Raw genomic sequence first — 144179 nt, 5'->3', positions numbered from 1 at the left:
TAGCAGGAAGCTTTGACTTATCTTTGTACTTTAATACTTAAATAAAATTGGGAAAATGCATGTCCTGTGCTATCCCTACTGGAGGTTTTGCCTTTATAGTTTTATACAGTAAAAGTGCATCATCAATTGGGCAGTATTGTGGTTAGCCTCACAGCGCCAGGGACCCGGGTCCGATTCCAGATTTGGGTGACTGTGTGGAATTTGCAGGTTCTCCCTGTGTCTGCGTGGGTTCCCACCGGGTGTTCCGGTTTCCTCCCACACTCCAAAGATGTGCAGATTAGGTGGATTGGCCACACAAAATTACCCTTTAGAGATCCAAGATGTGTAGTTTAGAGGATTAGTGAGGTAAATGTGAGGTTATGGGGATGGGGCAGCGGTGGGCCTGGGTAAGATGCTCTGCAGTCTCAATGGGTCGAATGGCCCTCCTTCCGTCTGTAAGGATTCTATTCTATGATTTAATAGCTGGACGCTACCAGTGAGTCAAGGAATGGCTGACTGGAGGATCAAGACTTATTTGAAATGGGTAATCTTGTTCATTCGGTCTAGCCTTGGAATCAGTTAAATTTATCTCATACAAGTTGAGCATGGAGAAAAACTGCTTCACGTTGATGTTAAACTTGTAGTTTGAAAGCAGCATCAATTACTTTATTGTCTATGAATTCCTCAATCAGGTTGTCAAGACGCAGACACCCAAACTCTAGCTTCTCATTCACAAACTTCAAATTTGTTGGCTACCTTTCTTTTACCACCTGCTGTGAAGGAATGCCAACCATGGACATCCTGGCTTCCCAACAGTAACTCAAAATAGCACATTCAGACTGCCCTCAACATCAAGGCCGTATTTGACTTGGAATGAGACCAAGTAGTAAAACTAAACACAGGCCTAGACCCCTTCAATGAGTGGAATCACACTTGACACCAATGAAGATGGTCATGGTTGTTGAAAGTCAATCATGGCAGCCTCAAAGCATCATTGCAGATATTCCTCAGGATCGCATTCTCAATCCAAACATCTTCAGCTGTTTCATTAAGGAGCTTCTCTCCATGGTAAGATCAGGAATGGGACTGACAATTTGACATTGTTCTGTTCCATTTACAACTCTCCAATAATAAAGCAGTCCATGCCAGCTGACAGCAGGTGTTGGACTACATTTGGGCTTAGGCTGACCAGTGACAGATAAAATTCACGCCGTACAAGTGCGAGGCCATGAGCATCTGCAACATAAGACAAGCCGAAGCACCTCACAAACTTCAACATCACTACTGGATATTCCGCCATCAACCCCTGTGGCGTCTCCAATGACAAGTTTAACTGGACCAGACATATCAAAAGTATAGCTAAAAGAATTGATGTGAAAAATGCACAAGTCCTGACCAAACACATCTGCTCTAATAACTAGAACGCTCAAATCTTGAGTGTCCTCTGAAATGGCCTAGCAAGCCACTAAGTTGCTCATCACCACATTCTCAAGGATAATTAAGCGCAGACAACAGATTTTGGTCTTGCCAGCGATGCTCACATCCCGTTAAAGAAATTTAAGACACAGGTATAGTATTAAAGAAGCTTGACAGTGTCAGGGATTTGACTGGGACCGTACCACTGAAATCGTTATCCACACTGAGCACAGGAGTATCATTTCATGATATTATGACTAAAACTAACAGTGGAATTTAATTTCCCCTCTTTCATTCACAACAGTTGGATGCTTTGGGCTGCAATAAGCATTGACCTGTACAGCCAGAAGGTTCTTTTTTTTTTTAAACATAGTGAGCTAGAATTCTAATTTATCTCTGCAGTTTGAAGCTAAGCGTTTAAGCACCATGGTGTTCAAATTGGCAAACCTCACCTACAGATCACACCAGCTTGAACGGGCGGCACGGTAGCACAGTGGTTAGCGCTGCTGCTTCACAGCTCCAGGGTCCCGGGTTCGATTCCCGGCTCGGGTCACTGTCTGTGTGGAGTTTGCACATTCTCCTCGTGTCTGCGTGGGTTTCCTCCGGGTGCTCCGGTTTCCTCCCACAGTCCAAAGATGTGCGGGTTAGGTTGATTGGCCAGGTTAAAAATTGCCCCTTAGAGTCCTGGGATGTGTAGGTTAGAGGGATTAGTGGGCAAAATATGTGGGGATATGGGGGTAGGGCCTGGGTGGGATTGTGGTCGGTGCAGACTCGATGGGCCGAATGGCCTCCTTCTGCACTGTAGGGTTTCTATGATTTCTATGAATGTCACATGAAGTTATAGACAGGAAAATAATTCACAACATTTTTCTAATACCCTCAATGCAACCAAAATACCAAGTGCCTGTACAGAATACAAAACTATAAAGCAATCTCCGCAAAGCATAATCCTGAGCCTTATGAAAGCTACGAGAATCAAACTGAGTGAAGGAATGAGGATAAGAGGCATAAAGTGAAAAGCATATAGAAGGTCAAGGTTATTTGATTTGTATCAGTCCTTTCATTCAAAAAAATGCACAATTGCATCGCGGCATCAAACTGTCTCTTAAAATCATTCCAAAGCTTCCGTCTCCAGGGCCTAGCTAAAAATCCATTCCAATCAGTGTGAACTATTTCTTGACATTAGTCTTAAATTTGTCTCTCAATCTTTAGAGCTGAATCCCATGTCTTATTGTCGTGTTAAGTGTCCAACTTTACTTTTTCTAGACGGTTTATTACCTTATACATCATCATCAGGTGCCCATTCAGCTGCCTCCTTTCACAACTGAAGGTCGGAAATTTCTCAAGGCTTGAATGTCTCATTTGTGTGTCACTGGCAAAAAATAAACAGAGTCCTCGAGGTGCAATCTGATTGGAACACTAACTTGGATTTTGTTTGCTTTGTCGATTGCTACTCTCCAGTGACTAGACATGCTGACTGACAATTCCAACACTTCAAGATTCCTTTCAAAGTCACATGAATTGACGCTGACATCTTTCATGATGAGATTTTCTTCCAAAGTGTTCTACCGTAAATTAATTTTTATTGAATTCAGGTGAGCGGACAGGAGGAATTTATGAAAAAAGGAAGAAAAGGAATCAGACACAACGAGGTAAAAGTGTGAGAGGCATATAAATGGAGGAAAGAAAGACAACTGAAAGAGTGCAAGACAAGAAGGAAAAGAGATGTAGTGTATTGAAAATTTTATTGTGCATTTTGTTCACCTGAGGCTACCATGCACACATTTACTGGCAGAGGGAGTCCGCTCGGAAGAGATAAATAAAAAAGGATCCATATTTAGCAACTCGTACAGTTCCAATTCTATATATCTTTAGTTGAATATATGTTTCTGTTTCAGGACCTTCACAAGAGTTAAAATAAATGGGCAAGGAATATTTTTCCTCAGTAACAGATTAGCTGATAATTTGAAAACAAAAAATATTGTCCCACCAAATATATACACAAGTAACAGTTCCAGTTAAACACAATCAAAGCCATGTCTATACCTGTATTCCATAAACTGATATATATATAAAATATATATACATATATATATATATAAATAAAGCAACGGGAAACAAACTTTATCTATTTTGTTTCACATTGGCAGTCTCGAATTTTTAAAAAATTGTAAGTAGTACCGTGTGACTACTTCTCAGCTATAAGAGAAATCACTTAAAATCCACTTTTTAAAAAAGTTTATTTTTTTTTATCTTTTTGAACCACCAAGTTACAAATGATGACCAAAATTTGCCAAAAATCAGACAACATAGCTACTTACAAAATAACTGTACAATTAAATGTCAGACGATACAAGCCATCTGATCCACTTCGGACAGCTTACACGTCATCTTCCTCTTCATCACTAATCACATACTTCTTTGCCCTTTTGCTGGGAGCTTTATCGTCATTTTCCGCCTTTCTCTTTCCAGAATGTTCAGCTTCCTGGGGGGGGGGGCAAACAGTGCGGATAGAGAAAATACAATAGAATAAGCATTCATCACACTTGCATGTTTTTAAGTTTATTTATTAGTGTCACAAGTAGGCTTACATTAACACTGCAATGAACTTACTGTGAAAATTCCTGTTCGGGTACACCGAGGGAGAATTTAGCATGGTCAATCCACCTAACCAGCATGTCTTTCAGACTGTGGGAGGAAACTGGAGCACCCGGAGGAAACCCACGCAGGCGGGGGAGAATGTGCAGATTCTGCACTGACAGGTAATCTAACCCCCGTTCCTGGCGCTGTGCGGCTTCAGTGCTAACCACTGCGCCACCGTGCCACCCCTGAACATGTACAGGACAGGTAACTTGATGCCCTAAGTCAATGATGAGAATCACTGACGTATCTCACCAAAAGAGCTACAAATTAGATTATTTCAATAGCCATATATTTCATAAAGGTAGTTTTGCTATGTTGAGGGCAGAGGAAGCAAAGTTCTTACATTGCAAATTATGGGTCAAACCTGCTCCCCTGCAGCCTAACAGGGATCTGCTGCTTCTGGTTTCCCAATGTGCTAACTTGCCACTGCACTGACATTAGTTGCACGCGTTGGCTAGTGGCTCGGAGGAAAATCTTGAAGATCAAGATTAGATGATACTCGGGAGGCTCCTGAAGGTTCAGCTGTCCTCCAAAGTGGCGACAATACAAATGACCACAACTACCAGGCAGAAAAGTTGGCATTTTCTTTAGGTTATTAAATAGATCTGGAACTATTTTATAAAAAGACTTAAATGCTGTTGAAATAGTTAACTACATAATAGAATAAGTGTGATTGCAATTAAAGATGGTTCAACCTCCGTGGGTTTCCTCCTGGTGCTCCGGTTTCCTCCCACAGTCCAAAGATGTGCAGGTTAGGTGGATTGGCCCTGCTAAATTGCCCCTTAGTATCCCAGGATGTGTTGGTTGGGGGATTGGCGGAGTAAATACGTGGGGTTATGGCAATAGGGCCAGGGTAGGATGGTCTGTCAAAGAGTCGGTGCAGACTCGATGAGCCAAATGGCCTCCTTCTGCGCTGTAGGGTTTCTCTGATTCTTCCAAATAAAATATTAGATGCAGTGTTCTGCATTTGCTAAAGCTGTCATAACCCATTGATCCTGCTTTCAAGGTCAATACGTAGAACGTTTGTAAGTCGTTAGTAAGCTGTCAATATATTATCCTGATTCAGGGCAAACCTTTTCAGTGAGGGGAGAGATTTTCATACACGTCTGCTTTTGAAATTATGTTGGCAAATTTCTGCAAAATAGTATTCAATATCCAATAAGGTGATGTAGTGGTATTGTTGTTCGACTAATAATCCAGAGACTCAGGGTCATGCTCTGGAGACCCAGGTTCGAATCTCACCACAGCAGATTGTGAAATTTGAATTCAATAAAAATCTGGAATTAAAAGTCTAATGACCTTAAAATCATTGTCGATTGTGGTAAAAACTCATCTGGTTCACTGGTGTCCTTTAGGGAAGGAAATCTGCCGTCCTTACCTGGTCTGGCCTACATGTGACTCCAGACCCACAGCAATGAAGTTGACTCTTAAATGCCCTCAGGGATGGACAATAAATGCTGGCCCAGCCAGCGACGCCCACATCCCATGCACAAATAAAAAAATAAAATCCGTCTATCCCAGCCTTAAACGTTTTCAATGATAGAGCATCCACAACCCTCTGCAGTCGGAATTCCAAAGATTCTCAACCCTTTGAGTGAAGCAATTTCTCCTTATCTCAGTTCTAAATAATATGGCAGGCGTCAAGCTCTTGGTCAACGTTTTAAAATAAAAACCAGCTGACAACACACAGAGATGGATACCATTTGTTGCACATTACTGAAATCTCCAGTAACGATTGCCATTTGGATTTTGGATTTATGCATGCAACTTTACTGTACAAACCTCATCACTGTCAAGTTTCTTGGCTTTCAGGAGCCTCTGTGCTTTGTCATCATCAGACCCCTCATCACTATCTGAGGAATAAATACGAGCACGCTCCTCTGAAACAAACATGAACATACAATAATTAAACTGGATTCTTATGACACTTACATGAAGAGATTTTAGAGTGATTTATTGCTGAATATTTTGATTCAAGTTAATTGGCTCTGCTTTAGTAGTGTATTAGACGAAGCTGAAACCCAGCACTTCCAATCATAAAAGAATTGGGATTTCTGAATGAACTTCTCTGCCACAAGGACTTTGCTATTCACCAGGACCAACTATGCTGTTGAGCCCCTGACTACTATTTGAAATCACCTTGTGGATTCCAAGGTTGAGATAGGAACATAGGGCGAGGAAGCAGGAATAAGCTAGTCGGCCCTTCGAACCTGCTCTGCAATTCAATAAGATCATGGCTGCTCCCCATAACTCTTGGCTTCCTTGTCTGTCAAAAACTGGGCTCAGCCTTGAATATGATTAATGACCCAGCCATTACCCTGTTCAACTTCTGGGATATGCTTCACTCTTTTCCGGTCTCCTAACTGGATCTAAATTTGTCATTTCAGGAGCATTACTCTGCTTCTCCACAATTTATCCTGGATCAAACTCCACTCTGCTGTTCTCCCGAATCAAGTTCTGGTCTTTGGTTGGTTCACTGAATGAAAATCTGCTTGCTTTGGGACCGTACTCCATTGCTCGGATATATGAATCAAACATTGCTCTTCGTCTGGCTCTTGAACTGATCTATTCTCCTCCACTCGCTCCCAGATGAACCTTTGCTCTTACTGGCTACAAATTGAAACTTTGCTGCTTCAATTGTTCACAAACCAGCCCACTCCACTGTTGCCTATTGCCTGAAAGCAAAGTCTGGTTCTCATATACTCATAACGGTTACCTTTCTCATCAACTACTAGACTAAATTCCTGCCGTACCACACCTAGATCTCTGCCCCTGCTCTGATAATCGAATGCATCCCCATTTCACAAATTCACTGCTTGGACCAGAGTTCTCAATTCTTATTTTTCCTCTTCCTCAGTCTCTGCTACCTGTTCTGCCCTATTCTCATCTTCATCTTCTCCAGCTATGCTCCTCCAAGATCATTTCTAAGCAATGTACTCTAGGAAACAAGCCATGACTGCTAGATCGATGATGGGCCCTACTCACATCCTGTAACTTTTTAAAAGATGGATTTACAGGCATGCAGTGCAGAGCTAAGTCTATCTTATAATTAACCAAATACGTGCATTTGAACTGAATATGAACTTGAGTTAAGATGTTTAACATGCTACCATTATTATCATAGCAACTTACATGGTGATATTACGCTGCAGGATATTAAAAGGCTGTGGTTAAAATGGTGGACAGAGAAATGTCATTAAGTGCTCACATGCTAATGTCGGCATAAATTCAACATTTAAGTTTCTTAGAATGTGTTCTGCACAAAAGTGATTACATTTATAATGTTCTTGGTGACATTCATTCCCCTTTCATACCAGATGCTTTTATTCAAGTATAAACAGAATTCTTAGATGGAAGGAGTGGTTTTCAAATAAAACGCCACATTGAGCAGGTGCTTTGTGAGGTTTCTGCTTTGTCTGCCTGATGACACGACAGGAGCCCTGAAGTGTTTTTACGTTCATGCCTCATTACAATAATATGTGAGCCACAGGTGTTGAAAGAATACCAACAGCCAGCTCATTGATGGGGGTGGGGTAGAGACAGGAAATCCACTGACTCCTTCACAGAGAAAGAATTGATGCATGGGAGTGGTAAAGAGTGGCTGGCAGCAGGTGGGAAGTATTTTGGGGGCTGGATGAAGATTAAAGCTCTTTATTCTTTTACACAATCCACAAAGGTTGCTTGCAGCAGTCCCTGTAAAAACAACCGGCTTAGCCATTCAATGCGCTCTTCCAATAGGCAATGTGCACTCCAAGCAGTGGAACAAAGAAGAACAAAAAATGGTACAGCATAACAACAGGCCCTTCGGCCCTCCAAGCCTGTGCCGATCATGATGCCTGCCTAAACTAAAACCGTATGCACTTACGGAGTCCATATCCTTCCATTCCCATCCTATTCATGTATTAGTCTAGTTGCCCCTTAAATCCCGCTATCGTACCTGCTCCCACCACCTCCCCGGGCAGCACGTTCCAGAGATTCACCACCCTCTGTGTAAAAAACTTGCCTCGCACATCTCCTCTAAACTTTTCCCCACGCACCTTAAACCTATGTCCCCTCGTACTTGAATTTTCTACCCTAGGAAAGAGCACTTGATTATCCACTCTGTCCATGCCACTATAATCTTGTAGACCTCTATCTTCTTATGACACAAAAACATCAAAAGCCTCTGAATAAACTATTTGTGGGAAACTGGGGTTGGAAATTCTGCTTTAAAAATAGCAGACGTCTCTTTTCATCCCACAATTGATGACGTGCGATTGAAACTGAATTAGCCACACATTCCTGCAATTTCCTTTGGCTGTTAACTGTGGAGGAAAAACTATTTTACGTTTGAGAGAAGCTTTTATAACTTTACAACCGTTATTTTTTATCAATTACAGTATTGAAAAATATTCTGCACATTTGTAACCACGGGTTCTAGACTCAGAACCTAACATGCGACTTGGTGTATCATCCGCAATCCCACTTGTACACGTAGGGTGATTATTTATACAAACTGGTGTAATACTTTCTGGAAAGAACTAAAACAATATACTGTATTCACAAAGAGATCACTCTTTCAGCAGCAAATGGAAAGCTTTGTCATAAAAGAACAATGCCTTATATTAGTGAGAACAAGCTGCTCAGTGCACAAATTTCTTGATTGGTTACCATACCTCTAACTCCCCCCTTGTATTTGTTCTTGATGGCTGCGAGGCTGATGGTGTCGTCACCTTCCTCCTCCTCATCGTAGCGGTCAGGTTCCAGGTAGGAGGAGCTAAGACCTCGCTGACTCTGCTTCTCTCTCATTCTGCGCTGCTGTGACTCTCTTCGAATAGAAGCTTTCAGACGCTCCTCTTCTTTCTGTCAAGACCAGAAGTTGCTTTTACACTCCCAAACTGGATACTCGCTGCATTGACAACAATATTATTTATCCCAATAAATGCATGTGCTTTCAGAGAGGACACCTCCATCTCAATCATTTTCATTAATGTTCAGTCAGGTTTGTCTACCTTTATCATTTCAGAGCGCTGGGATTCTGGATCTCTGCCAGCCATGGGAAGGATTCGAATCTTTTGTGTTTTTGAACACCTGTCTGCCAGAGACAGGGTCATCTTCCTGTGGGTAGCACTGTCTGTGGAGTGAGGCCTGTGAAACATTGGGATAAAGATGCTTTAGTACCAACATTTTTACCATAGAAACTAATAAATTTGCCTTATAGTCTTGAGGATAAATATACTATACAACTCAGAGAGGTACTGATGGGACTGTAGCTAGGGCATCATAATCGGCTTCAGGGAGAGAAAAATAATCAACTGAGTCACTCACTCTGGATTATAATCCACTGGTTATCAGTTGGAAAGTGCACATTTAGACATCAGATGAGGAAAGTAATCAGCCTGGCTCCCAGTGGTCAGTCAAACAGCCTGCCATTGCCAGATATCTAAATTCCTACAACAGGAGTGGAAACTGGGGCAGGTACTAAAAACAGATTAATCAACTGTGGAGTCTCCCCAAAGTGATAGATAGAATATTTTGATGTGGGTGTGGGAATTGGTGTGGATATTGCACTTTCAGAGATGGTTTGGAAAACCTCTGAACTTGGGAAGTATGGCTTAAGTCCAGTGGAGCATTTTTTGACATTACACAATCACCACTTTATATCATCACAATGAACCCAGATGCTGACTTAATTTTCTAAATGGCCAGATAAAGGGAACATTTGCTTCCTTTATTTTGCACAGCTTAACACAAAGGGCACCGTGAGCATTTAACCTTATTAGATTATGGAACTAAAATACATCTTAAGGTCATTTTTCATATAAAACATTCCATTGTAAAAGCAGTTTTTTTGCTTGAAAGATAAATTTTAAGTTTATTTATTAGTGTCACTGCAATAAAGTTACTGTGAAAATCCCAATGTATCCTCATCAAATATTTCCACTCAAGTTAAACATTCTTTTGATAAAGCCATGGTGCGTCATTCACACAAATGGCGGAATGTTCTGGTCGCGCCCACCTTGAGACCAGAAATTCCTGCCCTAGGTCAACGGACCTTTGAATGGTGAGCCAAATTTTCTACGATTCCCACATCAGGCGGAATCAGAAAATTCATCCTAAAGCATTCATTACAGTTTATTAGACACCTGATTAAGTTTTCATAGAATCCTACAGTGCAGGAGGCCATTCGGCCCATCGAGTCTGCACTGACCACAATCCCACCCAGACCCTATCCTCACAACCCCATGCATTTACCCCAGCTAGTCCCCCTGACATTAAGGGACAATTTAGCATGGCCAATCCACCTAACCCGCATATCTTTGGACTGTGGGAGGAAACCGGAGCACCGGAGGAAATCACACAAACACAAGGAGAATGTGCAAACTCCATACAGACAGTGACCCAAGTTGGTAATCGAACCCGGATCCCTGGCGCTGTGAGGCAGCAGTGTTTAATTTCAATTCCTGAGAGTTCAACATACCTGAAGGTAAGCTTGGTTTTGAAGACTGCCTGACCTTGCAAACCAGTTCCCTGCCTAATAAACAGATGGTTATGATCCCCTTGAAGCGGAGCCTTGTAGACATCAAAAACTTCATTTCCGAGATGCAAGGACATGCTACAATAATAAAAGAAATTATTTGAATGTGGTGTGTGCAGACAGTTTCCCATGCTTGAAACAACACAGAAATTCACAGGTCATTGAACTTTAACATAAGAACAGTTATTATTGCTGAAAAGGGAGACGCATTGCTAAAGTTTTTTATCTTGCACTCATCAGGACAGACAAGAGTGCCAAATTTCAAACAATCACGACAATTTGTACTGCAGGGGAAAAAGGATGCTGATTTGTTGGCAAGTTGACTCTGAGTGGTTGCGGCGTCGCCATGGAGAAAGCAACTGGAAGAATAGGCTCCCCATTTTTCCATGTAATTCAAAAATGGCAGAAGGCTTGAACATATTTTTGCTCGCAGAGAACATGTCCCTGAGTCTGAACGTACGTCGCTTGTAGTGAACAAAAATGAACCACGCTACAAACTTGACTGATTATCTTAAATTGGTTGTTAGTGTAGCTATTAGCGCACTCAGGATTCTTCACCAAATCCTGCCTAATCATGGGCTGGTTAAGTACCGCCTGCACTCTGACTACTAACAGCTAAACTGGGCACTTCGCTAGTTTTAGCCAATCTGAGTTGAATTGCCAATAAATTGATGCTTCAAACTAAAATGTGTAAAACCAGCAGGTGCAGTATACCTGCACCACTAGGTCCAGGCATTTCTATAAAAGCATTACTTTTGAAAGAGTTGCTTAATTGTTCCTTCTGATGGGAGACTCAATGCCTCACATTCACTCTCATAGACACACAATTGCATGCACACATAAACACCCACATTTGTTTCTGCTTTTAAGGAAAGTAGAATTCTTTCTACATTGCTAGTCATAACCATCAATGCAGATTGACTGAACAGACTGCATGCTCTGCATCTTTTTGGTTCATGGACGTGCAACAAATAACTCAAAGCAAACTTAAACCAAGGTCTTCATAAGAAATCAGAATATATCTCAAGTTTCTTTACAAAATAGAAAGTGATACAGCTCCTATAACCTTGTTCAGAAACATTTTAGTCTGTATTTATAATGAATATTACCAACCTTCCATCTGACCATTTTACTATTCTAGCATTACTTTCCCGAGTTTCGCTTCCCTCTTCATCTTTACGCACTCGCCAGCGAATCGTGTTTTCAACCTAAGTTTAGAAACAAAAATTCAACTTGAAGCTGTCAATAACTCAGGTACTTTCTTGATGATGAATTTTTGATTTAATTTGATTTACTATTGTCACATGTATTAGCATACAGTGAAAAGTATTGTTTCTTGCATGCTATACAAAGCGCACTGTTCATAGAGAAGGAAACGAGAGTGTGCAGAATGTAGTGTTACAGTCATAGCTAGGGTGTAGAGAAAGATCAACTTAATGCAGGGTAGGTCCATTCAAAAGTCTGACAGCAGCAGGGAAGAAGCTGTTCTTGAGTCGGTTGGTACGTGACCTCAGACTTTTGTATCTCTTTCCCATCGGAAGAAGGTGGAAGACAGAATGTCCGGGGTGCGTGGGGTCCTTAATTATGCTGGCTGCTTTACCGAGGCAGCGGAAAGTGTAGACAGAGTCAATGAACGGGAGGCTGGTTTGCTTCATTGGATGGATTGGGCTACATTAACTCCCACCACCCCCACTCTCCAAAACAAAACACATGCAGTAAAATCTTAGCCATCAGGTGTGTTTACTACTGATCCTAGAGAGTAGGCCTCACCTTTAGTTTAAGTCTTGTTCGCCCTTCTTCATCCAACATTTCCTCATCTTCAAATTCATCTTCATAGTACTGGGGATCGAATGGTCTAAAACAACAAAGAAAGAAGACGATTTTAACAACGACTACAAACACCCATGACTGTTATGGTACATGCTCAAGCAAGCTAGCTGTGATGTACAAGCAATAATCCTGATGTACCCTGCAAATTGACTGGGGAGTCTCAAAAGTACCAAATGAGTCAGTCTGTCTCAGGTAGAATCAGACTTGAATTGGTTTCAGCTAACTGCTAGAGAGCACAGCAAAATATAAATAATTTCATAAAAGGTCAATGCAACCAAAACAAAGCTTTAACTTTTACCACAGAACATGCAGCTTTGTGATATATTCAGTCAAAAGTACAAAAGAACATCTGATGTTAACCAATGTCATCTGACAAAGGAAGTGTTTCCTTTATCTTATCTTATTGTGTCAGCATCTATATTTGCATCATGACGCAAGTGAAGATGGTATCACAAGTACCTGCATTGCAGGAAAGAGATACCAAAATGTTTACACTTTTAAAGATTGTTTAAATAGCTAAGGAGGGAGCTGAAATAGAATTAAAGGTTTTAGTAGATTCAGTATTCAACGTGTCCAATCACCAAGGAGCTATAATCACCAAAGTTAATAAAATGTTCAACTATATAGAAAAGGATTTGCATTTACATTGTGGCTTTCATGATCTTAGAATGTCCAAAAGTGCTTTGCAGCCAACTGGCCACTTATTGAAGCAGGGTCACTACTCAATGTTGGGGAATTGTAGCAGCCAATCTGCATACAGCAAGTTTCTACAAACAATGATGCACATGGCCAGATAGTCTGCTTTTGTTTAATGACGCTGGTTGAAATAAAGAAAAACTTGCATTTATAAATTGCACTTTTCCAGACCACCAGACGTCTCAAATCACTTTACAGCCAATTAAATACTTTTGAAGTGTCGTCACTGCTGTAATGAGATTCAGGGATAAAGATTGGCAAGGTCACTTGGAAAACTCTTCTGTTTTCCTTTGATCAGTGCCATGGGATCTTTTACATCCACTTTAGGGAATAGATGAGGCCTCAGTTGGTGAAAGACGGCATCTCTAACAGCGCAGCATACTCAACTTTTAAGTGTTAGCCTGAATTATGTGCTCAAGTCTCTGATGTGGGAATTAAACCTCCTGCCTCAAAAGCCAAATTAGGAGAATGCAAGTCGGGGAAGTCAGGTTACATTGAATACCATTCTGGTATTTGTGTTTCAAAAAAGTAGGGATGATGGGCAGTGAGACTAATTGGCTGTCTCTTGTGGTATTCGGCAAGGATCTACACTGCGACCTCAATGACTCACTGCAGTTAATTTATTTTTTATTCATTCATGGGATGTGGACTTCAGTTTTTAGACCAGCATTTGTTGCCCATTCCTAATTGGCCTCAAGAAGGTGATGGTGAGCTGCCTTCTTGAACTGCTGCAGTCCATGTGTTGTGGTGCACCCACAGCCCTGTTAGGATGGGAGCTCCTGGATTTTGACTCAGTGACGGTTAAGGAATGGCAATATGGTTCCAAGTCAGGATGGTGCTGGCTTGGAGGGAAACTTGAAGGTGGTCATGTTCCCATGCATCTGCTGCCCTTGTCCTTCTAGATAGGAGAGGTCATGGGTTTGGAAGGGGTTGTTGATGGAAACTTGGTGAGTTGCTGCAAGTATCTTGTAGATGGTACATACTGCTGCTCACTGTGCATCAGTGGTGGAGAAAGTGAACATTGAAGGTAGTGGATAGGGTGCCAAACAAGCGGCTGCTTTGTCCGGGTTGATCCTCTCAAATGAAGGGTCATTCAGACTCAAAACATTGGCTCTATTCTCTCTCCACAGATGCTGTCAGACCTGCTGAGTTTCTCCAGCATTTTCCGCTTTTGTTTCAGATTCCAGCATCCGCAGTATTTTGCCTTTGTTCCGGATGGTGTTGAGCTTCTCAGGGGTTATTGGACCTGCACTCATCCAGGCGAGTGGAGAGTATGCCATCACACTCCTGACTTGTGTCTTGTAGATGGTGGACAGGTTTTGGGGAATCAGGAAACGAGTTACTTACCGCAGAACTCACAGCCTCTGATCTGCTCTTGTAGCCACGGTATTTATAAGTCGGGTCCAGTTCAGCTTTTGGTTCATGGTAAGCCACAGCATGATGATAGTTGGGGATTGAGCAATGGTAATGCCATTTAATGTCATGGGGAGATGGTTAGATTCGCCCTTGTTGGAGGTGGCCATTGGCTAGCATTTGTGTGGTGCATATATAACCATAATCTGAGTTTGTCCAGGTTGTGCTGCATCTGGACATGGTCTGCTTCTTATGACAATTAGATGATGAGACAGAAGGGAAATATTAAAACCTGGTTACACAAAGAAAGGTGACACTGGATGAAAATTATAAAGTGATAGTAATAGATTAAGCGAATGGGTAAAACTGTGGCAAATGGATTTTAACTTCGGCATATGTGAGATCATCAACTTTGGACATAAACAGGCTAGAACAAAGTACTTCTTAAATGTTGAAAAAATTGAAACAGTGGATGTCCAAAGAGACTTCGGGTTCCATGTACACATTATTCAATGCTATGAACAGGTATAGAGAATAATCAAAATGGTAGAAGATATGTTACAGCTATACAAAGCCTTGGTTAAGTCATATCTGAAGTACCACGAGTAGTTCTGGGAACCACACCATAGGAAGGATATCTTAGTCTAAGATGGAGTGCAACGCAAATTTTTCACAATGATACGTGGACTATGTTAACCCGAATCACAGGGTGAGATTACACGAAGTAGGTTTTATTAACTGGAATTTACAACATTGGAGGGGTGGAGGATCTGATCAGTTTTTGGGTTATTAAGGGAAATAGACAGGGCAGAGAGAGAGAAACCATTTCAGCTGCTTGGAAAGTCTAGGATCAAAAAATGAGAGCCAAAACTTTCAGGAGTGAGATTACAAATCACTTCCACACAGAAAGGTTAATCCAAAAAATTGAAACACTTCTGCAAACGGCAACTGATTTTAAACAATTTTAAAGCCAAGATCGATAAATCTTTGCTGTCTAAAGGTATTAAGGGGTGTGGGGTAAAGGTGATAGAGGAGTTAGGTCGAGGATCAGCCATGATCACACTGAATGGTGGAACTGACTCGAGGGGCCAAATGGTCTACACTGCTATTGGGGAAGAAGGCAATGATATTGTCACTGGATTAGTAATCCAGAGACCCAGGCTAATGTTCTGGGAACCCAGGTTCAAATCCCACCATGGAAGAGGGCGGAATTTGAATTTAATAAAAATCTGGAATTAAAAGCCCAAAGATGACCATGAAACCATTGTCGATTGTCGTAAAAACCCATCTGATTCACTAATGCCCTTAAGGGATGGAAATCGGCCAACCATGGTACTCCAGACACACAGTGATTTGGTTGACTCTTAAATGCCCTCTGAAATGAGCCAATCAGTAATTAGGGATAGGTACTAAATGCCCACATACAATGAATAAAAAAATAACATTCCTATGTTAGAATATGTTTTGAGTACTGTGGCCATTAAAATGATAAGTGAGACACTGGAGACAATCCAGAGAACAGCCAGAAGACTTATCCCTAACATCAGAGGGCAATTTTGGATTTTAGCCTTAAAAAGAGGTAACAAAAACGTAACCTTTTGTGACCAAGTTCTTTACACAACATATTGAATGAATTTCTGAGCTGAATAGTGGAGGGGAAAAACTCTGAAATTAATAAATTGATTACTACCTTGAAGATCTGTACAATATTTCTGGATGAGTTAAAATGGGCCAAATAGTCCTTTGCATCTATGCTGTGATTTAAAATGGATGAGATACCTGGCCTGTACATTCATACAAATATTTAAGAAGAAGCCAACATACAAGTCTGACGTACCTGGGCTCCACACTAAGAAAGTTAGGTAACTTAACAAAGTACAGGTCATTTCCCAAATCAGTGTTCACTTTAGGAATCTCTACTTCTATCCGTGTTTCTGGGATTGGTTCTTCTTCTTGATGTTCCTGATCCATGCCGTACTCATCCTGAAGCAAAAAGGAAATCATTAAGCGGGGGTGGGGGGGATGAGGGACGCAACGGTTGATGCCAAATGTATATTTGGCATAGTGCTAGCATTGCTGCCCCGAGTCACAAAGTCCCAATGAGTGCAGACCAGAGCTCCAGTTCTAAATTCTTTGTTGACATCTAGCTAGATACTCTCATTGGATATGGGCGGTCCCAACTCCTTATCATATGACTTGTAGAAGCCCATGAAAGTCTTCCCATATGGGACGAACTACCCTACCAGCTACTATGAAGGTGGCTATGACCATTCAAGGAGTGTTCATGCCAGTCTCTCTGGCTATTAGTTAGGATAGATAGGGTGTAGTGAATAGGTATAGCGGATATGTCCAGAGGTCTGAACGAATGATCCAGGACATGGGCATCGCTGGCTGAGCCAGCATTTATTGCCAATCCCTAATTCCCCTTGACCCAAATTCTGATCATTTTTATTTTTAAATCTGGAATAAAAATATAGTATCAGCAATGTTGGCCAGGAAACCACTGGGTATTTGTAAAACAAAAACAGAAAATGCTGGAAAATCTCAGCGGGTCTGACAGCATCTGTGGAGAGAGAATAGAGCCAACGTTTCAAGTCAGGATGACCCTGCGTCAGAGCTGAAGACAAATAAAATAAGACTAGATTTATACTGTTGGCGCTTTTTTAACAAAATTGAGCAAGATTTAATTTGTATAATTGACCAAGATGTCATAGATAAAAAGACAAAGGGAATGTAAATGGTGGTGATAAAGGCTGAGAGTGGTGCCAATAGCGTCCATTAAGAGATCGGAATGTATAAATGGCAGAACCATGGTGTAGAGTGTCAAAGGGCAATCTGAGACATGTGGCAGATGGCCCTTGAGAGATGGTTGGGGTGGGGAACAAGATGGAAAGCGAGATTTAGAAGTGGACAAATGAAACAATGGAATAAATTAAAATTAAAAATAATAAGAATAAAAAGTAATAAAAATAAATTAAGATAAAAGGAATGAAATAAAATGAATGGAATTTGAGTGGAGGTGGAGGAGAGCATTCATATTCTAAAGTTGTTGAACACGTTCATCTCTTAATCGATGCTAATTTTCTGTTTTTGTTTCAGATCCCAGCATCTGCTGTATTTTGTTTTTATCGGGTTGTTGTAAAAAACCATCTGGGTCATCGATGTCCTTTTGGGAAGGAAATATGTTACCAGGTTTGGTCTTGTGGTTAATTCTTAACTGCCTCCTGGAGTGGCCTGGCAAACCTCGCAGTTGTACCAACCACTGTGACAAAGTATAATAACCTCAGTAACTGCAGTGGTTCAATAAGGCAGCTTACCATCATCTCTTCAAGGGCACACAGGGACGTGCGATTAATGTTGACATCCCATGAAGAAATATTTAAAATAATTGCAAATACTTCTGGAACTTCACATTATCTTTTCAGGGAAGAGGGGGAAAAAAACATCAAATAATCTTGATGTTGGAGGCCACTAAATCAACATTCTGCTGGCAGAATTTTAAGACATATTCAATGTTACATAGTACCCTTCATTTTCTCCAGTATTTGTATATTGTGTGACTGAAACCATAGTTTTCACACTTAATTAATATTCTCCTAGTTTGTAAACAATTAAAACTATTGAAATCAATGTGGACATTCTCCCTTCAGCTGTAGAAATTGTATTGCAGCACTGTCCAGCCGAATGACATGAGGTCTCTCTTGTCAGTACTGGTGGGTATTAGCACATTTTATATAATTCCACTGATTTAGCAATTACCCAGAAAAGTGAATCATTCACACATGTTCATTAGCAGGACTCCTTTGACATTGTGGGTTGAAATAGATTGCACAGGGTCAATGGAATGTACCTTGCATACAAACAAGATACAGGAGTAGGCCATTCAGCCCCTCGAGCCCCTACTCCGCCAATTGATAAGATCATGGCTGATCTGATAGTAACCTCAAATCTGCATCCCGCCTACTCTCAATAATCTTTCTCAACAAGAATCCCTCCACCTCTGCCTTAGAGATATTCCAAGACTCTGCTTCCAATGCCTTTTCAGAAAGAGTTCCAAAGACTCAGGACCCCATGAGAGAAATATGTTTGCCTCATCTCCATTTTAAATGGGCGACCCCATATTTTTAAACAGTCACTCCTAGTTCTAGATTCTCCCACAAGAGGAAACATCCTCTCCACATCCACCCTGTCAAGACCCCTCAGGATTTTATATGCTTCAATCAAGTCACCTCTTACTCTTCTAAACTGCAGCAGATACAAGCCTAGCTTGTCCAACCTTTCCTCATAAGACAACCCAACTGATCATACCATATACTCAAACTGAAAGTACTCGATGATGTGATTGAGTGTGCAAAAATGGAAGAGTGTCCCATTTCCCAGTGCTAACCATTCCTCATTGCTGATAAAAACAAGTAGTCACCAAGAATGACAAAACACTCCATGATTTTCAACTTGACATACTAACTAGCTAAAAATTTAAAGAACAGTGCAACAATGTCACTAGTCAAGGAGGTGTAACGTCATTTCATGCCAATCTAACATTCCTCTTTGGTTTTATAGTGAGAATCCAGATTCCAAGTCCCACGGATTAAAAAAATAGCAGCCAGTGGAAACTATTACTTTCTCTAAGCCTCTTAATCTTAAACCTCCATTCACCCAGCAATAATAATCCTTTCTTCGTAAATGTAAGTTCTCCTTCCTAGTATAATTTTCGAGAATCATCCCTGTACATATGATCTGTGGCCTAACCAATGACTTGCAAAAATTCAATCACGCTATTTTCTTTTTTTTTTTAATCGATTCCCAGTACTCTAAGTAAGCAGTTATGCATCTCATGTTAAAATTAAGAGTGTTTCCACTTGCAGGGAAGAGCAAAACCAGAGGTCGCCAATGTGATAGCCACCAAGAAATCAAATTAGAAATTCTGAAGAAGTGTCTGTGCCAGAGTGCTGAGAATGTGAAGCTTGCTACCACAGAGTAGCTGAGGTGAGTAGAGTGGATGCATTTTAAAAGGAAGCAAGATAAGAGTATAAAGGAAAAGGAAAAAGGGGGTTTTGCTGATGGAGTTGAGGGGAAGTGTATTCGAGATGTAATACATGGGACAGGCTTGGTTAAAAATGAATGGGAGATTTACTAATGGCGTGTGATCTCTTCCATGGGCTGCTTCTTCTCTCTCTGTTTCCTGTGCTAGGTCTGTTAAATCATTTCTGGTGCATACATTAATACAGCAGAGCTCCAGTGAGCCAACAGGAATAAATACAAATACTAACAGGAAGGGCGAGACGAAGCTTGGATGGAGCACAATGCTGACATGAACTGGTTCAGCTGAGTGGTCAGTTTCCGTGCAATTCGACCTGCAAGTTTGGCATGGCTGAGCGCAACTTAAAAATGAAAACTTTAAAATGTTCAAACTAAATTGGAGGAAATTCAACTAAAAATGTTGTCGTTTCTGCGTTAGTCGCAGTCTTCAAAATGGAAATCAAACAAAGAAATCCTCAGCACAGGAACAGGCCCTTCGGCCCTCCAAGCCTGCACCAACTGTGCTGCCCGACCGAACTAAAACCCCCTTTCCCTCTGGGGACCATATCCCTCTATTCCCATCCTATTCATGCATTTGTCAAGATGCCCCTTATTGGAAATATTTAACAAATACTTACGACAGGTTGGCCTGGAGTGGGAGGCTTCTCACCTTCGCTGTCGGATGAAATATCATCTGCACCCCCAAAGAGATCATCTCCTTCTATTTTATCTGCAGTACAGACACATCATTTAGGGACTTATTTAGGGAAACATTGTACAGTAGTGCATAGCAAGTAGCACCGATATACTGGCATCTTTTTCTTCCTTAAAAAGTAGAGGGAAAGTTTGTGAACAAAACCTTTTCGACCGAAGGTTAAAATAAAGAAGGTTACCTTTATCTTTTACATCACTGTCAGAATCAGAATCTGAAGCAATTATTTTCTTTGGTTTCTGTCTAATGATTTCATCGTCACTATCACTGCCTCTTGCAGAAACTGAAATTGAAAATGGGGAACAGTTTAAAAGACAAGTATTTGACTCGGAAACTTATTGATGTTGAGAGTCCTCACACAGTTATTTTCGCAGAAGAACAGAACTGCTCAAAACCAAATCAGGAGAGTGATCCTCTCAATATGTGAGATTACAAATATTAAAGCCATGAACCTCTGGAAAAAAACGTAGCCATATTTCACCAGCTTAAAATGTTGGAAACTGATTAAAGCAATTGATATTCCATTTGGAAAATGAAAAACGCAGAGTTCTGCCATTAGGTAGATTCCCAATGAATTGGAGTGATTTCATACAATTGGAAATATAAATAACGATTCATGGGGTGGAACTCTCCCGACCAGTCCATGGGAGGTTTGGTGGCGGGCGGGCGTAGTGAACTGGTGGCAGCCAAAACGTTAGAAACCCGCCGGTGTATAATCCCTTTGCATTTCTCCCAATGGTGGGTCGCTCTTCCCGCTGGCAAGTGGCGCAAATGCGATTTGCATTAATTTGCATCTCATGAATGCTCATTAAAACAGCCTGCTGATATCCCGCCAGGCCTTTCAATCTAGCACCACGCCAGCGGAAATTTACATCAGTGTCAAACCCAATTACTAAAGAGTGGCATGCATGAGACGGTCCTCAGTTTGCCAGAGACTTCAGGGTAAGTGCAACAACTTCCTGCATAGTGCTGCATTGCTCCTGATGGTCTGTTGACCACTCTGCCGGGGCAGACTGGTTCCAGCCTCCATCCCTAACCTGAGCTGGTTTTCATGCATAGCAATATGTTGCTGGACCCATGGACCCTCCTGTGTCACCAAGTTGGGTCAGTACAGTGCCTCGCTTTGGGGAGTACAGAGGTCCCCTTGCCCCTGGTGCCACACACCAGTGTCCATCTGTACAGGACTGTGCTGCCGCACTCATACTGCCACTGCAACAAAGGTCTGATGTTCGATGGGGGTTGAATGCGAGGTGAGGCTGGGATGTGAGGCGAGAGTGGTCCAACAAAGACATGGGGGGGCAATGTGGAAGAAGGGCTGTGCAAGAAGGAAAGGGGGGGGGGGGGGGGGGTGGGGGGGTGGGGGGGGGGGGGGAGAGGAGAGACAGAAAGGCGAGGGCTCACGATGGCCGGCAGAAGGGCAAGGAGGTGGATGAAGAAGATGAACAAGGAAAGCAGAGGGAAGGCCAAGAGGAGGGAAACTGGGCCCGGACAAAGCTGTGTGAAAAATTCACAAACATGGGAGTCAAAAAGATACCACATCATTTACTGGAAGGGGATGGATCCAGATGCAGTGGGTAGAGGTCCAGGTGGAGCATGGGTTCTGGGGAAGAGTAGTTGAATCAAGGAACAGGTTTCTTCTTGAGGCTGCTAGCCTTTTCCCTCTGAGTTGCTGATATCCTGCACAGTTTGGTGAAGATAGGTGGCTGGAGAGAGTAATACAAGTGTTCTTTTTTATTCATTTGTGGGACATGGGCATCGCTAGCTGGCTAACATTTATTGGCCATCCCTAGTTGCCCTTGAGAAGATGGTGGTGGTGAGCTCCCTTCTTGAATCGCTGCAGACCACGTGCTGTGGGTTGACCCACAATGCAGTTAGGGAGGAAATTCTATTATTTTGATCCAGCGACTGCGAAGGAACGGCGATACATTTCTAAGTCAGGATGGTGAGTGGCTCAGAGGGGAACTTGCAGGTGGTCATGTTCCCATGTATCTGCTGCCCTTGTCCTTCAAGATGGAAGTGGTCGTGGGTTTGGAAGGTGCTGTCTAAGGATCTTTGGTGAATTTCTGCAGTGCATCTTGTAGATAGTACACACTGCTGCTACTGAGCGTCGGTGGTGGAGGGAGTGGAAGTTTGTGGATGTGGTGCCAATCAAGCGGACTGCTTTGTTCTGGATGGTGTCAACTCCAACAACACTCACTTCTTGAGTGTTGTTGGAGCTGCACCCATCCTGGCAAGTGGGGAGTATTCCATCACACTCCTGACTTGTGCCTTGTAAACAGGCTTTGTGGAATCAGGAGGTGAGTTACTAGCCGCAGTATCCCTAGCCTCTGACCAGCTCTTGTAGTCACTATGTTTATGTGGTGAGTCCAGTTGAGTTTCTGGTTAATGGTAACCCCAAGAATGTTGACAGTTGGGGATTTGTGATGGTAAAACCACTGAATGTCAAGGGACGGTGGTTGGACTGTCTCTTATTGGTGATGGTCATTGCCTGGCAGTTGCGTGCCATGAATGTTACTTGCCATTTGTCAACCCAAGCCTGGATATTGTCTAGATCTTGCTGCATTTGAACTGCTTCAATATCTGAGGAAATCTGTGCTGGACCGGTGTTTAAATATGGCACTGGGACCTTTGAACCTATCAACTGATGGTGGACAAATTGAATGGAACTCACCTGTGCATAATTAATGAGGTTCCCAAACCAGGATCTGGTGCAGGATCCTGCTATTTGGGTCAGTGGGAAAGGCGCTACCAGAGCCACTCAACACCACACAGAATTAAAATGGCAGAATTCCGCCACAGATTTCCACACACAGGTTATTTATTTCATTTATCCTTGATGAATCTTTGATGAATGCATTTAAAATGGTATGTCAACTGGCTCGATGATACCTTAAAAGTAGAAACAATTTAAACTTCATAGTGCTGGCACCACACAAGTATTTTAAAGGGAAATAATGAAGCAATATTTTGACCAAAACCTAGCATGACCTCAAAGCTTCCTTTGCAAAACTGATTATTGATTTGAAGAATCTGAAACCACTAATGGGGAACTGGAAAACTACGCACAAAATTGTTGCTTCTTCTTGTGACAATCAAAGTGTTTAACTAACACAGTTCTCAGAGTTCTCCTGAAATTATGTTTCACTTAATTCAACCGAGGCTGGGCTGCAGCAATGCTCAACAAACTTGCTCAATCAGTACCCGGGCCATACAGACCAGGAATGCACCAAGTTCAATCCCGGCAAATGCCAAATTATTTACCTGATTTATGTTCCTGTTCATCGTCTGATAGGTGCTGCTCCTCATCTGAATGATGCGGTTTTTCCTCTTCATCTGATTGGTCACTTCTGGACTCTCTCTCCCATTTCTCATTCTCAGAGTGCACCTCCTTCCCAGAAACCTCAGCATCTGACTGGTTACTGGCAGCATCAGAGTGGGAGTGGTTACTGGCAGCATCGGAGTGGGAGTGGGCGCTGCCGGCATCTGAATGGACGTTGCCAGCTTCAGAGTGGAATCGCATGCTGCCGGCGTCAGATTGGATGCTGCCAGCATTGGAATGGGCACTGCCAGCATCAGAACAGGAACTGCCAGCATCAGAGTGGACGCTGCCAGCGTCAGAACGGGCACTGCCAGCGTCAGAGTGTACACTGCCGGCGTCAGAGTGTACACTGCCAGCGTCAGAGTGTACACTGCCAGCGTCAGAGTGTACACTGCCAGCGTCAGAGTGTACACTGCCAGCGTCAGAGTGTACACTGCCAGCATCAGAGTGTACACTACCAGCATCAGAGTGTACACTGCCGGCGTCAGAGTGTACACTGCCGGCGTCAGAACCCACACTGCCTGCATCAGAACGATTGTCGTCATCTTCATTGTCAAACTGTTGTTCTTCAGAGCCACTTTGTTGCTCTGCCTCCGAATGCTGGACCTCATCTTGATCAGAGTGTCCTGAAGCTACGGACTGGTTATCAGATCTGTCGTCACTCCCACTGTGTCTCGAGTGTACTTCATCCTCACTGTCCTCTCCAAATAGCTCCTTATTGCTGGGCTTTGCAGCCTCTCTCCCATCTTCATCCTCATTCGCATCTTCCCTTTCACTCTCACTCCCTGAAGGGTTGCTTTCAGATGCTGCTTGTTCCTGCTCCGAATCAGAGCCAGATCCAGATCCCGAGTCAAAATCTGTGGAACAAACAAATCAATCGAATGAACCTGGTTCCATTTCTGTCCCTGTACTCAGATTATAAGATACTGTGACAGCAATATGAGCTTTTTGTGTAGTTTGATTCTAATACAATGAAACAGCTTAACAGAAGGACAGACTACCTGGATTTGCTCACTGCTTTCATAGAATCCCTACAGTGCAGAAAGAGGCCTTTCTGCCCATCAAGCCTGCACCGACAATAATCCCAACCAGGCCCTATCCCCGTACCCCCAAGTATTTACCCTAGCCCTCCTGACACTAAGGGGCAATTTAGCATGACCAATCGATCTACCTATTTCATAAGTCCTTAAAGCCTGGGAACCTAAATCACAAACAATGCAACCTCAACAACCATGGGCAACCAGCGTGCATTGGCTTTAAAAGAACAGCAAACGTTCTCATCCATTGCACAAGTCCAAAAATGCAGAACGTGAATCTCCTTCCACATCCTCAACAGGACAAAATTGTGTCTCAACCAAGTGAAACACCACAACAAGATAGATTTGCCGAATTATTTTCAACTGCCCCGGCCCCACAGGTCTCTTACTAGTTGGTAAGAAAATAAATACAATATTCCTCATATTTTTTTGTTCATCCTTAACCAGCAGTTAGGTAATGTTCATTTCCCAACTCAACAGAGCTGGACTCCACAACATTAAAAGAAAAAGACAATAAAATTGTGACATCAATGCATTCACGTCTATTATAGCGAAGAATGGAGTAACAAGTCAAAAAACCTTCTCTAAAAGAGCTTGCTTATACAAAGACTAGTGTGTCTGTGGACTCCTAAAGAAAATCACTGTTCAAGGTGGCACAGTGACACAATGGTTAGCACTACTGCCTCACAGTGCCAGGGACCTGGGTTTGATTCGGCCTTGGGCGACTATCTGTGTAGAGTTTGCACGTTCTCCCAGTGTCTGTGTGGAATTTCTCCGACAGTCCAAAGATGTGCAGGTTAAGTGGATTGGCCATGGTAAATTGCCCCTTACTTTCCAAAGATGGGCAGGTTAGGTTGATTAGCCATGGTAAATGCATGGGGTTACTGGAATAGAGCGCGGGATGGACCTTGGGGTAAGATGTTCTTTCGGACATTCGGTGCAGACTTGCTGGGCCAAATAGTACTGTACTGTAGGGATTTTAGAATTCTATGGTTCTATAGTTCTAAGGTGGAACATTTGCTGCAAATAAACAAGAGGATTGAACAGTGTGCCACATCAATAATTCGCAGAAAGAATTTGGGTATATATCCTACCAAGAACTGAATTCCTCCCCACAAGGCCCTCGAAGGCAGGATGTTCTATTGGAGATAGAGAGATCATTTTTTAAAGAACGATAGCCTTGGATTGTGCATGGCATGTTAGTTGTTTATTGCCAGTTCCAAATTGTCCCATTAGAATTCAGCATTAACCATATAATGCGAATTCACAAGCAAAATACCCCTTCCCTGGAGAATATCATGCTTGAGTTTTTCCAAAACAGCAGTATTCATGAGTTTTTCCTGGTATTGACTTTCCTCCTCCTCCTTCAGGTACCATTCCCTCAAAGGGCATTGGCGACCATTGCCTTCCATTGGATTGGTCCATGATTATGCTTGGCAAAGTATTGTAGTGGTTTGTCACTGCCCTGTGCAGTATGGCTGACCAGGAACCTGGCTGACTGGGCACTCTTGACCACCTGCCAGCAGGCATTTTGCCAAGATTTACAGGCTGGTAATCCACCTGTTTGGCCAAGTTATGAACACACCTTCTATGGCCATCGAGTCCTGAAGTGGAATTTGAGCCTGGAGCTTCTGACTCAGAGGCAGGGATGCTACCACTATGCCACAAGACCTCCGCTGGTACTGGCTCACAGTTATCAAATTAGTTTAATTCAATTTTGTAACTTATCGTGGGACTTGAACTAATGGCCTCTGGGTTGTTAGCACAGCACCATATCTATTATTTATTTGTATCACAAATAAGCTTACATTTACACCGCAATGAAGTTACTGTGAAAATCCTCCAATTGCTACACTCCGGTGCCTGTTCGGTAGACTGAGGGAGAATTTAGCATGGCCAATGCACGGTAGCACAGTGGTTAGCACTGCTGCTTCACAGCTCCAGGGACCTGGGTTCGATTCCCGGCTTGGGTCACTGTCTGTGTGGAGTTTGCACATTCTCCTCATGTCTGCGTGGGTTTCCTCTGGGTGCTCCGGTTTCCTCCCACAGTCCAAAGATGTGCAGGTTAGGTTGATTGGCCAGGTTAAAAATTGCCCCTTAGAGTCCTGAGATGCGTAGGTTAGAGGGATTAGCGGGTAAATATGTGGGGGTAGGGCCTGGGTGGGATTGTGGTCGGTGCAGACTCGATGGGCCGAATGGCCTCCTTCTGCACTGTAGGGTTTCTATGATTTCTATGATAACCAGCACATCTTTTGGACTATGGGAGGGAACCGGAGGACCAGGAGAGTGCGGTAGTGTATTGTTGTAATTGTTTAGTCTTTGTATATGCAATGCACTGCAGTTTTTTTGCACTTAGTTTAAAAAGAAAACTGAATATATGGGGTTGGTGGGTGGGGCGCAACAACATTTCTTTCAGATAAACGCAGAATATTGCAGATGCTGGAATTGGAAACAAAAACAGAAAATGCTGGAAAATCTCAGCAGGTCTGACAGCATCTGTGGAGAGAGAATAGAGCCAATGTTTCGCGTCTGGATGACCTGTGTCAGTGCTAAAGACAAAGACAATAGGATGAGATTGATACTGTAGGGATGGGGGAGGAGGGATTTCTTCAAGAATCATAGAATGCCTGGTGCAAAAGGAAGCCGTTTGGCTATCGAGTCGATAGTGACTATCCAAAAGACAATCTTACTTAGGCTCACAACTCCATCTTTAAGTAAAATTGCTGCACAAATCACAGGACTGAGCAGTCCAAAAATACATACAATCCTAATTTCATCAAACTTTTGCAGAATTGTTACACTGTTTTTGCTCTCAAAAATGTGTAACAAACACGAGGTTACATTTATTACAAATTGTTAAATGCCCTCAGAAGCTGGTGGTCTACCTTGATGGCAGCTTGCAAACTCCTTCGGGGGGGGGGGTAAAAATGGGGTCATGGGGAGAAGGGGCTGCAGGTGGCTAAACAGCTCGGGGGGGGGCGGAATTTGTAGACAAGATGCCCCTTTTTGGTGGCTCAGATCACCATAGATTTGACCACAAATCTGCAAAAGGTGGATTGTGATGTCCTCAGGAGAGATTCTGGAGTCAGGGGAGCTGGTGGCTGGTCTGACCTCCCCACCGTCCCCTTCCCTCCTCTTACTTAGGTCCCCATCCCCATTTTTAAGTGATATTGCTGCACAAATCGTAGGGATGTGGAGTCCAAAACCTAATTTCATCAACATCGTTATTTTTGCTCTCCAAATGCGTAACAAACACGAGGTTAGATTTATTACGAATTATTAATTGCCCTCAGAAGCTGGTGGTCCACCTTGATGGCAGCTTGTTGCAAACCCCTTCGGGGGACTGAGAATTGAGTCTTGGGGAGAAGGGCCAGCAGGTGGTGAAAGAGCTTGGGGGGGGGGGGGGGGTGCTTTTTTGGTGGCTCAGATCACCACAGGTTTGGTGCACAAATCTACAAATGGTAGAGTTTGCACAGCTGTTAGCATTGCTGTCTCACAGCGCCAGGGAGCCGGGTTCAATTCCTGGCTTGGGTCACTGTTTGTGCAGAGTCTGCACGTTCTCCCCGTGTCTGCATGGGTTTCCTCCGGGTGTTCCAGTTTCCTCCCACAGTCCGAACGAGGTGCTGGTTAGGTGCATTGGCCATGCTAAATTCTCCCTCAGTGTACCCGAACAGGCGCTGGAGTGTGACGACTAGGGGATTTTCACAGTAACTTCATTGCAGTGTTAACGTAAGCCTACTTGTGACTAATAAATAATTTTTAAAATTTGAGCTGGTGTCCTCAGGAGAGATTCTGGAGACAGGGGGAGCTGGTCTGATCTCCCCTATTCCCCACTCGGCCCCTCACTCAGTGAGAAGACCACAAGCCGCCCTCCTTTAGGGCCAGTCTCAGCATCTTTCAATCACCAATGGAGTCAGGGCCCGAGGTGCCGGGAGAAGCCGCCTCAGTGAGTGAATAAACCCGAGTAGGGCGATGGTGACAGACCCCCGACCCGGGGGAGAGAGTGGCAGACATCACCCGCCCCTTCCCCCACAGGCTGCTGTTACCTTTCTGGTCGGGCTCGCTGTCCGCGTCGCTGCCAAACAAATCCGCCATGTCCGCCATCTTGCCGAGTCGCGAAGACAAGCCGAAACCGTAAACGGCACGCTCATTTTACGGCACCTCGTCGCGCACGGCAGCGCCCGCACTCGGCCGGAGGAGGTTGAAGCCGACGCTGCTGCTCGTGGATTCCTCCGAACCACAGGGGGCCGCTGCGGGGCAGATTCTCTCAGCCGCCACAGGGGGCGCTGCAGGGCATATTTCAGGGGAAATGGAGCAGGATGAGGCCATTCGGTCCCTCCAGTCTGTTCTGCCATTGTACTATATCCTGCCTGGATTCTACCTCAATGTCATTTTCCCTCATTACCCCATATCCCTTGGTATCTCTTGTAATATATCCATTTCTGTCTTGAACATACTCAATGACTGAACCTCTACAGTCCTCTGGGGTGGAAAATTCAAAAGATTAACCACCCTATGAGTGACAAAATTCCCCCTCATCTCAGTCCTAAATGGCCTACCTGAGGTTCCCTAACGTGCCATAGACGATGCTCCAGGCATATTCCCTAACTCACCACCAGGGGCACTACAGACAGATTTCATAAACTTATAGAAACGTTTTAGTTTAGTTTATTAGTCACAAGTAGGCTTACATTAACACTGCAATGAAGTTACTGTGAAAATCCTCTATTCGCCAAATTTTGGCACCTGTTCGGGTACACTGAGGGAGAATTTAGCATGACCAATGCACTTAGCCAGTATGTCTTTCGGACTGTGGGAGGAAACCGGAACACCCGGAGGAAACCCATGCAGACACGGAGAGACCATGCAGACTCCACACAGACAGTGACCCAAGCCAGGAATCGAACCCAGGTCCCTGGCGCTGTGAGGCAGCAGTGCTAACCACTGTGCCACTATGCCGCCCAGAAATGAAGGCTGGGAGGAGATTTGAAAAAAGTATTCAAAATCTTGAGGGCTGTGGACAGTGTAGATAGGGAGGAACTGTTCTCATTGTTGGAAGGATCAAGAGCCAGAGGACACAGATTTAAGGTAATTAGTAAAAGAAGCAAAAGCAATATGAGAAAAAGTTGTTCCAAACAATGAGTCAGTTGGGAATGCACTGCCTGAAAATGTGGTGGAAATGGGTTCAATCGAGGCATTCAAGAGGGAATTAATTGATTATTTGAAAATAAACAATGTGCAGGGTTATGGGGAGAAGACAGGAGAATGGCAATAGGTGAAATGCTCATTCAAAGAGCCAGTGGAGACATGATGGGCCAAATGGCCTCCTTCTGCACTGTAACAGATTCTGTGATTCTGATTCCCAAACCCACCAGAGGGTATGCTACAGACCCTCACCTGCCACAGGGGGCATTATGGGGAGGTTCTTTCACCTGCCACAGGGACACTAGAAGCAGATTCTCTAACCATATACAGAGTCCTTCACTCGACACAGAGGGAGAGTTATGCCCACTTAAGGGCCACATCCCCTGACACCGCTGCTATTCAACAAGTCATGGGCAGGGGAGTCAACATGTAAAAAGTCTGAAAAGCAAACTCTGCCTGATTGAGGGACCAGGCATCGGGCAGGGGAGGGGTCCCACAGAGAGCCCATCGTGCCCCCCAACTCCCCACTCCACCACCCTGGCCTCAACTCACCTGGGTCACTCGCTAATCCTGGGCCTCTATTGGGTACATTACCAGCAGCCACCACCACTCCCACACTGATGCCTGAGACAGACAACTTCTCTGATTAGATTGGTGGGCACTTAACTAAGTGGTTCTTCCTGAAAGGAGACGATGGACTTGAGCAAGATGGAGAGAAGGAGAAGAGGTGACACAGAGCAGGATAAATGGCTGGAAGAGGAAGGAGAAGGAGAAGACATGGCGAATGCGTGGGGTTACAGGGATAGGGTGGGGGCTGGGCCTGGGTAAAATACTCTTTCGGAGAATAGGTGCAGACTCGATGAGTTGAATTGCCTCCTTCTGTACTATAAGGATGCTATAGTTCTATAGAATGGTGGCTCACCAGGTGACAGGTGACACCCCCATCGCCTGTGGTAAATTCTGACATTGAGTCATTTCAGCACAGAAGGAGGTCATTCAAAATTTATCATTTAACTTAAGATCAGCAGCATCTTGTGGTGTGCTTTTTTCTTTGTCTAGTGGCATTATCATGTACACATATTATAAAGTATGTGCAGTCTAAAGATGTGCGGGTTAGGTTGATTGGCCATGCTAAAATTGCCCCTTAGTGTCCTGAGATGCGTAGGTTAGAGGGATTAGCAGGTAAATGTGTAGGGATAAGGGGGTAAGGCCTGGGTGGGATTGTGGTCGGTGCAGACTCGATGGGCCAGATGGCCTCTTTCTGCACTGTAGGGTTTCTATGATTCTATGAAAGTGTGCACATTGTAGCATCTTGGGCAGAAATGCAGCATTGCCAGATATTTCCTGGGAGAAAGTGTGGGGAAGTATCAAAAGGCACGACTGATGTTTTGGCAGCTTTCATCACCATTGTGATTATACCTTACAGCCACTCATATACAATCCAATTGTCAGAACAGATACTTTACCGAAAGCAAACAACTGGGAAACGCAGGAAATTTGAAATAAAAGCAGGAAATGTTGAAAATATGCAGGAGATCAAATGGCATCTGTGATTAGAGAAGCAAAGTTAATGACCTTTCAACAGAACTGCAAAGAAGTTGGGAATGCAGCAGGTTTCAGGCAAGTACAGAGCTCAGGAGCACAGGGGAAGAACGAAAGGAAAAGTCGATAATGCAGTAGAAAGCAAGAGAGATTGGGGCGGCACGGTGGCACAGTGGTTAGCGCTGCCGCCCCAAGGGACCTGGGTTCAATTCCGGTCTCGGGTCACTGTCTGTGTGGAGTTTGCACATTCTCCACGTGTCTGCGTGGGTTTCCTCCGGGTGCTCCAGCTTCCTCCCACAATCCAAAGATGTGTGGCTTAGGTTGGTTGGCCATGCTAAGTTGCCCCTTAGTGTCAGTGGGTAAATATGAGGGGTTACGGGAATAGGGCCATTGTGAATAGGGTTTGTGGTCGGTGCAGATTCGATGGGCCAAATGGCCTCCTTCTGCATAATAGAGATTCTATGGATTAAGTGACAACAGGGCGATGATGCAAGGCAAATGGAGACAACGATGCACCAAATAAACAGGAGATAGATCTAGAGGACTGGGAATAGCAGAATTGTTATTAAGACTGCTTGCCTGAAAAAAAAGTGGGGACAGAGGTTTTCATTTTTTACCAGTTGGAAGCCTTGTGGCGGAGTGGGTAGTTCCCCTAACCCCAGACCAAAAGTTCCCTGCTCGAGTCCAACGCCGGGACGTGTTGGCCGCGGAAGGAGCATTCGTAATGTGGTTCAATGCTCAGGAATACTTCCTCCACTCCCCCCTCCCCCCCCCCCCGCCCCACTGTATTCCTGAAAGGAAAGAAGTGTGTGTGAAGGTACACTAAAAAATTGTAATAAAGAGAAGAAATTTCTGCCTCCATGTTGATTTGACCTCATTGCACTGCCACCTACTGCTGTTTAACTGCATTTTATTTCAGTGTTGGAAGAGGAAACGTCAAAAGTGTCAGGCAAATTTTCTTACAGTTCCAATCAAAGCAGTAACGTACTTCTCTGCTAATCTCATCAATGTTGTCAAACAAGGGCTGTCCTGCTCCACATAACAAGTTATGGCTTTACAAAAATAGTTGGGGTAGAATTGCACAGCACGACCACAAATGCAAAACAGAACAGCAAACAGCCTGTTATTAGATATTTATGAGCTTAAATGCAATCAATAGGATTCAACTCAACATCTTAGCTACAGGCACAAAAACAGAAAATGCTGGAAAAACTCAGCAGGTCTGACAGCATCTGTGGAGAGAGCTCTGACGCAGGGTCATCCTGACGCAACACATTGGCTCTATTCTCCTTCCACCGACGCTGTCAGACCTGCTGAGATTTTCCAGCATTTTCTGTTTTTATTTCAGATTCCAGCACCCGCAGTATTTTGCCTTTATCTTAGTTACAGGCTTGGATTCAAACACTACTTTTTATCTCCAAATCTATAGTGCAGGTAAGAGGTCCTTAAGAAGATACCTCGGTCGGGATTCTCCGACCTCATCCGAGGCTGGGATTCTCCAGACCCGCTGCTATAAATGGAGATTTGGCGACGGGGCTTACGACATCGGAGAATTCCGGTCACAGTATCATCGGCCGTTTATATCCTGTCTGTGTCGATACGGTCAGGATTGAAAGCTGAAAGTGGCATCTGACGTTGCAACTGATGTAAACAGCATTAAGAAAAAATAATCTGAATGAATCTCAATCGTGTTTGAAGCCCTCCCTCCAAATACATTATTGGCTCTTTAAATGTTTATTTCCCCCTTAATGGAACTTGGTTAAAAATTACCTTCATCTCTATATCCTACAGTGGAGAAGGGGGCCATTCAACCCATTGAGCCTGCACTGACACCAATCCCACCCAGGCCCTATCCCTGCAATCCCACATATTTACCCCACTAATCCCTCTAACCCACGCTTCCTGGTTAGCATGGCCAATGCACCAAACCCACACATCTTTGGACTGTGGGAGGAAACCGGAGCACCTGGAGGAAACCCACGCAGACACGGGGAGAACGTGCAAACTCCACACAGACAGTGACCCCAGCCGGGAATCGAACCCCAGATCCCTGGAGCTGTGAGGCAGCAATGCTAACCACTGTGCCAGCATACCACCTATTCTCAGGACTGGCATTCTCACTAAAGAGGATTTGCAGTCCAATGGTGTGCAGAGGCAGAACAGTATATTAATATGCCTGATAAGCTCTGAAAAAAGCATTGTAATCTTTCAGGTCAGACACTGCCCTTTGACTCAAGGAATACATTTTACAGAAAGTGTTTAAAAGCTTGTTTGCTTCATATATAATAATGTGAGCAACTGATGAGAACAGAGTTACAGCTGAATAAATTAAACAGATTTTCATTTGATTCTGAAGCAGGCGTTTGCAAGTTTTGAGTCCTGAGCTGACTATCGGACAGATTTGTTTGCCTCATTTCACTAAATTACAGAGATTTAACAAAGCCAAATGTTCTTAGCTGAAAAGGATAATCTAACATAAATTGATTCAGCAGCCCGGACTGCCAATTAACTGTGGTGAAGCCATAGAGCAAAACCAAAATTCACAATTTCGAGCCTGTGGAAAGAGGGGAATGTGCAGCAAAGGGCTGGGGACAGATATGGTGACTGGGAAGGTGCACACCAGTCTCGGGGATTAGACACATTGTGGTGGACCTCAGTTGTGCCTTTGTCCTATATGGACCACCGTTGTGTGTGCTTGTCATACCTGGACACACCCCCTTCCAGTTTGGTTCCTCCCCTCGGCACCTAGTATAAAGGTGGCTGTCTCCTCCCCCTTGTTCAGTCCAGGTTGGTTATTTGTTGGGATCTGCTCCTGATTCTGTTGTGAATAAAAGCCTACACTTGTATTGGCACACCGGTAGTCTTTCGCCTTATTGATAGCGCATCACACATCGAATCTATAAAAAAGGAGAAAGAAAATTCTTGCATTTCGCTGATGTGTTTCATGACCACCGAATGTCCCACAGCCAGTGAAGTGTTTTTGAAGCATAGTCTCTGTTGTAATGTTGGTTACAAGACAGCCACTTTCTTAGAAATCTTAGAAACCCTACAGCACAGAAAGAGGCCTCCATCTTGAGACGTCCTCGAAGGGCAGGCAAGAGTTCTTTATTTATTGTGTCAGAGTCAGAAAGGCAGGGCCTGGTGCCCGGCGTGGTGAACCTTTCAACTATGGTGTCAGAGCCATTACGGCATGGCCTTGGCAAGGTACTTGGATTAATTGGCTGTTTGCCGCTGGTCGGCAGATGGTTGAGCAATTGCTTCTGGGAATATCCCACTGCAGCAGGAAGACATTGGGCTTCCCTCATTGTGCTTTCCAGCACCATTTTACAAGCCCTGCCACCTCTTGGCCCATCTCCAACGGACTGGTAAAATTTCAGCCAGGCTGTGCTCCGCAGTGGCAGATTCCAGCTGTGCCCATTGGCTTAAAAATTGGATGGGGCCCAAACAGTCTGATCTTATTTGGTATTACCGGTGAGTTGCGGGAGCCCCAGAGGCAGCTGGTCAGCTCCACAGTAACAAGGTCGGCTGTTTCAGACTATGGTATCTCTGAGAAATTGACAGGGTGGTGGTGGTGGGAGTGTGGGAGGGGGGCATGGGTAGTCAATTCTATTCTTCCCAGCTCCATTATAAGGTAAGTAAAGCAGTTCAAACTCAGCTTAAGGGACCACTAGTTTGGCTGTCACTTTCCTGAAGAAACCAACTGCACTGAGCACATAGGTCCCACACAATCAAGTTTTACAATGCAGGCCTCAAACAGGTTATAGACATCCTATTTTCCAAAAAAGGGCCTAACATCTGTTTCACACCCTGGAGGCTTATTGAGAAGGCTTTGCTAATATGTGTGACGATACTGTGCCTTTAAGAAATGTATTTGTGTCATGTTTCTTGTGCAGGATGTTTTGAGCAGTCAATTCTATTTATCGGTGCTACTTTGTCTATAATCTGCAGCCCCTATTGATGCTGCAGAAGCATAATTGCTCCTAGTTGCTGGAATGTTTGTTTTAATCTGGACTAAATCTGTTCTTTTAGTGTTTTCCCGTGGTTTTTCAGAGCAGGGCTTGATTAGGTTGATTGGCAGGGAAATATCATGTGATCGGGCAGGACTAGGCTTACACAGAGAAATCAAGCCAGTTGCTGCTTGGGATCTTCAGAGAGAGGTAACTTTCTCTGTGTCTCTTTCTCGCTCTGGATTTGGAGACTTGGATCTTTCTCTGGAGGCTGCTGTATGGGAGTCAGAAGACAGATGCCTTTCTGTGTCCGTCCAGAGGGATTAAAAGGCTGGAAATGTAGTGCCCACGTGAGCATATCTCTCTTTTGTGCTTACTGATTCTGAAGGTGGATGTATGTCTGTGGTGATATAGCTTACATTAGAACTATAGAGATAGCTAGCTGTTAAGAATTATACCTTGTCATATTTAAATATTTCAATTGGTAAATATTACGCTAATTATTTTTGTTATAATTTAACTGTGTTGTTAAATTTTGTTTTAATAAAAGCTTCTAACTGGGTCATTGGAATCATACCTGGAGTGAAACAGCTTATGCTCACCCTAATGCCAAAATCAAAAAGAATTGGGGTCTAGGCTAACTTCATAATATACTTTGGAGTTTCTGATCTGGTCTTTAACAAATTGTTAGGTCTGTTCTCCAGCATGGAGCATGTGCAAGTTGCCTACCATATTGGGCCCGTAGCTGCTCATTTCATTCCTTTCAGACAGGGATAGTGCATTCCAGTTTGAGGCCAGTGAATTCTCAATACGAATTGAGGAGCAGCAAGGTGAAGGTGAGGTGTGTCTTCTCAGAAAAACAGAAGGAAAGTCACTCCTCTGCATCACCGTGTGTGTGTGTTTTAATTCATTCGTGGGACATAGGCGTCACTTGCTCGCCAGCATTTATTGCCCATCCCTAGTTGCCCTTGGAGGGCAGTTGAGAGTCAACCACATTGCTGTGGCTCTGGAGTCACATGTAGGCCAGACCGGGTAAGGACGGAAGATTTCCTTCCCTAAAGAACATTAGTGAACCTGATGGGTTTTTCCAGCAATCGACAATGGTTTTGTGGTCATCAGTACATTCTTAATGTTTTTAATATTGAATTCAAATTCCATCATCTGCTGTGGCAGGATTCGAACCCGGGTCCCCAGAACATTAGCTAAGTTTCTGGATTAATAGGCCAGCGATATGAGGGGAAAAAAAATTACCGGGTGTATGACACTCGTATACTGACACCAAAGGACTGGCGATGTTTTAATTGTGAGTGTTCATTTTTGACCAAACTCCGGATAGTTGCTAGGCAACTACTTTCTAAAGCCGCTGACAAGCTACACTTGAAACTCAACATCCTGAAGACAGAAATGTCACTTACAATATGAGCTCACAGTGTGAAGTGCTGCCAAGTTTAGGATTGCGAAACAAACAAATAAAAGTGACTTTCAGGAAACGTAATGTGAGCCAACGCACCACAAGATTTTGCATTAAAGCTTTTAAGATGTAGTCCAAATTTAACAGCGACTATAACAATGCACCCAGCAGGGGGCGGTGGGGGAGGCCACAGTGCGGGAACACATCTCAAAATTGCTAGAAAAAGGCCCAAATTTCTTTAAAAAAATATGATCTCCAAGGAGTAGATCCTGCTGATTTCGTGGGAAACCTTCCTCAAGTTGAATAAACTATACAGTAGTGGAGTCAGCGGGAGGGAGACAGGATATACAACAGCACTAAAGCTGGAAAGAGAGCCAGAGACAAAAATAAGATGACAGGAACTGGCTGACATTTATATGCACACAGATGTAGAGACTGATGTAGAATCATAGAATCTCTACAGTGCAGAAGGACACCATTTGGCCCATCGAGTCTGCACCCACTCTCCACCAGAGCATCCCACACAGGCCCTATCCCCATAACCCCACAAATTTACCCCAATAATCCCCCTCACATCTTTGGATGCTCAGGGGGAATTTAGCATGGCCAATCCATCGAACCTGCACATCCGGAAACCGGAGCACCCAGAGGAAATCCACACAGACACGGGGAGAACATGCAAACACCGCCACAGACAGTGACTCAAGGCTGGAATTGAACCCAGGTCCCTGGCGTTGTGAGGCAGCAGCGCTGACCTCTGTGCCGCCCGTAGAGATAGACAGTCATATACAGTCAAATAAAATGCACAGATAATACCGGTTTGATTTGATTTATTGTCACATGTATTAGCATACAGTGAAAAGTATTGTTTCATGCACACTACACAGAGAAAGCACATCAAGTCTGTGCCGACACAGATGCCTCTCTATTCTAATATTTTCTTGCCTCTACGTGGTCAATATCCCACAATTCCCTGCCTATTCATGTATCTATCCAGATGCCTCTTGAATGTTGTTATAGAATCTGCTTCCACCACCTCCTCCGGCAGCGCATTCACTCTGTGAAAAACTTGCCCCTTACATCACTTTTAAACTTACCCCCTCTCACTTTCAACCTATGCCCCCAAGTAACTGACTCTTCGACCCCGGGAAAAAGACTCTGACTACCCATTCTATCCAAGCCTGTCATAATCTTGTAAACCTCTATCAGGTACCCCCTCATTCTCCGATGCTCCAATGAAAACGATCCAAGTTTGTTCAACCTTTCTTCATAGCCCATATCCTTCAAACCAGGGAACTGTGGGCCGATGGGCCTGTTCTTTGTTCTATATTAGTGTGCTTGTGTGGTTTCGTATTAAGTTCAATTTTACCATTCTATTTTTCACCTCTGTTTTCTCAGGAGACTAAGGAAATTTGGCAGTCTGCTACGACTCTCTCAAACTTTTACAGATGCACCATAGATCCTTTTTGATTGTATCACAGCTTGGTATGGCTCCTGCTCTGCCCAAGATGACAAAAAATTACAAAGGGTCATGAACGAAGGCAAATTCATCACGCAAACCAGCATCCCATCCATGGACTCTGTCTACACTTCCCGCTGCCTTGGAAAAGCAGCCAGCATAATCAAGGACCCCATGTGCTCGGAAATACCCTCTTCCATAGGGAAAAAATCTCTTCTGCACCCTTTCCAATGCATCAACATCCTTCCAGTAGTGCGGCAACCAGAATTGTACACAATACTCCAAATGCGGCCTAACCAAAGTCTTATACAGCTGCAACACGATTTTCCAATTCCTATACTCAATGCCCCAACTGATGAAGGCCAGCATGCCATACGCCTTCCTGACCACCTTGTCCACCAGAGTTGCCACCTTCAGGGAACTTTGGATCTGCACGTCTATATCCCTCTGTATGTTAATATTTCTAAGAGCTCTTCCATTTACTGTATACTTTCCTTCTGCAGTAGACCTTCCAAATCATATCACCTCACATTTGTCCGGGTTAAATTCCATCTGCCATCTTTCGGCCCAGATCTCCAGCCAATTTATATCCTGCTGTATCCTCTGACAATCCTCCTCACTACCTGCTACTCCCCCAATTTACTAATCAGACCATCCACATTTTCCTTATATATGACAAACAACAGAGGCCCCAGCTCTGATCCTTGTGGAACACTGCTTGTCACAGACCTCAGTTAGGAAAGTACCCTTCCACTGCTACTCTCTGCTTTCTATGCCCAAGCCATTTTTGTATCCCTCTTACCAGCTGACCTCGGATCCCATATGACTTCGCCTTCTGTTTCAGCCTGCCATGAGAAACCCGACTAAATACTTTACTAAAGTCCATGTATTCAACATCCACTGCCCTGCCCTGGTCAGTTTTTCTTCTCACTTCCTCAAAGAATTCAATCAAGTTTGTGAGACATGACCTCCCCTTCACAAAACCATGCTGCCTATCACTAATAAGCCTACCCTCTTCCAGATGTGAGTACATCCTGTCCCTAAGAATCTTCTCCAATAATTTCCTCTGAGATATATAGGGAAAGATGTAGGTAAAGAAAGGTAGAGAGAATTGGCATCTGAGAAAGATTCCCATTCCATATAAATGCCTGTATTTTAAAGGGAAAATATGTGTGAGCTGACCTATATAGCCAGCATTGCATCCAGAAGTCATTTGTGTGATATCTTTGAGGTGTGGTGGAGGTTGGATATCTCGGTTGGTTAGAGTATGGCACAAAATGATGCCAGCAGTGTGGGTTTGATCCTTGTACTGGCTGTGGTAGTTAATGGAGACCTGCCTCCTCACCTTGTCCTCAGGAATCGAACCCCCGCCGCTGGAGTCATTCTGTACCATACTCTAACTGACGAGCCAACTGAGTTAACCAACCTCCACCACACCTCAAAGATATCACACAAATGACTTCTGGGATGCGATGATGGTTATCTGTGCCCCCTTGACTATATATAATCAATCTGTCTCCATCCCTCTCCAACGGCAATGGATGCCTATGATCCATTTGTGGACTCTGGCTAAATTACAGAAGGTGCAGCACAAACAAGGGTTGGACATGAGCCAGATGAAAAGTGGCAAAGCTCTCTCTGTCCAACCCCAAAAACACCAAATCAATGCAGCACAAAATAATTAATTTTGGGTTGCTTTTGCAAAGAACAGGTACAAACACTATGGGCTGAATGGCCTCGCTCTACGGTTCAGCAGACACAGGCATAACAATCTGAATTTCTCCTTTACCAGGTGGATAGTGCCAGGATTGCACTGTTGGAACGTGAACTGTGAACAAGTTCCAACAAATGGATTGCATGTCATGGGTAGTGAAGGTCACCACAGCCCTAAACTTTTATGCCACAGGCTCGTTCCAAGTTATCACAGGGACGTCAGCAAAATCAGCCGCGCTGTGGTGCACAGATGCGTAATTTTCCTACTTGAAACCTGGCAGCAAAATGAGAGGGATCTGGAATTCTTTCAAATCACAGGATTCCCCAGTAGGTGCAGACCCCATTAATGGCAACCATATGGCCATCCAAGCCTCGATACAATTTCATGAACCCCAAGGTTCCTCACGGATTCTGCAACGAATAACACAGGACCCTGGCAGTGAACAGGTAGCAGACACAATCCCTTCATTTTAAGGAAATCCGACATAAGGCTCTTTAAAGGAGATGTCAGAATGGCTTCCAGCAGACCATGATTACCATCTTCTGAGGGAAGGTCATCAACCTGAAATGTGAACTCTGCTTCTCTCCACAGATGTTGCCCGCCCTGCTGAGTTTCTCCAGCATTTTCTGTTCTTATTCCAGATTCCCAGCATCCTCAGTATTTTGCTTGTGTCCCATCCTCTTCATCTTTGACACATAACACCAATGAGACAAATACAAAAAGCAACCAAACAAAGGTTATTAGTGCTTAATTATTCCTTATTAGCAGACTGAGATATACACCAAAGATTCAATTGTTGGCGAACGGTAAGATCTAGGCCAGAAAATATGCACCTACAGGAAGGCTCAGTGGTATTAAAGTTTATGGCATGCTTGCCTGCCTTGCCTTTATAGGACGGGGCATAGAGTATAAAAGTTGGGGTCTGATGTTGCAGATGTATAGAACGTTGGTTCGGCCACATTTGGAATACTGCGTCCAGTTCTGGTCGCCGCACTACCAGAAGGACGTGGAGGCTTTGGAGAGAGTACAGAGGAGGTTTACCAGGATGTTGCCTGGTATGGAGGGGCTTAGTTATGAGGAGAGATTGGGTAAACTGGGGTTGTTCTCCCTGGAAAGACGGAGGATGAGGGGAGACTTAATAGAGGTGTATAAAATTATGAAAGGCATAGATAGGGTGAACGGTGGGAAGCTTTTCCCCAGGTCGGTGGTGACGTTCACGAGGGGTCATAGGTTCAAGGTGAAGGGGGGGAGGTTTAACACAGATATCAGAAGGACATATTTTACACAGAGGGTGGTGGGGGCCTGGAATGCGCTGCCAGGCAAGGTGGTGGAGGCGGACACACTGGGAACGTTTAAGACTTATCTAGATAGCCACATGAATGGAGTGGGAATGGAGGGATACAAAAGAATGGTCTCGTTTGGACCAGGGAGCGGCACGGGCTTGGAGGGCCGAAGGGCCTGTTCCTGTGCTGTATTGTTCTTTGTTCTCTTTGTTCTTTATTTATTAGTCACAAGTAAGGCTTACATTAACACTGCAATGAAGTTACTGTGAAATTCCCCTAGTCACCACAGTCCGGCACCTGTTCGGGTCAATGCACCTAACCAGCACGTCTTTCATTATGTGGGAGGAAACCAGAGCACCCGGAGGAAACCCACGCAGACATGGGGAGAACATGCAAACTCCACACAGACCCAAGCCGGGAATCAAACCCAGGTCCCTGATGCTGTGTAGCAGCTGTGCTAAGCACTGTGCCACCGTGCCGCCCTTATTATTGCTAGACTATTAGTCCAGAGACTCAGCTAATGTTCTGGGCACCCAGGTTCGAATCCCGCCACGGCAGCTGGTGGAATTTGAATTCAATAAAAAAAAAATCTGGAATTAAGAACCTACTGATGACCGATTGTCGTAAAAACCCATCTGTTTTAGGCAAGGAAATCTGCCGTCCTTATCTGGTCTGGCCTACATGTGAATCCAGAACTACAGCAATGTGGTTGAATCTCAACTGCCCTCCAAGGGATGGGCAATAAATACTGGCCAGCCAGCGTTGCCCATGTCCCATGAATTAATAAACAAAAAAACCTAAAACAGTCAAAGGTCAGTACGGGAACATCCTAGAATTGTCATGTTATCAAGAAGTTATTCAGAATAACGATATTTGGGCAATAAAGGAATAAGCTGACAAACATAGACTGGTGATTTTTCTTATCTTCCAAAATTGCTTGCACTTTTTTCACCCACATGTTTTTGGTCACAGCGAAGTAATGAAATGCTAAAACAAACACTTAGCTCTCAAAATAGGCTGAAGATTTACTGGTTGACTTTTCTAATCCTAACATGCAGCTGCAACAATGATGAATCATTCTTGGATAGAGCCCAGATTGATTGAAGGATAAAGCCTATTTCCAAAATCAAGAGCTGATCTCCAAAGTCATTTGTCAATAATTCTGGTTGAAATTCAAAATGAATTTGGCTGGAACCGTGTTAGCGGTCAATTTTAGCAGTATTTGAGTGAAGATATTCCATTATGTCAATGCCCTTTTTTTTCTCTTTCCTGGCTCCTTTTGGGATTTTCTCACCTTCTCGTCCCCGTCCTGCTCTCCAGTTATGGCAACTTTCTCACCCAATCCATCACTGGTCGGAGTCCAAAAAATGGTTCCCCGCTGGTGTTAGGGTGCCAGATCAGAAACTCCAAGGTATATTATGAAGCCAGACTAAACCCCAGAATTTTTTCTATTTTGGCATAAACGTGAGGAAAAGAGACTTTACCCTAGGAGTAATTCCTTTGACAAACTGGGGATCTTTTTAACAAAACATGCTTTATTCATAACACAGTTTAAGTATAACACTAACAAAATAAAACAGTTTAACTCTTAACCATTGAACAATCTTTAAACATGAAAAGAAACAACTCTTAACTTCTAACTTCTATTCAGTTCCAATTAAGCAATATTTCTCTTATAGACGTAAACCCCACTTTAAAAATAGTTAGCAAATACAGACATACTTGCTTTAACCTTTGTTAACAGTTTTGGAGCTTCCAGAGAGATTTGGGGGAAAGAGGGGCGAGAGAGAGAAGGAGGCAGGGAGAGGGAGAGAGAGCTGCATGTAGGCTTCTATCTTTAAACAGCTCTCTCCAGCCACTGAACCCAGGAAGCTATTTTTCTCAGCTACAAACCTAACTCCTCCCATTTCTACTATCACATGACTAGATGACCCTGCAGACCTAACTCACCTTTCCGTTATTTTAATATAGAAAACAACCCAAGGATCTTCTTCTATGCTAAACAAAACCTCATTAAGTCTTCAGTTAAATAAACAATTACAAGGCGAAAATGAGTAATTAGCCTGTTTTCCAGCATCTGCTGTCTTCACTCCAGATAAACTGACTGTAAGAAAACAGTGAATCTTAGAGTAGTCCTCCTCAAACATAAAATATATTAATGGCACGGTATCACCACACTGGCAAGAATTTCATATGGGTTCTTCTGCTGGATCTTGCCACAGTGGGAGGCCAATGTAAAACTGATTTGCACCCCGCTGGTGGGATTCAGATAATGGCCTGACCAGAATCCTCCCCCGACTCTGACAATAATCTCTACCTAGATGTCAGTAAAATGAACGAGATAGTCATCGAACATAGAACATTACAGCACAGTACAGGCCCTTCGGCCCTCGATGTTGCGCCGACCAGAGTTACCAATCTAAAGCCCCTCTAATCTACACTATTCCAATATCATCCATATGTTTATCCAATAACCACTTGAACGCTCTCAACGTTGACGAGTCCACCACTGCTGCAGGCAGGGCATTCCACGCCCTTACTACTCTCTGAGTAAAGAACCTACCTCTAACATCTGTCCTATATCTCTCACCCCTCAATTTAAAGCTATGTCCCCTCGTGCTAGCCAACACCATCCGAGGAAAAAGGCTCTCACTATCCACCCTATCTAATCCTCTGATCATCTTGTATGCCTCTATTAAGTCACCTCTTAACCTTCTTCTCTCGAACGAAAACAACCTCAAGCCCCTCAGCCTTTCCTCATACGATTTTCCCACCATACCAGGCAACATCCTGGTAAATCTCCTCTGCACCCTTTCCAACACTTCCACATCTTTCCTATAATACAGCGACCAGAACTGTACGCAATACTCCAAATGCGGCCGCACCAGAGTTTTGTACAGTTGCAGCATGACCTCCTGGCTCCGAAACTCAATCCCTCTACCAATAAAAGCTAACACACCGTACGCCTTCTTAACAACCCTATCAACCTGGGTGCCAACTTTCAGGGATCTATGCACATGGACACCCAGATCCCTCTGTTTATCCACACTACCAAGTATCTTACCATTCGCCCAGTGCTCTGTATTCCTGTTACTCCTTCCAAAGTGAATCACCTCACACTTTTCCGCATTAAACTCCATTTGCCACCTCTCAGCCCAACTCTGCAGCTTATCTATGTCCCTCTGTAACCTGCCACTTCCCTCCGCACTGTCTACAACTCCACCGACTTTAATGTCATTGACTTCAAGAAGCATAGTGGAGGACATACCCATGTCTACATCAATGGGGATGAAGTGGAAATGGAAGTGGAAGTGGAAATGGTCGAGAGCTTCAAGTTTCTAGGTGTCCAGATCACCAACACCTGTTCTGGTTCCTCCACGCCGACGCTATAGTTACAGAAGCCCACCAACGCCTCTATTTCCTCTGGAGGCTAAGGATTGGAGTTTGCCTTGCAGGGACCTCTACATTTAATCGGCAATGAGACTGGATAGCATCTAATTTATCTGGTGTCAAATCTGTAGAGACACTGTAGTTAAGAAAGCCCACCAACGCCTCGACTTTCTCAGGAAGTTAAGAAAATTTGGCATGTCTGCTACGACACTCACTAATTTCTACAGATGCACCATGGACAATAGTAAATCAAATCAAATTCTCCCTATGCAAGTGGGAAAACATGCTGGTCCAGAACATATCTGGAACAATGTGGCATGCAGAAGTCAGGATTTACCTGAACAATGTCCGGGGCTGCCTGCAGTTTTCACGATGGAGGCTACCAGCAACCCTGGACTCTGGAACAGCCCAGCAGTGGGTGGGGGGAGCATCTACAGGTGGGTCTTCCAGACTCAGTGTCATGAGGAGGACCATCTTCCAGCCTCAGAATATTCCTGCAAGTCCATCTTCTTTCTCCAACAGTGGGTCGCTGAAGTTGGGCATCTTTTCAATATGGCGTCCGGATATGATAGTGGGATTTCCGCTATCATGCCTGCCCTGCCATGGAATATGGCACAGAACCCCTGGGACCATAATTAAGATCAGGGCCAGAAGATTGGCCCCGAAGATTGGTCGGTGCAGGCTTGGAGGGCTGAAGGGCCTGTTCCTGTGCTGTAATTTTCTTTGTTCTTTGTTCTTTGTGTGGACTAGCTTCCTGCCAGCCTCCACAGTGGGAAACACTACCACAGGAATTTTACTGCCCCGCCCGCCACAGGAATCGGAGCGGGCGAGGGGCAGACAATGGGAAGGTCCATTGATCTCGGGTGGGATTTTACGGTTTCGGGATGAGCGAGGCCATAAAATCCCGTCCTATACGTTCCCGCCTTGCCCAAATGGGAGAATTCCGCTTTGGAGAGGCTGAACAATCACTATTTATTGTTGAACATAAACACATACAGATATACAAGACAGTAGGCTTCTTCAGTCTAAGCCATGAACTATTTCCATTGAGACTTCTACCAGACCACTGTTTATTTTATTTATTACTGTTACAACTAGGCTTACATTAACACTGCAATGAAGTTACTGTGAAAATCCCCTAGTCGCCACCCTCCGGCGTCTGATCAGGTACACTGAGGGAGAATTTAGAGTGGCCAATGCACTTAACCAACACATCTTTCAGACTGTGGGAGGAAACCAAATCACCTGGAGGAAACCCACGCCAAGACGGGGAGAACGTGCAGACTCCACACAGACAGCGACCCAAGCTGGGAATTGGACCCGGGTCCCTGGCGCTGTGAGGCAGCAGTGCCAATCACTGTGCCACCGTGACTTCCTTTACAGCATCATGTGGTGTGGTTTCTCCAGCCCACGTTAACCCTTTCCGTCCTGAATACTCTAACACTACAATTTCCATCTTGCCACAATACCAAACCAGGTTTCATGAATGTCACAAATGACATCCTTTGTAACTGTGCTAACTCTGTCTTTTATCCTTCTCAACCTCCATGCAGCCTCTTATGCTGCCAAATACACTATCCTCCTCCAACACCTCCCCTCCGTTGTCCACATCTTACTTGTTCAATTGTAGAGAGAGAATCTCCAGAAATGGCTTTGCTTCTCATTGCTGAACATCTACCATGGGCGGGACACTTCAATCTCATTTTTTAAAAATTCATTCACTGGATGTGGGTGTTGCTGGCTGGGCCAGCAGTTATTGCCTCTTCCTAATTGCCCTTGATCTGAGTGGCTTACTGGGCCATTTCAGAGGGCATTTAAGAGTCAACCACATTGCTGTGGATCTGGAGACACATTTAGACCAGACTGGGTAAGGACGGCAGATTTCCTTCCTTGTACCCTGCCCCCGCAGCAGAGAGAATGAAGAATTTAGTGCTCAGCCAAAACTCAGTTCACTGCAGAGGCACCAGAGAATCCCAGTTGCGCAGGAGGTTGGAGGTTTCCAGCACATACCTCTGGATACTCTCAAAGATTTCTCATTGACTTCTTCCCTATTTACATTCTTGGTGACATTATCCAAAGGATGACATGTCGTTCTACCTCTCCACCTCCTCTCTTGACTTCTGAAAGTTATCGGGCTGTTGTGTCACTTCCATGAGGTTTTATTGCCTCCAGCAGTGAGCTGGTCAATGCTTTCTTTATGTATCAGTTTAAACGTAAAGTAAAAGTTTATTTATTAGTCACAAGTAAGGCTTACATTAACACTGCAATGAAGTCACTGTGACATTTCCTTAGTCGCCACACTCCGGCACCTGTTTGGGTCAATGCACCTAACCAACACGTCTTTCACTGTCTGTACGTCTTTCAGACTGTGGAAGAACATAAATACATACAGATATACAAGACAGTAGGCTTCTTCAGTCTAAGCCATGAACTATTTCCATTGAGACTTCTACCAGACCACTGTTTATTTTATTTATTACTGTTACAACTAGGCTTACATTAACACTGCAATGAAGTTACTGTGAAAATTCCCTAGTCGCCACACTCCGGCGCCTGATCAGGTACATTGAGGGAGAATTTAGAGTGGCCAATGCACTTAACCAACACATCTTTCAGACCGTGGGAGGAAACCAAATCACCTGGAGGAAACCCACGCCAAGACAGGGAGAATGTGCAGACTCCACACAGACAGTGACCAAAGCCAGGAATCGAACCCGGGTCCCTGGCGCTTGAGGCAGCAGTGCCAACCACGGTGCCACCGTGCCGCCCCAGATAAATAATGAAGTGAACAAGAAGTTTTATTTTGCTTCACAAGTGGTGCAATCCAAGTAAAAATTCAATTTATGGTTTACTGCTGAAAGTTAGCAACGTGATTCCAACCAAACATTAAATGTAGTCATGAAGGTGGATCTGCTTAATACCAAAAAAGGCACTATTCAACATTAACTAATGACTCAGCGCTTGTTGCACTGTTGGCCAAAGGGGGGGGAATATGAAACAAAACACAACTATTGTTTCTTAGTCAGTGATGGACTTACTAAAAGTCAGATTAAGAACAGAAGAAATTATGCAATAAAAGGTCAGCTTCAATATGATTCATGTTGACTAAACAAAAGAAATCTGACCGAAAGGGAACCTGGATAGATTTTGACTCTGTTCTTAGCCTGCTGGCCTCTGATTCAAAAATTTGAGAATTCAAGCCTCGCTCCAAGACTTGGGCACATAATCTGGCCCGATGCATCTCGCAGCACATGGGATGGGATTTTCTGACTATGCTTGCAATTAAACCGGAAAATCCCTCCCAAACTCAATGGGCCTTTGCATCGTCCGCCGCCCACCCACTACGATTCCCATGGTGGGCAGAACGGGAACATTTCCCCCAATGGTGTCAACAACAACAGTTTGCATTCGCACAGCGCCTTCATTATGGTGAAACAAGCCAATGAGACATTCACCTAAGATCCCATCTGTCGGATTTGGCGAGCATTAAGTTGTCACAATAGTATTCAGTGAAGAGCGAGCCCCAGGTCAGCCATGATCTCATGGGATGGTGGAACAGACTCATAGAATCCCCACTGTGTAGGAGGAGGCAATTCGGCCCATCCAGTCTGCACTGACAGCAATCCCACCCAGGCCCTATCCCCATAACCCCACGTGTTTGCTCTGCTAATCCCCCCCTGACACTAAGGGGTAATTTAGCATCACCAATCAACCTAACCCGCACATCTTTGGACTGTGGGAGGAAACCGGAGCACCCGGAGGAAACCCACGGAAACACGGGGTGAACATGCAGACTCCGCACAGACAGTCTCCCAAGGCCGGGATTGAATCTGGGTCCCTGGCGCTATGAGGCAGCAGTGCTAACCACTGTGCCACCGTGCCACCCCTCAGGGGGGCTCATTAGCCTACTCCAGTTCCTATATTGTTATGCAACAAGGAATTGCCCTGTGCCCTGGCTAACACTGAACAGTCATGATGTGGAGATGCCGGCGTTGGGGTAAACCCAGTAAGAAGTCTCACAACACCAGGTTAAAGTCCAACAGGTTTATTTGGTAGCACAAGCCACATTCAGAGCGCTGCCCCTTTGTCAGGTGAGTGGGAGTTCTGTTCACAAACAGAGCATATAAAGACACAAACTCAATTAATAAAGTAATGGTTGGAATGCGAGTCTTTACAGGTAATCAAGTCTCAAAGGTACAGACAATGTGAGTGGAGAGAGGGTTAAGCACAGGTTAAAGAGATGTGTATTGTCTCCAGCCAGGACAGTTATGTCGATGACATTTTCTTCTTTTGAACTCATGGTGAACAATCACTGAAACAACTATATGATGACATCAACAAGTTCCATCCCACCATCAGACTCACCATGCACTACTCTCTGGAATCGGTTGCATTCTTGGACACACGCATCTCCATCAAGGACGCTCACCTCAGCACCTCACTGTAACGCAAGCCCACGGATAACCTCACGATGCTCCACTTCTCCAGCTTCCACCCTAAACACGTTAAAGAAGCCATCCCCTACGGACAAGCCCTCCGTATACACAGGATCTGCTCGGATGAGGAGGATCGCAACAGACAGCTCCAGACACTGAAAGGTGCCCTCATAAGAACAGGATATGGCGCTTGACTCATCAATCGACAGTTCCAATGCGCCACAGTGAAAAACTGCACCAACCTCCTCAGAAGACAAACACGGGACACGGCGGACAGAGTATCCTTCGTCGTCCAGTACTTCCCCGGAGTGGAGAAGCTACGATATCTTCGCCGGAGCTTTCAACATGTCATTGGTGAAGACGAACATCTCGCCAAGGCCATCCCCACACCCCCATTTCTTGCCTCCAAACAACCGCACAACCTCAAACAGACCATTGTCCACAGCAAACTACCCAGCCTTCAGGAGAACAGTGACCACGACACCACACAACCCTGCCACAGCAACCTCTGCAAGACGTGCCGGATCATCGACACAGATGCCATCATCTCACGTGAGAACACCATCCACCAGGTACACGGTATATACACTTGCAACTCGGCCAACGTTGTCTATCTGATACGCTGCAGGAAAGGATGTCCCGAGGCATGGTACATTGGGGAGCCCATGCAGACGCTATGACAACGGATGAATGAACACCGCTCGACAATCACCAAGCAAGAGTGTTCTCTTCCTGTTGGGGAACACTTCAGCAGTCACGGGCATTCGGCCTCTGATCTTCGGGTAAGCGTTCTCCAAGGCGGCCTTCACGACACATGACAACGCAGAGTCGCTGAGCAGAGACTGATAGCCAAGTTCCGCACACATGAGGACGGCCTCAACCAGGATCTTGGGTTCATGTCACACTATCTGTAACCCCCATGACTTGCCTGGGCTTGCAAAATCTCACTAACTGTCCTGGCTGGAGACAATACACATCTCTTTAACCTGTGCTTAACGCTCTCTCCACTCACATTGTCTGTACCTTTAAGACTTGATTACCTGTAAAGACTCGCGTTCCAACCATTATTTTGTAAATTGAGTTTGTGTCTTTATATGCCCTGTTTGTGAACAGAACTCCCACTTACCTGACGAAGGGGCAGCGCTCCGAAAGCTAGTGGCTTTTGCTGCCAAATAAACCTGTTGGACTTTAACCTGGTGTTGTGAGACTTCTTACCGTGTTTAACACTGAACAGGGCATTAACCTCACTGTTGTGTATAAAAATGGAAACAGCATTTGATACATCACAATGCTCCACTGTGAAGCTCCTTATGATCTTTGTGAGAGGCGTAAACGTGAGGTTTTCTTTTAGAGGATGCAAAAATGACTCATTTTAATGACGCAAAGGGGTCGAGGAAACTTCCAGTAAAGGGACAGTGTGTAAAATCAAAAGAAGTTCAGCAATTCAAAAAACATTTTTCCAGGAAATAGTTGTACTGTCGATGAAATCGAGTCGCATTTTTCCTCTTGTGTATGTTACCGTGATATTCACTGTCTTAAAGAACTGAAAAAAGAACTGATAAGGTATGAATGCAAAAGCACAAAGTTACCAACCACCTACCTAAAACGTATGGAATATTTTGATCTGCCTTTCACAATGTTTGCAGGGTAAACACATGACTTATGCTACAGTCCTGAAAAGAAATTCTTAGCTGCAGCACAATAGGAAGTTCATTGACCAAAGCTTAATTTGTACAAAATTAGGTTCAATCAGCTTCCAAACCACATCTGAAACCACTGAGGAAGCTGCTTCAGGCTGACAAGAACGATAAGAAGGAAGAGGAAATGATGGCCAACATTGTACAGCTGACATCTTTTCAAATTATTTTTCACAGGACCAGGGTGTCATTGGCTAGGCCCGCATTTTTACTGCCCTGTCCCTAATTGCCCTTGAGAAGGCACTTAGGCTGGCATGGCGGCACAGTGGTTAGCTCTGCTGCCTCACAGCATCAGGGACCCGGGTTCATTTCCGGCCTCAGGTTACTCTCTGTGTGAGGTTTGCACATTCCCCCCCCGGCCAGAATCTTTCCGCCTCACCCGCCCCAGAATTGGAGCGGGTGGGGCTCGCAGAACGGCATTCTCCGTTGGCCTTGGGTGGGATCTTACGAGCCTCGGGGGGTGGTGGGCGAGGCAATAAAATTCCAGCACCCGTGTCTGCGTGGATTTCCTCCAGATGCTCCGCTTTCCTCCCAAACTCCAAAGATTTGTGGGTTAGGTTGATTGATGATGCTAAATTCCCTCTTAGTGTCAGGGGGATTAGCAGGGTAAGTGCATGGGGTTATGGAGATAGGGCCTGGGTGGGATTGTTGTCGGTGCAGGCTCGATGGGCCGAATGGCTTCCTTCTGCACTGTAGGGATTCTATGATTCTAAGGTGAGCCTCCAGCTTCTGAAAGATAACATGATTTCTACATTGGGCTTTTAAAAGAAAAAATGTCATGTTCGCTTTTACCTAAAAGTGTCATGAGCCTCTCGCCATCCCCAATCCGAACTTAGTGAGAGTTGGAGGATGGAATGCTTTAAGACTTAACTAATGTGCTGTAGACTGTTTTCCACCAGCTGCCCAGGGACATTCATTATTTATCACATAGTACTTACTTCAGACCAGTTTTTAAAAAATCTTAAACCATAGGTTTTCAAACTAGGGTTTCTAGAACCTAGGGCACTTCTAAGTCAGCAGGTTCTCAATATTTCCATACAGTACTCATTGATTTACTGGGACATTATTGCTGTTCCCGTGTGTGCTTACTCATAAAGAGGTTGTCTCCAATGGTAACCGTATTTTCCTTTCAGAATTGAGCAGCATGGGGTTGAATTTCTATGGGGATAGCTTGACGTGGACATTGACAGAAGTTCCACGCAATTCCTGGAGAAACTGCTGAGTGCCAGCAGGATGCCCGAAATATGTTCATATCCGCAGGGATTCACTACTGAGGAAAGTTTCAGGAGCACTTATTTAAAATCAAAGCAGAAAATTCTGGAAGATATTCAGCGGGTCTGTTAGGATGTGTGTTGTCAGTTTGCAGCTATTTTTGTTGCTTCTAATTAGCATGGATGAAAAGTTGCATTTAATCCTTCCTACTGTAAACTGTGGCTCAGTTGCAAAGGATTCAGTAGCACCGTTGCGTCTGAGTTAGAAAGTTGTTATGATCAGGGAAACGAGGAGTAGAATGGCTCCTCTCTTTTCCTGCTCCACAATTGACTGCAGCACTTTTTTTTTAAAGGGTATGCTTGCCAATTCAGTGACTGTTTAACCGCTCATGTGCTGTGACTGTTAAAGTTGCCGGCTGGATGGAGAGAAGGAGATAAGTACCCAATCAGGTCCTGCTTCTTCTGTTCTGATTGACCTGAAGTAAATAATTTTTTAATAACACAAACGTTGGTTGACTACGTTATTCCCTCCCCACCAACTGACCAGTTACCCAAATATGGTCATGGGATATTGATTCTCAGTCCATGGTTTGGGTATGATTAGATCAAGAGTGGATGAGTTCCTTTCTCAGCCAAGCTCCTTTGTCCAAAGTGATTGTGTCCCATGACCTGATCCACACCTCATGGAATACACAGGTTGCTTTGTGAACGGTTCGGAAGATGGGGTCATTCAGATTCCTCTGAGGTGTTTTGCGAAAGCTTTACTTGGCTCATTGAGAGCAGAGGTCGGGAACGACAACTCCTGACAAACCTCAGACTTTCCATACACATGCAGACTGGGAGTGGGCTGTACTTGTGCAATTCAGTACTATAAGCTCATCCCAGAGAGAGAATAGGAACAGGAAGAAGTCCCAGTTCAGTTAATAAGAGAGGAGCAGAGAAAGAAAAAAAGCTCCAAATAGGAAAAGAGCTTTGCTTAACAGACTTTCAATTAAGAGGGCTCAAGGGAAGCCCTGGTAATCGAAGAGGATTCAGAAGAAGCCCTGAAGATCCAAGAAGGTGATTGAAGGTTGGTAACTCTGTGCTGCAGGCTGTTGGGGCAAAGCCCACCCTTTTGGAGAAGTAGCTTTCTGTGCAGCTGATGATCTGAAATGGTTCTTGTGAGTTAGTGCAGTGTGTATATGCAGGAATCTAGGGGAACAAGATCTCGGGAGACAAGATTGAAGCACTGCGAGGTGAGCTGTTCTTGATGCCATCCAAGTTGGAGGGGCATTTGAAGAGAATTTCTAGGATAGATTGAAGACTGGAATCCCTCATGAGAGAGAGCCACGTTTCAGAGAGATTTGATCTATTATTGTCATATGTATTGGGATACAGTGAAAAGTATCTTCCTTGCATGCTATACAAACAAAAACATACCGTTCATAGAGTACATAGGGGAGAAGGAAAGGATAGGGTGCAGAATATAGTGTTGCAGTTACAAATACGGAGAAAAGAAGGATCAGTTTAATATATGGTAGGTCCATTCAAATGTCCGATGGCAGCAGGGAAGAAGATGTTCTTGAGTCGGTTGGTACATGATCTCAGAATTTTTTAATCATTTCCCCAATGGAAGAAGGTGGAAGGGAGTGTATCCGGGGTGCGTGGGGTCCTTAATTATGCTGGCTGCTTTTCCGAGGCAGCGGCAAGTGTAGACAGAGTCAGTGGATGGGGGGGGGGGGGCTAGTTTATACGATGGAATGGAGATTGATTGACTCACAGTGTTATTGATACCTGGATGGGTTGTTGAGAAATCCATGGATTCTCTTTTGATTGTGTTTGGCATTTACTGTGCAGAGAGGCGTGTTTGACCAAAGTTTGCCTGTTAATTCACATGCGCCTTATATTAACCCCAAATGTTAGAGTATAAGCTAGATATCGCAAAGTGTTTTATCTTTCTGACCTTTTATAGTAAAGTTGATTTTTGTTTGTTCCAAACTCATTGAATATTATGGCTTAAACCAAAACAGAAAATGCTGGAAAATGTCAGCAGGTCTGGCAGCATCTGTAAGGAGAGAAAAGAGCTGACGTTTCGAGTCCAGATGACCCTTTGTCAAAGCCAATCAATATTATGGCTTTATTCACTGAGCAAGTGTCTTACATTTTAAACTTTATTGACGTTAAACAAAATGTTATTGGTCCCTACCAGATCTTACCAACAACTTGGGGGTCTGGCCAAGGATTATAAAAGGTTATTGTTACTGATAGATTCTTTGAGACAGCCTGATTCCAATTTAATGGACCCAATCCAGAGACTTGATCACAAAATATAATGTGAGACAGGCTTGTCCAATCTTTGTGCCTGGGGGCCACATTTCCATTTCTCCCCCATTCAAGGGGCCCATGAGCAAATTTTGTAAAGAGAAGGCTTGGCACAAGATTAAACAGGAAGAAATGAAACAACTTGCTGAGCAAAGATAAAACAATGTCAAAGCAATTGTTTGAATTTTTTTTTTAAAAGAGTAAGTAATGAAGATGAGTGTGAGAGGGTCAGAGTACGTGTCTCCAGCTCACCCCCAGTCTCAGGGTCCTCACTCACTAACACCCTTACCCACTGGTGAGAGTTTGTGTTGGTGGGTGGAGGTGAGGGCGAGTTAAAACCCTGAAAATAAGAGTAAGCCAGTCTCCCTCTCCCCACACACACTCTCTCTTTGACTCTCACACAAGCTCTGTCTCATACTCACTGGCTACCAATCTCCTCACCGTAGCACCACAGCTAGTCAGTTCCCCCATGGATTTTACAGCCAGCCTGTTCCCCTGTGGTTCCCACAGCCAGCTTGTTCCTCCATGAGCCCTACAGTGAGCCTGTTTCTCTCCTTACAGTGCCAGGGACTTGGGTTCGATTCCCAGCTTGGGTCACTGTCTGCGTGGGTTTCCTCCGGGTGCTCAGGTTTCTTCCCACAGTCCAAAATGTGTGGGTTAGGCTGGTGGGCCATGCTAAATTGTCCCTTAGTGCCAGGGGATTGGCTAGGGGGTAAATGCATGGGGTTATGAGGATAGGGTCTGGGTGGGATTGTGGTCGGTGCAGACTCGATGGGCCAAATGGTCTCTTTGTGCAATATAGATTCTATGATTCCTCCCTCCCTGAAATCCTTTCTTTTTCCCTCCCTACACTTAGCAACACAAGTGTTCACTGCTCCTCCAATCAAAGACTCTCACATTTGCTGTTGATAGACCGCCAGGTGAGCCTATCAGCAACAAACACAGGACCAGAGTGACCTATGATTGGAGGAATATCTCCTCTTCCATTCCACTTCCCTTACTGACCGACATTTTAAACATTGGTTTCGGGGCCACAATCCAGCCTGCGAGCCACGTGTTGGACAAGCCTGGTGTAAGATAATACTGAGGGAATGTCACACATTCCATGTTCCCACTTTGAAGAGGAGTAGAGAAAGTCTAATTTGCATTCCAGCCAACAACTACCCCTCAAACAGCATCACCAAATGATAATGTTGTCATTATCACACTGCTGTTTCTGGAACCTTTCTGTGTGCAAATTGGCTGCTGTATGTCCTAGATTACAGCAATGACTATAATTTGAACATATTTCATTGGCTGTAAAGTGCTTTGGGATGTTGTGAAGGGCGCAAATATGATACACATTATTGATCTGGATTCAGATATCTGCGGTATAATTTCACTGTCTGCAGATGACAAGAAACTCAGAAAAGTAATATCCAATGATATAAACTGCTAAAATGGGCAGTAAATTAAATTTATTGCAAAGAAATATGGAGTAATACATTTCAGCTGGGAAAATAAGGAGAGGAAATATAAACTAAATTACACAATTTTCAAAGTGATGCAGGAACAAAGGAACACTTGGCTTTATGTGCACATCTGTGAAGGTGATAAGACAAATTGAAATTGCTCTCATCATTCGGGGTTGCTTTCAGCCTCCTTGACTTTAATAATAGAGGCAGAGAATACAAAAGGAAGGAAGTCATGCTGAACGTTTGAAAGTCATTGCTTAGCTTCCAGCTGGAGTATTGTTTCAACTGTTGCAAGGATTGAGAATCTTAGACAAGCTGCAGAAGAGATTTACTGGAATGGTTCCAGGAATGAAGGAGTTCATAGAATCCCTACAACACAGAAGGAGACCATTCGGCCCATCGAGCCTGCACCAACAACAATGCCACACAGGCCCTATACCCGTAACCCCACGTATTTACTCTGCTGAGCCCCCTGACACTAAGGGACAATTTAGCATGGCCAATCACCTAACCCGCACATCTTTGAACTGTGGGAGGAAACGGGAACACACGGAGGAAACTCATACGGACACAGGGAGAACGTGCAAACTCCACATAGTTACCCGAGGTCGGAATTGAACCCGGGTCTCTGGTGCTGAGAGGTGGTAGTGCTAACAACTGTGCCACTGTGCCGCTGAGTTTAAAATGTGGAGATACTGGGGAAGGTGGGTTTATTCTTATTATGTCAGAGAATCATATAATCCCTACAGTGCGGAAGAGCCCATGAAGTCTGCACTGACGCTCTGACAGAGTATCTTACTCAGGTCCTCTTCCCCGCCTTATCCCTGTAACCTCTCACATTTACCATCTAACCTACACACCTTGGGACACTAAGGGGTGATGCACCATCAATCGAGCAAAGGCTATTTGTATGCAAGAACAAATAGGCTTTTATTTGCAAAAGACTTGGAGCACACCCATGCCGATGAACTGGTCCAGACTGAGGCAGGGGAGTGGGGAGCAGTCGCCTTTATACCTGGACCGGGAGCGGAGGAGTCTCGGGTAGGGTCGGCAGGGATGTGTCCAGGCATGTCACATATACAGGTAATAAGCTAACAGTGGTTTACCACAAGGGGCAAATTAGCCTGGCCAATCTACCTAGCCTACACATCTTCAAAGGTGAATAAGAAATAGACATGCACAAAGTCAATGGTTTTGATAGATTAAGTAAGGAAGTTTCATTTGCAATGCTTGAAGGGTAAGTACACAGATTTCAGATTGGTATAAGGATTAAAGGGGAATGGATTTAAAACAGCAATGATCTGAAATGATCTGGGGCGCACGGTAGCACAGCGGTTAGCACTGCTGCTTCACAGCTCCAGGGACCTGGGTTCGATTCCCTGCTTGGGTCACTGTCTGTGTGGAGTTTGCACATTCTCCTCGTGTCTGCGTGGGTTTCCTCCGGGTGCTCCGATTTCCTCCCACAGTCCAAAGATGTGCGGGTTAGGTTGATTGGCCATGCTAAAATTGCCCCTTAGTGTCCTGAGATGCGTAGGTTAGAGGGATTAGTGGGTATCTGTTCTGGGACCCTTGCTGTTTGTCATTTTCATAAATGACTTGGATGAGGAAGTGGAGGGATGGGTTGGTAAGTTTGCTGATGACACCAAGGTAGGTGGTGTTGTGGATAGTTTGGAGGGATGTCAGAAGTTGCAGCGAGACATAGATAGAATGCAAGACTGGGCGGAGAAGTGGCAGATGGACTTCAACCCGGATAAGTGTGTAGTGATCCATTTTGGCAGATCCAATGGGATGAAGCAGCAGTATAATATGAAGGGTACCATTCTTAGCAGTGTAGAGGATCAGAAGGACCTTGGGGTCCGGGTCCATAGGACTCTTAAATCGGCCTCGCAGGTGGAGGATGCGGTCAAGAAGGCGTACGGCGTACTAGCCTTCATTAATCGAGGGATTGAGTTTAGGAGTCGGGAGATAATGCTGCAGCTTTATAGGACCCTGGTTAGACCCCATTTGGAGTACTGCGCGCAGTTCTGGTCACCTCATTACAGGAAAGATGTTGAAGCCATTGAAAGGGTGCAGAGGAGATTTACAAGGATGTTGCCTGGATTGGGGGGCATGCCTTATGAGGATAGGTTGAGGGAGCTTGGTCTCTTCTCCCTGGAGAGACGAAGGATGAGAGGTGACCTGATAGAGGTTTACAAGATGTTGAGAGGTCTGGATAGGGTAGACTCTCAGAGGCTATTTCCAAGGGCTGAAATGGTTGCTACGAGAGGACACAGGTTTAAGGTGCTGGGGGGTAGGTACAGAGGAGATGTCAGGGGTAAGTTTTTCACTCAGAGGGTGGTGGGTGAGTGGAATCGGCTGACGTCGGTGGTGGTGGAGGCAAACTCGTTGGGGTCTTTTAAGAGACTTCTGGATGAGTACATGGGATTTAATGGGATTGAGGGCTATAGATAGGCCTAGAGGTAGGGATATGATCAGCGCAACTTGTGGGCCGAAGGGCCTGTTTGTGCTGTGGCTTTCTATGTTCTATGTTAAATACGTTGGGATATGGGGGTAGGGCCTGGGTGGGATTGTGGTCGGTGCAGACTCAATGGGCCAAATGGCCTCTTTCTGCGCTGTAGGCTTTCGATGATCCTATGATGAAATGCATTGCTTGGAAGGGTGGTTGATTCAATAATGACTCTCAAAAGTGACTAGGTTAAATAGCGATGGGGGGAAAAATTGCTGGTCTTTAGAGAAAGAAAACTAGATTTGAATTAAAATAAGAATAAAACAAAAACAGAATGTGCTGGAAAATCTCTGTGGAGACATTTTCCGTTTTTCTTTCATAATCCAGCTGCCTTTATATTCGAACTGGTTGCTTGGCTCCATCAAAGAGCTAGCACGGGCACAATGGGCCGAAAAGATCCTGTACTCTGTCGTGTCCTCCCTGTACGCAGCCTCGAGAGGGCGCCTCTTGAGTACAGGCCGCGCGCATACCCCGCCCAACTTTCGGGGGCTTGCGCACAACAACAGCCGCACTGCGCCTGCGCACTCCACACCTCCCGCGGCCAACCCAACGGCCTTCCGCAGGGGGCGGGGCGAAGGGGAACACGATTAGAGGAAGTAGGTGCCAATCGGGTGACGCGAGATAGGAGAGCCGCATTACGATTGGTGAAGGGGCTGTCAATCGGATGACGTAAGGAAGGAGCAGCAGGGGCACGATTGGCGAGGATGGATGCCAATCGGGTGACGCGAAAGGGGGGAGAAACATCACGATTGGTGGAAGCGGGTGCCAATGGGACGAGCTGGTGGGCGGGGCAGAGCGGTACGATTGGCGGAGGGGGCTGTCAATCGGATGACGCGATCGGGATTGCGTCACCGCTCGGGGTGGCGGTTGGTGCGAGCGCGCGCGGTGGCCCCGCCCTCCCCCCCCGCAGCCCAGGGCGAGAGCGAGGCTGCTCCGGGTGGAGGGGGAGGGGAACTGCGGAGCGGAGAGGGCGCCGCACCTTCTTGAAGCAGCCGAGCGGTAAGTATCCTGTCACCCGGCTGCTGCAGCCACAGGAGCCGCAGTCAGGCTACTGTTATCGCCCCCAATGGGGGCGAGAGAGGGGAAGCTCTGGGGCATGAAGCCTGAGGCAGGATCCCTTCCCCTCGGGCTGGATGTTGGTGCTGAGCCGCCTACATGTCCACTCAGGGCGCGGTGTGTGTGGGGCTGAGAGAGGGGGAGTCGGTCACTAGGTTGGGGGACTCCGGGAGACAGTTCCCGCTTTAGGCCCCACTCTCACCGACAAACTCCATGGCTGAGGCTCCCGTCTCCCCTGCATGAACCAGGGCTGTCACCCTGATCAGTATGTATGGTTCAAGCCCTTCATCCATCAATAAAAACCCTTTCATCACCAGCTCAGGGCGGGGGCGTGAGTTACAGCATTTAAACACTCAGTGTCGACCTTGTTATGATGAGTCCTCCAGTTGGCAGGATCATGACAAAAAACATTTGTGTTAGATCTGGATAATATTGGAAGGGATCTGAATTAAGCTGCAGTTATACAGAATGTGGGTTGTAGGTGGGTATTACGAACAGTTAGGAGGATTGGTTGTGCTAAATTGCCCCTCGGTGTCCAAAAGACGTGTAGGCTAGGTGAATTGGCCATGCTAAATTGCCCCTTGGTGTCCAAAGATGTGTAGGTTAGCTGGATTAGCCATGCTAAATTGCCCCTTGGTGTCCAAAGATGTAGGTTAGGTGGTTTGGCTGCGCTAAATTACTACATGTCCAAAGGTGTACAGGTTAGATGGATTGGCCATAGTAAATGTGCAGGGTTACGGGGATAGGGCAGAGGGGTGGGCCTGGGTAAGAGACTCTTTCGGAGAGACGATGCAGACTCAATGGGCCTGATGGCCTCCTCCTGCACTAAAAATTCTAAGGTGTCTGGAGAAAATGGACAGGCTGACAGAATTTTTTTAAAAATCCCTGAGACATGACTATTTTCTCCACACTGATCGTTTTCTGTTCCCAGTTTTTTCAGAATCAAAAAATTGATTAGCGAATGCTGGGGCGTTAATGCTTGTGGAAGGTCACCTCAGCTTCGAGGCTGCAATATGTCCTGCTTGTTGTCACTTGGAATTTAAAAAATGATAAATGAGAGACTTCAGATGGTGTATTAGGCCTTGGATTTATGTTTTCTAATTTCCAGGTGCATAACAGCTTAATGTTTTAAATTTGCCTTCTAAATTCACAGGTAATTTTTCATATACCTTGTACGTGCTGTACAGTAGCCACTAACTGCAGGATGAAGGATGTGGATAGCAGCTTATATTTCTGTACGAAAGGGAACATGACAGTACTTTATGAAGTGGAAGAAAACTAAAATTTAAAACTGGTGTGCTGAAAGCAGAATTGAGAGAGGTTTCAGGAGTGTTTAGAAAACAAGGTGGGAGATGGTGAAGTAAAGGCGTGTCATGAGAGTATCTTATTGGATAGAGGTTGAATAAGCAACGACTGATGCGGAATAAAAATGGCAACACGCACACACAACAGGTGTAGGAATTTGGGTCCTTTTTATTTTTTCTTCCTATTAGTTCAGTTGCAAAAATGTAATCGGCAAACTTGGTAGGAAGGAAATAATTAAGTGTCTATCATTAGTGCTTTACAATAAGAGCAAAAGTTGCAATGAGAAGTATTGGAGGTGATTACTGATATATTAGGGCATGATGCGGAGGGAATTATAAAATGAAATAAAAATCTTGGAACCATTTGTTAGAGCTTTTTCTGTACACTCTAGAATTCCCGCAGTCCTTTCTGCCTAGTTACATTTGGCATCATAGAAATCATAGAAACCCTACAGTGCAGAAGGAGGCCATTCGGCCCATCGAGTCTGCACCGACCACAATCCCACCCAGCCCTACCCCCACATATTTTACCCGCTAATCCCTCTAACCTACGCATTTTAGGATTCTTAGGGGCAATTTTTAACCTGGCCAATCAACCTAACCCGCACATCTTTGGACTGTGGGAGGAAACCGGAGCACCCGGAGGAAACCCACGCAGACACGAGGAGAATGTGCAAACTCCACACAGACAGTGACCCGAGCCGGGAATCGAACCCTGGAGCTGTGAAGCAGCAGTGCTAACCACTGTGCTACCGTGCATCTCCAGAAACGTCCTCAAGTCTCTTACCTAACAATATCCAACTCTGATCATTTCTGTCCCTCCGTACCTTGAACGTACCTTGTGTCAATCCTGCATGTTGCAGGTATTGCATGAGTCACATTGTTGGCAAAGTTTGGGTGATGGTTTTGCAGGAGTTTGCACGGTCAAGGATGTGACTCCAAGTTTGAATGAGCTGTTATTTGTTGTGGCTGGCGAGAAAAACTTTGGAGATGTTGGGCCTTGAGGTGAGGGGGCAAAGCTGTGTTATTGGGGGAAAAACAGGTGGGGGAGCAGATAGATTATGTGGACCCAGGAAGCTCACTTTTTGATAGTATACCCTTTTTCTGGGCCTTGAAGACTTGGCCTGGAATGGATTCTGTGGGGGCGAGTGGATCAAAGGCCATGGGCAAGACTGGAACAGGGTGACAGTGGCTTTCTCTTTGAAAAGAATGAATATTATCTTGTTTGGAATTTGTTGGGATGTGTGGCAATGTACACTTTCACATGCATGTTGTATTCTGGAGCTATGGATAGTGATGGTAGAAGCTCCAACTTTCTTTTGAATACGTGGCTGACCAGGGATCTCTCTTGCTCTGCCTGTCTGCCATTGGAGTGTGGAGATACTCAACCTGTTAGGAACCTACCTTCCACAGCTACCAAGTCCTGGGAGGGGACTTGGACCCAGAGTTTCTAGCGCAGAGACCGCGTCACTACCCACTGTGCCGCAAACTTCCCCCTCGTTTACAGCAACTGCTGCCTTGGACTAACTGGAGTTGGATAGGTACAGCTGAATGTCAGCCTTTGCATGAAAACTGAAGATGACAGTATAGGTGCGTGAGAAAGACCAATTGGGTGATATAATATCTTTGCAACACATGAGATGAACCACGTTGTCAATACTGTATATGTTGAAATGGAAACCGCAAGTTACATGCATACGCGCAGACCTTCAAATGTAAATGCTTTGCTAAATTATTCTTCATTCCTCTGCCAGCCAAATTAATTTGATGTTGGTGAGACTTCCACTGTCAACATGATGCCTGTAACTAGCCAAAAAATACCCCTAGAATGACATCCATTAGAGACGTCTGTGCTTTAAGGGGTACACTGTATCTCCAGGCATGTGAAATTTAATGTGGTGGTTTATAATGACATAACATTTTGAGACTCATACACTAGTTGGGTTTATAATATCATAAATTCTTTGTTCATGTCTTTAACACTGACGTACAGCACAGTAGTTAGCACTACTGCCTCACAACGCCAGGGACTCGGGTTCGATTCCTGGCTAGGGTGACTGTGTGGAGTTTGCGCGTTCTCCCCTGTCTGCGTGGGTTTCCTCCGGGTGCTCTGGTTTCCTCCCACACTCCGAAAGACGTGCTGGTTAGGTGCATTGGCCATGCTAATTTCTCCCTCAGTGTACCCGAACAGGTACCGGAATGTGACAACTAGGGGATTTTCACAGTAACTTCATTGCAATGTTAATGTAAGACTACTTGTGACTAATAAATAAACTTTATCTTTGTCCTTGGCTAATGCTCGAGTAAACGAAAGATTGCAGTACAGAAGACATGTTTGTTTGACTTCAGGAGTTCATGTTAGACCTCGTCTAATTAGATTAATTCCTTTGGTTACTTAGGCATGCAAAAGCTGAAAGTAGCATCCCTAAATAAACTTAATTAGAGCAGTGAAACTGTTTTCATAGCTCAAGTTCAGCTGTTCTTTGCGATTGAGCCATGTTGTATTACAAAGGATGCTGCATTCAGCACGTTATTATTGTACAAATCATTTGGTGTGCCCCCACACACACACAACAGGTGTAGGAATTTACGTCCTTTTTATTTTTTCTTCCTATTTGTTCAGTTGCAAAAATGTAATCAAACTTGGTAGGGACAGGAAGGAAATGCTTCAGTGTCTATCATTAGTGATGGTATTTTTGAGTGTATTGAATTGCTGCATGGTAATCTTGCTGTAATGTCATTCTGGTATTCTAGTGCGTCACTTCATCGTGGATGGGTTCAGTGCAGGTCTGCAGTAGTCTGATGTATAAATCTATGTTGATTCACCTCATCTCTCCTTTAAAATTGCTTTTAGATGTTGTACTCTGTACATGGTGAAATATTTTTTCTGAAACCTAATGCTGGTTGTCCATATTTATCTTTACAATGGATGTTTAGGGTAGATGTGTTTCATGTGTGATAGGTTTCAAGTATTTGATGTATGCGTTTGGGTAGTTTTATAAAACAATTGTGGAAAAATGAATGTTCAAGATAGTCCTTGTCATTTTTTGTTTTTTATGTGACCAGAATGGGTTTGTATTTCCAATGTGGAAAGCAGTGCTTGCTTTCTCTCGTTTTGAATCAGGATGTCTCAATTGCTCCAGCTCAAGAAATTAGGCTAAGAAATATGAGCTGCTTTTATACAGTCTTCAAATTATTGCGTCAGGTTGTGTAATCATGGGTGTAATAGGAATGAGCACTTAAAACTCTGGACACTTGAGAACGCGACTCATGCATGACTCATATTTTATCCTTCATTGGCCTTTTGTAAACCACATGATATGTACATTTAATATCCCTGATAGATCTTAAATATACAGCCTTTAATTAACTCGAATGTACTTTTTACCCCTCTGTTACGTTTAGTAAATCCTGGTTTCTGAAGGTGCGTTCATACTTCAAATGAACCAAGAGTGAATTGCTCCCAGTTACTTATTATTAATAGCTGCTCTTTCCGATCAGATATAATATTTCAGCTTTGAATTAATAGTAAACCATATGCCTGCATTCCAGGAATTGATCCTTAATTTGCACTTATTAACCAAACCGGACAGGAATCTGCAATTCAGGAGGAAAATCCTCAGTTGCTTTGATGTATTCTTTGTGAAATCATTTTGATGCATTACTATTTTGTGCAAATTGCTTTGCTGTGGTGCCAACATGATGATATTGTGCGAGGGTTCTTAAATTGGAGCATGTTTAAAAATCCACTTTACAATTATAGAAATGTTCTACTGCAGTGTGATCTTATCTTATAAAACCTCTCTTTTTCTGTCTTGGATGGAAGGTAACCACTCCACTTTACAAGTTATTGGGTAATAAAGAGGCCTGTTAATAGATTCTTGGGGTTGATAGTTTGGCTTTTCTTTTAAAATGTCGTCTTCCCTTTCATAGATACTAGCTCTCAAAGTATGGTTGCCAGACTTGAATAACATAATAATCTAACAACATAGTAATGGTTTGGATGGGATAACAATACCACTCCATGGAGTCTATTCTTTTAAACCTCCTATATGTTCCCATACTTCAGTTTTGGAGTTGATAGCCCTGCATTCCATTTCCTAATCCAAATGTAGCCAAACCTTTTTTTAAAAAAAGCTCAGATTACCCTCATCACATTTAGTAATCTCTTCCACAATTCTATCAACATCTCATTTTTCAAAACAAAAGTAGTCGATGCCCTTAACTTGATGCCTTGTTCTGTACCTCTTAAATCCTCTGTCAAACAAGAACTTTTTAAATTCTTTCATGGATTTGGGTATTGCTGGCTAGGCCAGCATTTATTGCCCATCCCAAATTGCCCTTGAGAAGATGGTGATGAGCCGCCACCTTGAACCGCTGTAGTCCATCTGGTGTAGGTTCAGCCATAGCGCTGTTAGAAACTAGAAGCAGGAGTGAGTCATTCATTTTGGTCATGGCTGATCATCGAATTCAATATCCTGACACCACCCCCCCCCCCCCCCCCCCCCCCCCAAATATCCCTTGATTCCTTTAGCCCCAAGAGCTATATCTAATTTCCTCTTGCAATCAGATAACGTTTGGCCTCAACTACATTCTGTGACAGTGAACTCCATACTTTCGCCACCCTCTGAGTGAAGAAATTTCTCCTCGGGTCAGTTCTAAAAGGTTTACCTCTTATCCTCAACACTATGACCCTAAGTTCTGGACTCCCCCACCATTGGGAACATTCTTTCTGAATTCACCCTGTTTAACTCTTGAAATTTTATAAGTTTCTACGAGATCCCCTCTAACTCTTCTAAACTCCAGTGAATATAATCCTAACTGACTTGGTGTCTCCTCATATGACAGACCTGCCATCCCAGGAATCAGCCTGGTAAACCTTTGCTGTACTCCTTCTATAGCAAGGACATCCTTCCTCAGATAAGGACACCAAAACTGCACACAATACTCCAGGTGTGGCCTCACCAACGCCCTATACAATTGCAATAAAACATCTCTATCCCCATACTCAAATCCCCTCACGATGAAGGCCAACATACCTTCTTTACTGCCTGCTGTACCTGTGCGCTTACTTTCAGCGACTGATGTACGAGGACACCAAGGTTCGTTGAGTATCCACCTCTCTCAATTTACACCCATTCAAGTAATAATCTGCCTTCCTACTATTGCTACCAAAGTAGGGAGGGAATTCCAGGATTTTGACCCAGCAACGGTGTAGGAGCAGTAATATAATTAATTCCAAGTCAGGGTGGTGTGTGTCTTGGAGGGAAATTTGTAGCTGCTGGTGTTTCCCTGCATTTGCTATCTTTGTCCTTCGGGGTAGTAGCGATCGCGGAGTTGGAAAGTGCTGTCAAAGGAACCCTGATGAATTGCTGCAGTGCATCTCGGGATATGAGCCACATCGTTGCCATTGTGTCAATGATGGAGGGAGGGAATTTTTATGGTGGTGGATGGGGTGTCAGTCAAGTGGGCTACTTGTCCTGGATGGTATCAAGCTTTTTGAGTGTTGTTGGAGCTGCATTCATCCCGGCAAGTGGAGAGTATTCCATCAGACTCCTCATTTGAGCCTTGTTGATGGTGCACAGGTTTTGTGGAGTCAGGAGGTGAGTTGCTCGCTGCAGAATTCCCACCCCCTCTACTTTTGTAGCCACAGTATTTGTATGGCTAGTCAAGCCGAATTTCGCATTCAATTTCTAGTCAATGGTAATCCCAGGATGTTGGTAATGGGAGAGATTCACTGATGATAATGCCATTGAACATCAAGGGGAGGTGATTAGATTATTTTGTGTTGGCAAATGCATATCGTCTGGTGCTTGTGCGTTGCAAAGGATATTTTTTATCAGCCCAAGCCTGAATATTGTCCAGGTCTTGCTGCACAAAACCTCTGTGGAGGTTTATAAAAGCTATTTGTTATAATTTGCACCAGCTAATGTTTTTATTTTATTACCCTCCTGGCTATGCTCCCATTTTGCACCCTCTGTAAAACGAGTAACTCCTGGTCTGGTAAATCCTCTTGTTTCTCACCCTTCCTATCTCTAACTTTCTTGAGTCCTCCAAACCTCCAAGAACTCTGTCCTCTTCTAGGTGTAACCTATTGCTTGTTGCTCTACTGCTGCTGCCTAATGTCCTGACCTTTGGAGTTCCTCCCTAAACCATTCTGCCTCTCTACCTTTTCCTCCTGTAAGCCACTCCTTAAATGTATTACACTTGCCAAACTTTTGATCACCAATCCTAATAGTTCCTTATGTGGCCCAGTATCGATGTTCCTTTGAAGCGCTATGGGACTTTGACTATGTTACGGGTGCAATATAAATGAGTTTTAAGGATGAGCTGACTTTGATTTATTTGGCATACATTTTCTTTTGATCTAAAGCCAGAAGCCTACGTCAAACAATCACACGATATTTATTAGAAAACAAACCGTGCTATTTCATAATAAAAGCAATGAATAGACTTGCCTACAAGTACTTAACTCTCTTTTAGTTCAAGTTTAATCTCAATGGTTGTAACACAGCTGTAACAGTGGTGAATGGCAGAATTATGTAGAGTTATTGATAACTGACCACGGGCATTACTTTGTTCATCTTCCTCAAAGTTCCTTAAATATATGTTTGAATGAGGCAGTTTGCCCCAGTTGGTGTGGTTTCAGATCAAATTGTTCTATTTCCGTCAGTCCAACTTGATCGTTCTTTTTAACCAGGCAGGTTCCTTATCCTGTGCCATTCATAAGATCAGTCTTGTGTAGCATTTAAGATACCGAATTGCATACAAAGAAAGGCGTTGGAAATTTCAGTTGACGATATAAGGTGACGTGTAAAGAGTTTTTGTTTTCATAGTGAAAGCTAGATTGAAGGTTTTTTTCTTTATCCTTTCATTGGATGTGGGCGTCGCCAGCATTTGTTGTTCATTCCTAAATGCTCTTAAACTGAGTGGCAGTTAAGAGCCAACCACATTGCTGTGGGTTTGGCATCACACACCAGATCAGGGTGGCATATTTCCTTCCCTAAAGGACAGTAGTGTAGTCTGAAATTACATCTTTAAGATAGGCAGGGGTAGGCCATGAAAGGGTATAAACAGGAAAATGAGAGCGAAAAAGCAGGGCACAAATCCAAAGTAACGGGCAAAAGGAGTGGAAGTGATGTGAGGAAAATGTTTTTCACTGAGGGTGGTTGGATTCTGGAACAAATCTCTTGAGAGGGTGGTGGAGACAGATTTTATTGAGGTATTCTAAAGGGAATTGGAAATTGCTATCTAAAAAGATATAACATGCAGGGTTACGGGGCAAAGGGGAGTGGGATTAGATAGAATGCTCATTCAATGAGCAAGTGCAGATTTGATGGGCCAAATGGCCGCCTCCTGCACTGTAAAGATTCTGTGAGAATTCTTAATTTAATGCATTGAGGAACTTGGAGTTAATATAGATTAGCAAAAACAGGAGTGTGGAGTGCCACGTTGTGTGGCATAGGACAGAGGCAGCAGAGTTTAGATAATCTGGAATAGTCTAGACAGGAGGTATTAAAAGTGCTGATGAAGAGTTTGAGCAGCTGAGGCAGGGTGGAGGGAGGTAGGCAGCCTTGTGGAAGTAGGTGGTCTTTTACACCTACTCAGAGAGGATCTGTAGCTCTGTGTTGAACCGAGTGCAATGGTTTGAACTGTCAAGTTGAACCTGGCCTGCATGGATTTGGATTTCCTAATGTTTAACTTGTAAATTGTGGCTCATCACAGACTGGCTGTCTGACAAGCCATCTAACAACACTCAAGTGATGGAGGATTGGGAAATGCATGTCTATGGTTTTGCAGCGGTTGTTTATAATCACCCTGCCCAGTACAATTTATTGCCGGAAACAGATTTAAGCTTTAGGTTTGACTCTACAGGGAATGGTAGAATAATTGCTACACAAGTGATCCTGAAGCCTGGACTAATAATCCACTGAGCACAAATCCCACCAGTGCAGTTTGAGAATTTGAAAATTTATTTTTAATAAAATGTCAGAAGGTGACAACAATGCTCGTGTATTAACTCCAACTGGTTCATCAATACCTTGGAGAAGAATACCTACCATTGGTTTGTCATGTATCCAGTATCAGTCTGAAGTCACCTTGAGTGGACTCTTAACCACTATCTTAAGTCGCTTAGCAAGCAACTGAGTTGTATCAAACTGGAGGTTCACCACCTTGGTAATTGGCATTAGGCAAGAAATGGTAGCCTTGCCAGTGATGCTCACATCCAGGGATTATTTTTTTTTAAATGTGAGAACCTCCTGCTTTTATCAGGTAAAACTCAAATGAAGGTGGATGTTTCTACTGTGAATTACAGCTGTCCATGTAAAGCCAGTTCCTGTGTCTATAAAATTGTAATTAATGTTTTTTTTTGTCGCAGTGTAAACAAAAATGCAAGGCTTCCTCTGACTCTGAGCTGTGGCATGTTTTTATATTGTGCTGGCAGCAGCAGCAGGAACCTGGCTGCTCTTCTCATACGCACACTGGTGCTTCTTTGATTGGGCTCTCAAGACAATAATGTTAAAACACACTTGAAATCTCTTGTTACCTGCCCTGACTTACTTTATGCCCGGTGCAGTTTATTTTCTGAGACGTGACCTTCTGCAGTTTGCTATTCCTCAGGTATGGTTTAGGGAAGACCTGAGAGTAAGCATGCTGTATTTCAGAGATTGTGTAGCATTGTTATTGCTGCGAATGAAATACTGTATTTCCTCAGGAGAAAAAAAACCATTTTAAGTATGTTACTGGCTCATGTACATGAAGGTATGGAATCCAGTAGGAGCTAGGATAATGAGTGCTATTGTGGATGTCAGATCCTTCATAGTAAGCAGTGTTGTTCATGTCAGTCTTTCCTTGAACCTGCCATTGATAGCACATCAATAAAGGCAATGAAAAATGTGCAGTTAGTGCATTTAATGGTTGACATACTTTTAAGGGTGCATTGAGCTAAAAGCTATGATGGTGGACCTGATTTTGTTGTGGAAGTTGTATTTGAATGTGACACAGCATAACTGAGGATACGAGGGAAAATACTATTTCGAAAGCCTTGGTAACTCATGGCAGTGTTGTTTGAGTTTAATGTATAAAAGGAAGGCATGAGCACTAAAGTTTTAACCATAGAAGCATAAAAAAGTTACAGCACAGGTGGAGGCCATTCAACCCATTTTGTCCATGTCAGCCCGAGGACACCCAGGTGCCCTTTCTAATCCCAAGTTGCACATCATATTCTCACAGTGCTTGACATTAGTATCAGCTGTTTAGAATCTGCATGCCTCTTGTTATTAACAGGCATGATCAATGTGGCAGGTAAAGAATTTCCTCTGGTTTTTGAATCGAAGATTGGGCGGCACAGTGGTTAGCACTGATGCCTCACAATGCCAGGGACCCGGGTTCGATTCCCGTCTTGGGTCACCATCTGTGTGGAATTTGCACATTCTCCCCATGTCTACGTGGGTTTCCTTCAAGTACTCTGGTTTCCTCTCTCAGTCCAAAAATGTGTGGGTTAGGTTGATTGGCCATGCTAAATTGCCCCTTAGTGTTAGGGGGATATCAGGGGGATTAGTAAGGTGTAAATATGTGTGATTATGGGGATAGGCCTGGGTGGGATTGTTGTTGGTGCAAGTTCGATGGGCCAAATGGCGGCCTCCTGCACTGTAGGGATTCTATGGTTCTATGAAAGTTGTGAACTGGCTGGTCACTTCAATTATCATGTAGCTTAGCTGAATATACAAAAATCAGCAGATAATTAAATCAGTAAGATAGACTGCTTCATGTTTTGATATGCTGCTTGCAACCTCATGCCTTGCTTGTTCTGTAAATGTTCGATTGCATTAGACGCCTAGCGTACCATGTTTCAGTTTCTTGGTGCTTACATAGGCACTTTAGAAAATGTTTCTTTCTAGATATGTATTCAAATGTGTATGATGTTTCTGTCAAATAATCTCCACTCACCTGAGATCGTAGCAGACCAGCGGGATTATAATCCTAAAGAGAATGCCTATCCACCAGTTCTTGATTCGTTGGACTGGAGTTAGTCTCAATGTTCTAGTGCCATTACAAATATGCGTGTATAAGTGTGACACTAATATAAAGAACAGCTGAGGTTTAGTATTATTCATGTAGTTGTTAAAATTGTCATTTTCAGTTACTGGGGAAGTAAAGACATGAACCATTGTTTTAGCCACTGAGCTCAAGAAAACTGCCTGCAAAGATCTAGCGATCTCTGTGGTGCATATTTTCCCATTTTCCAATTCCGTTTGAAACTGATGCCAAGTCAAAGGGATCTCTGGGCTTCAAGCAAGCTAAGCAGTAAATCAATTGAAGTACTTGCACCAACAGCAAATCACAAAGTAAAAACGTTGAATCCCTCTGTACTTTTAATTTAAAATTCTCAGAGAGCAAGATGTACAGTGCCGGGGACTCGGGTTCAATTCCGGTCTCAGGTCACTGTGCGGAGTTTGCATATTCTCCCCGTGTCTGCTCCGGTTTCCTCCCACGGTCATGCGGGTTAAGTTGATTGGCCATGCTAAATTGACCTTAATGTCAGGGGATTAGTAGGGTAAATATGTGGGGTTGCAGGAATCGGGTCTGGGTGGGATTGTGCCCGGTACAGACTCGATGAGCCGAATGGTGGCCTCCTGTACTGTAGGGATTCTGACTCTATGATATGATTGGAGCACACAGAAGAGATCCGGATAGAAGCTGAAATGGCATCAATTTTTTTTAAAGTGGAATTTCGTATATGGAAAACTTTAAGATTTGCAAATATGAAACCACTCTGTGAGGCTATTTAGCAGTAATTAAGAAACCCAGTTGCACCTCATTCAAAAATGTAAGCTTTTCAAGGGTGTTTAGAGAGGTTAAGAACATGGAGTACTCGTTTAATTGAATTTGAGTCTGGGGAGGCCTGAACAAACTTCCAGAGATGCATTAAATCCATGGCAGCAGCAGGTTCATTTAAGTAACCGTACACATGCAGACTCCAGAATTTGTTGTCAGTTTCTTAGGAGTAATGATGGCAAATATCAACAGTTTTGCTGTCCTCACCACTGTGAAGTCTGGACTCTTAATTTGCACCCAAGAAAGGGAGCATGGGTTAAAAGTTTGTAAGAGAGTGTCAGCTATTATGTTGCCTTCAGAGTTTGTTTTCCTTTAACAAACCTGTTCTGTAGTTTGTAATGTAAACTATTATCTGAAGACTAGGAGGACTTGTGTTTTCTGTAACAAGAATTTCTGTTTGATCTGGGGACAATGCTTCCAGGCCAGATATTGTGTATTGTGTTACACTCTGTTTATAGTTAGCAAGGATTTGATTACAGGATTCTACTGGACTTTGGGGTTGAACACGAGAACTATTTCTATAAAACCTTAAAATACAGTTGTTTAAGTTCTCTGTAAAATAAACTCAAGATAGAATGTGTAAATATAAGAACATAAGAAATAGGAGCAGGAGTAGGCCATCTAGCCCCTCGAGCCTGCCCCGCCATTCAATAAGATCATGGCTGATCTGACGTGGATCAGTACCACTTACCCGCCTGATCCCCATAACCCTTAATTCCCTTACCGATCAGGAATCCATCCATCCGCGCTTTAAACATATTCAGCGAGGTAGCCTCCACCACCTCAGTGGGCAGAGAATTCCAGAGATTCACCACCCTCTGGGAGAAGAAGTTCCTCCTCAACTCTGTCTTAAACCGACCCCCCTTTATTTTGAGGCTGTGTCCTCTAGTTTTAACTTCCTTACTAAGTGGAAAGAATCTCTCCGCCTCCACCCTATCCAGCCCCCGCATTATCTTATAAGTCTCCATAAGATCCCCCCTCATCCTTCTAAACTCCAACGAGTACAAACCCAATCTCCTCAGCCTCTCCTCATAATCCAAACCCCTCATCTCCGGTATCAACCTGGTGAACCTTCTCTGCACTCCCTCCAATGCCAATATATCCTTCCTCATATAAGGGGACCAATACTGCACACAGTATTCCAGCTGCGGCCTCACCAATGCCCTGTACAGGTGCATCAAGACATCCCTGCTTTTATATTCTATCCCCTTCGCAATATAGGCCAACATCCCATTTGCCTTCTTGATCACCTGTTGTACCTGCAGACTGGGCTTTTGCGTCTCATGCACAAGGACCCCCAGGTCCCTTTGCACGGTAGCATGTTTTAATTTGTTTCCATTGAGATAGTAATCCCATTTGTTATTATTTCCTCCAAAGTGTATAACCTCGCATTTCTCAACGTTATACTCCATTTGCCATATCCTCGCCCACTCACTCAGCCTGTCCAAATCTCTCTGCAGATCTTCTCCGTCCTCCACACGATTCACTTTTCCACTTATCTTTGTGTCGTCTGCAAACTTCGTTACCCTACACTCCGTCCCCTCCTCCAGATCATCTATATAAATGGTAAATAGTTGCGGCCCGAGTACCGATCCCTGCGGCACGCCACTAGTTACCTTCCTCCAACCGGAAAAACACCCATTTATTCCGACTCTTTGCTTCCTGTCGGATAGCCAGTCCCCAATCCACTTTAACACACTACCCCCAACTCCGTGTGCCCTAATCTTCTTCAGTAGCCTTTTATAGGGCACCTTATCAAACGCCTTTTGGAAATCCAAAAACACCGCATCCACCGGTTCTCCTCCATCAACCGCCCTAGTCACATCTTCATAAAAATCCAACATGTTCGTCAAGCACGACTTTCCCCTCATGAATCCATGCTGCGTCTGATTGATCGAACCATTTCTATCCAGATGCCCTGCTATCTCCTCTTTAATAATGGATTCCAGCATTTTCCCTACTACAGACGTTAAGCTGACCGGCCTATAGTTACCCGCCTTTTGTCTCCTTCCTTTTTTAAACAGCGGCGTAACATTAGCCGTTTTCCAATCAACCGGCACTACCCCAGAATGCAACGAGTTTTGATAAATAATCACTAACGCATCCACTATTACCTCTGACATTTCTTTCAATACCCTGGGATGCATTCCATCCGGACCCGGGGACTTATCCACCTTCAGTCCCATTAGTCTACCCAGCACTGCCTCTCTGGTAACATTAATTGTATTAAGTATTTCTCCTGCTGCCAACCCTCTATCGTTAATATTTGGCAAACTATTTGTGTCCTCCACCGTGAAGACCGACACAAAAAACTTATTTAAAGACTCAGCCATATCCTCATTTCCCACTATTAACTCCCCCCTCTCGTCCTCCAAGGGTCCAACATTCACTCTAGCCACTCTATTCCTTTTTATATATTTATAAAAACTTTTACTATCATTTTTTATATTAATTGCTAGCCTAGCTTCATAGTCTATCCTTCCTTTCTTTATCGCTTTCTTAGTCTCTCTTTGTTGTTTCTTAAATTTTTCCCAATCACTTGTTTCTCCACTATTTTTGGCCACTCTGTACGCAGCTGTTTTTATTTTAATACTCTCCTTTATTTCCTTCGTTATCCACGGCTGGTTCTCCCTTTTCTTACAATCCTTGTTTTTTGCTGGAATATATTTTTGCTGAGAACTGAAAAGGATCTCCTTAAAAATCCTCCACTGTTCCTCAGCTATCCTACCTGCCAGCCTGCTCTCCCAGTCTACCTTAGCCAATTCATCCCTCATTCTATCATATTTCCCTCTGTTCAAACAGAGGACACTGGTTTGGGACCAAACTTTCTCCTCTTCCATCTGAATCAGAAATTCGACCATATTGTGGTCACTAGACCCAAGAGGGTCCTTCACAATAAGATCCTTAATTCTACCTACCTCGTTACACAATACCAGATCCAAAATAGCTCGTTCCCTCGTCGGTTCCGTAACATGCTGTTCAAGGAAACTATCCCGACAGCATTCTAAGAACTCTTCCTCCATTCCACCCTTACCGACTTGAGTCTGCCAGTCAATGTGCATGTTGAAGTCCCCCATGATTATTGCCGTTCCGTTTTTACACGCATCCCTTATCTGCTTGTTTATAGCCCTCCCTACCTCAACATTATTATTTGGGGGCCTATATACCACACCTACTAGTGTCTTTCTCCCTCTACTATTCCTCATCTCTACCCATAATGATTCCACGTTTTGTTCCTCAGAGCCTATGTCATCCCTCAGTACTACCCTGATATTATCTCTTATTAATAGCGCGACCCCACCACCTTTTCCTTCCTGTCTATTCTTCCTAAACGCCTGATACCCCTGGATATTCATCTCCCAGTCCTGGTCACCTTTCAGCCACGTTTCTGTAATGGCCACTAGATCGTACCCACTCGTGCTGATTTGCACCATCAACTCATTTACCTTGTTCCGAATGCTTCGTGCATTCAGGCAAAGTGTCCTTATTCCAGCTTTTATCTGGACCCGCTTTGATGAGTCGCGAACACCCTCTCCCTCTACTCCCTTATCTAAATTACCGCCTTCATTCACTTGCACCCTCTCCTCTACCATTAATTTTGTAATTCCCCTTACCCCTGCATCCTCCACCCCATCAATTAGTTCCTTGATCCTAGTCAACTCTTCTAGCTCCCCTCCCCCCAACCTATCTAGTTTAAATTCTCCCCAGTAACCTTAGCCAACCTACCGGCCAGGATATTGGTCCCCGTGTGATTCAAGTTCCACCCGTTTTTTGTATACAGGTCACCCCTGCCCCTAAATAAATTTAACAAATATGTTAAATTTCAGTCACTTATTCACATCTTGTGAATAATCTCTCGGGAGGACGCTTTCTAGTTATTTTGGAGTCATTTTTAATTTAAGATTACAGAAGTGCCAGATCATTTCACAGTTGAAATATTTCTTTTTTCTTTATAGGGACGCGACAAGTTACTGATGCATTATTTCGTGTTTATCTCAGCCTGGTTTCCATTGTATTATCATATCCTTAATTTTTATTTCCATCCCTTAAATGGTGCTTTCTTTCTCTGCATTATTCTTGAGCAGTGAGCAAATACGTTCATATAGACATGTTTTCATGGTGGTTAGCTGTGGCATGGATGGAAATTTGCTTCAGTTCACCCACGGATAGTGAACCATATTTAGAACCTTGCATCTGTGCAGCACCTGGTTAAATCCTGCTGTCTTGTAGTAAAACTCGAGACGCAAGACATTCGCATGGCATATTACAACTGTGAAACATTTTTCCCCGATATCTGTTTACGTTAATAACCATTGAATGGAGCAAATTGGAACTATTGGGAATGTGTTGTGATATTGACTAATAATGCAAAGTATTAGGAAATTTCTAAAGGGACAGCTAAAAGATTTGTTAGAGGGGGAGTTTGAGAGAGAGATGTTGTAACATGAGCTCTGATCTGGGAATGGTTTGGGCATATTTCAGAATGTGTTAGGCAATTGGAATAACCTGAATTGCTAAAATCACTCTTAACTGTCTAAAATAATTTGGCCATAAGATGTAGGGGCAGAAGTAGGCCATTTGGCCTGTTGAGTCTGCTCCGTCATTCAATGAGATTGCAACTGATCTGATATGATCCTAATAGACGAGTGCCAGGAGTTGATTCTTAGAGAAGTTTATACATAGTGTCTTTCATGACATCCCGAGGTGTTTTCCACCCAATGATGGACTTGTTGAATTGTAGTTATTATTGAAATGTGGCAAACAATTTATGCACAGCAAGCTCCAAGGCAATAATGTGGTGTGTATTTTAGTTGATGCTGATTGAGGAGTAGATATTAGCAGGGTTAACTCTCAGCTTTTCTTCGAAATTGACCTGTTACATCCAGTTGAGACCACGTGGGGCTTCAATTTAATGTAATCTTAAATACAGTACCTCTGACAGTACAGCACTCCCTCAGTATCACATTGGGGTGTCAGCCCCAATGTGATACTGTGCTCAAGTCCCTGGACTGGGACTTGAACCTACAAACAATAATGTGATAATGACCAAATCTATTTTTGTGGTGATGATTGAGAGATAAATATCGGCAAGGACACTGGAGATAATGCCCTTGCTCTTCTTCGAAATAGTGCCACGGAATCTTTTGTGCCCACCTGAGAAGATAGACGGGGCCTTGGTTTAACATCTCATCTGAAAGATGACAGCTTTAACAATGCAGCACTCCCTCAGTACTGCATTGGAGTGTCAGTCTTAGATTGTTATGCTGAAGTCCTGGAGTGAGACTTGAACCTACATCCATCTGACACAGGTGGGAATGATACCAACTGAGCCACAGCTGACAATTGTGAAATGTTGGTGTCAACTAATGGCCATTTTGGCAAATACTGGAGAAATTCAAGTGGCAGCAAATGCTATATATGTGATTGGTGCAATTTGATCCCTTGTTTCCTGATCAAGTAGGGGATTGTGGTCTTGCATTAGAATAACACTATATTTCAAATGACTTTGATTATTGCATGAATAGGTTTTGTGTTATAAAGTGCATTGAAATCAAACCAAGCAGGAGTCAATTGTGGCTCCCAAAGAACTCTGCTTTAGTGTCAAGAATATTTAATGTTTTGTTTTGTCTGAGAAAAGCCAACCTATTCTTCACTAAGCAAGAACAACTTGCATTTATGTAACACCTTTTGAAGTAATGAAATATTCCAGGCGCATTGTTAAACAAATGACACTGAGCAAGCTTTTGGTTGTCTTACCTTTTACCACCTCATGTGGCTTGGAGGTAGGTTTAAACATCTTAAATGGTGGAGTGTAACCTTGAGAGATGTAGGGTAAGTATTTCAAGCCTTAGAGCCTAGGCAACGGAAGGCATGGCTGCCAATAATGAAATAATTTAAAATTGGGATGCTAAAATGGAGTATTGACCCTGCATTTCAGTTAAAATGCCCACGCAACTCATAATGAAGAGAAGAGATGTTGAGCACAAGCATGCAGAATTTCAATTCTACACTGGACTGAATGTTGGCTTTTGTCTTACTTGTGTTAATTTAGTCGAGTAATGTGGGCCGAGCAGTATTCAAAAATTGGCTAATCAAAATGGGCTCCACAGCCATTTTTGTATGTTCACATACTAGTGTCTAGATGTGTGCAACTGCTAACTTGCTTAGCTCCCATACTGTATGATGTAACTGTATCTATGATTTTCCCATCTTGAAATCAGTGGGTCCTGTGAAAGAGTCTGTCCTTCACTTCTTTACAAAGAAGCTTTTGTTTTTTTAAAAAAAAGAATGTTAGCCTCTTCTGTCAGGGTATATAAATTCACTGCCTCGTGTGATACTGATTCATGCAGACCAAAGTCCTGTGTCAGGTCTCTGCTGTGCAGAGGAAAGGAACATCATGCATTGGATGTTATGAGTTGGAGGAGGGGAAGGTAAAGCGCTAGGGCTATGTTGAAGCTGCAGAAAATGCTGTATCTCCATCTGTAATTAATCCAAGTATCCATTGTCTGATTGTATGTTCTAAGAAGACTTGGAATCAAGATTGTTTTGCTTTTATTTGGCATCTGATCATATGTGGTAATCAGTTGCGGGTGTGGCTGCAGCTGTGTGCACTGAACCCAAAAAAGGATAGCCCTCTGTGAATAAACCATCAAATCACACTTCTAAATTTTGTACTGGTTGTTTTCTCACATTTCTAAAAGCTGTTTTTGTTACTAAATGCGGCAGTGCGTATACCATTACTTGCAGTGTGCCTCATTTCAGATGGAATCGTGGATGTGTGTAGTGAGGTCCAGAGTTCTAATAGTTTACAAGCTGGCAAGGACTCGGCAGATAGACGTCCTACTAAATTTTAAGTACTTTAACAAGTTTTTTTGAACACAGTGAAAGCAAAAGATTTATGTAAAATTAAGAAAGCTCCAAGCAAATATATGTTGCTTTCAGTTAATGTTGAAATATTTAAGATGCAGTGTCATTTGAAGAATTTGACTTTTGTTTTGCAAAAGTAGGATACTTGATGCATTTTACAATAAATGCAGCTCCAAATGCTACCTGTTATGAATGGAAAATGCAGTTATACCATGCAGGTTATTGACAGGAACTGGTTTCAGCTTTAGGTTGATCCAATCTATACGCTGTAATTTGAATATGTATTGTAATCCAGGTGGGGTGAACTCAGATTTTAAGTGCTCAGACAGCCCAGTAGACTGCAGAAACTTTTAAAATGTTGCTGCAAATGTTGAAGTCGGTGGGACAATTGTTCTTTAATGTTCAACGTTAATCATCATTTTAGGTGCAGGTATAGAGTTCACTCGAATACTTGATAGCAGAGCTCAGTTTGCTTAGAGACCAAAACAGAGCAGAGGTGTAGCTAATCTGTTTCTGTACTCTTTGGTTTCAAACCAATGCCTATTCTATGCTGCTTGTTGTATTTAATAGTTAATATTTTCAAAAGGAGAAGGAACTTTTGGACGAAAGCTTTTCAAATGTTTATGTGAACACTTGTAAGGATCGCCCTTTCATACTCTGGCATGTTTTTGGTCATTTAATTACATGTTGATTGAGATCAAGTGAAATTATTTGAAGCTGCAGAATAAAGGGGGAAAAAAGCTTGCATCTGTATAGTGATTTTCACAACCTCAGCATTTCATACCACAACATTTTATAGACAGTGTAGTTATTGATGCAATTTAGAAAAAAGTAGCAGTCTATTTGTGTACTCCCTCCCAAAAACAGTAATGTGATACTGACCAGGTAATTTGCTCGTGATGCTGATTGTGGGCTAAGTATTGGCCAGGACTCCAGGAATAACTTCCTTTCTTGTCTTCAAAACAATGCCATGGGATCTTTTGCATCCACCTTGGAAAGAAGACGTCTCATCCAAAAGATAGCACTTCCAAAAGTGCAGAACTCCTTCAGTACTGCAATGTACTCCAATCTCTGAGTGGGACTTGAAGCCACAACCTTGAACTGAGGTGCGAGTGCTACCAACTGAGCCACAGCTGACACCTATATATACTCAGAATTAATTTATAGAAGGAGTTGAAAGTTTCCCTGACTACAAAATCTGGCATGTTTATCCACCTTCTCTTCAGCTTGGAGTTTTTAGTTCAGATTTAGATGAACAGATTTGCTGCAATAAATGTTCTTGAAAAATGGAAGTTTGTTCAGCATCATTGCTTGAACTTTGCCTAGTAAATGCATGGTATGCAATTTAGAAGAGACTGTAATTTTCACTTTTTAACTTTAACCTGCCATTATTCATCACTTTTAGATAAAAATTGCGTGGCCTGATCCATGTATGAATACTTTTAGACTGGTGAATTGTGTGCAACGGTGCTTGCATTAAGGTGGGCACTGAGTGTGACTCATTTCAGAATACAGTCAGCTAATGATCATCTACACTATCTTCATAGGTGTAACCCAAGATGGGAATCTGATTCTACAGTAGAAATTAGGAAAAATATACAATATTACACTAGTTTAGCCAATGAAAGAAAAGGTGAACTGATTTGAGCAATAAGCTTAATTTTTATAACTAATCAAAGTAGATTGCAAAGCTGAAAATAAAACTGGCTTCAAAAGTGCAGAAGAGAGACCGAACTTGCACACTAAAATCTATACATGTGGAGTGACTTAATTTGCTTGCTGCCAATGCTGCTTGCTTGTTATTTAGTCCTACAGGATTCAGATTCTCAGTTTCTATAAATTCCACATATGGGCGTCCTAATGGAAAAAATTACATTGTTGGGTTAAATGTTAAAATAACATGGAATGCTCTATATATGTGCAAAATACAGAAATATTACTACTCGTAGTATTAGACAGTAATCCAGTAAAATAAATTGCCATTAATACTAAGTTTTCATATCCAAGTCTAATAATTTAAAAACAGAATTTAGTGTAATTGCGCCTGCCCACCCCATCCAAGTTTTCTTGAAGGGCAACATTTATCTTCAGTGCTATATTGCCATTGCAAAGGAATTTCTTCAATAACATGAATCCAAATTCCAAACCGTTTTGAATTTGATCATGGCACCGTTGCAACCTCAGATTCAATATTGATAGTTTCTGAAGTTTTTTTGTTCATTAGTGCTTCAAACTATAATGCAAAACGCACCTCTTGTTCATAGGTAAGACTGGAGTGCATTGTGAGAATAGTTTATCAAACATCTACAATATGTAATCAGTGCAGTTAACTTTTAAAATGAACTTAACATTTGTAATTGAGTACGTACGCAAAACCATTGATATATTTTGTGGTGCTGACCATAACTAGACAATTTATTAGTGTGATGACTGTAACTTGTGTCCCATGGCTCAGTTTACTTCATTACAATTTTTGTTTCTCACCATGGCCAGAGCAGTTAGTTGAAAACTCTGAACTGCAAATGCAATGACTTTCTGCCAGTACGGAGACTGAAACCATATTGCAAACATGTGGAATCTAGCACTTGCAGCTTCTGTTGTACGTATCCTATTAACGTGATCTGAATAATAACATCACAAAATTGTTGATCACTGAAAACAATCTTTTGGGAAGGGCAGTGATTTGATCAGTTGATTCTTTTAAGTAGCTATGGAAATTACACTTCTGATAAGTGAAAGACCGTTATTTAACTTCAGGCCGTCAAATTTTCTTCTGTGTAAACAAATTTTGGGTGGGACTGTTAGATAATGTTTCTGGCTGGGAACAAACTCCCATTTGGAACCTGGTGCATGCAATTCCAATTTTTTTTTGTTTTGTTTCTGTGCCTTCTTTAGCTGTAACATCTGTTCAACGGAACATTTCCAAAACTGAAATCTGAGCTTTCTGCTATCAAACTGCTTAAGTCTGCTGAGTATAAAAGTTGCATTCAATCCACCATTGCCAATTTTCTGATCCTTGACGTTTTTTTTAAAGTTGCGAAAGATAATGGTTTTAGTTCACATTATTTATTGAGTTTGTTATTCCTCACAACATCCGTTTTATAGCTGGTATGTAATTGTTTATTTTTGCTTACTGGCATCAAGTCAAACTGTATGGAGAAATCTAATTTGCGGTCTCATACTTAGAAAGCTGACGCATTTACGGCAACTAAATGGATGCATGCCTTAAATCAGGAACACCGAACATTTTGAAGCCTCGTGTCAAAATGGATGTCAAAACAGGAGTGAACTGTGTGATTATCCAGAAATGCAAACTCCTGTTATACAAGATTAAATCCTGAGGCACAGAAATCGAGACTCTCTCTCTATTTCTCTCTTCTCTCCCCCTCCCACCACCACCCCCCCCCCCCCCCCCCACCCCATGCATGCACACACCAAAAAATGCAAGTTCTGCAAACATAGCATATGATGCAAGTCTGCCAGTAGACAAAAGAGCACCCCCTTCCTTCACCCCTTGAAAATTTGAAGGACTGCAGCTATGTAGATATGCAATTGGAAGGACTTGACTTGCTTAAGGTGAGAACGAGGGGAAAGATTGCTTTGTGCCCAAATCTGATCCAAAAATCATCTGGATGCCTCTAATCAGTACATTGACCAGTATGTACTATGCATACTATTAAACATTGTATTGTGTAGCTGTTAATACAATTGACCTGTATCATGAGTTCCCCCTTTCCTGTTCTTTCCCAAAATACTGTGCCAATCGCTGTTTTAGGGGATGTTAGCGTTTAAATGTATTTATTCTGCATATACCACTTGCTGCTTGACCTTCCATGCTTCATGGTTTAGGGCTTGGGTTCTTTACTTTATCTACTTACGACGCCTCAAGCTTTTATGTGGTAAACATGCCCTACTGTAACCTTGTACAATATTTAACTTGATCATTAACCTTTAAAGCTAAATCCTGCCATTGTGCTGCTGGTTGGTAATGGAAAGTAATGTAAGGATACGCCACTTGCAACTCATTGACCTCCAGTATTTGCTGGTTTTCAAATAATTTAAGCTTTATATGAAGTGATGGGATATTTAGTGCCTATGGACTGTGTGAATCTAGTTTCAATTGTGTAACTTGTGTAGTTCCATGAGTTTAAGGGAAGTAATGAAGTTCTTCCAATTACAATCACTTTGGATACTCTCTATTTGCTCAGGAAAAAGAATCAGAATTGTTTTGCATCTGGACTAAATGTTGAGAAGCATTTACTTAGGGTGGCATGGTGGCACAGTGGTTAGCACAGCTGCCTCACAGCTCCAGGGACCCGGGCTCAATTCCAACCTCGGTTTACTGTCTGTGTGGAATTTGCATGTTCTCCCCGTGTCTGTGTGGGTTTCCTCCGGATGCTGCGGTTTCCTCCCACACTCCAAAAATGTGCGGGTTAGGTGGATTGGCCATGCTAAATTGTGGGGAGATTAGTGGGGTAAATACATGGGGTTGGGTGGGATTGTTGTCGGTGCAGGGTCGATGGGCCAAATGGCTTCTTTCTGCACTGTAGGGATTCTATGTAATGATGCTTATAGTAAATCAATATAAACGTGCTGCTAGTGAGCCTATGTTGGTTGGCTACTGAGCTAAATCCAATGTCTGGCGTGGCTCATGTAGATTAATTGTCAGATAAATACTTGAAGGAGAAAAGTTTGCAGGTCGGAGAGCAAGAAAACAGATCTAATTGCTTCATTGCTAATTGGATAGCTGTTTCGAAGAGCCAGTACACCAAGGAATGAATAGCAGGCTTCGATTCTACAGATGAATTCAAATAGTTGTTTAGTCCATTGTAGTCTCTCTCCCAAGTCAGCACGATACCATGCTATCCACCACATTCCCAGGAGTTCTTGCTGCTCTTCAACATGAACTCATCAGTCAAGTTGTTTTATGTAACTTCATATAATGTATTGTGAATGACGTTCTGGCATTGGTGAGCAAAGTAACATAAATTAATTTTTATCACATTTATATAAAGCATGAGTATCTTTGTCTATTTATTGCTGTATATGCAGTATTTTGTGTATATTTAAATTATTTTCTAAATGTAACTTCGGACTGAAGTTTTGAGCAAAGAACAAAAAAACAAGTAGATGAATGAAAATCCTCAATTTCCAAAACGTGCTGGAGATCGGTAAGACTCTCAGCAACATAGATTCAGAAGGGGGGGGGGGGCTTGGTTTGGTGCACATCCAAAGTGAAATAATGTATCGTCTCTTCTGACTTCCAATTTTAAAGGTTTTAAAGCATCAATGTTAAAGCATAGAATCATATGCCACAGGAATTCTTTTGTTCCATGGTGCCTATGCTGGCGTTTTGAAACAGCTATCCAATTAGACCCATTCTTTTGGTTTTTTTCCCAATAACCCTGCATGATTTTCTCCAAGTATTTATCTTTTTACACTTTTGGGCAATGCAATCATAACTCTAAAATAAATTTTCACGTTGCTTTGTGTTTTTCTACTATTTAACTTGAATCTGAGCCTTCTGCTTGCCAACCCTTCCACCACTGAAAAGTTTCTCTTTATGCATTCTCTCAAATCCCTCTGATTTTGAACACCCCCTACCACCTTTAACCTTCTCTGCTTTAAGGAGAGCAGCACCTCACCCCCTCCTACCCCCCAAATTTGCTGGTCTCTTTATGTAACTGGACATTATGCTTTACCTGGGGCCTAACCAGTGATGTATCCTGGTTGAGAACTATGTTCTTTTTGTAATTTTTGCCGCTGTTCGTAACTCCAAGAATCTAAAATATTAATTAGTTCAGCTTGTCCTTCAATAGTTTGTGCATGTTAAGCCAAGGATGTCTCTGTTCTTGCAGCTCTGTAAGATGGTACCATTTTGTTTATGTGCCTCTTATTCTTCCGACCAAAATATGTCGCTTCACACTTACTGTGCATCTGCACGATTTCTGCTCATTCCATCAGTCTGTCTACTCTTATGACCAATCCTCAGGCAAGGACCCTAAGTTGATATGTTCGGATGAGGACAGATGAACTGATTTTGCTTTATTCAACTTCCTCTGGGCACAACAAGATTAATTTTAAAAGGATCCCTTCCCTGGTGGATGCCGTTTCCCCATCGTATTTATTTTCTGAAAGAAGTCAATTTAACCAGGCTTTCTTGAGCTAAAGAGTTAGTGAAGCACGAGAAGAAAGTAAGAAAAACACAACGCAGACAGATTAGAAATGAGAGATTACTCCAAAAATAAAAGTTAATGGTATATGAATCCTTAGTTTCAAATCCTTGATTCTTTAGAATCAAGTTTTTAAGCGTCCAGATCACCACCAACCTGTCCTGGTCCCCCCTATGCTGACACTATATTAAAAAAGCCCACCAATGCCTTTACTTTCTCAGAAGACTAAGGAAATTTGGCATGTCCGCTATAACTCTCTCCAACTTTTACAGATGCACCATAGAAAGCATTCTTTCTGGTTGTATCACAGCTTGGTATGGCTCTGCTCTGCCCAAGACCGCAAGAAACTACCCCTCTTCCCTCACAATTTCATTTGTCCCAGCTTACCCTCTGATTTCAGTTTCTCTGCGGTTTGGCCATTCACACCTTTCAGTCTCTCTATGGACTGCCATTAGCAGCCTTTCCCCTTGTTTTTTGTGGCCATGACTCATCTTTCATTCCCTCACCCTGCAGTATAAATATTTCCCACTTTCTATGCCTTTTAGCTTTGACAAATGGTCACGTGAACTCGAAACGTCAGCTCTTTTCTCTCCTTACAGATGCTGCCAGACCTCCTGAAATTTTCCAGCATTTTCTCTTTTGGTTTCAGAAACTACAAAGGGTCATGAATGAAGCCCAGTCCATCACGCAACCCAGCCCCTCATCCGTTGACAATGCCTACATTTCCCGCTGCCTTGGAAAAGCAGCCTGCATAATTAAGGACCCCACTCACCCCGGACATACCCTCTTCCATCTGCTTCCGTCAGGAAAAAGATACAAAAGTCTGAGGACATGTACCAACTGACTCAAGAACAGCCTTGGCTAGGGAGGAAATTACATGTCCCCGAGCCGAGATATTTGAATCATCGATAGTCACGGGTGAGGTGCCTGAAGATTGGAAAGTGGCAAATGTTGTGCCTTCGTTTAAAAAGGGCTGCAGGGAAAAGCCTGGGAACTACAGGCCAGTGAGCCTCACATCTGTAGTGGGTAAATAGTTGGAAGGTATTTTGAGAGGCAGGATATACAGGCATTTAGAGACGCAAGGACTGATTAGGGACAGTCAGCATGGCTTTGTGTGAAAAATCATGTGTCTCAAATTTGATTGAGTTTTTTGAAGGGGTAACCAAGAAGATAGATGAGGGCAGTGCAGTTGATGTTGTCTACATGGACTTTAGCAAGGCCTTTGACAAGGTACCGCATGGTAGGTTGTTGCATTAGGTTAAATCTTACAGGATCCAGGGTGAGGTATCTAAATGGGTACAAAATTGGCTTCTTGATCGAAGCCAGAGGGTGGTTGTAGAGGGTTGTTTTTCAAACTGGAGGCCTGTGAACAGCGGTCTGCCTCAGGGATCAGTGCTGGGTCCACTGTTGTTTGTCATTTATATTAATGGTTTGGATGAGAATATAGGAGGCATGGTTAGTAAGTTTGCAGATGACACTAAGATTGGTGGCATAGTGGACAGTGAAGAAAGTTATCTCCAATTGCAACGGGATCTTGATCAATTGGGCCAGTGGGCTGACGAATGGCAGATGGAGTTTAATTTAGACAAATGCGAGGTGATGCATTTTGGTAGGTTGAACCAGGGCAGGACTTAGTTAATAGTAGGGCGTTGGGGAGAGTTACAGAACAAAGAGATCTGGGGGTACATGTTCATAGCTCCTTGAAAGTGGAGTCACAGGTGGACAGAGTGGTGAAGAAGGCATTTGGCATGCTTGGTTTCATCGGTCAGAACATTGAATACGGGAGTTGGGACGTCTTGTTGAAGTTGTACAAGACTTTGGTAAGGCCACACTTGGAATACTGTGTGAATTCTGGTCACCCTATTATAGAAAGTATATTATTAAACTAGAAAGAGTGCAGAAAAGATTTACTAGGATGGTACTGGGACTTGATGGATTGAGTTATAAGGTGAGGCTGGATAGACTGGGACATTTTTCTCTGGAGCGTAGGAGGCTGAGGGGTGACCTTATAGAGGTCTTTAAATAATGAGGGGCATAGATCAGCTAGATAGTCAATATCTTTTCCCAAAGGTAGGGGAGTCTAAAACGCGAGGGCATAGGTTTAAGCTGAGAGGGGAGAGATACAAAAGTGTCCAGACGGGCAATTTTTTCACAGAGGGTGGTCAGTGTGTGGAACAAGCTGCCAGAGGTGGTAGTAGAGATGGGTACAATTTTGTCTTTTAAATAGCATGTAGATAGTTACATGGCTATGATGGGTATAGAGGGGTATGGGCCAAATGTGGGCAATTGGGATTAGTTTCGGGGTTTTAAAAAAAAAAGGGCGGCATGGACAACTTGGGCTGAAGGGCCTGTTTCCATGCTGTAAACTCTATGGCTCTGACTCTGAGCTTCTTTCCTGCTGCCCTCAGACCTTTGAATGGACCTACCTCATGCTAAGTTGATCTTTCTCCACACCCTAGCTATGACAAACACTACATTCTGCACCCTCTCCTTTCCTTCTCTGAGTGGAATGCTTTGTATAGCATGCAAGAAACAATACTTTTCACTGTATACTAATACATGTGGCAATAATAAATTAAATCAAAATTAACTGTGAGGACTAGATTGTGAAACGTGGCTGTTAAATTGGGTGATTCCGTAGCACTGACTTGATTTGGAGATTCTTGGTTTAGGAGGTGAGTGGAAAGTTGTCCTATTTCATTTTTGATTTGGCTTTGCTGACTTGCGACTTGCTTCAAGCAACGAAAGTGCAAGAGAGAGCAAGTGCAAAGATATGTAGTGGATGTTCTTCAGCTGTGACCTTCACAGCACCATCCAGCACAATAGAACAAGAGCACCACACTATCACAAAGGCAGGATCGTGGTTGGTTTTTAACTGCTTTCCTTGTTTATTTGTGTGCATTTGTGAATGTGAAAATTCATGGACACAAACCTGTCTTTCGCCCGGAACTGCTTTCTTGCAACTCGCATCATGTCCACAATCTGGGATATAACTCCCAGGAGATGGTTTCTGCTTTTGCTGTGTTGGTAATGAGCTTCTATTAACTCTACAGAAGATTACAGTTCAGTTTTTGCATTGCATCTCCTCCTTTGAAGTGTCTCTGTCTGAAAAGGTGCAGCATTCTGTTCTTTCTGGACTAGTTGATCTAAGTGTAATCCATGCTGGAACTTTCCAACATATGGTTACTGTGCAGTCTCAGCCAATTTTTGCTTGAGTGCCCTTTTTTTAAACACATCTTACTTAAAAGTTTAATATGTTCATAAGTAATTCAGGACTTTGATCTATTGTAATGACGCTATATCCTCCTGCAATCTGTTACTGCCGCCTTTGAGCTTTTTGTGCACCTGCAAACTTCGTAATTGTGTCCTGCACTCATATATATTACATATAATATATGTAGTGCACAGAATGCAGACAACAGGGCATCAATGTATATGCTTCAAATAAATTTGAAGTTGCTGTTGCCCTTTTTTTTGTTGCTGAGAGAGAGGTGAGTATGATGTGGCACATGGCATGTGAGATGCTGGCTTTGGGCAGTAGAGAGATTTAATTATTTGCAGGCTATGTCCTGCTCAGTATTGCATTATTCAGGTGCTGGCAGTGCTTTGATTTCTAACTAATGGTGTGAGATTAAATTGGCACTTACGCAGACCTTTAAAGGTATTTTTTTGGAGTCAGAACGTTAACTTGATTTTCTTGTCTGACAACCATTATGTATAGTACATGATGTTTTCTACTTTGGATAGGAAAATATGTTTACTGCCCTGTTGTGACATTAACTTAAATTGACTGCAACCCGTTCTGCAATAATTCAAGTTGTTAATAAAAGCAATGCATTGGAAAGAATGTTAATGGAACTTTATAGTTCACACACTCACTTTAAAAATCACACTTATTGAAATGATTAACTGATTACAAATAACTTTACATTGTGTCTTTCACAATCTAAGGATGCTTCAAACTGCTTCACTGACAGTTTGTGAAATCAATTTTTTAAGTGTGAACTGTAGAAACTGAGCCTGAATCTTAGGAAAACAATACTGAGGTATTGTATTATTACATGCCTTCAAAACATGGACAAAAACAGAGACTATTAGTAAGTTGAATGCATTTGAGATGTGGATATGTAGGTGAATGTTACACATCACCTACAGAGAGACTGGAATGAGAAAGTGCTGGAAATGGCTGAAGAAGAGGAAATTGGTGCATAATATCAGAGAAAAATGCAATATTTTGGTCGCATTATTAGAGGAGATGGAGATGATTATTGGAAGGAAAGATCAATGGAAAGATAGATGGGAGAGATTTGGTCTGTTCTTGGAGGAGAGCGTGGTTCTTGGGTGGCACAATGGTTAGCACTGCTGCCTCAGTGCGAGGGAACCTGGTTGATTCCAGCCTTGGGTGGCTGTGTGGAGTTTGCACATTCTGCCTGTGTCTGCGTAGGTTTCCTCCAGGTGCTCCGGTTTCCTCCCAAGTCCAAAGATGTGCAAGTTAGGTGGATTGGCCATGCTAAACTGCCTCTTAGTGTCCCAAGATGTAAAAGTTAGGAGGATTAGCAGAGTAAATGCATGGGGCATGGGGAGCAGGGGGTGGGCCTGGGTAAGATGCTCTCTCGGAGAGTCAGTGTGGACTCGATGGGCCAATTGGCCTCTTTCTGCACTATATGGATTTTATGTGAGGAGGTTGAGAAGGGACTTGATAGAGTTGATATTCGAGATCCTGAGGGGTATGGGCAGAATAAATAGTGTGAAACTGTTCCCACTTAAGATTTCATCACGAACTAGAGGTCAGAGATTCAAAATAATGAGCAGAAGGAGCAGGAGTGATGTGAGGAAAAATTTTTTCACTAGAACAATCTTCCTGAAAGGGTTGGAGGTAGGTATTCAAAAGGGTTGCCATTGGAAAATGAATAAATGTGCACAGTTACGGGGGTAAGGCAGGGGAGCGGGATTAGATAGAGTGCTTTTTCAGTGAACCAGTATAGACTTGATGGGCCGAATAGTCTCTTTCTGCACTGTAAAGATAGTGTTCTGTGAAAAGGTAGGAAAAGGAAGCAGACGAGAAAGTGTATGAATGGTGCTATGGATTGGATACAGTTGGCCTTCATAGAATGTGCAAGAGACGCACAGGTCAGACAGGTGACGATGACACCAATGGAACAAACTGTTCTAATGTTGAGAAATGTGGCAACCAGTTTGTTCAATACAAGATAAACAACAGTGAAAAATGATTAGATAATATTTGGTGATAAAAATTGAGGGATGATGTTGGCCAGGGCATAGGGAGAATTTTGCTTCTTTGAGTAGTTGGGATCTTTAGCACCTACCTGAGGACAGGCACTATCTCTGTTAATCTCCCATTTGAAAGACAGCAAACTTGACAGTACTGATGTGAAGTATCATCCTAGATTATTTTAAGCCTCAAAAGGGTTTGGACCTACGTCCTGCTGAGAGGCAAGGCTGATGTGTGAGGCTCCATTGTTTGGGTTGTGTAATTGTCGATGCTATCTGCAAAGCAATTACAATGCTGCCTATTGTGGTAATTTTCTTTTAATTTATGATATGTTTGGGAAAATATTGACATTTCCTTTAGACTTGTTTTATAAACTTGAATCCCCCTTTTCCAGAACCTGATTATTCGGAAGAAGCTTTGTATTGATTTTGAATCTGTTTTTGCGATTTTCTTTGGCAGAAAGCTACACGTCTGGTTACAGATTGGATTGTTAGATTCCTGCAGATTAATTGATCACAAGTTACTGTTACCGAAGAGATGGCGCTGCCATTCAAAAAGGACCTGGAGAAGTACAAGGATATTGATGAGGATGAGCTCCTTGGCAAACTTAGCGAGGAAGAATTGAAACAGTTGGAAACTGCCCTCGAGGAACTGGATCCAGAGGTGGGGATTGAAATTCTTGATCTTTTCCCCCAGGAATGAAGTCACATCTGTTGGAACGTGGTATTACTTCAAAAATAAGCTATTTTGCATCTATTTTTGGAGAAGTTAAACAGGTGGTAATCATCTGAGGTTGGTGAATAGAAATATTTAATCTAATTTCAGGAAAGCTTCAAACCTATTTATAGCATTAGTGAAGCTTTAAACAACCTTAAACTCAGTATCAGAAGTTTATTATTTTTCATATGTTATGTAAAACAAGCTTGAAATATTATGTGGGAGCATTACATACATTTCACTAACATTTCCCATTCCCCTATCCAGTAGCTACCCCATGGTAATGCTCTTCCCCTGACCTTTAATTTTAATGTGGAGATGCCGGCGTTGGACTGGGGTGAACACAGTAAGAAGTCTCACAACACCAGGTTAAAGTCCAACAGGCTTATTTGGTAGCAAATACCATAAGCTTTCGGAGCGCTGCTCCTTCGTCAGATGGAGTGGAACTGCGCTCTCAAACAGTGCACAGCGACACAACATCAAGTTACAGAATACTGATTAGAATGCGAATCCCTAAAGCCAGCCAGGTCTTAAAGGTACAGACAATGTGGGTGGAGGGAGCATTAAACACAGGTTAAAGAGATGTGTACTGTCTCCAGACAGAACAGCTAGTGAGATTCTGCAAGCCCAGGAGGCAAGCTGTGGTCTTTAACCTGTGTTTAATGCTCCCTCCACCCACATTGTCTGTACCTTTAAGACCTGGTTGGCTTTAGGGATTCGCATTCTAATCAGTATTCTGTAACTTGATGTTGTGTCGCTGTGCACTGTTTGAGAGCACATTTCCACTCCATCTGACGAAGGAGCAGCGCTCCGAAAGCTTATGGTATTTGCTACCAAATAAACCTGTTGGACTTTAACCTGGTGTTGTGAGACTTCTTCCTTTAATTTTAAGGCATTTTCTCATTGCCTCACGTGTTCAACATTTCAGTGGAATGGAAAATTGAACCTGTGCTCTGCCAATCAGCAACGATCAATTGCTATGATGCTGAACTTAATTTCAGTTTTGCAACACAACAGTATAATATCTTGTTGCAGCTGCAGTCTTAAATTGGTGGGCTGAGATTTTGATATCTGGAGTTGGTGCAGATCAATGCCTATACTTTAAAAATTGGCCTTGCGATCTGAACTAAATCTTAAGATGCAATTTTATTTGTTTGGTGGTTTGTACATTTAAATTTGGTCATTCCCTCACAGTCTACTGATCGCTCACTTCCTGTGTATATTCAGTATTCACAAAATTGCTTGTGCCTCTGCTCTTGTCCACTTTACCAATGTGACGGGCTTGGGGAAGTTGCAAGGTGGAGATAGAGCGACAGGAAGGGGAGGAGAATTTGAATGCAACATGCTCTGATGTTTTTGGGCACCAAAGTTAATATGAGGGGGCTTTTGGAGCGATGGGAATTAGCCAATTATTCTTCATATTGTATAAGAAAGGAAAAGTTAGTTTTTTTGAAAAGAAAAATACTACGTTTAATCATTAAGGAAAGTATAATTAGCAATTTAATGTATTCCATTTATGGTGATGGGCGAGATGTTGCAGATAATTCATATTTAGGGTACACGAGGAAAGATGGAAGAAGGTACATGTGCATTTTAACTCCCTACAGAAAAATAATTGATGTGGCATCTCTCGTGTGACAGAATGTGCTAAGGTACAAAAAATTGACAGAAGTTGGCACTCCAGCATTGACTCACTAAAACACAATTCCTTTCTCATAGTGATGATACCGCACAGTTAAAAACCAAAAATTGACAGATGAATCTGACATAGTAATGGTGTAAGTGTAGATATGAGTCTGCTTTTTGGCTTTTTTCTTCCTTCTGTTGTCCCCTGCCCTACCTCCACCCTAACAATCAATTTCAAACTTTTGTGGCTGAAATTCTACCACCTCGTCCGCCACGAGGGTCCGACAGCAGAAATCTCCGGTTGACCTTGGGCGGGAATTTTCAGTCTCACTCGAGCGAGACCGTAAAATCCCGCCCTGTATGTTTACAAATATTGTGTCAACGTATTGCGAATGTTCTTTAGAATTCTAGATTTTTGTCAGTCTCCGGAAAGCAGAGACTTGGATGATGTAAAGAGACATTTCTCCTCTTGCAACAATAACTAAATAGGGAATATGCAAGAAACCAGAATTGGCAGAGCACAGAGATGTCAGGGTTGTAGAGCTGGAGGGGGTAAAGTCATGAGAGGATTGAAATTCAGGACCAGCATTTTAAAATTTGAGCATTGCCAGACCAGGAACTAATGTAGGTCAGTGAGCATGAATGAACAGGGTTTGGTACAGATTACTGATAGTCAAGTCGCGATGTAGCAAGCATCTGGGCTCCAGCAGCATTTGAGCTGAGGCAGGAGCAGAGCCACATGATGTTAGAGTTGGAAGTACACAATCTTTGTGAAGGTGTGGTCTGAAGCTTATCACTGGGTGAAGTATCGCACCAGGTTTTTGAGCAGTTTATTCTGATGACTCCTGCCCCCACCTCCCGAAACCCTGATCCACTGATATTCTCACCAGTTCTTTAAGATTTAGGTATTATGCTACAACACTGAAACATATATTCTGACAAGTTTAGGATACTAATCATTGTGAAGGGAGGAACAAAGAAGAAAAACGAAAGGTCCGTGACTTCAAGCCAGGTCGTTTTTAATACTCGGAATCCAAGCTTCATATTCTGTCCAACCTTATTTCTCAAGTTAATGCATATTTAGAAAGATGGCCAGCCAGCCTTGTGCTATTTGTAAAGCTTCAGACTTTTCAAAGTGTGCGTACTCTTCATGTGCGTAGCTACATGTTCAGATTGTGTTTGATGTACTGTTTGGTTCAGACATCTAAAATAGTGTGTTTTCTCCAATGTTCTAGCATTCACTGCTGCCAGCAGGCTATCGTCAGAAGGACCAGACTGTCAAAACCCCAACAGGCCCCTTTGATAGAGATCAGCTTCTAGTATTCTTGGAGAAAGAGGCATTGGAATACAAGGACAGGGAGGATTATGTGCCTTTCACAGGGGAGAAAAAAGGTATTGTGCTAGCCTGATTGTGGGGCTGCAGGCTGTCATTGTTCTCCTGCATGTTTCTGTCTTCGGGGAGGGAATTAAATGATTTTAAAAAAAATTAAGGATCCTATCTCAGTTTTATGTCTTCGACTTATAAATTAAGCAGCAGCAGAGGGGAAAACCCACACTTAAATACATAATAGTTTTGATTGATCACTTTATCAGATACTTTAAAAAAACTTTCATTATGACACTTAAGCATTTCATTTTTAAAAAATCACTATTTCTAATATCAGTGCTCAACATATTTGGTAACTGAAGAAATTTTAGTATATTCTAATTAAAGTGCTAGCATATCATGATAAAATAATTTGCCAAGGTTCAATACTTCCCATTGTATGCGATTTAATATGAAGAGAAATTTGTCCTCTATCTTGGATAAGATTTTTTATATTTATGCACTCTGGGCCTTTTTGTTTTAGACATTAAATGGAAAACATTTGTTTTATTAGGCTATTTAGTGGTCAAACCCCCTGAAGTAGGATAATCTGAAGTTTGATTACAGGAAGGGTAAAATTATCTGGAAATACTTTGCACTAATGGGAATTGTCCCTGTTGCAGATTGTCAACATATTTTAAAAATGCAAAGATTCAATTAAACTGTAATACAATCCACATCAGGGTTTGGAACATTCATACCAGGCATCAGAAATGTTGATTACAGTATTTAAATATATTGTAACTGAGGAGAAACAGATTTTTAAAATTGTATAATGGAGTTTGGTGTGGTTACCATCTATTATATTCGTTCTTTTCCCTGCTTGTTGATGAGACATGTTAGCACTGGTTGGAGGCATGTATTTAGCTCCAAGATGAATTTTTGCAGAAGTAACTTTAATCCCATTAGGAGATGTTAGAAGTGGGAAATGCCAAAACATAGCTGTATTAAATGCACGTATAATATTCAAACTAATCTCTTATTCTAAACAATTTGTCTTGACTACTTCACAGTACTGGCATTTTCAATTAGTGCCCAATTGTTAGTATTTTCCTCAGTTTTAAGTAATGTTGAAAGTAAGCTTCCCATGACAATAGTCAGTTTTTTTTTTCGAGTTTGTGAACAATTAGAGATTTTAAAGATAGAGCTTCAACATCCCAAAAATTGGGAAGTAAAACTCCCAAATGTCTAACTCAATCTTTCTAATTACAAAACTGCTGGATGATTGGAACTAGTCTCCTGTACCTTTTTGTTTTTGAGTGCTTAGCTATATTCTTAAAACAATCATTTGTCTAGAATGGAAAATCTCAGGTTTGCGATTGAAACCATGTTTTTACTAAGCAATAATTTAAGTCTATGTTTGCATAATATTAGGTTCCTGAAATGAGATGTGTCTGTGTGTTTGTGTACCCATACATTGCCTTGATCTTTAGGTGTAGATTTTTCCAAAAAAAGTAACTAAATTTTAATACCATTTGGATATTTAAAAAATACTTTAGGTACATCTTGTCCAATTACAGAATGTAAGTAACATTTTTTAAAAAATTTGCGAGACATCCGGTTTTAAGGAGCGGGTATAAATCTTGCTAAACACATAATTATACTTGTAACTGCACACCCACCATGCCCTGTCCTCCCTGTGTCACCCCATGCCAAGTTCCAATAATAAGCCTTTAAAGAATGGAATTCTTGAAACTTTTTGTATCTAGCAGATTAGCAGAGTTTATAGTAATGACTGTCCTTGGGCTTCTGATCCTTCCATAGATGTTTTACAGCTGAAATCAACCCTTTTGGGTCTGAAAATTGTTACAATCTCAGTCCACCCCAGTAACATTTTTTAAAGTAGAATACATGTGATATCCCAGATAGTTACCAAAAGGATGAAGTCACAAGATTCCATGGTTTAAAACAGTAGATTTCGTACTATAAAAGAGTCAAACAAAGCAAACACAAAATACGTTTTAATTAATCAACTGTACTGTAAGATGCAAACTTAATATTAGTTAAACATTAATTAACAGGCATGTAGCAGTCAATTATAAACTAGAAATTGCATATTAAATGGCAGATTAGACAGATCTTATGAATTGGCTCAGCAGTCTACTTGCCATATAGATCATCAGGCTCCATCACAAAGTCCTTCAAAACCCTGTATTCCTTCAGTTTCTCCACTGGGAGCATGCTGATTACCAGCCAATAGCACGCAGAACCAACCCAATTTCTACAGGCACGATGTTCACCAAAAACTGCACATGCCTGCACAACCTCCTCAACTCAGTCAATAACATCTTAAAGTAACAGAAACAGCTGCAGCAACCTTTTATTTTTCCTTAGCTTTTGGATCTAGCCTTTGTCATTTTCAGCTTGCCTGTACTACACCACTGCACTCATCAACTTCTACTGAGCCCTGAGGGTTTTGTGTCCTTTTATGTTTTTGAACCGATTTCACTCTTTTCCCCCAGAAGTTTTGGTTTCCGATCTCACTTTGTTTTTGTTTCCTTAGAGACTTTTTTTTGATGGGAAGTAGGCATTGCTGGTTCGGCCAGCATTTATTGTCCATCCCTTGAGAAGGTGCTGGTGAGCCACCGCCTTGAACTGCTGTAGTCCATCTGGTACAGGTAGACACACACTGTTGTAAGGAAGGTCCAGGATTTTGACCCAGTGACAGTGAAGGAGCGATGATACAATTCCAAGTCTGGGTGCATGGAGAGGAACTTGCAGTTGCTGCCCTTGTCCTTCCAGATGGTAGAAGTCGCAGGTTTGAAAGGTGCTGTCGAAGACACCTTGCTGAGTTGCTGCATTGCAACTTATAAAATGAACACAATGCTGCCACTGTGCATTGGTCATGAAAGGAGTGAATGTTTGAGATGGTGGAGGGATGCCAGTCAAGTGGGCTGCTTTTGTCCTGAATGGTATTGAGTTTCTTCAGTGTTATTGGCACTGCTATCATTCAGGGATTTGTGTCTTGTAGATAATAAATAGGCTTGGAGGTGTCAGGAGGTGAGTTACTCACCCAGAATTCCAAGCCTCTGACCTGCTCTTGTTACCATAGTATTTATATGGCTAGTCCAGTTCAGTTACTGGTCGATGGTAATCCGCAGGATGTTGCTAGTGGGAAATTCAGTGATAGTAATGCCATTGAATGTCAAGGGGAGATGGTTGGATTCTCTCTTGTTGGAAATGGTCATTGCCTGGTATTCGTGTGGTGTGAATATTACTTGTCACTTGTCAGCCCAAGCTTAACTGTTGTCCAGGTCTAGCTGAATATGGGTTTGGGCTGTTTCACTTTTTAAGGAGTTGCGAATGATGGTGAACATTATGTAGTCATCAGGAAACACCACCACTTCTGACATTATGATGGAAGAAAGATCAATAATGAAGCAGCTGAAGATGATTGGGCCTCAGATGCCATCCTAAAGAACTCCTACAGTAATGTCCTAGGACTAGGATGATTGACCTTCAACAACCACAGCCATCTTTTATGCCAGGTACAACTCCAATCAGTGGAAGGTTTTCCTCCAATTTCCATTTTCTAGAATTCTTTGATGCCATACTCAATCAAATGCTGCTTTGATGTCACTGGCAATGGCTCTCACATCAACTGTTGGGTTTTGCTCTTTTGTCCATGTTTCGACCAAGGCTGTAATGAGGTCAAGAGCTGTGTCCCCCAGAACTGAGCATCAGTGAGCAGGTTATTGCTGACTAAATGCCGCTTGATAGCACTGTTGATGACCCATTCCATCACTTTGCTGATCGAGTGTAGACTGATGGACGGTAATTGATTGAATCAGATTTGTCTTGCTTTTTGTGGACAAGCCAAACCTGGGCAATTTTCCATTTTGCTGGGAAGATGCCAGTGTTGTTGCTGTACTGGAACAGCTTGTCAAGGGGTGAGGCTAATTCTGGAGCATAAATCTTTAGTACCACTGTAGGGATGTAGTTAGGGCCTGCAGCCTTTTTAGAATCCAGTGCTTTCAGTCATTCCTTGATATCATATGGAATGAACCGTATTGACTGAAGACTGGTATCTGTGATACTGGGGACCTCAGGAGAAGGCAGAGATAGATTATTCGCTCACACTTCCTCATCTTTTGCACTGATGTGCTGGACTCCCCACTCATGATTGTCTATCAATGTTCACGACTTTATGCGGCAGGACTGCAGGGCTTACGTCTGATCTCTTGGTTGTGCCGTCGATTAGCTTTGTCTATTACATGCTGCTTCTGCTGTTTGGCAAGCAAGTAGCCCTGTGTTGGAGCTTCACTGGGTTGACACTCACCCACTGGGTGGGTGAGTTTTCTTTCTCTGTTTCTTTTTCGGTTTCCATTTTCAATTGGGGCCTGTCTCAAAAAATGACAAGCTGAAGTTGAAATTCAAAAAGGTACGACCTTTATTTTCCTTTTCCAAAACATGGGACTTGACCTAGTAGGTCTCAAATTTCAGAGATACTTTGAAGACTTCCATTTGGGTAGAGTGTTGGAGCAATGTCCTACACCATATATGAACTTTGGTTTCTTAGACTCATTGAACGTTTACAACACAGAAAGAGGCCACTTGGCCCATCATGTCTGTTTTTATTGGTCACATTGCATCAGTCATGACAACTACCTTCATTCCAGGAGTATTTCCTTCAAAGTTTTGCATCAAACCAAAAAAATGCATCTGTTTCAAGCAACCAGGCATACTCGCTTTTGTTACCTTTTCTTGACTGTTATACTTATGTGAGGCTTGCTTAACAGATTGGATAGCGTAAACAAAAAAAAAGTGGCATGGCTCTACTTTAATTGTCATTATTATGCACTGGATGTCTGAGATAGAATGCATATTAATATCTTTGACCGGGTAAAGGTTCTTGCATTAACACCAATAACGGTACAGCTGCAACCAGGTATTTGGGGGTTAGCAGAATCTTGTTGCTGATGCTAGATAAATCTATCTTTGCCGAATATAATTGCAAAGATAAGACTTTAGACCATATAGGCGATTCTCTGCTGCAGGAATGGAGCCTTATGATTCATGATGTAGCTTCAAAATTCTTAGTTTAAGAGCCTTTCAGATCAAACATTTCCAAGCTCTAACATTGTGCAATTTGGCACTCTGGGGTTATATTAATGACTTCACTTTCTCTCTAGCTGAAACTCCTATCTAATAGCTCTATCAGGAATGTGGAGCGTCACCCACAGCATAAGTCAATTTGTTACTTGTGCATTATAGAGTTAAGTGTTGTAATATAGCAATCTTGATGCAATCGCAGAAGGCAAGGTTTACAAGAAATCCTTAAAATACTGCAGATACTGTAAATTTGAGGTAAAAACAGAAATTGCAGGAAATACTCAGCAGGTCTGGCAGCATTTGTGGAAAGAGAAGCAAAGTTGATGTTTCACTCTGAAGGAGTTATAGACTCAACATTAACTCTGTTCCTCTCCACAAATGCTGCCAGACCTGCTGAGTTTTTCCAGCATTTTCTATTTTTATTTTACAAGTAGCAAATGTATTTAATCCCTTACCAATCATTGAGTTCCACACGATAAATATTAAACTGTTGACGATGTCCATTCTTCCCAGTGGAAACATTTTGGTCAAGTATAACTAAAGGTCTGAATGCTCCTTATGTCCTTCAGTGAGTTAAAACTATTTTTCTCTGCTGAAGTTAACATGCCAACATCTAAATTTTTCTGCATAGGTAATTATCTAATACCAGTGTAATGCAGTATGCGAAGAGTGTCTGAACCAGATTTACCAACTACCCTCAGGAAAACACTGAAAATCTAGCCTCAATGGGGTATCATGCTCACTAATTTCACAATGTAGGTTCCAGATGCACTGGGAGCACTGCATCATCAAACAGCATAGCTAAAAGGGCTTGGAACAATGTCAGTTAGTTCCAGGTTTGTGAGATTCCCTCCACCAGGCATAGTTCCTAATCTTCTGCAACCTTACTATTGATTTAACCCCTTAAACTCTTGTACAATCCTAGTTATTTTGCTCTATAGTCTTTTCCAAGGCCGCTATATCATTTCCTGAGATTTGATGCCCCAAACTGAATACAATACTCCAGATGGGACGTGACAAATTAAAGTTTCACTTCCTCACTTTTGAAATTCTACCCCATTGAAATAAAGGCTGTTAAATTTTAATTACCAGGAAATCACTGTGGTTTGTGAACAGGACCCACAAATCTTTGTTCCTCCACAGATCCTAGTCGCTCACTATTTTTAATTTAATTCTAATTTTTATATCTCAGGTTTTTAATATTTATATTTGAGGCCCAGTATATATTCCTATGGAATTCCTTTCTCTTTTCATCTTCAAGCTCAAATCCAAATGCATGGAGCTCATTGACTTCTTTGTACCTAAGATTTAAATCATACACTCTATTGCCTCTGCTGCTTTCTCCCTTCCCCTAGTCTACCAAGCCTATGCACCCTAAATTTCTCTAAATACACCCCTTCCCCTAGCAATGAACTCTCTTATTTCCATAGTTTGTCCTCTCTTTCCTATCATTCCCCCTCTCAGCTCAACTTGCCTATGAAAACTATCTCCTGTTCCCTCAACTTTATTCCCACTACATTGCTGGCCATCCTTTTTATAGCTCCCATGTCAGTTGATATTGTGAATGGTTTTCTCTCTTCAATGTTGTCCCTTCTACTGAAGTGCGTCTGGTCAAAGACATGATGAGCAGGGAAAGGAGCGGAGTTAAATGATGTTGGTGGTGGAAATGGGTGATTTTCCTGATGATGCACCTATGGGGTCAGAAGCTCATCTCAGTCAAATACTACGCCAAGGTTGTGAACAGTCTGGTTCAGCCTCAGGAAGTTGCTAGGAATGGAATGTGCAACAAAGGAATGGACTTTGTGGCAGGGCCTGAAGATAATGGCTTTGGTCTTTCCATTGTTTATTTGAAGGAAATTATTTGACCATCTCGCCTGAATGAGGAACAGGTCTGACAGCTTAGAGACAGTGGTTAAGAAAAATGATGGTAGTGTAGACCCATTGACCCTGTACCGACAAGAATCCCATCCAGGCCCTATCCCATTAACCCCCCCCCACATTTACTCTGCTAATCCCCCGGACACTAAGGGACAATTTAGCATGGCCAATCAACCTAACCTGCACATCAACGTAATGATGGAAACTGACATGGCTTTTCTTTTTGGATGATACTGCCCTTGGGCAGTATGAGTTGAGAAATCAGAAGGGGCTAAGTATAGATCCTTCACAGGCGTGAGAGATAATGGAAAGAGAAGCCCATGCAGGTGATTCTGGTTTCATTGGATAGATAAGAAAGGAACCAGGTGAGTGCAGCCCCACCCAGCTGATGGGCAGTAGAGAAGTGTTGGAGGAGAGTGGTGTGGTCAACTGTGTATGACTGCAGGCAGGTTGAGAAAGACAAGGCAGGATTGTCTCCTGAAGTCTTCACCTTTCTAATTATTGGCCCGATACTACTTTGGCTGATTCCTTGGACTTGAGGTACTCTGATGAGTACTGTTGTACAAAATGGTTCTGTGATCTCCCAGATTACTGGGGATGCTATGAATTTGTTTCACAATATGAATATGGATTAGAAGCGCCATCCGTCCAGAATGGGGGGGGGAAAAAACTAGTGTCACCCCATTTCGGTGTCCAGCTTACACTCTTTATCCTGCATTGCTATATGCAGAGTCTGTTCTATGTGTTACCCTGGATTGCTCCTGAAGCTTTTTCTGGCAATCCGACTTGCTTTTTACAAATTTGAGCCTCTGCCATCCTAGTCTTATCTAGCCTTGTTCTGGATGTCACTTTTCTATTTATATTTCATAGCTTATAGACTATTACTGCTGTTTATCATGGCTAAAAGTCTTCAGTTTCCCCAGTATTTCTTCACATCACAAATAAACATGAGTGGAATATTTATTTTAGTACATTAATGTCCGAGGGCTGTTAAGTATCTGATAGTTAACAAATATCTAGTTTTTGAGTTAAGTAAGCTGGGTGATTTATTTGTGCCGTTTTGAAAACTGGCTCACATGAATTTGTCTCAATTTTGAGACAAGTCTATAGACCATTGAGCCCCACAAGTCTGTAGACCATTCAGCCCTACAAGTCTGTTCTGCCATTCAATTTGATCATAGCTGATCTCTATCTTAATTCCATCTACCTACTGGCATGTAAACTGGATTATCTAGCAATCTGTTCTCTATTCTTCTTGACCTATGGTGGTTAACTAATTGAAAAGAACATGTTTTCCCTTCCAATGTCAATACTGTACATCTATTTTCTCCCTCTGGAACAAGGGTAACTGGAATATACAAATAGATTTGACTAGAGATTGTGTTACATAGGAAAAAGCATCTAATAGACCCTCCCTGAATTACAGAAATTCTGTTGCATGCTTTAAGTGAAGGAACATGTCATGTATGGGGTGTCTCTTTTGCATGATGCTCTTTGCCTTAGCTAGATTTACGTTGCGTTTTATCTTCATGGATTATGGAGGTGGTGCATGGGCTGTTAAATGCCAACCTTGGGTTGCATTGAATTTTACTGTTTCTGATTAAAGGTGGTCCTTATTTTAGATTCCTTGCATGTCTCTGCTGTTTCTCTTGTCTATTGTCCTTATTTTTGCTGGATTTTTGTACCTTGCTAACCTGTGCTCTCTGCTGCTCACCCTATTGCCAACCACAGGAGCAGCAGCCTCCACTGCCTCAGGTGAGACTTCCTCCGTTGAAAACTCTTGTTTCTGATCATTTTCTCCACTCCCATTACCATCTTTTTTCTTGTCAAAATCTGATGTTCGTGCTAACTATTGATTACTTATAGCTGTTTGTCTTCATGTCCAAAGACTAAACCAGGGTTATCGATAATGCAGTTGAGCTTAAACAAAAACCTTCTTTCACTAATACTTTTCTTAAATCACACCATCAAAAATATTTGTAGACATTTTTTTTAAATGGAAGAAAAATTACCTCGTCTGTGGCACTAGTTTGGAGGAGTTGAAACTCTTGACATTGCAATTGAACTGAATTGGTATATACAGTTCTGTTTATTACTAAATTTGTATCTTCAGATAATGAATGGAAATGTTCTCATACTATTAGACTTGCTCAGTGACCCCAACTCCTGTTTCCCTGATGTTGTAAAAACATCTGATCATGGTGCAGAAAAGTTCCCTAAGTGATTTCATTTTAAAGTTTATTTATTAGGGTCAAAGTAGGCTTACATTAACATTGCAATGAAGTTACTTAATGTGAAAATCCCCTAGTCGCCACACTCTGGCGCCTGTTCGGGTATGCTGAGTTTAGCTTAGCGTGGCCAATGCGCCTAACCAGCACATCTTTCGGACTGAGAGGGGGAACTGGAGGAAACCCACAAAGACAAGGAGAGAACTGGCAGACTCTGCAGAGATAGTGACCCAAACCAAGTCCCTGGTACTGTGAGGCACCAGTGCTAACTATGCCACCGTGTGTCTTTATTTTTGTATTTTGCCCCCGTCCCTACTATCCTTTTTCGTGGTTTTGTTTTTGTGTATGGGTTGTTCAGAGTGTGGTACTTTTTTCTGAATTGTTAGTATTCTCAATAGTCTGGATCTAATTTAATAGTCTCAATTACTCTTAACTTACTCAATGATGTAAACTTAACTAGAATGAGAAAATTATTCAACTGACCCATATGTTTGTAGTTAGAATGCTGGAGGGATTTGGCATGAAATTTGTCTTGTGTCATAAGCATAATATGCTGATGATTTAAAGCCAGTCTTAAATTTCAAGCTGGAAGTATATTAATATTGGGATATAGGGCAAATGATTTCAGCAGAATTTTTGTAGCCTAATGTAATATAGCCTAATATAATTTGAAAAGAATGTTAAGTTGGCCATCTGCAATAGTTTTTCTGCAGCGTTGGCAAAAGCTATATTTTCAACATGGCCTTTGAGCACTTGCCTGTCTGGCATTAGTTGGTAGGTAATGTTGGAACTTTGATCTCAGCGATGGTTATGGTTGAAATTCCATAAAACCAAATGACTAGTTGGGGAGTAGTTAGAGAGAGCCAGAAGGGAAAATTCCTTTCACTACATTCCCTACAAGCTTCCTCATCAGTACTTTGCAATTAAATTGATGGTGTGACTCATTCTTGCCAAATGTTGCAGGGAAAATTGTAATTTTATGCAAACAGTCCTCGTACGTATTTTATAATTTTCAAATATTTGAAGAATTTAGGATCATTTCATTACAGTATAAGAACTTCAGACTAATTGGTCTGTAACATTTTTATAAGCTGAGTGAATTCTTCAAAATGGTTTTAAAACCAAGACACTTGCTTAGCTTCATGAGAATAGTTAGATTCAGAATGTGGTAGATTGAATAGTAAAATTTCGAAAACTGAGAATTAATGAAGGAGGGCATAATATTTTTATAAGAAGCTGCAGGTACGTACTTAACCAACATATTTCAGAAGGGTTATGTTATTGATGACCACTGGTGGAGGCATTAGCTTTCAACAGCTGTGTTGCATGCCCTACCTTTGTGCAGTTGTTTTCAAACTATTTTGCTTACCATTTCAATAACATAAAAAGGACGGCACGATGGCACAGTGGTTAGCACTGTTGCCTCAGTGCCAGGGACCTGGGTTCAATTCCCGGGTTGGGTCACTGTCTGTGCGGAGTCTGCACATTCTCCCTGTGTCTGCGTGGGTTTCCTCTGGGTTGCTCCCACAGTCTGAAAGACGTGCTGGTTAGATGCATTGGCCATGCTAAATTCTCCCTCCGTGTACCCGAACAGGTGCCAGAGTGTGGCAACTAAGGGATTTTCACAGTAACTTCATTGCAGTGTTAATGTAAGCCTACCTGTGACACTAAATAAACTTAAACTTAAAAACCTGAATGTCAATACGAAGACTTTTAGCTGTAAGTCAAATATTTTCTAGACGTATTAGTAAAGAATGTAGTAATCTGCTATTAGTTGGTGATATAAATACTCAGTGTGGGTATGTGATACAATAGTTGGCTGGGGAGAAATTGATAAAAGTAGTTCAACCTGATGGCCAGTGTTGAAGAATGCAAAATGTTGAGCTGTTGGTTGAGAGAACCAGTTTCAATCCCAGCTACGACTGACCCTTGTATTTATGAGGTATTGGAGAAGGAAAATAGATTAAAATAGTCTCACCCTGGTCAGCCGTGGGCCAAGAAAGGATGACCCTTAATGTTCAAATATTTGAGCTGATTGGAGTGACAGTATTGGTGTCTGGTTTATGTCTAGTTTGACCTGTATTTTGATGTGCGTGTGGAAAGGTTTGTGTCCCACAGAATGTAGCTTGCATATTCTGGGCACTAAATATGATCACATTTAAGCAATATTTGACTAATATATAATGGATTTATTTGCCATAACTAATTTCTTGCAGAAGTAAAAGCTGATTTAGCTGAGGTTGCAAATAACCGTACCAGTACAGGAGACCAAATATTTTCAGAAATCATTTATGAAATGTATTTTAAAAATGCCTAGTAATTACTGGCAAATAATATTCAAAAATGTGAAGTGATGAGATGGTTTTGATCTGGATTATAAGTAGTAATTATAAGGCGAAATTGACAAAATTAAGTTGCATTTTATTACTGTGTTGTTGAGATTGGATATTTTGAATTACCTACACAGTGTTAAAGACAAACAATTTGGAGGGTCTTGAGTATGGGATAAGAATTTAAATTGAAGGATATAAGTGTACTTTATTCAACCCTAGTGGACCATGAGTGAAGCACTGCCAGTTCTCTGCAATGTCCAGTCAGTTGTGAGGTATCTTATCAGTTTTTATCTCCTCACCTAAGAAAAGATACACTTGCCATAGAGGAAGTGCAGTGAAGGTTCACCAGAGTGGTTCCTCAGATGGCATGATTGTTGTATGAGGAGAGATTGGGTCAACTAGGCCTGTTTTCAGAAGAATGGCAGGATCTCAAAATGTATAAAATTCTCACGGGGCTGGACAGACTGGATGTGGCAATGATGTTTCTCCTGCCTGCGAGGGGAGGGGGGGTCTCAAACAAGATGGTCTCAGGATACAGGGTAGGCAATTTAAGACTGAGATGAGGAGACATTTCTTCTTTGAGTGGTGAACTTGTGGAATTCTCCATCACGTAAAGCTATGGAGGCCAAGTCACTGAATATGTTTAAGAAAAAAATTGATTTCTCGGCACTAGAGGTGTCGAGGGGTATGGGAAGAGAACAGGAGTATAGTGTTGAGATAGAGGATCAGTTATGATATTGAATGGCAGAGCAGGCTCATTGGGCTGAATGGCCTCCTTGTTTCTGTTTACAGTTGAGGTTCATCATCCTTTCATTTCTCTTAAAACACAATGACTGAATTTAGTTCATTTCTTTGGAGTATGAATAGACCGTTCAGGTCCTTAAGTTTGTTCTGTTATTCAGTTAGATTATGGCTGATCTCTATCCAAATTCCATCTACCCACTGGAATGTAAATTGGATTGTCTGGCCATCTGTTCTCTATTCTTCCTGATTTACAGTAATTAATCCAAATATAAACAATTACGCAGCACGGGAATGAATAGAGATCCTAAAAAAATAATTACTAAGACTTTAATTTGGAGTGTATTGTTTTACTCTAAGGCATGAGAACTAGCTGAGGAAGTTAAAGGAAGATTAGATGGATGTAAAACAAGAGGAAGAAAGAGAATGATGACATTGGACACCAGAAATTTAAAAAGGGGAGGCTTCTTTGAGCAACAGAAGATGAAAGCACAAGACAGTGAGGTGTGGAGAAATGAGCAGGCAACGTAGCCTTGGGCAGATTGCCACTACTATTAACTGGAAAGGACATGTTTTTCCTTTCAGTATTGTTATGTATTATAGTTAGTGTACGTTATTCTGGGGCAATGTCCCTTTAAGAGGTGAGTCACATGCACTGGTGACACCCATCAGCCAGGTTCGCAGGCTTTAGGTTCAGTGTTGTATTGAGCCTTTGGGAGTGCACAGATATTGAATAAACCTCCCTGTGAGTTACAGCAAAACACGAGTTTGTATGTTCTTTGGTTCCAGCTGCAGCCTAGTAAATTGCCCAGTACAGAATAAGTATCAGTACAGCATCTTTTGTGCACTCGTTTTATCTTTGCAAGGCTAATAGCACAGATTTCAACATGCACTTTTCATCCTCTGGTTACAAACTGAACACTTTTATGAAGTATATACTTAAGCAGTTCTTAAATATTTAAGCAATGTTCTGGGGAATTTGAATTGCTACCTGGAAGGATGTAGGAGAGTTTGAATATTAGTTTGTGGTGTTGGATGTGCCAGAACATTACAGTGAGGTGGACAACCATTAGTAATGTAATAGCAGGTGATAACGAGATTTTTGAAGAGTTTTTTGAGGAGGTGAATAAGAGGATAAGGGACCAGCAAGAGTGTAAGGCCATCGAATGTTGAAAGTTCTGCCTGGTGGGTGTATGGTGGGGCACAGGTGGTCAGGGTAGGGAGGGCACAAGATATGAGATAGACTTGAAGGATGCAGGGATAGTTTGAGGGCTCGCTCCATCTTGGAATTTGCAGTTGTGGGCAAGCAGCTGGAATTGTGTTTTTGGCTCAAATGTGACTGTGGTAAACCGTAAAGATTGAGGTTTCACAATTGTAACTGATTATATATAACCAAGTCAGATGTATGGAAGACTTCCTGTGCATCTAGACTACAGTGCCTGCAGGACTGGTTTTCTGATGACATTTTCCACGGGATAATGAAAATTGAGGCTTGAAATGCACAATGGACTGATATTTTAAAATCTTGGAAGCACAATTAGTTTTATAACCATATACGTACACCTAAGAGTAATGTTTTGAGAAGTGATTATTATTCCAGTTTCTTGAACATGGTGTTGTCCGTCACGTCAGGTTGAAAAGTGTGCTTCTAAATTTAGACTCCAAAAATTATAATTTATGCCTGAAGGTACACATGGTGATCGATGTGCTGTGCATTTATAGGTATGCAAGAGACATATATTTACAGATGTATATACAGATTCATGAGAAATAATCTGTTCTGGTGGTTTTGTAACTTGTCTATCAACACTTCAATTTTGGGATATAGTTATGGATTTTCTTACCATAGAATCTCTGCAGTGCAGAAGGAGGCCATTTGGCCCATCAACCCTGTACTGACTCTCCGAAGAGCATCTTTTATTATTCATTCATGGGACATGGGCATTGCTAGCTGGCCAACATTTGTTGCCCTTGAGAAGATAATGGTGAGCTGCTGTCTTGCAACGTGGCAGTCCACGTGCTGTTGGTTGACTCACAATGCTGTTAGGGAGGGAATTCCAGAAGTTTGACCCAGCAACTGCGAAGGAATGATATATTTCCAAGTCAGAATGGTGAGTGGCTTGGAGGGGAACTTGCAGGTGGTGGTGTTCCCGTGTATTAGTTGCCCTTGTCCTCCTGGATGAAATTGGTCGTGGGTTTGGAAGGTGCTGTTTAAGGATCTTTGAATTTCTGCAGTGCATCGTGTAGATGGTACACACTGCTTACCCATGCTCACCCTATCCCTCTAATCCAGCACATCACCATGGCTAATCTACCTAACTGACACATTTTTGGACACTAAGCGGCAATTTAGCATGGTCAACCCGCTTAACCTGCACAAACTGTGGGAGGAAACCAGAGCACCCAAAGGAAACTCGCGCAGACACTGGGAGAATATACAAACTTCACACAGATAGTTACCCAAGGCTGGAATTAAACCGGGGCCCCTGGCGCTGTGAGGCAGCAGTGCTAACCGCTGCGCCACGGTGTCTACTTGTATCAAACTAAGTTATAGATTTTGCAATTAGTACCTTTGAAAATTGTTCACAGACTTTGTATTTTACACCAGTTTTAGGATTGTAGCATGCCATGGCAAGTTGGTCTGAATTACTGTACTTTTATCTATCATAACATATCTGTGTGATTGCTAGTTGGGTTAGATGCTGCAAAAGATAACTGAAGATTGCATGTGCTTGATTCTTTGCACAGTCAGATTTGATTTATCCATACCTCATTACCCCAAATCTCTGGGGATTTGAACAAGCTTGTCAGATCAACAGCGATTTTTCCATTATAATTACTTCTGTTAATACAAATCCCTGTTGCTCTGAATCCAGATGGTATAATTTCTATAGGAGTAATCAAACTCTATTGTCTTTGCTAAGACTGTACCTTTGTCTCCTTGCCAAGTTATCTCTATTATCTGTTTTTTTTATTGTAAATGTCAAGTTTCTTATTGTCTAGTTGTTCAAGAATACGCAACTGTAGTTGTACTATAGTGCACATTGTTGCCAGTAACAAGCTGGTAGTACATTTAAAGTGCATTCCATTCTTACACTTGAAGCATTTAAGGGGCATAGAAATGTTGGAGTTCAAATACTGCAATGACAAATTGTGAAGCTGGAATTTAATTAATTCTGTCTGTTCGTAGGCTGGCATTTGAAAATGACCATAAATACTGCTATTTTGTGATTTTTTTAAAAATGCAACTACTTTACTCGTTCTAGTGGAAAAAAAGCTGCCACTGGTATGTTCTATTTTTGATTTGGATTCTAGTTCCACACTACACAGTTGATATTCATGCCCCCTTTCTGATTTATCAAGCCATTTGATTGAATGCTAACCATCTTTTCGGCGCCGTAGGATAGTTAACGTGGCTATTGCAGTATCTTTTGTTTTAAGTTTGAAGTTTATTGGTCTCAAGTATGTGAGGCAGCAGTGCTAACCACTGTGCCATCATCCATGTTTTGGAGAAAAAAACCCATTTAGAACTGTAGCTTCCTTCTTACTCAACATAAAAATATTTGAAGTAGTCTTGGTGAGAGTATATTTTTGAAAATTGCACTGCTGCCTCACAGGGTCAGGGACTCAGGTTCAATTCCCGACCTCGGGAGTCTGTCTGTGTGGGGTCTGCACATTCTCCCCGTGTCTGTTTGGGTTTCCTCCCATAGTCCGGAAGAGGTGCTAGTTAGGTGCATTGGCCATGCTAAATTCTCCCTCCGTGTACTCGAACAGGCGCCGGAGTATGGCAAGTAGGGGATTTTCACTAACTTCATTGCAGTGTTAATGTCAGCCTACTTTGGAACCTGCTATATCTGCCCATATGTGCTGTATTTTCTATTTAAATTAGGAGGGTTAAAAGGGTCTATTTAACTTTAATTCAGTAACTGCAGGGCTACTGGACAATTTGATAAATTAACAGTATAGTTATTTGAACTGAGTATGGAATTAATGATTTGATTTGATTTTCACTCTGTTGGCTCTTTGTTTTTATAATCTAGAGTTGACTTTCAGTTTTTAAAGTAAGTGGCCACTCACAATATGTTTTGGTAAGCCAGGTTTAACTTCAGTCCAGAAACTGTCACATATTTCTGATTCATTCTTGAATGTAGTTACTGCATCTGGGGACAGCTGTGAAGAGATTGGTCAACAGGAAACAGCAATGCAACCAAGTTATTGTCATTTTCTTCCTGCATCTAAATACCAACTGATGGTAGCAACCTATTGCAGGAAAAGTTCAAGCAAGGAGCACCAAGATGATTAAAATTGGAAGTTAATGAGATTATGTCCAAAGTTGAACATGCCTATGCTCAAGGGACCCAGGTTCGATTCCCAGCTTGGGTTATTGTTTGTGTGGAGTCTGCACGTTCTTCCCATGTCTGTGTGGATTTCCTCTGGGTGCTCCGGTTTCCTCCCACAGTCCGAAAGACGTGCTGGTCAGGTGCGTTGACCATGCTAAATTCTCCCTCAGTGTACCTGAACAGGTGCCAGAGTGTGGCGACTAGGGTTTTTCACAGTAACTTCATTGTGGTGTTAATGTAAGTCTACTTGTGGCACTAATAACTAAACCTAAAGACTTATGATTAAGGATTTGATAGTTTTCCATAATATAGACAAGAACAAAACTAAGCAGAAAATCATAGAATCATAGAAGCAGAAAGAGGCCATTCAGTCCATTTAGACTGCACTGACTCTCTGAAAGAGCATCTTATCCAGACCACCCCCCCCCACCCAAATTCCCATAACCCTACGCATTTAGCATGGCCAATCCACCAAACCACATCTTTTGGACTGTGGGAGGAAAGACCAGAACACTCAGCGGAAACCCACACAGATATGGGGAGAACGTGCAAACTCCACACAGGCAGTCACCCAAGGTCAGAATCAAAGCCAGGTCCCTGGAGCTGTGAGGCAGCAGTGCTAGCCATTGTGCTACCATGTGCATATATGAGTAGATCTTGGAATAAATTCTTAGTGATTGGTATATTCCTATCTTTTCCTTAAAAATGTAATTTAATGTTTCAATCATTTCGAATTTGGCGCATGTGATTAACTAGTCCACGAGGGATCATAAGCATCCCTTTCTTTCAGAGTTAGAGAAGTGTTTTTATAGCTTGAGAGGCATCACTCTACACCAAAGCTGGGGCAAAGCATGGAGGTAGCCCTCTATGAACTACCACAGCCGACACAGGAATGGAACATGTGCCATTGGTATCATTCTGCACCATATTTTGATTGCACGTGTGTGCTTTAAAATAAGCTTGCATGGAACATCTCACATAAAACTCATAACCAATAATAAAAGTTACACAGCTTTATTTTTTTCCAAGTAGAAATCTTCAGGCAACTTTTCTCCGTAAAGGTCCACCAAGCTTTAGAATATGCCATCTATTCAGTGAAGGGAATTAATTTATCCCAACATGAGATGGGTGTGTTCTCAGTTTGTTCATTGTTCGAGAGTAAAAACATCGAAACCAGCTCAACAAATGTTCCATTCTTTGCATGAATGGTTTTTAAGGTCAGTTCTAGTTCACAGTTCTCCAAACCTTGTTGCAGTGACTTCTAAAAATGGTTACGTAGCTACGAGGAAGGATTTTACTTGAAAAAGATACTTAGAATCATTGGCTCCTTCTGCACTGCAAGGGATTCTTTCAGCCCATCGAGTCTGCACTGACCGCAATCCCACCCAGACCCTATTTCATAATTTCCCTGACACTAAGGGGCAATTTAGCATGGCCAATCAACCTAATCCGCACATCTTTGGACTGTGGGAGGAAACCAGAGCACCCATAGGAAACCCACGCAGACACGGGGAGAACATGAAAGCTCCACACAAACAGTGACCCGAGGCCGGAATTGAACTTGTGTCCCTGGTGCTGTGAGGTAGCAGTGCTAACCACTGCGTCATCGTGCTGCCTATACTTAGTTTGCTTATTTACTTTTCTTGTGTGGGAAGACTCCAAAATGCTTGTGTTTTCTTAAAATTATCAATGTTTGGAATAGCAGGCTTTTGATAAAGAAGACTACCTTTTTACATGGGATCTTGGAGCAGGATTAGGCTATTTGGCCCCTCGAGCCTGCTTCACCATTCAAACAATCATGGCTGATCTAGTTGTGGTCTCAGTTCCACTTCACCGTCTACACCCCATAAACCTCGACTCCTTGTCTAATCAAAATCTATCTAACACAGCCTTGAATAAAGTTAAAATCCCAGCCTCCACTACCTTCTGCAGAAGAAAATTCCACACTCTAATGACCCTCAGAGGAAAGATCTCTCCTTGTCTTGCATTTCTTCCCACTTTTGACTCGTATTCTTAAACTATGTCCCACAAGAAGAAACATCCTCGGGCATATCCACCCTTATCCAGTCCCCTCAAGTTCTTATGTTTCAAGAGTACCTCTCATTCTTCTAAACCCCCATGGATTCAAGCCTAATCCCTTCAACGTTTCTTTATAAAATAAGTCCTTCACCCCAGGAATGAGTTGAGTGAATATTTTCTGCTTTGCTCCTAAAGCAATGTTATATTTTTTGTCAAATAAGGAAACTAAAACTGCACATTTGAAGGAATGGAAATGCTGTGAATTCATAGTATGTCCTTTCACCTCTGGGCCTAGATTTAAACTCTTCCCCCCCACCCAGTCTTGTTTAATAGTGAATCATCAGTGTCCTTTTGGCAAGTGGGATAATGATGGAATATTTGAACTGAAAGGGCAATAACAGCTTACTAGGATTAGCTTGTTGGATAATCTTAGACCTTCATTAAACTGGTGATTATGTGGAAAATAGGGATATATTTACTCATTGCGTGTTCTTAAACCCATCCTTGAATATTCTGGGTCACTTCCAGTTTGAAAAGAACTAAATTTCAGTGAGTGTGTGAGAAAACGGAAGGTTGGTATTTGTTGTATGACGTTATATCCATGGATCCTTTTTAAAGCTCAGTTGCTTTAAATTTCCCATTGCTATGGGCAAATTCATTCCATACACCTTGGGTGGGATTTTCCGGCCGCGCTTGCCCCAAGACCGGAAAATCCTGCCCCAAGGTCAATGGACCTTTGCACGGTCCTGTCCCGCCCGCTCCGATTCCTGTGACGAGTGGGAAGGGAAAGTCCACCCATTGTTTTTTTAAAAATATATCATGCATTTGTGTTGAGGGGCACCTGTGAATATGTTGGTTTATTTTCTATTTGATTGGAGATCGCTTCCATAATAGGCACAATAAAAATGTAAGGTGTTGAAACTAATCAACTAATTTCCAGTCATTAATGTAATTAGAACGAGTAGGCCTCTGGTCATTGATTTCCCCAAGGATCTACTCAGCACTTGCCCTTTCCAACTTAATTACTTTAATGAAAACTTGCAGCATCTTATGCAGTGACTAACATTGGCTAGGTTTTAGGAATGTAGGAATTAGAGCAGGAGTAGGCCATTTGGCCCTTTGAACCTCCTCCTCAATTTGATATGATCATAGCTAATCTGGTTGTGGTCTCAATTCCACTTTCCTGTCTGCCCGCCCCATAACCCCCAACTCTCTTGCCTTGAATAAAATAAATGACCCAGCCTCTACTTTCTGCAGAAGAGAGTTCCACAGACTGACAACCCTCTGGGTGAAGAAAATTCCTCTCATCTCCATCGTTTAAGGGAGATCTCTTAATCTCAAACTGTATCCCCATTCCATTTACCTTCTTAATCATTTGCTGCACATGCAAACTATTTGTAATTCATGAACCAGAACACCCTAAATTCCTTTGTATCTCTGAGTTCTACAAGAGAAAACATCCTCCTGGTATCCACCCTATCAATCCCCTCAGGATCTGGTATATTTCAGTCAGGTCATCTAAGCTGCATCGGGTATAGGCCCAACCTGGACAACCTTTCTTCATAAAATGAACTGCTAAAATAATTTATCCTTTTTCAAATAGAGTTCTGCAATCTCTCTCCATTTAAATAGTATACTATTTTTCTGTTGTTCCTGCTAAAGTAAATAAGTTCACATTTTCCCAAATAATACCCCATCTGCCAGATTTTTTCCCACTCGCTTAGCCTAGCTATATCCCTTTGTAGACACTTTAACTCCTCTTTGACAACTTACTTCCCTACCGATCTTGGTGTATTTCGCAAAGTCAGCAGCTAAACATACATTTGGTCCAAGTTAAATAGCTGATGCACTAGCACTGATCCCTGCCGCATTCCACTAATTATAGTTTGCCAACCTGAAAATCATAGAAGCCCTACAGTGCAGAAGAGGCCATGTGGCCCATTAAGTCTGCACCAACTTTCTGACAGTATCTTACCCAGGCTGTCTCTTCTCTGCATGTTCTCCTTTATGCTTCCTGAAGTTGATGACAATCTCCTTCGTTTTGTTGACATTGAGGGAGATTATTGCTGCACCAATTGTGGATTGTAGCAATTTCCCAATGACAGATGTTAGACTAGCAGTCCTATAGCTTCCTCCTTTCTATCTCCCTCTTTTTCATGAATAAAGGTGTGGTACATTTGCGATTATCCAAACTGTTCACACTCTTCCAGAATCTTGGGAGATGTTACAACCAATGCCTCTTCTATCTCTGCACCTACTTATTTTAAGACACTCGGATGCAAACCTTCTGGTCCTGTGGACTTGTTAGTTGAGACCTAATATTTTCCTGGCCCCTATTTCCAAGTGACGGTGATTGTTTTAAGTTTTCCCTCCCTTTCACCTCAATTTTCTGGATGGGAAGTTTCTTTTTAAGTCATCTACAGTGTAAACAGACACACAAATTTTGTTCAGTGCCTCCACTATATCTGCCTTTTCCACTATATCTGCCTTTTCCACTAATCAATTCTACAGGCATATGAATTAAGAGTAGGCCATTCAGTTCCTTGAGCCTACACTGCCATTTGATTAGCTCATGGCTAATCGGATTGTGGCCTCAACTCCATGTTCTTTACCCCTGGTAGTCTTTGACTCCCTTACAAATCAAGAATCTATCCACCTCTATCTTAAAAATATTCCATGACTCTGCTTTCACTACTGCCTGGGAAGAGGTGGTTCCAAAGACATCTGCTCTCTCAGACTTCTCGGGCGATTCTCCCAAAAATTTCTAAGTGCTGAATTGGCAGGATAAATGGTGTAAATCACAACTTTTTTTCAGCGAGAGTTCAGACTCAAATCTCCCACACTCTGCACTGCAGAGTCACAATCGTGAATATCATTAAAAGCTCGGGGGCAGGGCCTATTCACGCCAGAGTCTGACAGTTCCAGGCCTCTGCACGTGCGCAGTGGCCCCGATCTGTTAGCCTGCACTTTGCTGGCCAGCTTGATTGCTGGCCAGCCCTGGACCCCCCACAGCGCTGTCACCCCCGCCCCACAACCCGATCGCGGCCCCGAGAAGCATTCCTGGGCCAGCCCCAACCCCCTCCCGTCCTGGAGCACTGCAATTTCCAGCCCTCCCACGCCACCCCCCCACTCCCCCCACCAGTCTGCCCCGATCGCTGGCCTTCCTCCAACCCTGACCAATCCCCAGGGAGTGGCAGTGGGCCCTGCCCCTTGGCACTGCCTGATGCCTGCAGTGCCTAAGTGCCCCTTGGACAGTGCTGGGGGCATAGGCTGACACTGCCAGGGTACCCATGCCCGGGGGCACCATCCCCCCCCTGCCGCCCAACGCACCCCCCCGGTTACCCTCCACTCTAGCAGGGTCTCCCGCTAGTTCCCCGAAAGTGGGGACCTACTCTAAACCCCGCCAGAGTGAAATATCATCAGGCCCAGAGAATTCAGTCGTGGGCCTGATAATTAAATTACATTGCAGATAGATTAAAATCACTAACCTGGTCTTCCCACCAGTTTCCAGCGTGGTCCCACTCGCGTCTGCTCTCCGGCGGTGGGAGACGCGCATGCGTCGAGAACGCATGCGTGAATCAGCGCATGTGCATGTCTCCCAACCCGAAGACACGCCAAAAAATTAGTGGGCCGGAATGGGAAAATCGTCCCCCTCATCTCTGTCTTAAATGGGAGACCTCTTATTTTTCTGTGTTTCCTAATTACAGTCCCTTCCCTCAAGGGGAAACATCCTTTCAGAATCCACCCTGTCACATCTCCTCAGGTTCTTATGTTTCAATAAGATCACCCCTCATTCCTCTGAATGCCGATGGATACAGGCCCATTACTCATTTCCTGTTTAAATACTTGTAGGAGCTTGCTATCTCTTTGTATATTACTAGCCTACCTTCTCTTGTACTCTCTTTATTTTTTTAACTCATTCTTTACTGCCTCTTAAAATCTGACCAATCTTCCAACTGCACTATTCTTTGCAGGTTTGTACAGTGCTTCTTTTATCCTTAACTAACTTATTTCTCCATGGATGATGCATCCTTCTAAGTGAGAACCCTCTGCTGAGAGTTATTAAATATCTCCTTAAAAATCTGCCATTGCATCTCGACTGTCCTACTTTTGTAAACTAGTTTCCCAGTTCACTTTAGCTAGCTCTGCCTTCATACCCTTATTATTACCTTTATTTAGATTGAAAACAATCGTCTTGGAGCTACATTTCTCCCCTTCAAACTGAACTTGAAATTCTATCGTTCTATGATTGCTGTCACCATGAGATTATTGATTAATCCTGTCGCATTGCACATTATTAAGTCTGGAATAGTCTGCTCCCTGGTTGGCTCTAAAATGTACTGCTTTAAGACATTGTCCCAAATGCACTCCATGAACTAATTTTTCAGGCTACTTTTGCCAATCTCCATTGCTTCCAGTGTAAGTAGCAGCCTTTCAAATAGAACTTTGTCAGATGTTGTTTGGAACTCAAAACCTGGAATATCACTTCCTCAAAAATGTCAAGCCATTTGGTCACTTCCTAATGTCATTCTTTGATTATGGTTTTGCGATGTGATTGGGGTGTTTTATGACATTAACGGTGTTATATAATTCTAAGTGGTCATTGTTATATAGGGCTGAACCATTAACCATTCTTGCCAATGTTTTTCTGAAGATGCCAAACATGGCTTCTTTCCCTCAGGAAGATAGCTGTGTGTTACTGGATACATTGCATATTGATGATGTTCAAAATTGTGCTTTGGTTGAAGTCTGATTTTCCTGCTACCTTAGAACACCCTGCCACGATAATCGTTTCCACAACAGCCATCCTATTCCATGTGCTTCTAGAGATCATGTGTATTGACATCCATTGTAGACTTTTCTGCTCTATTGGCTCTCCTTTTATGTGCCCATTACTTGCACTTGGGTCGTGAGTTACTGTGAGCTTATCTGTCATTGACTACTTTCTGCTTGTTGATCATTCTGGTTTTGGTATCCAGATTGTTTTTCCAATTCCTTTTGTGCTTTTCTCATCCACCATCTTACTTAAATGGCTGCTATTTTTTGGATATTCATTGGTTTTTTTAAGTATAGATTGTCTCTCGTGTCAGTCTTTATTGTCCGAAAAATACTACTCTATACTTAAGGGGTAGAATTATTTTCACACCGATTTACCAGATAATCATTTTTCATAATTTTCTGGAACTCCTTTACTAAAAACAGGAATTAGACTATAGAACCCTTCTGTGTATCAATGTCTAAAGTTGAGTTTTTAAGGCTCTTGAATGATTCCTGATTCTTGATGTCATCTATCCCTGAGCAGATACCATTACTGGATCTCTTTTTCACCTTCATTTGCTCTTGAAACTGGTGTGAACTGTGTAGTTCCAGTTAACCACTCACCATCATATCATGATGTACCATCTACCTTCCTAAATGGATGTTCTATAGCTACATAATTGTAATATATATATTATAAACCATGATTTCATAATATGCAACCTCTTAATGTGTGAAGGAATTGAGCAGTACATAGGATTTCCCTGATGTTGAGTATGTTAAAATTGAATATTCAGGGATGGAAATCTGTATTTAATAAACAGGATATTCATCACCTTCAGGTTTTTTAATACAATATAGTTGGTATAGACCATTGATTTACCGACACCAAGATTTTTGGCTTTAAATTGTCCAGGAACCACAATTAATTGTTTCAGTGCCATTTACTCCAGCATCCACAGTATATTCCTTTTGCCATTTAGTTTGCCATTTTCCTCTGCTGTTGTTTTTTCCAAAAAAAAACTATCTTTCAGTTTCTTCTGTACTGTGGAACTTCTGCCTGGTATCTTTATTAAGACAGCTGTGGTCTTTCATAAACATCCTGATCTTTATGACCTTTTCCTTTTTTAATCCAGCTAATATCTATATTGTCAGGTCATTCTAAAATACTTCATTGCTAGTGAAGTACTTTTGCAGTGCAGTCATTGCTACATCATAGGAAATGTTGAATAATTGGCTTTTCTGCTGAATTTAGTGTTTTCCAGTTTCTCATCTACAAATAAGTGCATTTTATTTGATTTTCTTGATGTACAAGTTTATAATCTAAAATAAAAGAATACAAAACTCTGTATTTCTTCTCTCCTGCATTAGTATGGTCAGTTTGTTGAAGTATGCTGAATTAAGTTTTGTTAGTTCAACCACTCCTGTGCTGGCTGACCTGTACTGGCTCTCAGTCCCACAATATCTCTCTTTTAACATTTTCATTCCTGTTTTCAATCCCTCCATGGCCTCAACCGTCTCCATTTCTGTAACCGCCTCTGGAACCTTAAAACCCTCATCTCTGATGCCCTCCATTTTCATGCTTCAACTGTACCAAGCCCTGATTCTACCTCGCTTGGTACCACAAGCAGTTCTAGGCACTAGACATTATATCGGCTTTGGAAAGAATGATACCAGAATAACTCCAGGGGTTAACTTAGGAGGAGTGATTTTGTGAACTATGGTTACAGTCCCTGAAATTTGAAAGTTGAGGTGTGATTTGATCAAAATTTCCAAGATATTATGGTGAACAGCTAGAGCAAAACTGTTTCTGTTGATTGCGAATCTGCAACCAGGGAACAGAGTCTGAAAATTAGCCAGACCTTTCAAGAGTTAAATTGGTGAGACTGCTAAGCACAGTTTGGAACTATTATGCAAACTGCAGTTGATGCTTGATCAATTGCTCATTTTAAATTGGAGATTGATAGATTTTTTGCTAGCCAAATGTATTAAGGGCTCTGCAGGCATGTGGAATATAGGTAGGGCAGCAGTGATCTCATTAATGGTGGATCAGGCTTGAGGAGCGCCTACTCCTTATATTCCTAATTGCTCCACTGTCGACAGTCATGTCTTCAACAAACTAGGCCAGAAGATCTAGAATTCACTTCCTATACCTTTGAGATGCTTCTTGAAACATAATTATTTGACCAAAGCTTTACTCATTTGTTCTAATGGTTCCTTATGTAGTTGTGTTAAATTTTTATTTTGTGTTCATATGGGAATGCCTTGGGACATTTTACTTCAACCGTGCTATTTAATACTGGCTGGTCTTGTTACTGATTTCCCAGAACCTGTTGCATATGTTTGTTCTTTTTAATGGCTACCACTGAACACCAAATAATCTGGACTGCAAAATGCCTCCATTTAACAACCTGGCTCTGACCTAGTAAACTAGCTGAAACTAGTAGATATATTGAGTCACAAGTTGTGCTATGATCCAGACATCAAGTTTCTGTTTCAGAGCCAAGTGCTCTATTGGCTCAATCCCAGCTCTTGTTAACAAAATGTAATAGTAAAATATTAACATGAATAATATCTACTAATTATGCTTATATAAAAACAACTCCATAGTTGCCTTCCATTTGGTTATATTTGGAGGCAAGGGTGGAATCTCTGATCGACTTGAGAACTTTCTTCACTCGTAGCTAGTTAGTTTTCGGTTAAACCTTTGTAACAAACATCGACTAGAAGCTGGTCTGAGAAAATAGATTGGAAAAACCTTGGAATGTAATTTAGAAATGATCTGTTACAGGAAAGTTATGGATACCCAAGCAGAAACCTGTGGAGCAGCGTGTGGAAGAGAAAGTGACCCTGGATCCAGAACTGGAAGAAGCCTTGACGAGTGCAACAGATACAGAACTCTGCGACCTTGCAGGTAAACTACTGTGACCACAACATTTACCTGATATATGAACCTGTTCTCTGAAAACAAAAGGAATATGTTCAACCAAAAAAGAAAACGCTGGAAAATCTCAGCAGGTCTGGCAGCATCTGTAAGGAAAGGAAAGAGCTGGCGTTTTGAGTCCAGATGACCTTTGTTAAAGCTGACTCGAAATGCCAGCTCTTCTCTCTCCTGACAGATGCTGCCAGACCGACCTCCTGAGATTTTCCAGCATTTTCTCTTTCGGTTTCATATTCCAGCACCCGCAGTAATTTGCTTTTATCCAGGAATATGTTCAAGCTTTGCACCTTTTGTGAATTGCCCAACAGCTTAGGGAGTCTATAGTTCCCTAATGCTGGGAAGATGGGGAGGGAATTGTGCAGAACCTTTCAAGTTGGTGGATTTTGTTTGCATGTTATAATTGTAGGTTTAACTTTAATTGAATAATAACTGAAAATGTGGCAAGGAATCTACTACTAGTTTGGACAAAATTCAGAGGATAGTTGATCTTAGAGGGGCAGACACTCCAAGAATTGCACCTATTGATTTAATTGCTGGGAGCTTTGTCCACGTTTTATGGATTAGTGACAACTTCTGCCTGTGGTGTAACTCTCCTATTTGGGCATGTTTTGATTTGCAATATATTCATCTGCTGTGTATTTATATTCATTAATTCACTGCTTCCGCAAAGTTGTCCTTGAACATTCACAGAGCTGTTTGCCGAGCAGTGTTGCCGAGTTGCGTTGAGCATGCTACTTAAAGCAGAAACAGTCTTTGCACAATATTCACGTAGTTTTGCAGCTGATCTCCATCAAAGAAGAAGAAATACATTGAGTGTTCGGACCAACGCCCCATACCACAGAATTATAGGATGTAGCTTTGATCCCCTCAATTTTATTTGTTCTTTTTGGCCATTCTGCTGTTGGTGGATTTCTCCAGTGGGGCAGGGTTGGGGAGAAAGAGGAGGATAGAGAGAAATACACTAGTCGGCAGTTCCACCAGGATGCCTAGCTGCACCGATACCATTACTAGTGGCCTGGGAGGAGTGTGCCTGCTCTCCCTTTGAAATGGGAGTTGTGTTGTTCAAATGGAAACCAGAAAACCAAATAAATTGAGGAAATGGGATAATATACCCGCAAACAAAAGCTGTGCAATAATTATAGCTGCCTTTTTTCAGGCACGGTTGGTATATTAGTGTATATACTTCAAGTAGTTTGCTTAAAGTCTTTATCTGATATCTTCCCCCAACACAGCCGACTTGAAACTTGATTCCAAAACGACGTTCCGTGGTAATATTTCATCATGTTTGTTTATAGCACTTCAGAGACTTAGTGCTAGTAACAAGTTGCTTGCAAATACTGAATTCCAGCAGTTTCTTATCCAGAAAACTCCTGCTAATTTCAGCGGCTGTGCTTCGTTTTAGTGACATACTTTAGAAAAATCTGTGTTTGTTGCAAATACATCAAACCTTTGTTTATCTAATCTCAATTAATGTGGGATATTTGTCTTCTCATTTAAGGGGGAATCACTGGCAGTGACTGAATTAAATAATTAAAGCTTCAAAATGTCCCTTTTATCCATTTATTTATCTTGCAGCTTGGATAAGAACTAAACCGAACTGATGTATTTGACTGCAAGGTTAGCAAATCTGTTAAGATTTACTTTATTTCTTCCTAATTTCAGCCATTCTAGGGATGCACACTTTGGTGAGCAATACGCATTTCTTGGATTCTGGTGGAAGCAAAGGCTTGAACAGTAAGTTGGAAAATAAGTTATTATCCTTAATTGTTTCACTTGATTAATGACCCACTTTGCTACTGCGTTTGCATTAGAAATACGACAATCCTTTGGTGAGTGACAACAGTTTGTTTTTCATTTTCTATTCAAGAAAATGATTCAAGTGATGGCACCTGTGCACTATAGAGGAAAGATGATTTGTATCAAGCCCGTGTATATTTGGATGACATTCTGCATTCGCTGCAGAACTTTCCACTACTAATAACAGTCCTGTAACTATAACTTCTCCCAGGTGATACACAACTCAAAATGCTCTCTGCAGGTGCAGCCTGTGTTTGAATGATGTACGCTGTACTAGCTATCTTGGACACTATGGTTGGAATTTTACCGGCATGGGATGGGTGAGGCTCGGAGAACGGCATTCTCCATTGGCCTCGGGCAGGATTGTATGAATCTCGGGCAGATGTGCCGGTAAAATTCGCCCTATATTGAAAGTTTCACCGGTCCTTCGTTTAAGTTTTATTGAAAACTTAAATTAAGTTTTGCTGAGTAGCTCTGTTGTCTTCCCCTCTCCATTCTTTAACTCTTCTCCAACAACCTCCCCCAGATAAGAAATTGAACCAAGATAGTACTGTTTTAGCAGTGTGCTTGTATATTGCACTTGGAATAAGTTGGTCCTTTACCATTTTTATTATGTATAGATTTGTTAACTTTTATTTTCAAGCCACACACCCCTGTTGACTTGGTGTTAAACATTCATATAGATTTCTTCAGTAAACCAAGACCAGTTGAAAGCAGTACATGGTAAACCACACATAGATATCACACTGATCACTGACTTCTGAATACCAACTACTGTTTCAGCTCAAAGGTTGGTCACAACTAGTTGATGATGCAATCAGTGTTAATATATTAATTATCAATTTTAATTAGTCCTTGTGGGAGGGAGATGTCATTGGCAAGGCCAGCATTTGTTGCCCATCCCAATTGTTCATGAATTGAGTGGCCATTTCAGAGGCCAGTTAAGAGGCAACCTAGAGTCACATGTAGGCCAGACGAGGTAAGGACGGCAGATTTCCTTCCCTAAAAGACTTTATTTTAATGAACTGAATTTAAATTTCACCAGCTGCCAAGGTGGGATTTGAATCCATGGCCCTCTGGATTACTGTTCCAGTGACATAACTACTATGCCATCGTCTCCCCTCATTGCTACTACTGGAGAAAGTTTATTGCTACCTATATTTACAAGCCACTTGACGGTTTTTGAATGTTCAGGTTCATTTGTCCGTGAAAGATATTGCTAATTATTGCAAATGGTGATTTCCAGATGTTGTCAAAGGTGAGAAGGTCAAACCAGTTTTTGATGAACCTCCCAACCCAACAAACGTAGAGGAAAGTTTACAGCGAATAAAAGCCAATGATCCCGGACTTGTAGAAGTTAATCTTAACAACATAAAGGTAAGATGGTTGTATTTGAATACTGGTGTTTTACTTGGATGCTATTTTGTTGCACTTTCAAGAAACTAAATTCCTTCTGTAACTAGCAACAGGATTAGCACAGTGTACAAAGAATTTGTATGATTGATTAGCATTTTGTGATCTTAATATATTTGCGTAAATTTAAAAGAATCTCTGTTTAGTGTGACTTTGTTTAGTGTGACAAAGTTCTTGGCATCACCATCTGAATGGAGTACTTCTGGAGAGCAAGTGCAAGATTCAGTTGTGATCTGTGATATTAAAAATTCCTCATCATTACAGTAATGCTATGTGCATACCAATCAGTAGATTTATTGTAATGAACTGCTGCTAAAATGAGTTCTTAGGTTTAAAGTTTATTTATTAGTGTCACAAATAGGCTTACATTAACACTGCAATGAAGTTACTGTGAAAATCCCCTAGTCGCCACACTCACGGTGCCTGTTCAGGTACATTGAGGGAGAATTTAGCATGGCCTCTTTTGGAGTGTGGGAGGAAACCAGAGCACCTGGAGCACACAGACACAGGGAGATTGCAGACTCTGCACAGACAGTGACCCAAGTTGCGAATCAAACTCGGGTCCCTGGCATGGAAGACAGTAGTCACTGTACCACCATGCCACCAAGTTCTTTGTTTAACAACTGCCTTGTCTCTTTATTCCTTTTTTGGTCCTGTTGCACTTTTAGTTGTGTTCATTGTTTTAATTTATAGTTTTAATACTTAGCTCCTTTAGTATTTTGTCCACTTGTCACCATTGGCCTTACCTGTATTACGTAAATAGGAAAACTTGCTTCAAAGGCTATTTTTTGAGAAACTGAGTCGCTGTAAAAGAGATTCAATCAGGTCAGGATTATTTGGCCATTTCCAATGAAGCTCTTCATAGAACAAATTGAGGCATTTGGATGACTATTTTTGCCTTTCACGAGAGTAAAATTGGGTTGACTGTCTTCTCTCTTGCACCTCCTGGTGGTTGGCATGTGCTATATCGCAGAATCTTGAAAAAGGGCAGGAGGAGGAATAAACAGAAGTGGTCAACAAATGGCAAATTAATTTGTTAGATCTGATTGCCACCATGTGATGCAGTGCATTGGTAAGACGCGCTGTCACCTACAGTTACTCACATAGGAGGCTCTAACCTCAAAAAAAAATTGCTTGAAGAAAGTTAAAACCTAAATGGCGCACATGGGTAGCTAGTGACCACATTGGGGTTGTCAGAACCATGAAGGGGTGTGCTAGGGCTCCAGTCTGCATTTATCAGTTATTATTTTGAATCTATCCTTAGAATATTCCAATACCGACGTTAAAAGACTTTGCCGAAGCCTTGAAAAAAAATACTCACCTGAAGAAGTTTAGTTTGGCAGCATCTCGGAGCAATGACCCCATTGCTTTTGTAAGTTTAATTTTGCTCTGATTCTGCAGTGTTATTTGGCTTAACTTGGAATTTATGGTTGAGTGCAATATGTTAAGTGTTTTTAATGATTTTCCCTCTTGAGAGATGGGCTCCTTTGAAAATTTGCATGCTAATTAAAGTAACCATCTTCCCTCAGTCTGTGAAGTGTTGATTGAGGTTAGATGATTGTTAAACCCAAACATAACATTTGGGTCATGAAATTTGTTGCTTTAACATTAAGTTGTTGTTGAAGCTTATTTTTAATTTTGTTCAGACTCTGGGCGACAGGCATCTGTGAGCCAGTTCATTGTTGAATCCCCTTTCCATAGCCCTGGCTGCAGACTCATTGACTCTGTTTTATCTGGGACCACAAGCCAGCAACCAGGCTCTAAAAATGGATTTCACAACATAGACATGGGGATGTGGGTGTCAAACTCCTAGAATTTGTATTAAAAGAATTTAAAAGCATTCATGTCAATTTTGAGCCTGAGTGGAATTTCCAAATCCATACCCTCTCTCAATCACACAGTTCCCTTTCTAGCATCACCTATCTTCATAGAATCCCTAGAGTGTTGAAGGAGGCCATTCAGCCCATCGAGTCTGCACCAACCACAATCCCACCCAGCCCCTATCCCTATAGCTCCACTTATTTGCCTTGCTGGGTTCCCCTGACACTAAGGAACAATTTACCATGGCCAATCAATCTAATCCACACATCTTTGGACTGTGGGACAAAACCAGAACACCTGGAGGACACCCATGCAGACACAGGGAGAGCGTGTAAACTCCACACAGACAATGACCCAAGCCGGGAATCGAACCTCCGTTCTTGAATTTCTAATACTGTGGCCAACCTTTCGTTCTCTACTTCCGTAAACTTTGCCCCATCCAAAACTCTGCTTCCCATGTCTTTTACCATGCCAAGGCTGACTAACCCATCGCCCATCTGCTGACCACTTTGGTTTCCATTTCCCCAAAGTTTCATGCAAGATTCTCAGCCTTGAGTTCATGGCTTCACCAGTCCCAATCTCTGTCACCATCCAAGATGCTACAACACACAAAGATCCCCGTGTACCTTTTAGTGCATCCCAAAATACCTTTTATCACACCATTGACAGCTGTGCAGTCAGCCATCTTGGCCCCGGGCTCCGAGATTCTCTATCTAAACCACATTCTTCTCCTTCCATGTTCAAGGTCATCTTTAAAACCCACCTCTGGGCAGAAGTTTTTTCAGTTGTTATGCCCGTGTGAATGTGAACATCAACCCCTGTTTAAACACCTTTTGGTTGTGTTGCAATGCTGCTTCACATTAGTATCGGTGGGTGTTTTTAAAATGTTAAATTTTTTGGAGATATTACCTGTTAGCATTCAAACCAAGTTTTTGTCTTTAAGGCTTTTGCAGATATGCTACAAGTTAATAAGGCACTTAGAAGTCTAAATCTGGAGTCAAACTTCATCACTGGTGTCGGAATACAGGCAATTATAGATGCACTGAAAGAGAATGAAACTTTAATGGAGATCAAGATTGATAATCAGGTAAATTCTTTTGTGCCTGAAAATACCTAAAATCTCTACTTGTATAACTTTCGCATACTGCCAGGATAGTTCCTTAGATATTTTTCTGGATATTATGTAACAGCCTTCAGGTCCAGAAACTAAAAATGTCATTTAATCCCTCTTGCATCCTAATTGAATTATCCTGACATGTGTCTGCATCTAACCTGAACACAGTATATTTTCTGAATGTCTTGAGCACCAAACATCTCTAACGATAACCTGTTGTGAATTCAGCTAATTTAAAGTTATGAAGGTATGGAGGGATACATATGGTCAAATCTTAGTATAGCTTTTTTAAAAAAAAACGTAGTTTGAGTAGTTAACTTCTGGAATGTTACTTTATATCAAAGAACAAAATGTGTGATATGTGCACCGGTTGTGTATGTTGTATAAAGAACAAAGTACAGCACAGGAACAGGCCCTTAAGCCCTCCAACCTTTGCTGATCATGATGCCGGTCTAAGCTAAAACCGTATGCACTTACGGAGTCTGTATTCTTTCTTTCCCATCCTATTCAGGTATTATTGTGTTCTGAAAAATAACTGCTAATCTGTAAAGTTGAAAAATAGAGACAGTTATTATTTCATTAATGTTTATCAAACCCACTTTCAGCACCCGTCCTAAAAGATGTCTAGTTCAAACTACTTAACTCTCAATTTGGCAATTTGAAATAAATTGTCAAAGTCAACTTCTCACACTAGGTTGGTTGCATTGATTGTGTTTCTACTTATAGCGCCAACAGTTAGGTGCCACAGTTGAAATGGAAATAGCTCAAATGCTGGAGACAAACACCTCAATCTTGAAATTTGGATATCAGTTCACGCAACAAGGACCACGAACGAGGGCAGCTGCAGCCATAACCAAGAATAACGATTTAGGTAAGATTTACAATTCCTTTTCGTTCTATACCAGCAATCCAATTTCCAAAGGGAATTTGGATTTTCTTCCCCCTCATCCCTTCCCCGCCTCCTCCATCCCTCCCGGGAGGTGCTGGCAGGTTGGAATAGAATTCCAAAGGTTCCAGTCATCCTCCAGTGACTTGCTTAAGTCATCACTTTCATGTGTGATGAAAGCAAAATGCTGCGGGATGCTGGAATCATTTAGCAGATCAGGCTTTCATCAATTGCATAGCATAGTGGTTAGCACTGCTGCTTCACAACTCCAGGGACCTGGGTTCGATTCCCGGCTCGGGTCACTGCCTGTGTGGAGTTTGCACATTCTCCCCGTGTCTGCGTGGGTTTCCTCCGGGTGCTCCGGTTTCCTCCCACAGTCCAAAGATGTGCAGGTTAGGTTGATTAGCCAATTGATAAATTGCCCCTTAGTGTCCCGGGATGCGTAGATTAGAGGGATTAGTGGGTAAATATGTAGGGATACGGGGATAGGGCCTGGGTGGGATTGTTGTCGGTGCAGACTCAATGGGCCGAATGGTCTCTTTCTGCACTGTAGGGTTTCTGTGGTTTCTATGGTAATTGAATGACCTGAAACGTCAACACTGTTTCTCTCGCCACAGATGCTGCCTGATTAGCTGAGCAGTTCCAGCATATTTTGTGTTTCAATTGCAAGCCATGCTGAAGATTGTTAGTGGGCTTTTGCGTTCTGATGTGGCAGGGGTACAGTAGGCCTAGCATGAGGGTTGAGGTAGTTTTGTCTTCGTCCTGCATGTACAAACACAGGGGCCACTGATAATTAAGAGTAAGAGTTTTGACCAGTTTGATTATAATTTTGAATCGTGTTTTAGCTGAACCGTTGAATTTTCTGAATTGTGAAGCTATTGGGAATTTTTTAATGGCAAATTTAGTTGCATAAATGTGTTCCCTTTGCTGTCAATCAGATTATTCCAGGATAATTAAATTTTGAATGGAAATGGCCAGACCAGACTCTACCTCTATCTCTCTCTCCCCTCCCCGTGTCTTGGGTAAATATGTCAGGTGTTGCAGCATTGAGCTGTATACTTGAGAATATTCCAACAGGCAGGCAAGGTGTTTACTGCTATTTCTACACAGCCTTGACCTGCACTCTGGAAAAGATCTGCTACTTTTTAAAGTTATTTTTTGATTGAATAAGTGTTATTCCTGCTTATTGCAGGTAATGCGCTTCCTTTCAGGAACAAAGTATTTATTTATTGCATCTGTCTGGTTTGACATGCCCAGATGCTCATACTTTTAATTTAGTGTAAATCCCCTGTCTGCGTCTGTATTTTCGTCATTTACTCTGTCACCGGGTCAAGCCTATGGCATTGATTTGGCTGAAAGAGAAGTTACCCATACCCTGTGATGAACATTAACGAGGTGTTTGCAAGCTCTGGCACTGCAAATAACACAACAGAGCGCCTCGATATTTCCTTGTACGGGTATGGGTGAAATCAGGTCCTGTGTGAAGAAATATCAGCTTAAGCAAGCTGCTGTAAGCAGTGAGGAGCACTTGGTTTGTGTAATCACTACTGAGCCAATTGCTTCCAATCGCTGAGTCAAGCTGGTTCAATCGCTGGTTCAATCCTGCCCTCAGGTAACTGTCCGTGTGGAGTTTGCACATTCTCCCCATGTCTGCGTAAGTTTTCTCCAGGTGCTCCAGTTTCCTCCCACAGTCCAAAGATGTGCAGGTTAGGTTGATTGGCCATGCTAAATTGACCCCATAGTCAGGGGGATTAGAAGGGTAAATATGAGGGGTTAGGGGAATAGGGTCTTGGTGGGATTGTGTTCGGTGCAGACTCGATGGGCTGAATGGCCTGCTTCTGCACTGTGGGGATTCTATTCTATTCCTATTCTATTCTATTCTATATTCTAAGAAAGTGGAGCAGATGGCCCTGTTTCAAGAGTGTTGTTCCTGAAGAATGACCAAGTAAACCTCTTGCACTGTTCAAAATCTGAAAGCTTTCTTGAAATAATTATAATCGGAAATAAAGTGCTGTCTTAAATATTTCTTTAGCTTTTTATTGGTGTAAGTAACATTGTTCCGATTCCTTCTGTGGGAAGCCTTTGTAAATATGATTTACCATTATAAGTTATATATTTGCTATTAGGATATCAAAGCTGTAGCTATCTATCTTCCTTTCAGATTTTAGGTTCTATTAAGTTGTAGACTTTCCTTGTGCTGAATGTTTCTTACAAACTTCTCAAAGATGGCAAAAAATGATGCATCGGCCTTGAAACCAAGCTTAACCACCGAAAACTTACAAAGCAACAGTTTAAGATGGATAATGCTGCAATTTGTTTCAATATTACATGCTATTTGTTTTATTCCTGCTAATTGCTGTCATCTTGCTCCTTCAGTCTGGAATGTGGGTAAATTCTTCATACACCTTGCCAGCTGTCCGGCCATGAAGTTTCAGACGGTATTAAATGTGATGAGTATGGAGAATTAGAACTGTTGAACTAATTACCACCAGTTTTCTGCATTTCACTAACTGCTATTTTCAGAGTCTTGCCTTTGTTTATTTCACTGCTTTTTTTTTCTAATTTCTGGCCTGTTAGAACTATGAATGCATGCTCCAGAATTTATAGTTGACCAGAAAAGTTTGGAGTTTCAAAAGGGTTGTGTGTCTGTGCCATGTATTCTAAACTACTTGTAGACCATACTATATTCAGCTATTGTTTCCCTTTGTTTTGATACAGTTCGCAAAAAGCGAGTCGAAAGAGATGCGTACTAATGGTAACCTGGAGTCTGCCTGCCTGGTGCTGTATTTCATCCTATGGAAGATCCACTACAATGCATTGGGCACGTTGCCAAGCCTAGCTCGAGGCTTTCTCACATTTGCTGTCTGGGTAGAAGGGAAACGACTGGAATTCAACCCCTCCACGGAACTAGCAGTAACTGTAGTTTAATAACTTATCCATAAGCATCACACTTCTCTCTTTAATTTTTCAGGGGACCTCATGAGTAGCACCAAACTGTTATAATTTGAAAACGTTAGATATCAAGGTATCCAGGACAGGAAAATGTTTGACTTGAAATTTGCACTGTGCCCAGCGTCAAGTATTTTTTAACCTTTTATATACTGTAATGAAAATCGTGCTAAATTGTAGTGTGGTGCAGTTGTCATTTTTGTACTGCACTTAACATTCCAGTGTATCAGGACTAAGACAAGAAAGACTTAACTTTTTTTTTAAGCATTTTGTATTAACTAAAAACAAACTATGAAGTTTGTCTTGGGACTTGGATTTATTTTGCCAATTTGGCGATGCTGTATAGCACTGAACCATGGCAAGTAAACTTTGCTCTTCTGCATGCTTACTGTGTGGTGAGAACAGTTCAAATCAAGACTTAACACAGGGATATTTCTTCAGACTTTCTGCCAAAAAAAGCCACTTGCAATTCTTAAATTCATCTGTACACCTTTTGCTGCAGCTGCGTTTTATTACCAAATTGACTTGTGTCGATGGAAATTCTATTGGAGCACAGTAATAAAACACTTGCAAATTATGTTCTGGAAGGAATATGCTAGTTGGCAATAAGTCATACCTGTTTAACCAAAGATCTGCAAATCTGGATTTGTTGCAGTTTTGTTCTCTTGATGTATTAACTAATGAAGGCTGCTGGCATTTTGAGTTAAGTATGTTGGGCTCATTGGAGTGCTAGTATTGGGAAAACAAATCTGAACCATTGCTTACACCAAGTCCTGATGGTTTGAGGAATCCATACCCACCCACACTGATAAAGCTGTGTACAATAGTTTAAAAATACATCAACCTTTTATGTCCCCCATCATCAACATTTTATCTGTTGTTTATTTTAGGATTTGTCTAACTTCACTTATATAGAAAATTATGTGGCCGCATGACTAATATTGCAGGAAATATTCTGGATACTAAAAACAAATCCATACGCATGTCAGTATCTTGTGTAGTATGCTTAAATGACCAAATTGTTGTGACTGCTGTCCGAAAGTCCTAGGCTTGTGTGTTTGTATGGTTAAGCTACATTATGGCGACATGATGAAAAGCTATGTCAGTGTTTGTAGACCCATGTATGATGGCTGCTCCATCAATTAATAGATTGCATTGAGTTATTGGCTTTTACAAACATAACGGATATCATTGGATCATGTAAAGAAATTGTTATAAATGCTCAATTGTTAATGGTTAAGCTTCTCCATTAAACAAAAGGTCTTGTTCATAACGAAAATCCAATTTGTGCTGATAATCAATTTTAATTTGAGTAATTGAAAGTATTTGTATAGCCGCCAGTTATAACTGAACTGGTAAACACTCCTCACAAAAGGTGTCGGGTTGTTTTGTGTAGTATTAAATGATAATTGGTTACCAATCTATTACAAAGTCTGTGTAAGAATTAATCTGTTGAATGAGGGAAGTTTATGTTAAAAAGTGCTGTGTATATTTAAAATGTACAGCATTCTACAATTAAACCTGTGGGATAATAAAGTTTTTAATACTTACTTTCGCATTTTTCTCAGTTACTTGTGTTTGAACCTTAAATTTCTTGGGAAGTTTGAATACACAGCTAATAGTTTTGCCATTGTATTGACATTGATGGGTGGTACAGTGACATAGTGGTTAGCATTGCTGCCTCACAGTGTCAGGGACCCGGGTTTAATTCCCGGCTTGGGTCACTGTGTGGACTTTGTATGTTCTCCCTGTGTCTGCGTGGGTTTCTCCCACAATCCGGAAGATGTGCTGGTTAAATGCATCGACTGTGCTAAATTCTCCCTCAGTGTACTTGAACAGGCGCCGAAGTGTGGTGACCAAGGGATTTTCACAGTAACTTCATTGCAGTGTTAATGTAAGCCTACTTGTGACACTAATAAATAAACTTTAAAACTGATAATTTGATGTAAGAATTTGTACTAAGTCTTGTATCTAATATAGATCACATTAGTGACCCTATAATTGCAGCTGATCTAAAAAGTTGCACTTCTATTGTTCGAAACCAGAGATACCTGTTGTACTGTCAATTTTTCATGATGGTAAAGGCTGTGTTTGTGCATGCATCTGTGGAGTCTGTCACCATCACCTCATGGTGCTGATAAAGTTTAAAGTTTGTTTATTAGTGTCACAAGTATGCTTACATTCACACTGTAATGAAGTTACGGAGAAAATCCCCTAGTCACCACACTGGTGCCTGTTCGGGTGCACTGAGGGAGAATTCAACATGGCCAATGCACCTAACGTGGGCAATGTGACTAAATACCCCTGTATATAAAACTGTTACAACTGTACTGCTAAAAGTATTGCCGTGTCAGAATGAATGTGTTACTTCATGCTGCGGCAAACCCCACAGTTTTCTGTGTGGGTGATGGCCAGGCTTTACCCGGAACACATTCTTCAGTGCTTTTACATATCCAAGAACTGCTACATTGCATTCCTAAAGAGCTACATTTGGACTCGCTTAAAAAATGGAATTGAAAACAGGTCCAGTATGAAATACAGTGGGACATTTCTTTTCCATTGGAAGCCAATTATTATACGTACGAAACTTCAATTTTCAATAGGTTGGGCATTAGGCCAAGATACGAGGTTAATGCAGGAATATCACTGGTGTAAGATTTGGTCAGCATGGAGGTAAGCAGCAATTGTGCTTGCATTCCTTCGCATTGAAAGACCAGCAAGTTTTGGACAGACCAAAGAGTATTTTTGACGCCGCTGATGAACCTTTCGCTGCAGCTGATTTGCTTCTGAAAAAGTAAAGTCTTTCCGCTTGAGATTTGATTTGCAGATTTAATTCTGTTCCGTAGTTGGGGAGGCGATGGCCTAGTGGTATTATCGCTCGACTATTAATCCAGAAACTCAGTTAATGTTCTGGGGACCCGGGTTCAAATCCCGCTACAACAGATGGTGGCATTTGAATTCAAGGGAAAAAGAATCTGGAATTAACAATCTACTGATAACCCCGAAACTATTGTCGATTGTTGTAAAAACCCACCTGGTTCACTAATGTCCTTTAGGGAAGGAAATCTGCCGTCCTTACTTGCCCTGACCTACATGTGACTCCAGAGCCACAGCAATGTGGTTAACTTTCAACACTCCTCCAAGGGCAACCAGGAATGGGCATTAAGTGCTGGCCAGCCAGCAACACCCATGTCCCATGAATGAATTTTAAAAAAGTTCAGTTTTATCTTGTGGGCAAGTTGCTGCAAACAAGGCAATGTGCATTTTGCTCCTGAAAGGGCAGGCTGATGTGCAAGCTCTGATTTTTAAATACCCTATTTCTAGCTGCTATGCATGAGCGCCTTCCGGGTTAACATTTCATGTGTTTCTCTAGTATGATTCATACATTTTGTAAAAGTACATTACAAAACATTTTAACTTAGAATTACAGAAAGTACACTAAAAGCACGACTTGTCTCCATACAATTGTAATTCTTTTGACATTTTCAATAAGGCATGCTGCCTGTGACATAGCATTTAAATTGAAAAATTACACAAGTGCAATAGAATTCAAGTTTCCTTCATATCGCATATCCCTATTTGAAGTACAATTTCAATACTTTTGTATTCATATCCAGCATTAGTCCAGAGGGATTCTACGAATTCTCCAGTCCTTTGGTGTAATCTTTCTCCGTTGTACCTCTGGCAGCTGCCCCAAAGCTTGGTGCGTCCCCCGGACACAATCCTGGGCCTTGGAATGTTCCAGTCTGCAACACTCGGACAAGGGTAGTTCTTGGCACTGGAAGATCAGCAGTTTCGGGCAGGTCAAAGAGCATCCTTCACCTGAGCTGGTGAACCTCCGGCTGCAATTGATGTTTGTCTCAGTTTGCATCCCAGGAACAACCTGTAGAGAACAGAGTCCTGCATCACAATCTTGCAGTGATTTTATAGACGATCTTGTAAGGTGAGGCAACCTGGAGCTCCCTTTTCAAAGGAATTGAGGGTAAAGAGTAATAACAAATACAAAAAAAAATTGAGGTCTAATCAAATATTTTAACAAATGCTAGACGAAAGGAGGACCTTTCTTTGATCTTTTGTTTAAATCAGGTTTTTGATCTGAAATGTTAATTTATGCATTTACAAAATGTGTAAACTTTGATTCTTGCAGTTCAGAACCAGTAAATCCCATATTTAAAGTTAAAAGCTTATTTATCAGTCACAAGTAAGGCTTACATTAACACCGCAATGAAGTTACTGTGAAATGCCCCTAGTCGCCACACTCTGGCGCCTGTTCGGGCCAATGCACCTAACCAGCATGTCTTTCAGACTGTGGGAGGAAACTGGAGCACCCGGAGGAAACCCACGCAGACACGGGGTCAATGTGCAGACTCCGCACAGTGACCCAAGCCAGGAATTGAACCCAGGTCCCTGGCACTGTGGGGCAGCAGTGCTAACCACTGTGCCACCCCTAAATTTGACTAAAATCCGATGTTTCAGAATTTGCATTGCATCATTCACTATAATTTATATAATTCATTATAATAATTTATAATTCACTATAAACTTATAGTTGAGTATTCTGGACTAATCTCACATTTGCGTTGTGTGTGAAAATGATTTTTTGAATGATTTTGGTGCCCTAAACCTATTTGATCAGTCGGTTTCAAACGGTGAGACAGGATTAGACTAGGTATATCTCTTAAATCTCAAGAAACTTACTTCTTCTGGGACATGGGCTCTTGAAACAATCCTTTTATCAGCTAGTATTTAAATCTGTAGCCAAGTAGAGTATATGCTTTGGTAGTTTAAACTGAGACATAAAATTTTCATTCTTGTTTTCAAGTTCCTCCAGAGCCTCAGCCCTCTATCTCTGTAATCTCCTCTAATTCTCACCCCTTGCACATCCACCACACCATTGGTGCAAGTGCATTTAACTATCCAGACCCGAAGCTCTGGAATTGCCTCTGTACCTTCTCCTCCCACCTTTATGTTGCTGCTTTAAACTTACTACTTTGACCAATTATTTGGTCAATTGTCTTAATAGCATCTCATTTGGCATGGTGTTAAATTGCCATTGTCACGTGATATTTTCTCATTTTAAAGGTGCTTTTATTGTCTTGGACCTAATGGAAGAACTGAGACGCTTTGTGAATTAAATTATACTTTAAAGGAAAGTTTGGTTAATTTGAGGCATAATCCCCTCAGATTGAATATATTTCTATAAAAATAGTTGCGATGCCTACATATTCCAAGATATGGAGATGCCAGCATTGGACTGGGGTGGGCACAGTAAGAAGTCGCACAACACCAGGTTAAAGTTCAACAGGTTTATTTGGAATCACAAGCTTTCGGATTGCTGCTCCTTCATCAGGAGAGTGTTGGAGCAGCAATCTGAAAGCTTGTGATTCCAAAATAAACCTGTTGGACTTTAACCTGATGTGAGATTTCTTGCTGTACATATTCCAAGTAAAAGTTTTGAACATGCAAAATACCCATGGATGCTGGAAATCTAAAAAACTGAGCAGATCTGGCTGTTGGACTTCTCTGGAACATTGCCACCTCATTGACACGCAACAGCCCTTGGGACTCATCATTGAGTTCAAATTAGACTGTGACACAAACCCCCAGCTGGGCCATCTGTCACTTGTTCTTTAGTTTTGCTTTCATTGAACACTGACCTTTGTTCATCCATTAACACATTCTGCCATCTTACCTTCATGGCACTATCAGCATCTTCTATTACCCTTCACACTGCCATTAACACATCCCCTGTCTTGTGCCCTACACCCTTGTTGCAGTTTCTCATAGCTCCCACCCATCACCGACCAAGTACTCTGCTCCAGCTGCTCCATCCCTCTGTTGTACAGTATAGAATCCAGCACATTTCTCCCTTTCAAATGTCATATGGACTCTAAACAAACACAAGTTTTGAATGCTCTTGGTAAATGGTAAATATGAATTTAATTTTGTGTTCTGTTTCTGAATCTAATTATGGTTCTTGGCATTTCTGTTTTCAAGAAGGAAGATGAAAATCGCAAGTTAAAATGAAATAATTACTTGCATGCTTCCCTACTTGGAATTTAAGTATAAACAAAATTAATTTTACTCTGGAGAGTTCATATCATGGGACTTTCATTTTTATAATTCCATATTTGTTTGTTTTGAGTCCATGCCTGGATTTTCAAAGTCTGCAGCTTGTTCTGCAATTGTGGAAGAAATTGAATTAATTGCACCATTTTTGAAACTCATGCAGATTAAGCTGCTAATAAATATTAATCTTGGTTAGCACTGACCATTTCAATTATATTTTAAATCCTACATTGCACATCAACTGCAGAGCCAGTGGCATAGTGGTATTGTCATTGGGCTAGTAATGCAGAGACCCAGGGTACTGCTCTGGGGACCCAGATTTGAATCCCACCACAGTAGATGGTGAAACTTGAATTCAATAACAATCTGGAATTAAAAGTTTAATGGCCATGAACCCATTGTCGGATTGTAAAAGCCATCTGCTTTGCTAATGCCCTTTAGGGTAGGAAATCTGCCATCCTTAGTTGGTCTGGCCTACTTGTAACTCCAGATCCACAGCAATGTGGTTGACTCTTAACTGAAGGGCAATTAGGGATGGGTAATAAATTCTGGCCAAGCCAGTGACACCCACATCCCACGAATATAAAACAAATTAAGCATGTTGTCTACTGTGCATCAAACTCCAGATATATTGGTCTTATGAGTAAATATATGCATCATGTTACATTTCATAATACAGAGAATATTCCAGGTTATGTCAAGTATTGGATCTATGGGAGGGCTAGACCAGGTTGACATTTGGGGCACTACTGTTCATCTATGTTGAGCTATGGGAGGGCGAAAGAGAACAGATACATGCAGGATTAGGCTTGGTGCAGGTACCCCCATAGCTAAGACCATTACTGGTCAGATTCACACAAGGCTGGTCAGTGGGCTGAGACATGAGTGAGCTTCTGTTTCCTCAAGATTTAAAAGAAAGGCATGCATTTATATAGCATTTCTCATGACTACCAGATATCTACCAGATACCTGAAAGCGTTTTGCAGCCAATGAAGTACTTTTACAACTGTACTGCCTACAGTTATGTAGGAAAAATGGCAGCCAGTTTATACACAGAAAGCTCCCACAAAGAGCAATGTAATAATGACCAGATAACCTGTTTATTCTGATACTGACTGGGGTTATATATTGGCTCGAACACCAGGGCTTGTCAACCTGAGATGGCAGATTGGGCCTCAGTTTACCATCTCACTCAGAAGATGGTACCTCTGACAGTTCAGCACTCCCTCTACTGCACTGGAGCATCAGGCTTAATATTTTGTGCGCAAGTCACATTGTGACTCAGAGGCGAGAGTGCTACTAATTGAGCCATGGCTGTTCCGTGCCTTCGGGAGAATGAGGAAAATGTGGGAAAAGTACCAGTTCAGAAGCTATTCCATTCTTGTCACCTACACGATGCTGCGTTAGTTCACACGTGTCTTTGGATGGTTTGCTTCTAAACCAGAAAGTGACCTTTTGTATGAAGATGTGATCAGGTATGTGCAAGCACTCTGCAATCTAAATAATTTAAGGATGGTTTAATGAACTCTAAACTGTCACGAGTCTGCGAGCACTCGTGAATAATTTATAAATATTAGCTAAGTTAACTTGGGGGAAATGAATGCAGGTGATTATTGGTAGGTTAACCTTTTAAAAAATATTTTGAAGTGGAAGAAATGGGGTGGATGACTTTTGGAATTGTGAGCATGAAGATTCTTGCTATTATTCAATTTTTATTCCATACTGAAGTATAGTATTTGTATATTTAGACATTGTAGGAATGGCGGCACAGTGGTTAGCGCTGCTGCCTCACAGCGCCAGAGACATGGGTTCAATTCCCATCTTGGGTCACTGTGTGGACATTTGGAGTTTACACATTCTCCCTGTGTCTGCGTGGGTTTCCTCCGGGTGCTATGGCGGCTAGGTTAGGTGGATTGGCCATGCTAAATTGCCCTGAAGTGTCGGGGGGGGGGAACTAGCTAGGGTGAATGCATGGGGTTATGGGGATAGGGCCTGGGTGAGATTGTGGTCGGTGCAGACTCGATGGGCTGAATGGCCTCCTTCTGCACTAGGGATTCTATGATTCAATAGCTGTATATTCTGAATATAAATCATTCGGTGCATAATCATTGTCTTGTAGGATAAATATCTTTGTGGTCCCAATGAGCTTGCAGCAACAAACTATTCCCATTCACCTCACTGCATTCGAACACCTTCAGGCCGTTTATTTCAAGCTGCATTGTGAGTTAGATTTTTTGTGGCTCAGCTGTGTTGCTGAAGAGACAGGCTGTATGGGGCCAGGTACCATCCCAAAGGAAAGGATGGAAACTAAGATTGCACAGCAGAATGCTTCTTGGCAGCCGACTCAGTATTTCAGCAGACATTTGGGAACAGTTTGCCCTCCTGCTGTCTTGGTCACAGGAGACTCCAACCCTGGGGGTCATGCAGGGCAAGGAAAAAGATGGCCAACCAATAAATAAATAAGCATCCCTGTTATATTTGAAACACATTTTCATGCACTTTTCAAAGCTGAACAATTTTTTTAAAATTAGAACTTATTTTACTCGAAGTATTTTAGCTTTTTTTTTCTGAAATGAGTATCAACTGCAGTAACCGCAATTTAAATAAATTAGAGTGATCGCCACAGATAAAGGCAAAATACTGCGGATGCTGGAGTCTGAAACAGAAAATTCTGGAGAAACTCAACAGGTCTGACAGCATCTGTGGGGAGAGAATAGAGCCAAAGTTTGGAGTCTGGATGACCCTTCATCAGAGCTAGGTCATAATGCTTCAGCCAATTGCGTTGCCCTTTGATTATCACCCGTGGGTCTGAGCTTCAGGTTACGTCAATGGTTACTAACGGAGTAGCCACAACTTGCATCAACCCAAGGTCACCACGTTGCTATTTGATCGATACTGATTCCCAGTTCAACAACGCCTTTCTTTCATTTACATCCTTGTTTTCAAATCCCTTCATGGCTTCGTCCCACTCTACCTCTGCTAATGTCCATCAGCTTTCCAACCCTGTCAGCTCTCTGCTCTTCCCCTGTTCTGGTCTCTTGCACGTCCCTCATTTTAATCACTCTGCCATTAATGGCTGGGCCTTCAGCAGCCAAATTCCTGAGGCCCAAAATTCCCTCCCTGAACGTTTCCACTCCTCTACCCCTCTTTTCCTTTTTAAAAACTTTAAAACCACCCTTGGGCCGAGTGTTTAATCCCTATTCTAATATCTCCTGATGTGGCTCTGTCAAATGTTGTTAAATAATCCTCCTGTAAAGCATTTCAGTATGTTAAACACACTATGGGTGGGATTTTACAACCTTACTCGACCCGAGACCAGAAAACCCTACCCGAGGTCAATGGACCTTCCCATTCTCCGCCCCTCGCCCGCTCTGACTCCTGTGGCAGACAGGGCGGTAGAATTCCAGCGTGTATATCTGAACATTATCCCGCTGGAACTGCAACTGAACACCTGTAGCTTCCTACATCAAGCTTCATCTAAAAAAAACTTTAGGTTCAAGGATAATTATATTTTCTTCTTCATGTTGTTGTCGGTGCAGGCTTAATGGGCCGAATGGCCTCCTTTCTGCACTGTAGAGATTTTAAGATTCTATATTTTTAGGCGTATAAAGAAGTATGAAGAATGGGGCGGCACGGTGGCACAGTGGTTAGCACTGCTGCCTCATAGCACCAGGGACCTGGGTTCAATTCCGGCCTCGGGTGACTGTGTGGAGTTTGCACTTTCTCCCTGTGTCTGTCTGGGTTTGCTCTGGGGGCTCTGGTTTCCTCCCACAGTCCAAAGATGTGCGGGTTAGGTTGCTAAAATTGACCCTAGTGTCAGGGGGATTAGCAGGGTATATGTGTGAGGTTACAGGAATAGGGTCCGGGTGGGATTGTGGTCGGTACAGACTTGATGGGCTGAGAGGCCTCCTTCTGTGCTGTAGGGATTCTATGAATGTAAATTATCCCAAATACTGATACCATTGTTAGCCTTCAAATTAAGGTATGCAATTAACACAAGATTTGCATCAGAGCAAATTTAATTTGGTCTCGATTATATTTTTACCCGTTTTTCTGCTGTATTGTACAAATATGCAGTAGGACCCTATAGCATCACATTAGTACAAGTGTGCTAATAAACCACAGTGTCCTTGGCTCTCATTCTCAGCAGATCTGCTCGAGTCTCAGGAACCTGATTTGCAGCCCTTGGCAGAGATGCCTAAGAGTCTAGAATTGGTTAGGTTTGAGGAATGAGGTTCGATGGACTGAAACTTGTTGCCTCATTACGTGTTTTTTTTGTAATGTTTGCATCAATACAATTATGGAAAATTGAAATAAGCAGGCTGGCAAAACTGAGCGTGTTTCCACTTTTATTTCCTTTCCTTGTGTTTCTTGTATAGCTTTCCATTATTAATATTGGAGTTGTATAATTCTGCAGTGTTGCATCTCCCCTCTTCCAGTGATATTAATGGGATAACCCATTTTTTGCTCCTTTGTCATGCGTCATTGATGAATTACATCATTCTGTACTTCTGCCAAATCAAATGAAATGCTAGGGGGAGGCGGGGGACACGTCACTCAGGAGGTGCAATCTGTTTCGAGCATTGAGGTGGAATTTAATGTAAGCACACCTGATACAAAAATTGGTATCTTGCAGGAAACAGAGACAAGCAAGTAAGTTTGAGGAACAATAGTGGGGAAAAAATAAAATTAGAAGCAACATACTGTGGATGCTGGGAATGTGGAATACAAACTGGAAATGCTCAGCAGGTCAGGGCATTGTTTGTCAGGAGCAAAACAGTTAATATTTCAGATTGGAGGACATGCCCCTGTCTACTTCAATGGGGATGAAGTAGAAAGGGTCGAGAGCTTCAGGTTTTTAGGTGTCCAGATCACCAACAACCTGTCCTGGTCCCCCCATGCCGACACTATAGGTAAGAAAGCCCACCAACACCTCTACTTTCTCAGAAGGCTAAGGAAATTTGGCATGTCAGCCACGACTCTCACCAACTTTTACAGATGCACCATAGAAAGCATTCTTTCTGGTTGTATCACAGCTTGGTATGGGCTCCTGCTCTGCCCAAGACCGCAAGGAACTACAAAAGGTCGTGAATGTAGCCCAATTCATCACGCAAACCAGCCTCCCATCCATTGACTCTGTCTATACTTCCTGCTGCCTCGGCAAAGCAGCCAGCATAATTAAGGACCCCACGCACCCCGGACATTCTCTCTTCCACCTTCTTCCTTCAGGAAAAAGATATAAAAGTCTGAGGTCACGTACCAACCGACTCAAGAACAGCTTCTTCCCTGCTTCTGTCAGACTTTTGAATGGACTTACCTTGCATTAAGTGGATCTTTCTCTACACCCTAGCTAATACTGTAACACTATATTCTGCACTCGTTTCCTACTCTATGAACAGTATGCTTTGTCTGTATAGCGTGCAAGAAACAATACTTTTCATTGTATACTAATACATGTGACAATAATAAACCAAATCAAGTCAAATCCTGTCAGAACTGGAAAATGTGATAGGTGTAACAGATATTAGAAATCATAGAAATCATAGAAACCCTACAGTACAGAAAGAGGCCATTCGGCCCATCGAGTCTGCACCGACCACAATCCCACCCAGGCCCTACCCCCATATCCCTACCCCCATACACGCTAATCCCGCTAATCTACGCATCCCAGGACACTAAGGGGCAATTTTACCATGGCCAATCAACCTAACCTGCACATCTTTGGACTGTGGGAGGAAACCGGAGCACCCGGAGGAAACCCACGCAGACACGAGGAGAATGTGCAAACTCCACACACACAGTGACCCAAGCCGGGAATCGAACCCAGGTCCCTGGAGCTGTGAAGCAGCAGTGCTAACCACTGTGCTACCGTGCCGCCCTCCTCCGAGAAAGGTTTTTCGCTTGATTGTCGCTCGAGTGCGTGTGCCTCCGGGCTCACGCCGTGGTACGCGCCAGGCTGGGGCTCCACCGTCACGTCGGCGGGGGAGCGTTTAGCGCGTCCCAGGATCGGACAACCTCTCCGGGGGCCCGAACCGAAACCCGACACAGTATAAAAGTCGTAACAATGTTTCTGTTGGTGAACATGTTGTGAAGGATCTTTATCGGCCGGGGGCCCGCCACCTCTTCGGGGAGGGCGGCCCGTCACTCCTTGAACGCGAAGGCTGGCGCCGGTTGGGCCAGGCAGGAGAGCCTCACGGGGGCCGGCCCCGGGGCCAGGATCGGACAACCTCTCCGGGGGCCCGAACCGAAACCCGACACAGTATAAAAGTAACAAGGTTTTTTCTGTTGGTGAACCTCTTGGGAAGGATCTTTATCGGCCGGGGGCCCGCCACCTCTTCGGGGAGGGCGGCCCGTCACTCCTTGAACGCGAAGGCTGGCGCCGGTTGGGCCAGGCAGGAGAAGAAGGGAAGGGGAAAGAACAGAAGGGAAAGTCTGATCGAATGGCGGAGCAGACTTGATGGGCCAATTGGCCCAATTCTGCTCCTATATCTTATGAACCTATGATGGTGCAGGGCAAAGGGAAATGGTAATGGGACAAGTAAGGGAACAAAGTGGACAGCACAGTGATTAGCACTGCTGCCTCACAGCGCCAGGGACTCAGGTTTGATTCTGGCCTTGGGTGACTGTGTGGAGTTTGCACATTCTCCTCCAGGTGGCCTAGTTTCCTCCCAAAGTCCAAAGGTGTGTGGTTAGTTTGCTTGGTCATGCTAAATTGCCCCTTAGTGTGGGGGGATTAGAAGGGTAAATATGTGGGGTTACGGGAATAGGGTCCGGGTGGGTTTGTTGTTGGTGCAGGCTCAATGGCCTCCTGCACTGTAGGGATTGCTGGAGGAGATATAAATGGAAATAGCAGAATCATTACCAAAAGTGACATTCGTGCTACACAAATGCCAGACAATGACCATCTCCAGCAAGACAGAATCGAACCATCCCCCCTTAACATTCACTGGCATTACCATCAGTCAATCCCCCACTATCAACATCCTGAAGGTTACTATCGACCAGAAACTGAATTAGACTAGCCATATAAATGCTGTGGCTACAAGTGAAGATCAGAGGCTTGGAATCCTGTGGTGAGTAACTCACAAACTGACTCACCAAAGTCTATCCATAATCTACAAGCACATATCAGGAGGGTGTTGGAATATTCTCCACTTGCCTGGTTGAGTGCAGCTCCAACAATACTCAAGGAACATAAGAACTAGGAGCAGGAGTAGGCCATCTGGCCCCTCGAGCCTGCTCTGCCATTCAATAAGATCATGGCTGATCTTTTTGTGGACTCAGCTCCACTTACCCACCCGTTCACCATAACCCTTAATTCCTTTACTGTTCAAAAATTTATCTGTCCTTGCCTTAAAAACATTCAATGAGGTAGCCTCAACTGCTTCACTGGGCAGGGAATTCACAACCCTTTGTGTGAAGAAGTTCCTCCTCAACTCAGTCCTAAATCTGCTTCCCCTTATTTTGAGGCTATGCTCCCTAGTTCTAGTTTCACCCGCCAGTGGAAACAACTTCCCTGCTTCTACCTTATCTATTCCCTTCATAATCTTATATGTTTCTATAAGATCTCCCCTCATTCTTCTGAATTCCAATGAGTATAGCCCCAGTCTACTCAGTCTCTCCTCATAAGCCAACCCTCTCAACTCCGGAATCAACCTAGTGAATCTCCTCTGCACCCCTCCAGTGCCAGTATATCCTTACTCAAGTAAGGAGACCAAAACTGCACAGTACTCCAGGTGTGGCCTCACCAGCACCTTATACAGCTGCAACATAACCTTGCTGTTTTTAAACTCCATCTCTCTAGCAATGAAGGACAAAATTGCATTTGCCTTCTTAATTACCTGCTGCACATGCAAACCAACTCCTTGAGATTCCTGCACAAGGACACCCAGGTCCCTCTGCACAGCAGCATGCTGCAATTTTTTACCATTTAAATAATAGTCCATTTTGCTGTTATTCCTACCAAAATGGATGACCTCACATTTACCAACATTGTACTCCATCTGCCAGACCCTCACCCATCACTTAAATTATCCATATCCCTTTGCAGACTTTCAGCATCCTCTGCACACTTTGCTCTTCCACCCATCTTAGTATCATCTGCGAATTTTGACACACTACACTTGGTCCCCAACTCCAAATCATCTATGTACATCGTAAACAATTGCGGTCCCAACACTGATCCTTGAGGCACAGCACTAGTCACTGATCGCCAACCAGAAAAACACCCATTTACCCCCACTCTTTGCTTTCTGTTAGTTAACCAATCCTCTATCCATGCTAATACATTATCCGTAACACTGTGCACCTTTATCTTATGTAGCAGTCTTTGGTGCGGCACCTTGTCAAATACCTTCTGGAAATCCAGATAGACCACATCCACAGGTTCCCCATTGTCCACTGCACATGTAATGTTCTCAAAGAATTCCACCAAATTAGTCAAACATGACCTGCCCTTCATGAACCCATACTGCGTCTTACCAATGGGACAACTTATATCCAGATGTCTCGCTACTTCTTCCTTGATGATAGATTCAAGCATTTTCCCTATTACAGAAGTCAAGCTAACTGGTCTATAGTTACCCGCCTCTTGTCTACCTCCTTTTTTAAACAGTGGCATCACATTTGATGTTCTCCAATCT

General features: G+C 42.5%; 2 protein-coding genes across 4 annotated transcripts; one reads left to right on the top strand and one right to left on the bottom strand.

Annotated features, from left to right (window-relative positions):
- Positions 1-3617: 3617 nt before the first annotated feature.
- On the bottom strand, positions 3618-28717 carry leo1 (LEO1 homolog, Paf1/RNA polymerase II complex component). Its single transcript, XM_078241357.1, has 12 exons — positions 28568-28717; positions 23427-24341; positions 20347-20448; positions 20092-20183; positions 16272-16417; positions 12326-12410; positions 11669-11763; positions 10499-10633; positions 9030-9165; positions 8694-8880; positions 5821-5918; positions 3618-3880 (listed from the first exon to the last, which is right to left on the bottom strand). The coding sequence occupies exons 1-12, from the start codon at positions 28623-28625 to the stop codon at positions 3776-3778; spliced, it is 2154 nt and encodes a 717-aa protein (XP_078097483.1). The 5' UTR covers positions 28626-28717; the 3' UTR covers positions 3618-3775.
- A 30166-nt stretch (positions 28718-58883) lies between these two features.
- On the top strand, positions 58884-131018 carry tmod2 (tropomodulin 2). Of its 3 annotated transcripts, none has more exons than XM_078241363.1 (11): positions 58884-59016; positions 89949-90152; positions 93068-93224; positions 119339-119461; positions 121151-121222; positions 122532-122662; positions 123963-124070; positions 125463-125606; positions 126360-126504; positions 128896-128957; positions 129238-131018. In XM_078241363.1, the coding sequence occupies exons 2-11, from the start codon at positions 90027-90029 to the stop codon at positions 129445-129447; spliced, it is 1278 nt and encodes a 425-aa protein (XP_078097489.1). In that variant the 5' UTR covers positions 58884-59016; positions 89949-90026; the 3' UTR covers positions 129448-131018. The 3 variants fall into 3 exon arrangements, with proteins under 3 accessions (XP_078097489.1, XP_078097490.1, XP_078097491.1); XM_078241364.1 differs by having other exon boundaries at positions 128896-128973; XM_078241365.1 differs by lacking the exon at positions 128896-128957.
- The last annotated feature ends 13161 nt before the right edge of the window (positions 131019-144179 follow it).

This window comes from Mustelus asterias, chromosome 24 (genome assembly GCF_964213995.1).
Source record: "Mustelus asterias chromosome 24, sMusAst1.hap1.1, whole genome shotgun sequence".
In the NCBI taxonomy this organism is placed as follows: domain Eukaryota; kingdom Metazoa; phylum Chordata; class Chondrichthyes; order Carcharhiniformes; family Triakidae; genus Mustelus; species Mustelus asterias.
This window is presented reverse-complemented; position numbering and strand designations above follow the sequence as displayed.

Bases quoted from the DNA above. Each gene is read 5' to 3' on its own strand.
- leo1 (XM_078241357.1), bottom strand. From the start codon at position 28,625: ATGGCGGACATGGCGGATTTGTTTGGCAGCGACGCGGACAGCGAGCCC. The intron at 24,342-28,567 runs GTAACAGCAGCC...TTTGTTCCACAG, and splicing joins CAGCGAGCCCGACCAGAAAG to ATTTTGACTCGGGATCTGGA. The intron at 8,881-9,029 runs GTAGACAAACCT...TGGTCTTGACAG, and splicing joins AGCGCTCTGAAATGATAAAG to AAAGAAGAGGAGCGTCTGAA.
- tmod2 (XM_078241363.1), top strand. From the start codon at position 90,027: ATGGCGCTGCCATTCAAAAAGGACCTGGAGAAGTACAAGGATATTGAT. The intron at 90,153-93,067 runs GTGGGGATTGAA...CCAATGTTCTAG, and splicing joins TCGAGGAACTGGATCCAGAG to CATTCACTGCTGCCAGCAGG. The intron at 128,958-129,237 runs GTATTAAATGTG...GTTTTGATACAG, and splicing joins CGGCCATGAAGTTTCAGACG to TTCGCAAAAAGCGAGTCGAA.